This window comes from Oratosquilla oratoria, chromosome 2 (genome assembly GCF_046742065.1).
Source record: "Oratosquilla oratoria isolate Oo_2021 chromosome 2, ASM4674206v1, whole genome shotgun sequence".
Lineage (NCBI taxonomy): Eukaryota > Metazoa > Arthropoda > Malacostraca > Stomatopoda > Squillidae > Oratosquilla > Oratosquilla oratoria.
This window is the reverse complement of record NC_134778.1, coordinates 59,796,771-59,922,302: the sequence shown is the minus strand read 5'-3', so window position 1 is coordinate 59,922,302 and position 125,532 is coordinate 59,796,771. Positions and strand designations below refer to the sequence as shown.

Below are 125,532 nucleotides of genomic sequence, written 5' to 3'. Positions count from 1 at the left end.
GGTAACCTGTATACAGGAGCCACCGCCATAAGAGTAAAAAAAACTTGCTTGCGAAATTATGAGTTTATGTAGTTTCTCAAGATGGCCAGTACAGTTGTGCGCAGAACAATCACAACACCGGATTATGACGTCTTTCTTCCGTCGTACTGAAATCGAGTCCAGCCACCTGGTAGCCGATATTCACACCGCCCTCAGTGTTACAATTTTAAGATTTGATTGCAGTGCAAATGAAATGTCAAAACTGTGTAAAAAAAAAAAAAAGAACATGAGAATGTCTATATACTAATATTAGACCATAACTTCCTGGACTGTGAAAAAGAGAGAAAAAGTATGAATATCACAGAATGTCAACACCACTGAGTGAGACGAAAGCGTGTCGTGCCTGTGGCAGTCGACACAGACACTGAACATTAGATATATTCTTCTGGTTAAGAGAGGCGATTACAATGAATATAATACTCTTAGCTCAAAGTCTATTATCCTGGCTAATGGAGATGAGTGCAATGAACATATTCTTGGTTCAAGAATTATTCAACAAAAATATTTTAAACCACACAGTATCATGAATATCACATCAAATAAAAGTGGAGGTGTTGTATGCGAGTACACAACAAGTGTCTTCTCTCCTGACCTAAACGAACGGGGAACATACAGCAACGGCCAGCAAGCCAGCCATGCACGTCGCACGTCCAAGTACAGTGACATGATGCATCACGCCATCCCAACTCCACCTGAATGCATAGAATTGTTACTTCTTAGAAGGCAAGGTAGCCAATGCCTTGTTCACTCTCCTAACATATTACAGGTGAAGACTGTATGGCTGCTCTTGAAGACTTCATATCTTTAGCCGTTGGTTCGTGTTGGACGTTCATAAAAGAAGTGTCGTAAGATGACCATCCATGTAGATGTGGTTCTCTCTATAAGTTTTAACTTTGGATTCAAAAGGATCCATCTTGAGAATGGAATAAGCTTTCTGGGTTGACTCGAACCAAGCTGTAGTATGCATGACTCCCTGTGCAACCCCAGCCCTTGTTTCATTGGTATTTGCGTGTTTCCCCGTCTCCTGGTAGGACCTCCGTAACTCCGTACTTTTTTGTTTTTATGTGTGTTAGGTTGGCCAAACTCGTTCTTTGTCTGATTGAGTGGGGAATTTTCTGGATCTGCTCAAGTAGAATGTAAAATGAATCAATAATGGTAATATATTTTTTCCGCGACTGACTGTAGGTGATGCCCACATTGTTTTGCATCTCTCCTTTATGGGTATCTATAATTCGTTGACAAGTGTACAGAGCATTCTTTAACTCAAAAGCCATTGCATTGGTGTGATAGGTCCACCAGGGATAACAAATGCCGATGCATCCCTTGAGTTTGGGTAAGTTTTAGTTATATATTTAGTTGGTCCTGTATTATCTATTACACCCTCAATTGAAAGCAGAAGAAAATTACATTCTTTTGGTTTCAACATCGTCTGTGTGATTTATAATTAACCTGAAGGTGTGGTCAGATTTGGAGACCAAAATACAGGGTTCGTTGGGGTTTGAATACCCTAGCATATCACATTTTTTACTTTTTTTTCCCGAAGATACATTCTTGGCAGGATTCCTCTAATGGAATAACGACTTAAAATCTTCAGATAAAGACATATCTTCATGATCGGTTATATTGGCTTGTGTAGGAAGATATGCGAACAAAGGCAGATTTCTTTATCAAGTTTAACAAAGTTTCTTGTTTATATGGCTCTAAATGCCTCCTTAGCATAATTTTTTTTAGTACTCTACAATAGTTAAAAGGGAAGACTTCTCTAACGTCGTCAGGTTCTGTGAAGCGAGTTACAAACGATGACTAGATTTCTAGGGTAATCTGATCTGAAGAAAACGAGGTGGCATACACGAGAATTCTTTCTTTTGTGAGGGATTTCAGATAATTAAACCACAGAGCTGAACTTCATCAGTACCGTTAAAGATCCTTGATATTTGGTCTGTAGGGTTTCACCGGTTACCGGTATAAATACCAAAGATTGATTTGCAGAGAAACTTGTCTAACTGTCGTATGATCTTAATCTTTACAAGCGTTGTCGTCTCTGCAAAAAGCACGAACAAAAGAATGTAAATATATCCATATACTAGTCTTAGACCAGAACTTAAGTGTGAAAAATAGAAAAAATGTATGAATATCCCAGAATGGCAATACTTTGCATGGGGCGAAAGAAAGCGTGTCATACTTGCATCGGACGACCGACGATGGCGTTGCACACGACATATTTTCTTTTGAGAGAAGCAGTTGCAGAAAATTCGTTCTCAGAACAAAATCATTCATACAAAAATATACCTTAAATACAGTATTATTAATAACATAATTAACAAATAGAATCGATATATGCAGAACATAAGTGTCTGGATGCAACTTAAACGACCAACGGACGTTAGGCCAGCCGTGCATGTCACACTGTGACGCTCTGCATCACGTCCTCTCGACTTCATCAAGATGTGCGGACGTGACACTGTGTATTTACGTCATTTTGTATACGAAATGAGGAAGTCGGGGTGAAGAAACGGAAGAAAAAAATTAATACCGTGAACGAAAATGACGAAGGCGAGTGTGAAGTAGAAAAAAATAGTGTTTGAGAACAAGTCGTATAGGAAGAAAAGATATTAAGGAGGGTTAAGGGAGAATGAAAAGGAAGTGAAGGGTTGTAACACTCTTTTAGGTCAAGTAGATACAGGGAGGGAAAGAGGCAAGGCAAGCTAGGCACTGGAAGGGGACGAGGAAAATGTTGAAAAGAAAACTTGTTGGGGAGTGATGATAAGAGATAATGAAGGAAAGGAACAAAAGTAATTAGTAAGGAAAAAAACTTGTTGGGGAGTGATTGTGAGATATAATGAAGGAAAGGAACAAAAATAATGAATAAGGGACAGAGAAAAGAAAATCAGAAGAAAGCTGAAGAAGCGTAGTATCACTGGAAGAGAAGAGATGAGGAGGTAAGAGGAAGAGGTGAAAGAATGGAGGGAGAGCAAGAAAGAGAAAGTCGCGTACCGAAAAAATAATTATGCGTCGAGACGAGGGAGGTGAGTATCGAGAGAAGACTGAAAAGCTTGACCCTTTTTTCATCCGAGAGGTTCCCGTGAAGCTGAATTAAATCGCCTGGCGTCTGCAAGAACTAAACCACATACCAAACCAACTGACTGGAAAGTGTTAAGGACATGGAGAGGGGAGGGTAGGGGAGAGCTGATGGGGAAGGTCAGACAATGGGTGAGCGTCTACAAGAGACAGGAGAAAGTCAAAGATGGAGGGAGAGGAAGGGGGGCTAGGTGAGGGTGACGCTGAGCGATGTGTCAAGGGTGAGTGCTCAGCGAGAGCTGCTGGAGTCTGTCCGGCTCGTGGAGGGTGATAGGGGAAGAAGGGTGAAGTGGTCAGTGTGAACAGCGAATAATGCATGCAGGGTGTTAAGATCACGCTTGGCTGCGCTTAACTGGTGATCACGAGTCTTGCACCATGGTGAATCATAGCCAGCACGCCGATGCCCTCACCTTTGCCCTATGTGTTGGGACTCTTAGGGCATTCACCTGTAGCTGCAGTTATTGCCCTCTCGGATAAGAGATTCAGAGCTCATATGGCTCCTTCACACACAGCCTCACACTTCACACTCATCTCTTTGCACAGGGGAGACAGGAACAGCCTGATGTTGCGAAATGAAGATCAAATCTGGTCCGCAGAGCTGGGATCCCGGTTTTACGTTGTCAGAGGGACATGAACCCAGTAACCCAACGCTGGCGGAATGTGACGCTATCCACCGTACCAACACTCCGAATTGTCTTCACACACACACACACACACACACACACACACACACACACACACACACACACACACACACACACACACACACACACACACACACACACACACACACACACACACACACACTCACTCTTTCTCGACGGCGCAGTGGTAGCGTTCGCAACCGCGGCTACAGCGGTCCGAGTTCGAATCCGGCCAGGATTGTAATAATTGCAGTACCACTGCGCTGCGAGTCGTTACTCCAACTCTCGTGGGCAGGGCGTTGGGGATGTGTGTGCATGTAAGGTCACAGCAACACCCATAGATCGGTCATATATGAGCTCTGAGTTCTCACCCGAGAGGGTAATAGCTGTCGATCACAAGTCCAACACGTGATCCAAGACCATAGTGAATCACACACACGCACACACACGCACGCACACACACACACACACACACACACACACACACGCACACACACACACACACACACACACACACACACACACACACACACACACACACACACACACACACACACACACACAACTCCTTGCCCAACAGATTAGGGTGCCAGCTTGTAGTGTTGTGATGCTTTTCAGCCCAGGGTAGGTACCGAACTTGGACCGTTGAATTAGCAGGCTAGCACGGTACCACTACACAAGCAAGCGGGTATGTGTGCGTGTGATTCACTACGGTCTTGGATCACGTGTTGGATTCATGATCGACAGTTATTACCCTCCCGGATAAGAACACAGAGCTCATATATGGTCCTATCTATGTATAATGCTGTGAACTAAAACTGTGTTGTGTGTTTGTATGTGTGCTTGCATGGCTAAATCTTACAGGAATTCTGTAGGTCCAACACATAACACTCTCTTTCATAGTTCAAACTCGGTCTGTTATCAATTATTTTAATGTTCAGGGTGCATGGCGCCCTTCCAGTGACTATGATGAACCATCCCTGTGCGCACCAGGAGCTTAATTAAAAATATATACTTTGCTCAGCAGGGATTTCACACTAGTTCTTAGGAGGTAGGTCTGCACCACCATTGCAAGAGAAAACGGATGCCATTCGTTCGAAAATAATCGTATGCACGTTACTGTTGTATGGAACCTGCTTGGGGCAGCGGTTAGCGTCCCTCCCCCGAACGGGTGAACTCGGGTTCGGAGGTGCTAGGCAGTTGTCCAAGTTGCACCCCCATGGCTCCCCAATCCCTATATGCAACAGTGGGCATTAGAGGTGCAGTATACCAGCGTAGCAGTACTAACACCTAATCAGTATGGACGACCTGAGTACACTGGTTTCTGACTTCGTTCACTACCATAGCCATTCCTGCACAACACTCCTCGTGCACCTTAAAACTTATTCAGCCGGATTAAGTCACAGGGGTGAGATAGAAACGCTTTATCGTCCTCCAGTGTGCCCCAGCTTATACAAAGTCGATTGTAAGGTACCTTCTCTCGATCTAAGTAAACATAGTCCAACCAACACCTTGCAGCAGATCAACCGCTCGCGTTCAAGCCTAACAGGTTTGATATGCATAATCTTCCAGTTCTAAAAAAGAATTGATTATTAACCAGAATGTTCGTCCCTTCAAGACGTCTCTATTTTACAATACTTTCATATAAAATTGCTATCATCTTGGTCAGGAAGACATGTCTGTAGCTCAGTGGTATATCTTTAATTCCTCTTTTATAAAGTGGTATTAAGTTAGCTCATTTCAAAGTCCCTTTCCGCCTCTCTTTGGGTTCTTGTGTAGTTATCTCTAGCTCGTTTGTGTTCGTCTTTTCTTTTTATATATATTCCTTGTCTTCTACAAAATTTCAAGACACATCCCTGGCCTTTATAGCCACCTCACATTTGATTAAACCATTTTTTTCTTTCGATTTTTATTCAAATTACCCTTCGTTCACACTCTAGCTGTAAAAGTTAAAAAAAGAAGATTTCTTCTCAGTTTTGGTAGCATTCATGAACTCCCAATCTGCATGTTCAAGGAATGCCCCCAAACCTGAGAAGTTAGTCTCCCCAAAATTGATTCTGCCTTGCTTGTATTATTTATTTGTCGGCCCTGTTTACACTTCTTCCAACAGAAATTTAAGCGCTACCTGGTCATTTTTTCCCCGTTGGGCAAGTGTACTTCATTAAGCCAGTAATGCTTGGTTCTTTGGTAAGTCTTTTTTTTTTACCTCTCTTATTTGAGCCGCGTCTTTTCCATTGTGCCATCTATTGCAATATTTAAGAAAGTGGTATTGCAGGAGTCTTTTTTACCACATCCTTCGTATGCCTCCCAATTCACATCTTTACAATTAAAGTTTCCCATAAGGATAACCCCCCTCCCTCTCTCTCTCTCTCTCTCTCTCTCTCTCTCTCTCTCTCTCTCTCTCTCTCTCTCTCTCTCTCTCTCTCTCTCTCTCTCTCTCTCTCTCTCTCTCTCTCTCTCTCTCTCTCTCTCTCTCTCTCTCTCTCTCTCTATATATATATATATATATATATATATATATATATATATATATATATATCTGTGTGTGTGTGTGTGTGTGTGTGTGTGTGTGTCCGTCCCTCTCTCTCTGTGTGTGTGTGTGTGTGTTTACCCATTTGTATGTGCCTAATTGTAATATACAGGATAAGAACCACGTCCTCTTGGACATAGCTACCTAACTTCTTCACTTTCTCCCGCTCTTTATGGTCATTATTCATAACTAGTTACCCTCTCACTTCGTTATTTTCTTTTTGTAATTCTTGTTTGTTCTTTTTCTGATCTACATGCAATGCGTTCTTCTTACCAGCATGTATTTCTTTACATTTTTCCACTCTTCCATTCTTTGTTTTTCCGTGATCTTTTTCAGATTATTGTCCATATCCTCCCCGTGTTCTTCTTTCACTCTTTTTGTTCTTGGATACTTTCTTTAATGTTTTCATATTTCGATTTAGCCATGGTCTCCTTTTTCATACACATTCTTTAGGATTATATATATATATATATATATATATATATATATATATATATATATATTTATACATACATATACCAAGGCTTTTTCCCCCTTACACGGGGGGTAGCCAAAAAGGAAAAGGTATAGAAACCACTCCCACCCATTCCATTCCCCACATATTCCACTCCTCTCCACCCTCCTCCCTCCCTCTTATCTAGGCACCTCCTGGATGACGGGTCATCCCTGCATCCTGCCCACTGCCCTGGGTCAAAAGCAGTGTTTCAAGACACAGCACATCCACAGCAAGGCCGCTCCATAAATTCGGCGACCCCCCCCCCTCTCCGTCCCCTTCGGGCTGCGTCAATTTTTTTCTCATACATACTTCCTCACCCCGTATCCCCCACCCACTCCCCCTCATGCATCACAGCATCATCCATACACAACCCTTCTCCATTCACCCCTATCTTCTGTTCTCTCCCGTCCTTCCTCAACAGACATTCCTCTCTTTTGTAATGCCCCTTTCACCCCATCCATCCATCTCATCCTAGGACGTCCCCTCATATTCACTCCTTCCATCTCTGCCTTCTACACCTCTTTTACTAATCTTTCTCACTCATTCTTCCCATGTGTCCAAACCATTCTAATACTCTTTCTTCAACCCTATCTCCCAGCTCCCTTTCCACCCTTGTTCTCCTCCTCACCTCCTCATTTCTCACTCTTTTCAGCCTAGTAGCCCCTATCATACTTCTCAGACATTTCATCTCAAACACATTCAAACTCCTTCTCTCTTCCTCTTTTATGTTCCATGTTTCTGCCCCGGACAGTGCTGTTGGCACAATAACTCCTTCATATAACCTCCTCTTAGTATCCATTCCCAGATGCCTATATCTTATTATACTTTTTAATCCACCAAGGCATCTACTGGCTTCTCTCAATCTACATTCTACCTCCACCCCCACTATTCACTTTCCTGCCACATTCGCACCCAAGTATCTAAAACTATCCACTTCCTCCAGTCTCTCACCCTTAATGCTCACTTCCAGCCTGCTGTCACTCTCTCCCCTTGTACATCTCATCACCTTACATTTGCCCACATTTATCTTCAGCTTCCTTCTTTCACACACCTTCTCAAACTCTGTCATTAACTTCCTCAATCCCTCCTCTGATCCTGCTACAAGCGCAGTGTCGTCAGCAAACAACAACTGGCTTATTTCCCACTTTTCTCCATTTTCTTTAACCATCTCCAACCCCTGACCCACTACCCTTGCATTCACCTCTCGCACCACCCCATCCATGTATAGATTGAACAGCCAGGGCGACATAACACACCCTTGATGAAGTCCCACCTTTACCTCAAACCATTCACTCTCTCCATTTCTAATCCTAACACAAGTTCTACTACTCTCGTAAAAACTCTTGAGTGCCCTTAACAGCTTTCCTCCTATCCCATATATCTGCAGTGCCTCCCACAGTGCCTTCCTGTCTACCCTGTCGTAAGCCTTTCCCAGATCCATAAAAGCCCAAAAAACATCCTTACCTTTTCCTTAGCTTTCTCACATATCTGTCTTACCACAAAAATCTGATCTACACAACCCCTACCTGTCCTAAAACCACACTGTTCCATACCAATTATTCCCTCTTTTCCTCTACTAATCCTCTTAATCAAGACCCTCCCATACGCCTTCCCAACTACACTCAACAAGCTGATCCCTCTGGAACTACTACACTCACACTTGTCCCCCTTTCCCTTGTAAAACAGAACTATATAGGCAATCCTCCAGTCCTCCGGCACTCTACCCTCTCTTAAACAAACATTAGATAACCTCACCAGCCAGTCCACCATAACTGTACCTCCTTTCTTCAGACATTCTGCATGGCATCCATCCAACCCAGGTGCCTTACCTGCTCTCATCATCTTAACAGCTGCTTTCACTTCATATTTCCCTATTTTTCCTCCAGTTTCCTCACTCATCACTCTCATTTTCTTAGCGCTTCCCACTGCAACTACTTTTCCCTCCCTATCCTCCTTCACATTTAGCAACTCCCTAAAATACTCTGCCCACCTTCCTCCCACTGCCTTCTCTTCCATTATCATCTCTCCATATGCACCTTTTACCTTTTCTTCTCTACTTGATTCGCCTCCTCTTCCTCTTTTAATTTCCTTCCAACACATCTTTTTATTACTTTCAAAATTTTCTGTCATACTCTTACCCCATTTCACATCTGCTCTCCTCTTTGCTTATTTTATCTTTTGCTTAACTTCCCTTCTCTTTACTTTGTACCTCAAACGATTCCCTCGTCCTAATTTGTAGCCAATCTATGAATGCCTGTTTCTTCTTTTCTACACCCTTCGTTGTTTCTTCATCCCACCACTTACTACCTGTCCTTCTATTTCCTCCCGCCCTCCCTGTTCCACACACCATCTTTGCACACCTTATGACTCCCTCCTTGAACCGTCCCCATTCCTCCTCCACTCCTAGTGGATGGATGCCTTCACTCCCTCCCACTCCTCTCTCAGCTTCTTATACTCGTTCTCCTTTTCTTTCTCATTTAAGCAGTTCACTCTAAGTACCTCCCTACCTTCTGCCCTTTTCCTCTTTCTCCACCTATTCTCCATTCTCAACTTACCTTCCACCAAAAAATGAGCTGATATTCCCCCACTCTCTCCCCTTAGAACATGTACATCCTTAACTCTTCCTACCATACTCCTGGTCACCAATATATAGTCCATTAACGCTCTATCTCCCCCTTCCACCCACCACCCTCTCCCATGTGTACTTATGGTTGACTTTCTTCCTAAACACTGTATTTGATATCATCAACTCTCTTTCAAGACACGTCTCCACCATCAATTCTCCACTACGATTTTTACCTGGAACTCCATACTTCCCAATCACTCCGTCTATTTGTTCGTTTCCTACCATAGCATTAAGGTCTCCCTATACAACTGCATTGACATTTCTCCCTAATCCCTCGATGCACCAATTTATATCTACCCAAAAAGCCCCCCTTTCCTGTACGCTCTTCTCACTTCCAGGTCCATACGCACTTACAAAAACCCACATCTCCCTTCCCAGCTTTACCTTCATCCACATTAACCCTAATGAAACCTCCTTCCACTCTACTACACGCTTACTTATCTCTTCACTTACTAGTATAGCCATCCCTTCTCTCTCTCGTCTCCTCTTCACTCCTGGGTACCTCCCAACTACACTCCCAAATTCACACTCGCCTCTCCCTTTCATTTTAGTTTCACTAGAAGCCAGCACATCCATCTTTCTTCTCGCAAACATACTGTCTATCTCTTCCCTTTTACTCTCATCTGTACCACATCAACGGACATTAAAAGACCCAAAACTTAGGGTACTGGTTGGGAAATTCCCAGACCCTCTTATGCCTTTACTTTTTTTTTAAGAATGTCCCCTTTGGGGCTACAGGTAGCAGAACTCCTAATCCCATCCCCCGTCCCGTTTTTTGTCGCCTCTTACGACTCAAGTGGAAAGACTTGGTGGTAGCATTCTCTTCCCCCACCACAGGGTAGGCGAAAAAAGGAAATGAATATTCAGAGAAATGGTACAGGACAGTAACAAGGGGTTGGGAGACAGCATAACGGAGGGACAGTCGTAGTATAAAAGTGTCATAATTTCTCTATGAACAGAGTTTTCCTCTATCACAGACAAAATGATGTGTGGCTCTGGTCCGTAGGGGCGCCCCATATAGACCCTAAAGTATCAACTGCATGCTACTCTGCCACAATAACATGCAGCCAATACCCCAGACGGGGAAATACATACATACATACATATATATGTATATGTATATATATATATATATATATATATATATATACATATATACTAGTGTGTTTACTTTTATTAAATATGCTACTAAGTCCTTGATCATTGCTTCATGAATTGAAATCTGCTCATCCAGTATTATATTTTTTCCCTCCCTTTGTAGTGTCATCCACAAGTAATCTCATTAAGTCTTAATATGTCCATCTGTGTATGTTTATGTGTTCATTAAGATAAGATTTTTGGTAATTGTTATTCATAAATTTTCCTTTTTTCAGTCTGCATCTATTTAGCCGCTTTTTTCATCTACATGTTCTTCATATGTAACCAGTTGGCGTTAGACTCCATATGTCATATTAGGTGCACTTACAGGGTCAGTCCAGATCGGTTTCTAAGATCTCGTCTCATCTAGCATAGTTTTTACGTCATCTTCGTACGTATTCATCTATGCTCGTTAATAAATAATTTGTGTACTCAAGGAACGTGACGGTTGGCAGTACCGATCCCGTTGGGATTTCGCTTGTCACCTTTCCAAATATTCTACATGAATAATTCTTCTCTTTTTCCATCCTTTAAAAATACAGTATTATCCACTCCAAAATTTGGTACCTGTTTCCGTTTTTTTTTTTTTTTTTTTTTTTTTTTTTCTTTAAGTTTTTGTTTCTTTTGAATGCTTTCTAAAGGTCTTCAGAGTAAACAGTTCACCAAGCCTTTCCCCCTTCCAATGTCAGTAACTTCATCATAACCTCGGGTTTGCGACTTATCATCCCTGTTCCGAATTCAGTATTTCTCTTATATCAGATTGTCCTCTTTTTCTAATCCATATATTTCCAAATATTTGTGTAGTAATCTTTGCATTACGTTTGTCAGTGCAACGGTCTCTAGGTGAAGAAATCTTCCTTGTTTCCCTTAAATATGGAACCTCGTCTGTCAGTTTCCATTGAATTTACTCAATGAGTTTTCATACACAATGCTACTGTGATCGGGTGGCACACTATTGCACGTTTTATCAACTCCTGCCCTGTCTATGCACTCGTTTTTTCCATCTCCTTTTTATTCGCTTTGCATAATTGCTCTCTTCCTTCCGATTTTTTCTTAAGAATTCCCTGACAAACACCTTGCATCCATTCATTTCTTGCCCTCCCTCACCTTGCGTTTCGCCTCCACATAGCTTTCATGTGCTTCCTCATTTCCTCTTTGAAACTATTCCCCGTATGCGCACCTCTTTTCCGTCACCACCGCACTTGACTCCTCATCCTGCCATTCACTGTCCTTCCTTTTGTTCCCACCCATTTTCCTCACACACCGTCTTTCCATACTTCAATACTTCTTCCTTGACACATATTCCTTATTCTCCTACCGCCTTACCCCCTTATTTTCCATAAAATTCCATATCTGTCTCGGTTTCGATGGTATTCGTTCTTTTTCCCATTCTAACTCAACCCATTCATTTTCCAAAGCTCCCTGCCTCCTTCATTTCTCTTCTTTCTCTACCTTACACCTCTTAAATCTCTACCAGATGATCAGACATTTCACCGCTCTCTCTCCTCTAAAAACATCCACATCTAAAATTCTTCCAGTGATCTTTTTGGGCACCACAACATTGCCCATTAATACTCTCTCGACTACCCTCTCAACAACCACCGTGGTCCACGTATACTTATGTATTTTTTTCTTCTCAGACATTGTTCGCTTTCGTTATTTCTATGTGTATGTTTCCATTTTTATTTTTTTCGTTCCTTCCTGGCACACCACACCTCTACAATTGCATCCACTAACTCATCTCCCACTCTAACATTTAAATATCATAGCATCACTAAAGTTTCTCTACTCTCTCTCTCTCTCTCTCTCTCTCAAAGGATTACTAAGGCGGGGCATGCCGACAGGAGACCTTTTGATCCATATCTAGGTCGGATGCGAAAAAAAAAATCATAGAAGTGGCCCAAGAACGGAACCCTGAGGAACTGAGGAACTCCACTTGCAACACTTTTCCATCCAGAAGTTTTTCCATTTAAAACAAATCTCTGTTTTCGACCATTCAACCAATTACTAGTCCAACCTAATAGGCTACCACTTATTCCATGCAAAGCTAATTTAGTAATTAGTCTTTCGTGTGGGACGGTATCAAAAGCTTTTGCAAAGTCTAGATATACTAAATCTATATTGTTTCTTTTGTCATTCTAACTCTCTCTCTCTCTCTCTCTCTCTCTCTCTCGTACCTCCTCGGTATGGGTTGTAAAACCTTTTGAGATACTGAGATTCTGTGTAACTCTCTCTCTCTCTCTCTCTCTCTCTCTCTCTCTCTCTCTCTCTCTCTCTCTCTCTCTCTCTCTCTCTCTCTCTCTCAAAGGATTACAAAGGCGGAGCATACCGACAGGAGACCTTTTGATCCATATCTAGGTCGGATGCGAAAAAAAATCATATTAATAATAAAATAATAAATAAAAACTATAATAATGTAAATAACAAATAAAATACATAAATAAATGCATAGGTATAGTTAAATAATAAAACAGGTAAATAGTAAATAATAATAAATTGACATATAACTAATAATAAATGAAAATCAGACAGACAAAAGATAACAAAACAAAAACAAATAATATAAGATAAATTATAATCATTACAGCATCTTACTTAGGTATTTATCTAAATGATTCTTAAAGCTTTGAACTGAACTACATTGCACTACCTGTGCAGGAAGTTTATTCCATTCATTAACTACACGGTTGGCAAAGTTGTTTCTACCTACTTCCAAATTGAATCTATTTCCGGACAGTTTGAGACCATTGTTTCTTGTCTGATTCTCATTCAATGTGAAAATTTGGTCACTTTTGATGTTGTCAATTCCCTTTAAAATCTTAAAGACCTGTATCAAGTCACCTCTGAGTCTACGCTTTTTTAGGGAAAACAGATTCATGTGTTTTAGTCGATTTTCGTATGATTTATTTTTGATATTTGGGATCAGTTTTGTGGCTCGCCGTTGTACTTTTTCCAGTCTGTCAATGTCTTTAATGAGATTCGGTGACCATACGGAAACAGCATATTCCAAATGTGGACGAACTAACGATTTATATAGCTTGTTAATGAGTGATGGACTTTTGAAATCAAAAGATCGCGCAATCAGTCCCAGAATCTTATTTGCTTTCTCAGATGCTGAAATACACTGCTTGGATGATTTGAGGTCGTTACTGATAATTACGCCGAGATCTTTTTCACTATCCACTTTTGTTAACGAATTTCCAAATAACTTGTAATCGTACTTACTGTTATTTTTACCTATGTGCATTACCTTGCATTTACTTGTGTTAAATTTCATTAGCCACTTTTCAGACCATTGCTGTAATTTATCTAAATCTTCTTGAATATCTAATTGGTTTGAGTGATCATTTGCCACTCCGCACAGTTTTGTATCATCAGCAAATTTGGAAACAGTAGATTTTAGTCCATGGTCTATATCATTTATATATACTATGAATAGAAGTGGCCCAAGAACGGAACCCTGAGGAACTCCACTTGTAACACTTTTCCATCCAGAAGTTTTTCCATTTAAAACAACTCTCTGTTTTCGACCATTCAACCAATTACTAGTCCAACTTAATAGGCTACCACTTATTCCGTGTAAAGCTAATTTAGTAATTAGTCTTTCGTGTGGGACGGTATCAAAAGCTTTTGCAAAGTCTAGATATATTAAATCTATATTGTTTCTTTTGTCATAATTCGAGATAACTGTGTTGTAGAATTCGAGTAAGTTAGTCACGCAAGAACGTTTCCGTCTGGAACCATGCTGGCTATCATTTATCAAACGGTTACTTTCTAAATGATGTTCGATAGCATCTCTGATGATAGTTTCCATTATTTTTCCTACGATTGAAGTCAAACTTATAGGCCTATAGTTATTTGGTTTCTTTTTGTCACCTTTTTTGAATATGGGAGTAACGTTAGCTAGCTTCCATTCTCTTGGGACATCTCCGGATATGATGGATTTCTTGAAAATAATTTGTAATGGAACAACAATCTCATTTTTCATTTCCTTTAAGATTCTTGGATGCCAACCGTCAGGCCCTGGTGTTTTATTAACTTTGAGTTTGTCTATACACCTTTTAATTTTTTCTTTTGTTATATTTACCGTAGTGAGTAAGTTTACCCTAGACTTTTCACAGGTTTCAGTTTGGAATTCACTTTGAGGTGTTTCGTTTACGAATACCGAGCTAAAATAATTGTTCAAGATATTACACATTCCTTCATTTGAATATTCAAGTTGACCGTCAGCAGATAATAGTGGACAAATGTGATTTCTAACAACCTTTTTATCTCTAATGTAACTATAGAATTCTTTGGGATTCTCTTTGGATTTATCAGCGATGTTCATTTCGTATTGTCGTTTTCTTTTTCTTATTGTCTTTTTTAAATCTCTCTGTATTGATACATAACTTTCATAGTCATTAGATGCACCCGAGCACTTATATTTCTTATAAGCCTATCTCTTTTTAGCAATACTTTTTTCAGTTTCTTTGTCGAGCCACTTTGGACGAGCCTGATTTGGGGGACGTCTGTCCTTAAAAGGAATGTAAGTTTGAATCATCTTAGTGAGCGTATTTTGAAATATTTCCCACATCTGATCTACAAGTCTTTCGCTTAATTTTGCCTCCCAATCTGTAAGCTGAAGCTCCTGACGTAGTCCTATGAACTGAGCTTTACTGAAATCGGGTATTTTAGAAACACAAGTATCTATTCTAAAATTGTTTAGGAGTTTGAATCTAAGTTGTGATCGCTATTTGCAACAGATTCACCGACTTCTACATCAGTTACCATTCTTTCGCGGCTAGTGATAAAAAGATCGAGTAAGTTTCCATCTCTCTCTCTCTCTCTCTCTCTCTCTCTCTCTCTCTCTCTCTCTCTCTCTCTCTCTCTCTCTCTCTCTCTCTCTCTCTCTCTCTCTCTCCAGCTTGTTCTATACCCTCGCATATGCAGGCCCAATTACTAGATTTCTGTTTGGACTCTTCCTTCCAGTCCCGCTTTTGCCTTGACTCTTCACAGGAGAAAAATGCAGGGAGGGCTACTCCTTATCCTCCAACTAAATTCCATTTAGTCGTCTTCTACGGCACGAATGGGACAAAGTGACAGCATGTTTATCTCCTACGATATGAGCATGTTATCACTACTGCAGGGAACATATAAGTACACACACACACACACACACACACACACACACACACACACACACACACACACACACACACACACACACACACACACACACACACACACACACACAAATATATATATATATATATATATGTGTGTGTGTGAGTGTGTGTGTGTGTGTGTGTGTGTGTGTGTGTGTGTGTGTGTGTGTGTGTGTGTGTGTGTGTGTACATACATACATATGACGAAAGTGGAGTAGGAAACACAGGAGTCTTAGGAATAACCTCAGACTAACACCCCTGTGTTTCCTACACCCACTTACGTCAACCTGTCAGAATGTCTCTCTCTCTCTCTCTCTCTCTCTCTCTCTCTCTATATATATATATATATATATATATATATATATATATATATATTTATATATATATACATATATATATATAGTGTGTGTGTGTGTATGTTTGTGTGTGTGTGTGTGTGTAATGTACATATGCCAACAAACATATTGCTTTTCTAACACCCCCACCTCACCGGCTCCGTTGAACCCATGAACCTCCATGAACCCGAAACAGTTCTCGTTAACGTCCCGATATCGTCCATAAGGATGGAGATGTTGGCGAATTGTGGGCAACAAAATAAAACGCAATCAAAGTTGAGTGAAATTGTGTGTGTGTGCGTGTGCGTGTGTGTGTGTGTGTGTGTGTGTGTGTGTGTGTGTGTGTGTGTGTGTGTGTGTGTGTGTGTGTGTGTGTGTGTGTGTGTGTGTGTGTGTGTGTGTGTGTGTGTGTGTGTGCCGAAGCCTCCGTCAAAGCTACGTCGTCTTTAGTTCGACCAAACCTTCCAGTTCCTTTGCCCATCTCCCTCAGATCAAAACTTCATCAGGTTCCTCGTTATCGCTGGCGATTCGGTCTAGATCTCATCAGATTGTCCATGACGTCACACTGACCACGTCTAACATATACGATATCAAAATTGGATTAGGTGTAACACCCACGATATCACACTTGAGTCACGCGACGCACACGATGTCACATGACCACGTGGGACCTCGATCGATACGCGTAATGTGACGTCATTTGAGACGGTTCTTGCTGCTTAACTGTCCTGCAACTAAAGCTAAAGTAGTATGACCTTCTCTGGGCGTGAGGCCATTCATGTGCCGAATTTCACGTGGCCACCCCTAAAATTCTGGTTGTTTCAGGGAGACATACATAGCCACCCGTTATACACATGTAGATATACTTATCTAAAACAAAAAGTCAGGCATACCTCAACGAACTAGAGCTATGGTTGGCACAAAACAGAATGTATTCATGACCCCAGAAATCTTCAGTAACGTTGCTGACATCCACGATTCTAAGAATCACCCAGTGGTCAGATATAATGGTCAACATATCACATTGACCAGGAACCCAGTGTCCTTCTCCTCATACATCAAATACCTCAAAGCAAAAGCAAATAAAAAACTAATTATATTTCGAGCAGTTGTAAGAAGTTTTAATAAAGGTATAAACAATAACCAAGAACAACACTTAAATAACAGAAAATTAAACCTTAAGAATAATAGCTGGATGCACGAAAACACTAATGAAGCATCTATACCCAGAAATCAAAATAATTCGTATAGAGCAGCACATGATAATGATAGACACACACAGGAACCCCCAAACCCAACCTCTCCTCATATCACATCACACAAACACTGCCTACAATGCATCCCAACAAAAACAGCAGCTCACGAAAAACACTCCTTAATAGACCGCTAAAATTCGCAATTCATCACTCGTAAGAAATCAACTCAGCAGAGAAATCATCCCCCGAACATACATCAGTTGCACAAGAACATCTACGCTCAGGTCACCACCCTGCATAGTACCAACATAGAATCGGCTCGACAATAGACGCTGTTTACCCCCAGATACCACCACATGGAAGACAGAACACCCAGTGCTACACTGTGCTTCACTCATTCCGGACAGCAATACAAAGTCACTTCTCTGACTTACGGGCTATGCAGGTGATCGTGGGCGGTTTTCTGGAGGCCACGGATCTTCTGCAGAAGAGAATTGGGAAAAATGGCTGATTGATTGATACATATACACACATATGTAATATATTCACATACATATACATGCACATTTTCGTTTAGTCGTTTGTTGCAAACCTTGATACTAAATAGAATTAACCACTTGAAAAGTTGTTATGTGGACCAATTTACAACTGGCATGGGCAAAGGAACTCTATATGAGTAATTGGTGTTCCAATCCCATTATGGATTACTAACATGTTTGCCGTGCGTAGCGTCAGGCACGCCCTGAGCCAAGTGGCTACCGCCTGGGCCAACACCGTACGATCCGTGACCATCTTACTCTCCCTACTCAAGTTTTAAAAAAAGTGGGCATGTATACACCCCCACGACCTTTGGGACTGTTCGGTTGTGTTACAGATATATACTCAAAGCTTACTCTCCCTTTGTTGGGCTCCACGGTGGCGGTGTGTGTGTGTGTGTGGGGGGGGGTAATCCTTCATTGTACAAAATCAGCTACCGACTGAAAATGGGCTTGCAACCCACCTCCATCAAATCTACCAAACACGCGTTCGGGGGGTGGGGGGTTGCAAATGAGGCAAGAGCTCGTCAAACTAAGTCCATGATGACCCTGTGACAGGCTTTCTGTGTGAGTGCCTGGAAGGTTCCCTATCTAAGGATGTCGAATTACTCTGTTTTTATCGACGAAGCTCAGAATGGCTCGGAACGGATGTAGTGGCTCTCTCTAAGATAAGGTCGGGCCACGGAGGTAGGGCCCACATTGCGGGAGTAGTTGTAGACACATCTATCCGACTACATCACACCGTTGCATGTGTTAATCCGGTTGATAAGCGTATCATGCTGGTGATGTAAACACAACTTGGGATTGATTTCTTCTGTTACGCTATATGTTCCTACCGAGGTGTAGGAACATGAAGAAAAGACATTCTGTGCCCAGCTTGAATACAGTCGACCAGTGCTCCCCACGTAACACGCTTGTTTTTGGGCGACTTCAGTACAGATACAGACACCGACAGAGTTGGTTATGAGTTGGCTTCCATGGCTCTGAAACCGGAAACACTTCTTCTGAATACATCCTTCCATAGGGTGGAGGATTTTTGGTTCCTAGGTCCAGAGACGAGAACCACACCGATTATCATGTTGGCTTAACTAATTATGGTGTAAAAGATTAAGTAGACCAATACACAAATCTTGATCTGTATAGGTAACTTATAAAATTATCCAGTTTCCATTCTCATTGTTAGAATCATGTGTTATAGTATGTCTACAATTTTATTGGGAGCCCCTTTTAGTAATTGATAAAGGACTTGTAGCATATTTATAATTACCCACACACACGCACATACACACACACACACACACACACACACACACACACACACACACACATATTTATATATATATATATATATATATATATATATATATATATATATACATATATATATATTTATATATTGGAGGGGGGTTTCTGTCACAAGTTTCTTTTAACCAAAACTGGGTTCATTGGATATTTTTTAAGTACTAACCTATTCAAAATTATCATCTCCCGTGCTGTAGATCCTTACTCTCTCTCTCTCTCCCTATATGTATATGTGTCTAGTGTTTACCTATATGAGCCATGAGAGAATCAGTCGTATTCATCACAGCCCGTCCAGAAATGCCCATTGTTTGCTATGAGGCCTCAGAGTGTTCGGGGGTAACATCACCCTTTTGCTCGTGCTCGTGACCACGCTCGCTCGTTACTGAGAATGCAATGTGTAGTCTCTTGTGTCTGCGTATGTGTGTGTGTGAGCGCGTTTACCTAATTTGCATTACAAGACAGAGTTTATAATTGGGTAGCCCCGCCTCGCTACACAACTTCGATCTCCCAGTGTCCTGTCGTCATATTTGGGCTTGGAACTCATGAATACTCTTTGCACACACACACACACACACACACACACACACACACACACACACACACACACACACACACACACACACACACACACACACACACACACACACACACACACACACACACACACACACACACACACACACACACACACACACACACACACACACACACACACACACACACACACACACACACACACACACACACACACACACTCACACGCACACTTATGTACAATGTGACTGCATCACCCCCTCTTTCTTGTCTATGGAATATACAGTCGCAGTTTTTTTGTTCTTCTTTACCCATCCCGTTATATATCCTGCTCATACTTCAGTTTTGCTTTGTCTTCCTTCCTGTGTGGGTTCCAAACTGTCACAACATACTCCTGGCTGGTTTTCATGTATTAGAATTCAGTAGTTTCACCATATTATCGCCCACTCTTACGGTTGCTCACCAAACATGTTTCCCTCACAATGATGCTTATTTGAGGAAGCGAGTCCATCTTGCTGCTTACGATTACTCCCAGATGTGCTTCCTCGTCCTTTTTTTTTATTAGTTCTCTTTTTTCTTACTCGTTCTTCATTCTGTTGATCTATTCCTGTTTACATTATATTTTATTTACTGATATTAAATTCTATATACCATATCTGGATCCAGGCACAAAAGTTAAGGTTTTCTATCAGGAATTCATGGTATATGTTTTTTTTTACCATATATGTCATTATTTCAAACATACCCATACATTTTTTCCTTCGAAAGAATGTTTATATACACCAGGAACATGGCTGGCACTAACACTGATCCCTGTGGCAATCCGCTCGTCATTCCTTTCTACCCCCAAAAACTTTCTCCTGTCCTTCTCATCTGAGGAATTCACTCACCCAGTTATTCTTGTGCTCCTTGGGTTGTTTCTAACTTTCACGGCAACCTTTTATGCCATATATCCCGTATATTTCTCTTTGGATAGACACAATTCGTTCCCCTGTTCCTCCCATTCAGTGTCCGTGAACCTACCGAAGACTCCTTCGTGCAAGTTGCCCCCTTTCCTTTTCTTCTGATACCCCCGTGTGGAGCATTGACCATATCAGTTTTATGTAGTCAACACTTTAGGGGACTTTAGGGATACCCCTATGGTTCAGATTCACGCAGCAGTCTTTCATGATTGGAAACTAATCTCCGCTCAAATAGGAATATTGATCACTTAATTGTTACTGTCCCTCCTTCCCCACCTCAATGACTCCACTTTTTGGCGTAATATTATCCCCATAGATAGAAGTGCTGGCCAGCCTGCCTTATTCGTCTCCATTAACCTTGTAGTCTGACTGTTCTCTGTGTGTGCTTGTGTGTGTGTGTGTATGTATGTATGTATGTATGTGTATTTGCTGTGTATGTGTATGTGTGTGTGTGTGTGTGATTCACCATGATATTAAATCACATGTTGGACTTAGCATAACTTACATCCTCTGTCGTATCGTTTAAATAAATACGAAACATTGGCTCTTGTAGAACTCGTCTTACCATTGCCCGCCATCTTATCTTCCACTGTTGTCCTAATGTACCTGACCTTTAGGAATTTTTTCCTTCATTCAGTGTTGTCTCTTAGTTTTCCGTTACGTTTCAGTTTCCTCGGTATTCGATTGTAGGGATCCATGCCAAAGGCTTTCTGTAGATCTAGGTACGCACAATCCACCCAACCACTCTCTCGTTTGTATCACACCAATCACTCTCAGGAAGAAATAAGGTTTGATGCATGATCTTCCGGATTTGAAACCGAATTGATTGTCTTTTTTTTTTATCTTTTCAATGTGTTTCATCCAGCGAAATGTCACCATTCTTTCACACCATTTCATTATCGCCTTAGTCTATAATTCAATAGCAGCTCTACTTCCTCTGCTATGGATGGGTACTACATTTGTTCTTTTCCAGTCTTCCGGGATTTCTTATGGGTAATACACAGACTGTGAACCTTGTCTGCTAATTTATCCCTGCACTCGTAACCAGTAATGAGATTAAATAAGTTTTAACACCTCCATCACTTCAAACATTTATATCCTGTAACTCACTCTCATTGCATACATTTCCTGATATGGTTTAATGATTTGGTTTAACGTCACAAACTCATCCCATCGGAAGGCTAGGACGGTGCCCCTTACAGAGGACGCAGTAGCGTGGAATCTAAGGAACCATGACCTTGGTTCAACTTCACCGGTGGCAGGATTCGAACCGTCATCCCCTCGACCTTCGCCGCAAATAACGACGCCCTAACCCTAACAAAAACACTCTCCTTAGGGAAAATATATTAGAAAATTTCATTCTTTATTTTGACGTAAGCTAATGTTTCCTCGAAAACTTCAGCTTCCATTATTGGGTTTGAGATTCCTTACCTGTGCCTCAATTTACCATTGACAGACCTAAAGCACGTTTTTTATTCATGCTTATATCTATCAATGATACATTTTTCAAAGTGTGTGTGTGTGTGTGTGTTTGTTTACCTAGTTGCAATATACAAGAAATGAACTATTGCCATGGGATCCCGTCTCTATCACTATATATACTGTATATAAAATTTGGGTTTGGATTAATGTATGGGTTTAGACCGGACTGTGCCTTATTTCAGGATTCTAAACATAGAAAAGTTTGTTAACCCTTCACACATGTAATCCTTTTCATTTATTTCCAATGATCTCATGACGCCCTCCTGTATCAAACCAAACGATCATGTCACCTCTTTCTCTTCTTTCTTTTAATGATGGCAAACCCAAAACGTCGAATCTCTCCTCGCATGGATTATCTGCTCGGCTTTGGGGGTCAGTTTACTTGCTGTTGTCTGCATCTCCTTGATGTTATTTGCATCCGTCGTTTTCTGTGGACACCACAGTGTGTATTAGGTTCTTTATATTTTTCATCATCTGTGAAGTGTGTGTGTGTGTGTGTGTGTGTGTGTGTGTGTGTGTGTGTGTGTGTGTGTGCGTGCGAGCGCATGTGTGTGTGCGTATGCGTGCATGTGCATATATGGGCATTTGAATGTACATACATACATTGTGTGTGCGTGCGCGCGTGCGTGTGTACATGCACATTGTGTGTAAGTTCGCACATGTGCATTTTTGTGTGTACGCGTGCATGTATATATGTAAGTGCGCACATGTGTGCGCGCGCGCGCGTGTGTGTATGTATGTATGTACGTTGGCGCGTGTAGCGGAGCCGTCCTGCCTGCGTGGCTGGATGAGTAGAGAATCAAGCTATACAAGTGTGACTCAAGTGTGTTTTTGTAGTCAAACCCGCACCAAGAGCTACGCTACGCACTTATCGTGTACTGTATACGGCGTTTTTTTCCCCCATTGAGGTTCGTCACATAGTTTGCGATTCTGCGTGTTATAACGGGTGTGAGGAGGGGAAGATAGGGATGAAACCCGTCCATAACGTGTAACTCATTCTATTCTAGTTGCCTTAACCATCTCCGTTACATCCTCTCGATTAAAATGGCCAGTTCAGAAGTGGCATGCGCCTAAAGAATCGAGGAAACTGGAAGTTGGACGTAAGACGGTTGAACAAACAAAAAACACATTTTGAACTTAAGACAGGAACAGACAGCAAGCAGGAGCGATTGACTTGGCAAATATGAAGAGAGGAGGGGAAGAGAGGAGGGAGCAACAGTTACATAGATAGGAGTGCAGCCTATCAGTCTGAGAAAGGAGCAAGAAACTATCGTTAAGAGTGGGATGCCGTTAGACCCCCATCCTGTTAAAGGTCACTATAAAACGAAAGTGAACCTATCGAGAGACCATTGCAGTTACAAGACGATTCAGGGTTGAGACCTTATACCAAGAAGAAAAAAATATAGAACTAAAATCAGACCATCCTGAGACTACGAGACATATCAGTGAAAACTGAGGCTACTGGAGGAGAGCGAGACTACACGAGAAGTGTAGAGAAGGAATGGGTGGTTGAGATGATGAGAAAGAAAGGGAACATGGGTTCAGCGGGGGCTACGGAAATAATGGAGAAGCTGTAGATAGGCAGGCGAGGAGAAGAGGAGCAAAAGGGGTGAGAGGCCAAGAGTGAAAGGGGGGTGGGGAGGGAAAGATGGAGGGAGGAGAGGAGAGATGGCGGGAGGAGTAGGCGGAGGAGATGTAGAAGAGATGGCGAAGAGGGGGTGGGGGGAAGAGGAGAAACTGGGCTGTGTCGAGCAATCGGGTGACGCGAGGCGATGGTGGGAGACGGGTGTGGGGGGGAAGGGGAGGGAAGGGGGAGGGGGGCCGACTCACGAACGGACGGACATGGGTGCGGCGGCTTCGTATGAAACAGGAGGGGGGAGAGAATGAAACTCGGAGTAGAAGTTGGGGAGGCGCGGAAGGGGGGTAACGTGGGGGAGGGGGGGCTTACTTGGGAAGGAAACAGATGACTGTGCATTGACCCTAGACACGAGAATACTGTAGAAGGCTGACCGGCGGTGAGACCTACAGGTTAGATCTGCTAAAGCAAACCCTGCTGCTGATTCCTCCCTTTTTTTTCGCAATCCAGCCCAGTGGGCCGGGGGATGGGGGGATTGGCGAAGCGAAGCAACAGAAAAATGTGATGAAATGAAAGCGGTGAACAGAAACGTGGTTGGTGGAACGGGGAAGGCGTAAAACTGCATCGACGGCAGCGAGGAGAGGTTGGAGTGAAGATACACCCTCCTTCCTTGTGCGAGCACAGCGTACTGATGTTGGCGATCGCAAAACTTGGGGTGATGGATCAAGGGTGATAGCCTACGGGGGAAACGTAGGTTGTAGGGGAGGCGAAACTCGGGGTGTATATCGCGCATTACGCATGTTGATAAAAATTGGGGATGCATGTAGAGAGTAAAAAAAAAAAGGGGGGGGGTGAGAGAAGGTACCCAAGAATTAGAACATATATAGGAGTTTCACCTGACACTGTGAAGTTGAAGAGGAAACATGGATAATGAAACAAGAAAAGTTTCTGCCAGAAGGGGAAGAGTGGAATAGGGAAATGTAGGGAATGTTGGTTTTAAAAATCAGCCACATACCCTATTTAGTCACGAGTTTACCGTGACTCCGAAATGGCTGGAGTTGAGGAAAGGTAGACATGAGCCTGCAAGGTGAAACAGGGGCGAGCGGACGGACCAGGGTGGAGGGGAGGGGTGGGGAGGAGAGGAGAGGGGAGAAGAGGAGAGGAAAAGGGAGAGCTAAGGAAGGGATCTCGGTGCAGTTTTATTGTCGTCACTTGCCTCTCATTTACGATTCAGGGTGTACAACGGGGGGTGTCAAGGGTGAGAAGGGCTGAGGACGTCAGCAGGGGAGGAGGGAAGGGAATCGACGTTCCAGGATTACAGGATTTTAAGCAGTTACAGAACACAGGACAATAGTGCCCATCGTGTGGATATTACATTGATAACAGGCTAGTGCACAATCGTGTGTGCCTGTGTGCGTATGTGTATGTGTGTGCATATGTGCGTGTATGTTTGTGTGTGCGTACGAGTTGACAAGGGTGGGGAATGATAAAATGTACTAAAGTTTATGATAACATGTAGTGGTGTTAGTACTTGTGATGAGTGACGATGCGTGCAATTGAATAGAGTTGTGGAGTAGAGACATGATCAGGAAGACCCTAAGTGCATTGCGGAGATAACTGTGAGCTGTAGGCAAAGGGTGAGGGAAGACTATTAGGATGATGATAATAATAATAATGACAATGTGATGAGGCGTGGTGCGATGCGAAGTGCCGCACCACCACCACACCACCACCTTGGCGGCGGGGCCCGTGCAGTAAACACGGCCGCCCCGTAGCTATTAACTCAGAGACAAGGCGAGCAGCCGCCATGTTGCTGCCGGGCGCGCTCCGGATTATCTCCTAATTTTTGCCACATGGACAAGACCTGACAACAGTGTTCGCCTTTCAAAGTACACCACATCGCATTTTAAATATCGGACTACATGGTAAAGAGTTGTTATAAAGGATAAGTTAAAGTGTTGACTTGTATTCGTGATATCTTGTTGCACCAAGTGCCACTTATTCCAAGTGTTTGTTGTGAAATAGAATCGATATGGCTGTTCGTACAAATTCGGTTCTTCTGTGATTGACCCGTGACTATGTCATCAAGTTATGCAAACCCTAGCGTGTAGGGTGTCATAGAAAAGCTGGTGAAATGACAATTCTGTTGGTGAAGAGAGTTCAGCAGTAGAGAAAAGCGACAGCGAGATATTGCCCAAGAAGTGAAGTGGTCGCGTCAAGGAAAGAGTTCGCCGGTCCGTCACAAAGAACGCAAGGCCTTATGGGAGACCAGCTGATGGACGGTTCCAGCTATTTTTTGGAGTAACCGGAAGTTTGCATTTTCTTTCGTTGTGGGAAAAATCAATAACATAAATATTAATGAGATTTAAATTGAAAAATTATAAACTTTTAATTGGATAGTTTGCAATTTATTTTTGGCTGTTTACCAGCACAGATTGGTAGTTGGCTGGCCTTTCCGCCATTACGAAGTCTGTCATGATACTGTTAATGAGTGTGTTGTGTGTACTCGCCGCGAGGGAGTAAACTCTCCCAAGAAAACATACTTTTTACATGTACACGAACATCGTGTCTAGGCGAGATTGGATGTAACTAGACGATGCAGACTTAAGAAATTATAAAAAGTATTGAAGAGAAGTGGGGAAGTGAAGGATGTGTGTATTTGCAGTGAAAAGTGATTTGGGGTGACGCTCTTGCAGGGGGTGAGAGGGAGGGGGTGGTGGCGGGGGTTGGGGGGGTTTCGTCATTCTTGTCAATTTGGCTTTTTTCGTTGAATTTTAATATTTTTCGACCTGGGTCCGCAGGTATATATGTTTTAGTTATGTATTTTGCGACTTGTATATTAGAAATAAGATGTTTATAAATGTTTATATGTTTGCTTGAAAACTGCATATGGTAATTTAGAGAAATGAGATGGTGTCGTGGTTTGTGTGAGTGGGGGGGTGGGAGCGGGGGTAAGGTGGGGAGGAGGAGGGGGAGAAGAGCGGGTAGAGGAGGAGGCAGCGGTTGCGGTAGAGGCGGAGGAGGAGATGCTCTCTGGTCACTCAACCTCAGGATCGGCGAGTGTCAAGCCACCAACAGCGGCTAGCGGCAACGCGTACCCCTCAAAACTTAGATACTCCATTGCTCGAACTCCTTAAAACACCTTTCGCTTTTCGCCACCGATGTGTTTACCACGATATTTGTATAAAACTTACAATCCCGATATGGTCTGTTCAGCTGTCGCGCATTCATCAGCACTGTTTGATTTAATTTTAGGAACATACTTTTGGCATTTTCTACGTACCTTCACCAACCTCTCCCCCCCTCTATCTCTCGCTCCCCCCGTCACACTGCCATTTTTCACACAAGCGCGCACTCGCTCGCGCGCCTACATGTTGATGTGTCGTATGGGAGAGTAAAATTTTATTTTTAGATCTTTTTTTTTTATATGTACATTCGTCATTACAGCTATGCCATGAAGTAATGAGGTATCGCTGTTTTGTTTATTATCCATAACAAATTGTGCGTGAAATATGATAATCGAATATTTTGAGACTTTGTATGTTACTTTAATTAAATGAATGGAAGGGGAGGAAGATTCTCAGGGAAATGAGATTGTAATGGCGACGGGGGTTAAGGGGGGTAGTAGTACTGGTAGAATTTAAAGTGACGAAAAACTGAAGGTATCCGAGTTAGTACGAGGAAAGTAAGTCAGCTCTTCCTTCGGATTCTCCACCACGGCCACCTCCTCCTCATTGTTACGGCGTTAGGCTAGTTGCAGTTACAGGGGAGGGTGAAGGAGGAAGAAGGAGGAGGCAGCGGCGGCACAGCGGGAGCGGTGGGAAGGGAGAGGGGGTACATAAACGAGAGGGCCCAACAGTGTGTGTGTGTGTGGAGAAAGCTAGAGCTGTTTCCAACCTAGCTCCGGAGTGGGGAATAACTGTAGTCTTGTTTGCGTGAACTTATCGTTGCACTGCCCTCGGCAATCGCGAAACATTTACCCCCTTCCCTATATGGTACCCAGTGCCCAGTTGAATATAAAAAAAGTGCGAATAAAAGGTGATGCACTGCTGTGAGCTGTTCTGGGGCGTGGGATATTTTAAAGTTTTGGTGCTTGACCGAACGAAGACGAAGCGAAGCACGGCCGATTATGACGGCGATCGGGTGTAGTGGTGACATGGAGGGGGTAGTCGTACTGTACCGCCCGACCCACGCAACCAGCTATTGTGCGTGCAGCTCAGACATGAGGGCTGTACCGTGATTCAACCTCATACAGGAAATGAAGAGAGTTGTTTGAAAGGGGGGAGTGTGGTGTTAGTTATTGTTGCTTGTTACCGAGAAGGTTTGTTTGCACCAGTGCATGTAGGCTGCCTTGCTTGATCATCTGTGCACTAACCGGTGTACCTTTTTCTCACCACGGCGGATACTTTCCAAAACGACGCGGCGATAAACTTTAAACCGCGCTGCCTTCCAAATTTTTAAATTTGGGAACGTGTCGAAATTTTTACTTCCAGTAACTTGGAAAAACACGATTCATTCGAATTTGGGTGTTTACGTGATGGTAAGGTAGCCGAAGGAGCTTGTGTACCACTGCCCTACAGTAATCGGACTGTTCTTGGCCACCCAGGAGGTCCGTGCAAGCTCAGGAGATTCATAACTGATCGATTTAGCGAGACGTCCTGGTGTACTAGGTGGTGGTCATTAGAGGATGTGTTGCAGGTCTTTCTGCTCGATGGGTCCGTTGTAGTGACGAACCGTAGGCCGCGTTGTGAATGTTGGGGGGAGCGATACGGGGTGAAGAAAGAGGAAATCCCGATTTGTGCTGTGCTGTGTTGTGCTTGTGTTGTGTTATGCTGATGCCGCCGGGTCTGGTTTGATTCAGGAAAAGTGACACAACTCAGGTGGTTAGACCCACTTTGTGGAAGACAGCCATAGACTTATTAAACTTTCACTGAAAGTGCTTATCAATTTGCAGATGATTATAGTGAAGTAATAAGACTTGTCAAAATGTGGCCGCGTGTTTATTGGACATTAAAACAAGTGAATATTGGACTCTAGGGGTCCATACCTCACAGCTGTATAGCAGTGCATCTTCAGGGAATCGATGGTGAGTTAGTATCTAAGTCGTTATCTTTGATTTGCATTGCAACAAATGTTTGTAGCCTACCCCCTTGGTTAAGATGCCACATACCAGCATGATGCTTAGATTCCTTGAATGAAGCACAACTTAACAAAACTATCCCAAATGTGGTAACGTGTGTCTTGTGAATGTGGAAGAGAGAAAAGAGCAGTAAACATAGTAATATTGTCATATATGTTTATTGCATTGGTGTTTTGGTGTTAAGTTTTAGGGTAGTAGTACTATAATATATTGTGTATGTATGTATGCATTTCATTATACAGCATGACCCCTCATTTGAATGGATATGTACATTTCTTACCTTTTTTATCATCTATATATGAACAGTTTTGCAGTGACTACAGTACTCCAACAGTACACTTTTCAAGAGGAGTGAGTTCCATAAATGCTGTTAAGTGATTGGTGTCCAAGCATCATCAAATACTTGGATGTTTCGGGTTGGTGCATTACCCCCGTGTACATAGTAAAGTTCTGTATTGTACGTGTGTGTGTGTAAGACTGAATAATTATGTATTGTTTAACTACACTTCTGAAGAGGAGGAAGTTCCAGAAGAATGACTAACCAGTGTTCAAATATTGTGAAATACTTGGATGTCACTTGTTGGGTTATTTTTGAATGTGGATGTTTACTTGGACTTGATCATTCCCCTTTATGAGAGGAAAAAGGCCTTTTAGCTGATGCGAGTATATAGTAACTTGTACTGTACTTGTGGAACGTATGAATGGAGGTGATGTAGTTCATTTAAGGGCTGAAATCACTTGTATGTGTCATCACATTAAGGTATACACCTGGTGGTCTTTGTACATCATATTGATAATTAAAACAAATTATTAGTGTCTGTCATTAGATTTTCACAGTTATGGTTTTCTGTATTTTTTCTGGGATTGTTAGTTTCCTTGAATTTTGCTAACTGGAAGTAGGTTGCCCCCACGTAAGTGGTAAATCAGTCCTTGGGCCCTCAAATATATCTCTGGGAAGAAATGTATTAATTTAGGGTGTAACTTAAGCAATAGGGGTGAACTTCTCCCAGTTGCCAGCTCACATGTGAGAAGATGGGTAGAATATAATCAAAACTCGATATATTGGGCCCGATCTGGATACAGTGTTACCTCCTGAAGGTGGTGAGTGTTGATGGGTTTTGAATTTCAGCAGGAGGGAAATTATTGTCTCAGATTTCTTTTTTCTCAAGCCTGCAGTCATTGTTGCCCCCCCCCCCTTCTGGGAACGACATCTTCCCTCCATTTATTAACTCATGCATATTTATGTTGTATTGGAAAGCTTTCAGATACTCAAATATACCCATACTCACCCACCCCCTTTTGTTTATCTGTTCCAGTTTTCTTTGTCATAGGTACAAATGTGTCTACTATAAAGTGATGTTGACTGTCTCTGGAAAGATGGTAAAGGGAGATCAGAAATGTCATGTTATGTCAGTATTCATAGATATGTGGACATGTCTTAGTTTGGTGTGTATACATTTGATGCTGTTATCTTGACAATATGTATTTGGAAATTGGCCATATTATTGCATTACAACTTCATGAATAGTATCCAGAGTGTATTAAAAAAATAATTGTGCCATATAAGTTCATGATTACTTGGTGTTTTCTTGATTTTTGGTTAATAACATGTATTGCATTTTTGCCATGGGTGTTATAGGGGTTTGCATTTGTGGCCCATCAAACTCTGATTAGAATAACTTAAATTTATAGAATATACATACAGTTGGGAAATTCTAAATATCAGCATATAATTGTGGTACCTAAATACTGGACATAATTGGACTCTTATACATCATTCTGTCTTTCCTACTCCTTTTCTATCTCTCATATGTGATCCTTACCAGTCATAGTTCCATTTTATAGTTGCCATTACTATACTAATGGCCATTTTTTCTCGTTTCACATCAATGTGTGTTTGCCTTTTTTTTTTCGACTACAATGTTTTTTTTTTCCTTCAGTTCGGATCAACAGTCTCTTATCAGACTGTGTGTAAGAAAAGTATGGTCAGTACAAGAAAAATCATATCAGGATAATAGAACTTTATTTTCAGTAAGCTGTTATACAATTTACACATAGTAGTGGTAATGGCACAAACAATATGGACATATTTAGGAGTTACAGTACCCGGTAGTTGTGTATAATGAATGTTCACAACTACAGCTACAAGACTAGGTTTTGGGGCAAATATCAAAGTTGTAGTATGTTGAGTTTAACGTTTGTAGTGACAGGTTAGTGTGTGGAAAATTCAAGAGGAACGAGCAATTACCTACTACATTCCCCATGTGGTAATCCATGTGTGTGTGTTTACTGAGTTGTGTTTAGGGTTGGAGCAATGCTCATGGGCTACACACATGCATGTACATGTATATTAAGAGTATATAGTTGCTCTTATGCAAAGGGTATTCAACTCTGCCAATATTGGTAGCTTAAATCTCTTCCCCTCCATCTCGTCATGATATTGCCCTCCAGGCTAAAAATGCTGGTGAATTATCAGCAGCAAAATAATTTCTACTACTAATACTACTACTACTACTACACACTCACTCACTCACTCACTCACTCACTCACTCACTCACACTCTCTCTCTCTCTCTCTCTCTCTCTCTCTCTCTCTCTCTCTCTCTCTCTCTCTATCTATTGTATGTAAGATAAGTTAGATGATATAAAAAAGTTTCAAAGAAAGGATTAGGCAGTTTAGTTGCAACCATAATTGGATTAGAAAAATGAGGGGTCAGATGGAAAGGAACAAACAGGATCATGGGTTAATCAAAGAAACTAGATAGCCTGTATTAAAACCAACACACCAGCGCATGTGTGGACGGGTGCACACAAAGACACACATACATGCATACACATTTTAATTTTCACTATGGTAAAAAAAATATACAAACTATTGGAAATATTGCATGTGAACAAAAATAGTTGATTGTATCTCAACCTAGGTACTGCGAATGCAGAATCGGTTGGATGATAAGATTCATAATATATTTTTGTGCTCATTAAAGAAAAGAATAGTACCTCAAGACCAGAAAAGAGCTGATGTAGTATTGATTTGTAATAAGGAAGTACTGTAAAGAGAAACAACTGAACTACAGACTAGTGTCCCTGACTAGCATGGTAGCAAAATTATGAAACAGTGATAAGAAGTGAAGAGATAGAACCAGCTCCTTTTAGAACTGGAAGATCATACCACAAAAAGAGGGGAATAGGTGGACTTTATATTTGGCTTAACTCAGTTTTGGAACTGGAAAACCATGTATATTGAGCCTGTTAAGCTTTTACTCAAGCAGGTGATGTGCTGCAAAAAGGATAGGGTTGGGTGGACTGTGTGTAATTGGATGTACAGAAGGCATTTGGCTTGGTAGTTCACAGTTAACTTATGAAAAGTGGAGTCTATTGGGAGTATAAGATAATCTTTTAATGGATAAATAATTTCATCAAAGATTAATAATATTAGTGAAAGATAGGATGAAGGGTAACAAGTAGAGTCCCACAAGGGTCATTTCTGGCACTTATAATGTTTTTGATATAGCAAGTGAAAACACCACTGCAGGAGTGAAAGAAAAAAATATAAATATTTTGACTTCCAACAACAGTCCGTGTCAATAGAGTACTCTACTGACAAGGATTGCAGGTGGCAGTCAAAATATAGATTCTTCTTTTCTTTCATTCAAATAGTAGTGCTTTCATATGGTTAACAAATGTGCTTTCAGATTTTTCTCCAGTGACTCGAAATGGAGTTTATATCCAGAAAATTCAAAATAATGGAGCTTAAAAAAGAGAATAGGTAGGAAATTAATCATTCACAAAATCAAGAGCAGAAAATAGCAAAATATTGGATGAAAAAAATAAATTTCATGAATATGAAATGGCTCCTAACTACAATTTAATCCTTTGTCCCAGGTTTTTCTTGCAGGAAACCCACAACTTCCAAGTAACTGGCCACAGCAACTGATTGGGCTTGTATGTCACTCAAAGAAGAAATATTGTGTTGTCTTGGGGTGGTGCTATATGCTGCATGGGCATAATAAAGGAAACTAGAATGCCTGATCTACCCTAGATTAGAATATACGCTGATAGGATCGCAATCGAATGATCAGAAATGGAAAAGGAGATTGCAGATAGGGATGGTGAAAGATTATGGGAAAGGTTTGGACACATAGAAAGGATTGATAATGAAAGATTAATGAAAGAGGTGTGGAAGGCAGAGGTGGAGGGTGTGAACTTAAAGGAATGGCCGAGGATGAGATGGATGGATGGGGTGAAGGGGGCATTGAGCAAGAGGGGAGTGTCTATTGAGTAAGGAAGGCAGAAGGCAGATCAGGATGAGTGGAGTGACTGAATAGGTGATACTGTTATGCAAGGGAGGGGCATGGGATTGGGGGTAGGGGGTGCTTATGTGTGAATGACTTTTTGACACAACCCGAAGGGATTTTTCCCTGTCTTCTCTTTCTGCATGATGGGATGGAGAGAGAGGGGTTGCCAATTAAGTGAATCATCCTTGCTATGGATGTACTGTCTTGCTGCATTACTTCTGACCCAGGGCAGTGGGCAGGATACGAGGATGACCCGTCATCTATGAGGAGCTAAGATGAGAGGGTGGAAAGGGTAGAGGATGGGTGGGAGGTACGTGATTTTGACGTGCCCATCCTTATAAGGTAGGGTGAAAGCTTTTGGTGGATAGATTGATAGATGATCACATTAACGTATATAAACAAGATTAGATGATACAGAGAACAGCTATATACTTGGTTATTTGCCTTGCAGTAAAACTTTGAAAGAGAACACTGAACCTGCCTCTGTTGAAAGATGAAAGGTGACTTGATAGTAGTTTTCAGGTCATGGAACTGGTATAACTGACATAGAAGAAGGTTTGGGGCAGAAAGTATCATGGGGTCATGGAAACAAATTGAAGACCACATGGTACATGAGAACATTAGTAGTGGAGGATAAGATGTCGGACTGAAAGATATTATTGGATCCAAAAGTGGTCTTGGTCAATATTAATGACATAATGGATAAAACATGAAAATTATAATGATAAATTTGCTGAATGTGCCAAGAATATTAAGAGAAAAGGATGTTGAAATTATTCATACAAATTGTAGGAATATCCAGATAGATTACTTACCGGTAATTTAAACTGGAACTAGAAAATTAATTTCAGCGGAAAACATTGGAGATGGGTAAAAATGAGAAAAAATGCCATCTTTGTACATTAAATGGGAAAAGAAGCAGTTATAAGAGTGAATTTTTTTTTCTATTGTTGGTAATGGAAACTTAGTGGAAAACCATGCTAAGAAGAAACAAAATTGTTAATGAATGCAAGAATGACATTCCACTACTTAAATGAGGATATGATAGAAAAAAAAAAACTTGGAGGGTGATGTTTGTAGGAAGAAGGTTGGAGAGTGATGTTTGTAGTGTTTGTAGGAAGAAGGATTTTTCTAAATTGGAAGTGCCAGCAAAAGAAGAAAGGGAGAAGTGATATAGTAGTGTTTAGAGCAATGAAGGGAGTGAACAATATATAAAATTGCATTCTAGTGTGAGATGAAAAAATATTACTGGGATACATTAAGATGAAGAAAATATACGTGTGTGATCCGGTTAGGTCAGTACATGGAACACATCCATTAGAAATAAGATTTGTCTCATCATGATAATTAACAAGTCAAACTGACAAATTTATGAATATTTTGATCAGAAACATGCTACTGGAGAAGATTTCATGAAAGATGCAAAGATTAATGGAAGCTTATATACAGTATATATAATATATATATATACTTTTTTCTCCCAAAAATTAATGAAGTGAAGATAAGCACAGGAAAAGCTGATGCAGGAAATCTGAAGATTAAAACCAACGAACAGGATGAAAGTGGCTTCATTATAGATATGTAAAAGAAGTGACACAAATAAGAGAATCTTCTACACTAACGCAATTGCAAGAAACTAAGGAACCTAACATTATTAAATCGCACATGTATGCCAAGGTTAGTTGGAAGAAAACTTGGTTAATAGGGAAGTTTGACAAAAAAAAAATGAAGTGACCAAGAAAGATGTGGTATGGAAAAGGTGGAATAAAAGAAACATGAAATTTTGTGGAAGAATACATGAAGGGTGGTACTGTAGAAGAAAAGAACTTTGAGAATGGTATTGGCAATTGGAAAAGAACTTAAACTATTCTACAGGTTTGTCACCAGCAAGCGAGATACAGAATCTCTTGAATTGACAGTAGATAGAAAAGTTTATGAAGCATCAACTCGTGCTGAAATAATGAACAGAAGTTTTCAATTAGTTCCTACTAGAGGAAAGTGGAAGTAAAGGATGTACACAAACTATTGAATAAGGTAGATACTGGAAAAGCTCCTAGGCTTAATTGAATCTTAAAGTGGATACTTTAAGAATGTGGAGATTGAGAAAAATCATAATTTATAGTGTTATCTGAGGAAAGGGATAGTACTGCAAGACTGGAAAAGAGGTTATGTAGCACCAATTCATAAAAGAGAAAGTAAGGTATTGTTGTACTACAGACCAGTGTCATTGACTGGCGTCATAGCAGACATAGAAGCAATTTGTTTTAGAGATGGAACATTATGAATGGTTGATATGCTGGAAGAGAGAGAAGAGCTGTATGGGCAGTGTGTACTAAGATCTGGAGAAAGAATTTTATTTGGAGTATCTGAGTAGAATCTTATGGGAAATGGAACATACTGGAGGACTTGAGGTAAGCTTCTTGAATGGATCTAAGATTCCTGAAAGAGTGGTACATGAGGACAATAGTAAAGGATTAGATGCCAGGATGGAGGCCAGTGGCCAGCAGAATCCCATAAGGTTTAGTTCTGGTGCTTGTAATGGTACTGATATTTATAAATGAAATGATGGAATGTATGGTTACTCGAACATTTAAAACAATGACAAAAATGGAGAAGACTAAAATGTTATAAAAAAAAATTACAGTGTGTAAGTATGGGGCCAATCTTTGAAAAAGAATTTGATGAAAAAAAAGTATTGGAAATGGGTAAAAGTTCAAGGAGACCATCAGTGAATTAAAAGGAAAATGATGAAATAAAAGGAGGAAGAGAAAGATGTAGGAATGCTGGTTGCAGATAACCTGTCGGAAAAAATGTGGGCGTAACGTGCTATTGACATGATTTTTTTTTTTTTTTTCTTCTTCTTCTTTGCACGAAGAGGGGAGATATTAGCAAAAGAAGATTGATCTACCCAGGTGTGCAGTATTTGTAAGGATAGCCATAACCAATGAAACTAATTTAGGTCACAAAACATAAGAGGTACCAGTAATAGGACATTGAAACTAGCAAGGACAATTTAAAGAATGCACTAGGAAGGGTGCAATAGAAGAAAGAAAATTGATGAACTAAAGAGAAACTAATACAAAGATGATAGAAGAGAAGAAAGTTTTACTTGAGAGTGATGTATCAGAAATTTAGGAATTGGTATTGAGTAAAAAATCCAGAGAAGGAAGGGGAAAGAAGAGATTGAAAGTCACATCTACTAACGTACGTACATATACCAAAGGCTTTTTCCCTCTTACACAGGGGTTGCCAAAAAGAAAAAGGCAGAGAAACCACTCCCACCCATTCCATTCTCTACATATTCCACTCCCCTCCACCCTCCTCCCTCCCTCTCATCTTGGCACCTCCTGGATGATGGGTCATCCCTGCATCCTGTCCACTGCCCTGGGTCAGAAGCAGTGTCGCAAAACACAGCACATCCACAGCAAGGCCGCTTCATAAATTCGGTGACCCCCCCATCTCTGTCCCCTCATGCAGAAAAGAAGTTGGGGGAGAAATCCCTTCGGGCTGCGTCAAATTTTTTCTCATACATACTTGCTCACCCCGTATCCCCCACCCACTCCCCCTCATACATCACAGCATCATTCATACACAACCCTTCTTCATTCACCCCTATCTTCTGTCCTCTCCCGTCCTTCCTCAACAGACATTCCTCTCTTTTGTAATGCCCCTTTCACCCCATCTATCCATCTCATCCTAGGACACCCCCTCATATTCACTCCTTCCACCTCTGCCTTCCACACCTCTTTTACTAATCTTTCTTTACTCATTCTTTCCATGTGTCCAAACCATCCTAATACTCTTTCATCAACCCTATCTCCCAGCTCCCTTTCCACCCCTGTTCTCCTCCTCACCTCATTTCTCACTCTATCTAGCCTAGTAACCCCTATCATACTTCTCAGCTCAGACATTTCATCTCAAACACATTCAAACTCCTTCTCTCTTCCTCTCTTATGTTCCATGTTTCTGCCCCATACAGTGCTGTCAGCACAATCACTCCTTCATATAACCTTTTAGCATCCATTCCCAGATGTCTATTTCTCATTACACTTTTTAATCCACCAAGCAAGGCATTTACTCGCTTCTCTCAATCTACATTCCACCTCCACCCCCACTCCTCCCTTTCCTGCCACATTCACACTTCCTCCAGTCTCTCACCCTTAATGCTCACTTCCAGCCTGCTGTCACTCTCTCCCCATATACATCTCATCACCTTACTTTTGCCCACATTTATCTTCAGCTTCCTTCTTTCACACACCTCAAACTCTATCACTAACTTCCTCAATCCCTCCTCTGATCCTGCTACAAGCACAGTGTCGTCAGCAAACAACAACTGGCTTATTTCCCACTTTTCTCCATTTTCTTTAACCATCTCCAACCCCTGACCCACTACCCTTGCATTCACCTCTCGCACCACCCCATCCATGTATAGATTGAACAGCCAGGGTGACATAACACATCCCTGACAAAGTCCCACCTTTACCTCAAACCATTCACTCTCTCCATTTCTAATCCTAACACAAGCTCTACTACTCTTGTAAAAACTCTTAACAGCTTTCCTCCTATCCCATATATCTGCAGTACCTCCCACAGTGCCTTCCTGTCTACCCTGTCATAAGCCTTTTCCAGATCCTTAAAAGCCCAAAAAACATCCTTACCTTTTCCTATAGCTTTCTCGAGAAACATCTGTCTTAACACAAAAATCTGATCTACACAACCCCTACCTTTCCTAAAACCACATTGTTTCTCACCAAAATTTTACTCCCTCTGTTCCTCTCCTAATACTAACAGATTGTTAATATCTACAAGATTAGAGATAAATTATTATTTATAATTGAAAACCAGTCATGTTACTTTTTTCTCTGAGCTCAAACTTAACGAAATTCAGCTAAGAGAAAGAAAATACATCATCTGGTGAAGAGAGAAAATGGGAAGATTGATGATAATGGTGAAAAGTATAAAAGTGAATGAATAGAAAGGGAGTATGGAGCCTTCTGTTATTGTCTGGGATTGTGAAAGTGGCATATGCATATCTCATCAAAGACAGAAAATGTACATTCCAAGGGTGGGTGTGAAAAAAAAAATGCTAGGTGGCAAAACACAAGAGGTGGGGATAGAGAAGAACAGAAAAAAAAACCAGGAGAATACAAGGACCAGGAATAAACACTGTAATTAGAAGGGCATAATAGATCACCAAAGTAGACTGAAGAAGAATGCAAAAGAACTGGAAATGTTACTAAAAAATTAAAAGAGAAGCAAAGAATTTTGACAAGTAAGATGAACATATGTTGTTCTCTACATTTGTGAATGGTAAAGCGAAACATGGAGAACCTGTGTTTGAAAGCAGAGGACAAAGGGAGCATACTAAAATAGATTAAGGATTTCCTCAATGATAAACATATTTGAGCAGTAGTGAAAGATGAATTGATTGGAGAGAGACTACTTGTGGGGTACCACAGGGCTTGATACTGATATCATTGTTTTTGTATGTCATTGATAATAGGAATAAGTATGACTGCAAATTACTGCAGGAAGACATAGATAATATTAGAATGGAGTTAGGAGTGAAAGATGAAATTTTGTGTAAAGATATGCAAAATCTTGGAAATGGACCATTGAAAAAAAATGGGAGCTATAAAATAGATTTACCTCTCTTGTAAGGGGAAAAAAGTTGTTGGTATATGTATGTATGTATGTATAAAATAGATGAAATAATACGAAAAGCAAAAGATGAAAAGGAATTTCAGCATTTTAATTAGGGGTGATCTGTCATAAGGGAATCATATAAACAGAATATTGAAAGACGTAAAGGTATAAATATGATGAACGTAAGAGCAACATTTTGTAATGTTCATAAGGATATGATTGAAAAATAATTTAAATTTTTGTTGCACCAGACTAATATGCTGCAATGGTATGGTGGCCACATAAAAGAAAGATACAAGAAAATAATATAAAAGCAGCAACCAGAATAATGCTCAGCCTCATTTATAAGACATTGTGAGAAGAAATTGGAAGAAGTGGGGCTGTCTACATTGGATGAGTGAAGAAGAAGAGATGATACAATAGTTGTGGTAGAACAGAGAAAAGAATAGAAAAAAAAAATCTGGATCTGTTAGCATGAGATGAATGAACAAGAGATCATAACAAATTAAAGAAGATGTATCATTTGAAAGAAATTAGGAAACATAGATTTCCACATCAGTATGTGGAACAAATTAGAAGAAATAATCCAGACCAGCAGAATAAAGTAATTTGAAGAAAATTGATTGTATAGGCATTAAGAGATGGGACACCCTGAACGTAACTCCAACTCTGTATACTACAGTTAGGTAGACACACACACATTAACACTTATTTTTGCATGGAGCCAAGAATGAATTTCAATACCCAAAAATACAAATTACTGGAAATTGGCAATAGGTGGTATAGACCATCTTTAAACTATTCCTTGGATAGTGAACCCAGTACAAAAGCAAAGGAGGAGAGAGATTTGGGAGTGTTGACAAAAGACAACCTGTCACCTGACAGACATATCAGGAGGATTGTGGAAGAGATGTATGGACTGTTGCAAAATATTAAAGCAGCTTTTCACTATATGGATGGAGTGATGAAAAACCTCATTAGAACCCTGGTCCATCCAATGCATTAGTGGTATGGTCCCCACACAAAGTGAATGATAAAAGCACGATTTAAAGAATACAAGGGTAGTGACCAAACTGGTCACCAGCCTGGCAGATTAATCATACAAGGAAAGACTCATGGGGCCTGTCATTTTGAAAGATTGAAGGGAATGAGGTGATATGGTCACAGTATTCAGGTCACTAATAGGGATAGATTATAATGATGGAAGAGATTTCTTGATTAAGTATAGGAGGGCTTTATGAGGTCATGAGAACATAGAAGACTATTTAAAGGATGTGAAATAATAGAGTTCTTCATGTAGATGCATAAATGGAATGTCTTGGGTATTTTACAAGCTGAAATTATACATGGATTCAAATCTAAATACGGTAATTGGAAATCAAGGACAAGCTTAAGTTGGAACTGTACATGAATTTGAGGCTAGGTATAATAAATTGGAGAGTAGGAGATGGGACCCAATGAGCATTGCTTTTTTCTTGTATACTACAAATAACAATTAGTTAAACACACATACACAAATGAATTTCTTCACTTCCATGTCTAATGTGAAGAAATGAGGTTTTCCATGTAGATGAATACATATTTGGAATAGCTTACAAGTTAATATAGCCCAAGCTGAAACAATACATGGATTCAAATCTTAATATGCATACATATACAAGAGGTCTTTTGCCCTTACCAGGGAGGTAGCCAAAATCAAAAGGCATAATTCCACTCCCACCCATTCCATTCCCATCCACTGCCCCTCCTCATGGATGATGGGTCATCCTTGCATCTCTCCCATCACCCTGGGTCAGAAGCAATGCAGCAAGGAACAGAGCATCCACAGCAAGCCCACTTCTTTTAATTGGTGACCCCCCTCTCTGTCCCTTCATGCAGAAACATTGAAGATAGGGAGAAATCCCATTGGGGTGTGTTAAAATATCATTCACACATAACCCTTCCTTAACCCACCATCCCACACCCACTCCCTTCCAGTCATCATAATATCCATACAGAGACATTGTCACACACAGACTTCTGCCTTCTCCCTTCTTCAACTGACATCCCCTCTTGCTCAATGCCCCTTTCACTCCATCCATCCATCACATCCTTGGTCACCCCCTCATGTTCACTCCATACATCTCTGCCTTCCACACTTCTTTTACCAGTATTTCTTCACTCATTCTTTCCATGTGTCCAAATCATCCCAATACTCCATCAACCATATCTCCCAACTCTTTTTCTACCCGTGTTCTCCTCCTCACCTTGTTTCTCACTCCATCCAACCTTGTAACCCCTATCATATTTGTCAGACATTTCATCTCAAACACATTTAAACTCTTCCTCTCTTCCTTTCTTATGATCCTTGTCTCTGCCTAATACAGTGCTATTAGCAATCTCCTTTTAGCATCCATTCCCAGATATATATTTCTCATTACACATTTTAATCCCCCAAGGTACTTACTTGCTTTTCTCGTTTTACTACCTATCTCCACTCCTCCCTTTCCTGCCACATGCAACCCTGAGTACCTAAAGCAATCCACTTACTCCAGCCTCTGTCCTTTAAAACTTGCTTCTAGATTGCTGCCATCCCCTCCCCTTATACATCTCATCACCTTACTTTTATTGACATTTGCCTACAACTTTCTCCTCTTGCATACCTTCCCAAACTCAGTCACTAATTCCCTTAATCCCACTTCTGATCCTGTCACAAGGGCAGTGTCATTAGCAAACAACATCTGACTTGCCTCTCATTCCAATCCACAGCCCATTACCCTCACATTTACCTCCTGCACCACTCCATCCATGAACATATTGAACAGCCATGGCGACATGACACATCCCTGGTGTAGTCCCACCTTTTATCTCCAACCACTTGCTCTCCATTTCTGATTCTATCATAAAAACTCTTGACTGCCCTTAACAGTTTTCCTCTGATCCCATGTATCTGCAAAACCTCCCACAGTGCCTTCCTGTCCACCCTGTCATAAACCTTTTCCAAATCCTGAAAGGCTCATAAAACATCCTTACCCTTTGCTAAAGCTTTCTCACATATGTCTTACCACAAAAATCTGATCCAAGCAACCCCTACCTTTCCTAAACCCACACTGTTCCTCACCAATTACTCCCTCTCTTCCTCTTAATCCTCTCAATCAAAACCCTCCCATAAGCCTTCCCAACTACACTCAACAAACTTATCCCTCTGAAACTACTACACTCACACTTGTCCCCTTTCTAAATATGATAATTGGAAATCAGTGATGTAGGTTAAGTTGGAACTGTACATAAATTTGAGGCTAGGTATAATAAATTGGAGAGTAGGAGATAGGACCCAGTGAGCATTGCTCCTTTCCTGTATACTAAAAATAGGTAAATGCACTAATCCTGGAGTAATACTTCATTGAATATTGCAGCAGACAACACACTAACCCAGTGGGTAAAGATGTGGCAGGTAAGAGAAAACTTCAAGACTGGACTGGATTTAGATACTGTTGAATAATTGAAGTGCATGTGCTCCACAGGTCTCTTGTGGAACACCCAAGTCTTCCAGGTAACTGAATCTGGTGTGGCCCATATGTCAAAGAAGAAATTTTGTGTTGTCTGTGTAAGATTGGATAAGGTAGTGTACTAATGAAAGTAAGAAAAAAAAATAAGACTTCCAAATTCCTTACACCTTGGGTATGATTATATACTGTATGTAATATGGGTTAGTGAAAAAAATCTGTGAAATACCTGGTTTAATAGAGAATGTGAGATAGCTGTGAAAGCCAGGGATGTGGGCTGGAGCAAAATACACACATTAACATGAAAATTATCTTTCATTATATGGGTGAGGTAATGATATATGGTATACCTTGCATGCCATAGAATTGAATATGGAGCAGTGGTATGGTTTCTGCAGATGGTGAAAGATGTAGACTAGACCAAGAAAATACAGAAGACATCAAATAGATTAGTTCCAATCCTTGCAAGTAGAACATACAAGGAGAAATTGAAAGCATTGTACCTGTCATGATAAGAGAGAGAAGAGAGAAATGTATTTGCAGTAGTGTTCAGGTCATTAAAAGAGGATAAAACTGACAGAGTGGGATGGGACAGCATTATAAGCTCATGGGAACAAATTGACCACATGTCTAAAGGATATTGGAAATTATTTTTCATATAGAGGTGAAATTGCTTAGTATTTCATTAATGGTAACCAGTTTAGTCCTTGAGGACAGTAGTATGACAGTGAGGTGGGAAAAGTTATTAAGTGAGGAATATTATTATTTCAAAGTCTGGTCTCTAGTCCTAAAAGAATGTTGCATGACTGGTCTATGGAGTTGTCACTCAAGTTCTTGAAGATTGCCTCATATTTATAGTCAGTACCTTATATGATGTCCAGGAATAGTTTAGTACATGATGTATCTTTCAGTAAACCCATTAACAAATTCAAAACTAGGTGTTATGTTGGAACTGGTGAAAGAGATGGGATTACATGAATGTAACTCGTAGCCTGTATACAACAACGGGGTAAACACGCAAACGTGGACATACATACACACAGGTCACTAAAGGGGATAGACTACATTGATAAAAGAGATATCTTGATAAGGAATGGGTGGGCTTTAAGAGGTCATGAGAACAAATTGCAAAAGTAAATGTCTTGAGGGTATGAAGAAATGGTTTTTGATACAAATGCATAGATACTTGGAATAGATTAGAAGGCAATATGCCCAAGCAGGAGCAATGCTTGAATTTAAATCTAAGTATTTTAATTGGAGAATAAGAAAATATAACCCAAGTTTGAACCATATGTGGTTTTGTAGTCAGGTATGATAATTTGAGAGTAAAAGACAGGACCCCACATGCATTGCTGTACACTACTACAATTAGGGAAATGCATGCATGCGCACACACACACAGTGAATTAAAAGAATGTTCAGACTATTATAGAGGAACAAAAGGTAGAAGGTTCATTTGGATGAAGGAAATTTTTAGAACAATAGATAAAGAAAAAACAAGAATGGAACTATCAATTCTTTCAGAAGAAACTGATAAGAGTTATTGTAGATAAGAAAAATTGTATTGAGTTCAGAGGGACTAGTGAGGGATACCTGCAAATGGTGGCCCTTCAAGATATATGTCAAGAGAGAATTATCTTCTCCACCCATTTTCGTAATCCAGCAACACCCTTCCCTCCACCTGGATGTGCAGGGATGCTTAGGTATTCAGATAGACTCCAGTATTTCTATAAATGTGAGAAGTGTTTCCTCAATCTTTTCACATAAGATGACATCTAGCAAATACTCACCTACAAGAAGCCAACAACAGAGGCAACAATCCAGTTTCCCAGTGTTATTAAGATCATAGCCTGTCAAAATGACAAAATAATAGAATAACTCATAGAAGCTAAAGGTAATATCAATAGTATTGGACATTGATGAGATCAAGATTATTTAGGTTGGATAAATGTAAAGTTGGGGTAACCAATGAAAATTAAGTTTACATTGCAAAGCATATGCTAATCAGTAAGACATGGAAATTAGTGGACATGCATGATGCTGCCTTTAGATAGCTGTGTTCAACATATATGGTTGTACAGAGAGGAATTTAAGCAAGACTGGTCAAGACAAATAATGAAGACCTGTGAAATGTAGAGAAAACCCTAGGAAAATATTTTGGTTCTAATATCCGTTTATCTAGTATGGTGTATGGAATATAAGTTGGATAGCTTGTTACTTGTCATAAAATATATCAGACTTGGAAGTATGGGTATATTTTAGATATTGTGAATTGTTTTAGTTGTCCTTTTTGAATGATCATACCATAAGATACTTTCCTGTGATTGTACAAATCTGTAGTGACATTTTATCAGTATATAGCTGTGTTAGAATTGTGATGTGATATACATTGGTAAGATAGAATTGTAAGTCGCTATCACAGGACCAATATATTTTGACCACTGTCTGTGGTCCTTCAGCAAAGGACTGTGTGCTGAAGAGGACCACAGATAGTGGTCAAAATATATGGTTCTCTATTTTTTTTTATCTTATTTTCTTCCAATTTTGTGTTGTAAGTTTCGTGTGTTGAAGTCTAGTATATCCACAGAATTGCTATATATTCCACATTGAGAATTCACATAATATTTGTCATGTGATATGTATCAATTACACTATATAAAAAAATTCTTACTTGAGAATTGTAGCATAAATTTTCTCCATTTACCTGTTCCCATTTCCTCCAAGATTGTCTGCTTCTTCATGTCTTGACCACAATATATTTTCACAATGTTCTCCTTTGTAAATACCACCCCTTTTCATTCCTTACTTACTTTCCACTATTTTTCTATTCACCTCTCTTGTAACTGCTACCCTTTTTATTCTTTACTTCCTTATTTTTCTGCCCCTCCTTTTCTCACCTTAATTTTTTTCTTGTTCTTTCTGTCTTTCTTTTCCTTGTATTTTTCTCTTCATTCTCTCCAGTTTTCATTCCACATCTGTAGCCCATCATTTTCTCATCACTCTCTTCTTCCCTTCCCTATTGTTCCTTACTTCTGACCCCTCATCAATATGCCACTATCTCATATTTATGTGTATATCTTGTGTGCATATGGGTGCACATGTTTGTGTGTGCTTCCTTCATCTCCTCCCTCCCTCTCTCTTTCTCCCTCCCTCCCTCCCTCCCTCCCTCCCTCCCTCCCTCCCTCCCTCTTTTCCTCTCCCCCCTCCCTCTTTTCATCTCCCCCTCCCTCTTTCTCCATGTCTCTTTCTCTCTCCCCCTCTCTCTCCCTCTCTCTCACACACACACACACACACACACGCACACACACACATTTTTCCTTTTCAACAAATACACCCATACCATCTCCTTTTCCTCTCTCTCTCTCTCTCTCTCTCTCTCTCTCTCTCTCTATATATATATATATATATGTATATATATATGTATATATGTATATATATATATGTATATATATATATATATAATATATATATATATACATATAATATATATATCCTGTAGTTCATCTTTACCTCAAGCATACCTTCCTTGCCCTTCTCCATCCCTTCATCAGTGCTCCTCTTTTCCACCACTGTGATCCTGTCCATCCTTTCATCATTGTCTGTTAGCTTTTCACCCCAACTTGTGTGAGGGGAGTAGGGGTATTTCTTTTCTTCTTCCTCTTCTCCTTCACACTTTCTTCCCTTTCATTAATGTCCCCACATTTTCTCTTTTCCCTCTTCATTACCTTTTTTTTCACTTTTTCCCCTACTGGTACTTCAGTACCCAGTGGTGGTGGTGGTGGTGGAGTGTGGGGGTGGGGAACAAGAATGTTGGCAATGTGTTATCTTTGTCTCTGAGTACATTGTTGTGCCCATGTTTCACTTTGTGAAAGTTCATTTACTCATCCCCCATATTGTAGATTTCTGCTTTGCCTCTTAGCTTCTTCCTCTTTTCGTTCCATGCCTCCCAATATGTGGGAGGAAAGATTTTGTAATTTGAAACCTCCAAATGACTGCATTCTTATACTTAGCCATATATTGGCAAAATCTCAAGAATTAAGAATTTTCCTCAATTCTCATCAACTGATGAGCTTTATATTAACTTCTATTTGTCGCTTTGATTCCAATTTTTCTCAGTTCCGTTTTTTCCATTTTACTCCTATATGGTTGATGTTTTCTGTGGATGTACTTTATAAAAGAATAGCATCAGTTAAGCAGTGGATGTTGAAGACTAACATGGTTGATGGAAGTGGGGAATCATCTTTGAGGAAATGCCTAGGCCTGTTTATGTAAAACTATTAAAATGTGTGTCAACATCTGCCATTAATGACAAGTGGGCAAATGATTGAGCACTTCAGTTGTTTGTTATAACAAAAATATAGAAAAATATATTTATAATATGTCTGCCTGTGTATGTGTAACACACACAAGAAATGGCCCATTTGGTAAAGGAGATGACTTGAAGAAGAGGGTTCAACATTCCCACAATGCACTTGCTACTCACCAAAGAACATCATTGGTTCTTTGAAATACTATTGCGAAGGAATAAATTGTACAGGCTTAGTTAATTCAATTTTAGGAAGACTAGTTTTGTAAAAATATTTGAAGGCAGACTGGGAGTTCATGAATGCCACCAGAAGTGACAGGAAATGGGTTTTTCCTTTTATTTACAACTTTGAGGTGAAAAAACATTTACTGATGAAAGAAACAAGACGAATGATAAAAAATAACAGAAATGTGGCTCAGGGAAAATAGAGAATGAGAAGACCCAGAACAAAGGAGATTTATAAATGAGCTAGAAATTGGGAAGATATAAATAAGAGAAATATATAAACAAGGAAAATAATTTGCAAAGGCAAAATAAAAAATTACTATGGAGAAGTAGATCAATGAAAATAAAGAAGCTGAGAAGAAATCCAATATCTTCATTAAAATTTACAAGATAGGAGTGGAAAAGTATGTGCCAAAGGGGTATGAAAGAGAAGTAAAAAGAGAGATTATTTTAATAAAAAATGGGCATTGACAAAAAAAAGACAAGGCACAGGAGGAGAAAAAAAAAAGATATACAAAAAGTCAGATATTAATGTACAAGAATACAAAGAGAGGAAAAGAACTGAGAAAGATGTAATTGACAAATATAAGGTTAGTTTAAAAGGGATACACTGAAATTGATGACATTTTGAGTGGTAGATGTGTGAGAACATCTAGAAAGAATAAATGTAAATAGATGGTTAGGCTGCAAAGGAGTGACTAATGGGGTACTACAGGGCTCAGTCCTGGCACCTCCAATATTCCTATCATGTATAAATAATATGATGAATGAAATAGCTACCTTTGCAAACTTATCAACATGATCTATCTATATACCAAGGGCTTTTTCCCCGTTTTCTTCCCCCTCATCTTAGCCCATCATGGATTAAGGGTCATCCCTATCTCCAGCCCTTTACCCTGGGTCAGAAGCAGTAAGGCTGCCTCAATTAATCAGTGACACCCCCCCCCTCTCTGTCCCCTCATGCAGAAAATAGAGAAGCACTGGATATTGATTCACACATAACCACTCCCTACTCCCCCAATCCTCATCCCCTCCCATCCTTGCATCACAGTATCATCTATACACAGGCCTTCTCCACTCACCCCATCTCATGCCTTCTCTCTTCCTTCCTCAACAGACATTCCCCTTTTACTTGATACCCACTTTCACCCCATGTTGTCCTTGGTTGTCCCCTCAAGTTCACTCCTTCCACTTTTGCCTTCCACACCTCTTTTACTAATCTTTCATCACTTGTTCCTTCCATGTGTCCAAACGATTCCAGTACTCTTTCATCAGCCCTATCTGCCATCTCCTTTTCCACCCACACTTTCCTCCTCACCTCATTTCACACCCTATTCAACCTTGTAACCTCTAATATACTTCTCAAACATTTCATCTTAAACACAATTAAATTTCTCACGGCCTCTCTTAAGTTCCAGATCACCACCCTATATAGTGTTGATGGCACAATCACCCCTTCATATAATCTCCTTTGCATCCATTCCAAAATGCTTATTTTTCATGACACTTACAAAGGATGAGAGGGAGGAAAGGGTGATGGGTGTGAGTGGGTACATGCCATTGACTTTACTACCTCTCTTATAAGGGGGAAAAACTCTTGGTATATAGATAGATACCTTCAACTTTCTCCAAATGCATACGTTGCCAAACTGTCACTAACTGCTTTAATCCCTCTGACCCAGCCACAAGTGCAGGCATCAGCAAACAACAACTGGTTCACCTTCCACTCTACTTGTTTATATATTTTTATTTATTTATTATTATTTTTTTTTAACCATCTCCAGTCCCCTGCCCATTACCCATGCATTTACCTCCCACACCACCCCATCCATATACACATTAAACAGCCATGGCGACATGACACAGCCACACCTTTACTTCAAACCACTTGCTCTATGTCCATTTCTGACGCATACTCAACTACTCTTGTAGAAAATCTATGAGTGCCCTAAACAGCTTTCCCCAAACCCCACATATAAATAGTACCTTCCACAGTGCCTTCCTGCCTAACCTGTGATAACCCTTTTCCAAAACAATAAGAGCCCAAAAAACATCCTTACCTTTTGCTAAAACTTTCTCATATGTCTTATCACAAAAGTCTGATGCATGCAACTCCTACCTTTCTTAATCTAACACTGTTCCTCACCAATTACTCCCTCTGTTCCACTCCTAATCCTCTCAATTAAAACCCTCCAGTATGATATCTCAAATACACACAACAAACTGATCCTTCTGAAACTACAATCACATTTGTAATGATAAACAAAGAGGATTGCAAATTCCTACGGGAAAACCTGTATAAGATTTATGAATAGGGCCAGGAGTGGAAAATTAATTTAAATCCAAAAAATGTAGAATCTTGGAACTAGGTCAAAGTATAAAAAGATAGATATAAAGTGGTTAATTAATAGCAAAGGCAGGGGAGGAAAAGGATATTGGAATTTTTGCTGAAGAATATGAGTGGCATTTCATTATACGGAAGAGGACATTATGAAGGTGACATGACAATGATATAGATCACAATGTTATTGAAAAAATGGACAGGATTTGTTGGTATGAGATGAAAGATCATCAAGAGGTTGTATTAAAAAATTGAAAAAGCAAACATGTTTGAAAGATGTTAGGAAGTACAGTACAGCTTTCCACATAGCTGTGTAGACTGTAGACTTGAACAAGTTGAATGAAAATGTAACACACAAGATTGGAGTATGTAGTGACACTGTGGACACCTAGTACAAAAAAGAATATAAGAAAAATAAAAAGAATCCAAAGAGCAACAACTAAGATGGCCCCAACACTTTCAAAAATAACATATGAGCAAAGATTGTCTAAACTGGAATTACCAACCCTGGAACAAAGAAGAGAAAGAGGTGATTGGTTGGCCATTTACAGAATTATGAAAGGCATGGAAGTTCTTGATAGAGAAGTCTTGTTAAATTGGGATAGAAAAAAAAAACAAGGGGACATGGAAAACTCAGAGGACAGTTATAGAAGAGATATGAAAAAATACATCTTTCCACACTGTTGGATTTCTGGAACAAATTGAAAGAAAAAATGTTTGCAAACACCGTACATGAATTTAAGAACAAATTAGATGTTGCGAGATGCAAAGACAGGTCACTACGAGCATAGCTCCCCTTCTTGTATAATACAACTAGGTAAATACACACACGCACACACGCATGCATGTATGCAGTGACAGGTAATTAGAGAAAGACAAATATGGTATAGATTTATGTGGGGGGGAACCCAAAAATTAGAGACCAGTGTCTTTTGAGAGTATAATAGCTTTGTGAGAGACATGTGGGCAAGCTGTTTGAAAAAAGAAGAAAAAATTTATGAGGATAAACCAATTTTGATTTAGTAAATAAAGAACATGCATTTCAATTAAGTAAACTTTTATTCAAGAGTGATGAGTTGCAAACTGATTCCTAGATATGCATATATAGAATATGAGACCTGCCATTTTTGAAAGAAAAAGCAATTTGATAGTTGTGTACAATTTTTTAAGGGAATAGGTAGACCTGACAAAAATCAGAAGGTACACATTTGAAAAAGAAAGTCCAAATGATGTTAAGAAACAGTTTTTTGTACTAGGCATCAATTCTTGGAATAACTAAGATGATGATAAACCAAAAACATATATAAATTTATAAATTGATATGATCATTGGATAATAAAAGATAGGATCCCATGACTGTGGCTCATTTTCTGTGTATTATAATTAGGTAATTAATTAGATCCAATATCACTTAATCTCTCCCACACTCCCTCTCCTCTCACTCCCTTCTCTCCCTTCTCTCGGCATGCCTCTCCTCCTCCATCCCCTACTCTGTCTCCCTCTCCCTCCACTCCTCCCTCTTCTCCTCCCCTTTCTGTCTCCACCCTCTCATCCTCCTCCCATATACTAACTCCATTATGGTACCCTTTTTAAATGTTTCCTTTATCACAACAATGACCTCACTACTTTGGTGCAATATTGTCCTCAAAAAAGAAACACTGGTTATTGATAACAAAATACAAATTTCTCTTCTCTGCCCTCCCCCTCTTCCCTCTCTCCCCTCCCCCTCTTCCCTCTCTCCCCTCTCTCCCCTCCTCCCCCTTCATCTCTCCCTCTCTCCCTTCCTCTTCCCCTCCTTCTCTCCCTCTCCTTCTCTCCCTTCCTCCTACCCTCCCTCTCTCCCTTCCTCCTCCCCTCCCTCATTCCCTTCCTCATTCCCTTCCTCCTCCCCTCCCTCTCTCCCTTCCTCCTCCCCCTCCCTCTCTCCTTTCCTCCTCCCCCACCCTCTCTCCCTTCCTCCTCCCCCACACTCTCTCCCTTCCTCCTCCCCCACACTCTCTCCCTTCCTCCTCCCCCACACTCTCTCCCTTCCTCCTCCCCCACACTCTCTCCCTTCCTCCTCCCCCACACTCTCTCCCTTCCTCCTCCCCCTCCCTCTCTCCCCTCCTCCTCCCCCTCCCTCTCTCCTCCCTCCTCCCCCTCCCCCTCCCCCTCCCCACCCTCTCTCCTCCCTCCTCCCCCCTCTCCCCCTCTTCCCCCCTCTCCTCCCTCTTCCCCCTCTCTTCCCTCTTCCCCCTCTCTTCCCTCCTCCCTCTCTCCCTTCCTCCTCCCTTCTCCCTCTCTCCCTTCCTCCTCCCTTCTCTCTCTCTCCCTTCCTCCTCCCTTCTCCCTCTCTCCCTTCCTCCTCCCTTCTCCCTTCCTCCTCCCTTCTCCCTCTCTCCCTTCCTCCTTCCTTCACCCTCTCTCCCTTCCTCCTCCCTTCTCCCTCTCTTCCTCTCTTCCTTTCTCCTCTCCTCCGCCTCCTCTCACCCCTCCTTTCTCTCTCTCTCTTTTCTCTTCTCCCTCTCTTCTCTATTATACTTACTGTGCTGAACTCTACTTTATTCTCCTCTCCATCTCTCTCTGTGTGTATATAGTTATGGATGATGATGGATATAGAAGTTCACTTTAATTCAGTGATGACATGGAAACCACACAATATTTCAGTGAGGTAATTTAGATTTTCCCATCATGGTGTTAAGGGGGAAAGTGGCAATGAACCAAGCTGCATTAAATTGAAAGGATAGAGCCCCTCGTCACAGTTGCATGTCTTTTTCCAAAGCCCAGGGACTCTAAAAGGTTGATGGAGAATGTGTGCAAGGGATGTCCGTGGAGGATGATTTGATGTGCAGGGACAACTGAAGCTCAGTGGACAGTTGTGGATGTGGAAGTTGTATTCTAGTGCACCATTGGACATGTATAAAGCTCAGGTAAATCATTGGACACTTCCAGCTGACGTCATCATGTCGTAACACCTGTGCATGTCTTGTCTTTAACTCATGCCTGGCTATGGTTTTAGATAAGCTTGAGTGTCCATATATATCATAGTCTTGAAAGTGAAGCATTCTCCAATGTTAAGCATGATCTTGATTTAAATCTTAAAATATTTGTAAAGCAGGTCTCCTTGATGGCTTTCACACAATTTTCTTTATCTGAACATCATTTTTGCATATTTGGTGTTTTATTTTTTATTTATTTATTTTATTTTTTTCTCTCAAACAGGTAGTATTAGCTCTTGCACTTGGCATATTTGTTGTCATACTTGCTTTTTAAGCACTGAAAATAATTGTCTAACTAGATTTAATTTTCTAGAGATCAAATTTAGTTGGCTGTTCATTGTATTTTATATCAATACTATTTTCTGTATTTAGGCATTAGTACACTTATTTGTAAACCTAATTAGTATGCATTTCATTTGAAGGTTAATTTATTACCAGTATGTGAGCTTTTTGAATCTTCTTTTTTAAAATCGTGCTTATCTTATTCTACATCCTATTAGCATATCTTGGGTAGGTTAATATGGTTGAATAACTTAGGATTTTTCTTCTTGTTAAATGTTTCAAAATCACATTACATAATTTGAGTAAATTGGAATCTTATGTAAGGCACTAGTCCTCCACATGTATGACATTTTATGTGGTACATGATGCTGAATATCTTGGGCCATGCATATGGACATGTGCATGTGGTGGTTCTGCAAGACTGACATCAAAGAGAATTGTCTCCATACTATTTGTCTGCAAAGTCCATCATCACTCTACCTCAGTCCAGAGGAGTTTTGCGTTCAGTCTCGGATCTGGGCTTAGATTTGAGTATCATCTCTTCCACAATATCCTCAAATTTTTTACAATGACAGCTGACAACTGGCAGTTGCCCCACTTTCCTCCTGACCCTTCATCCTCTTCCTCCATCTCCTCCTCCTCCTCCTCCTCCTCCTCCTCCTCCTCCTCCTCCACTTCCACCAGTGAAAGAAGTATTCATGGGTTTTGTGGATTAGCAGCAGTTAGGTAGAATATCTTAAATGTCCATCTCATAATACTATCTGGTAGTTATCCATTATTGGACTTTTTGTGTATTACAATCTACAGTAAACAAGAGGGAACAATAATGGGTCCTATTTGTGGTGGTCTTGCAAGATGGATGTACATTTGAGATGATCATTTCCCTACTCTTCATCTTCCAAACCTATCAAAACCCTCACATCCATGTGGAAATGCAGCCTGTTTTGGCTTGTGGTCTTTTGGATTGAAACAGACCCCCATCAATACAATACAGATCTATGGGATATTTTGTTGATTTGCTAGATACTATGGTAATAGGGGTTTCCAGTCGATAAAAGTAGAGGCAGTGTTATAATAAACAAGTACTGGTGTACAGTACATGGTTAGCCTTGCTAGGACACCATGAACCAGCCCGAACCAGTTTCAGCCAGCTGCCTAACAACTTTCTGAATCTGTTCGTCATTGATGCTGGAAGTGATGACAAATGGAAGTGGGTGTATGGGGGTGAACTTGTGTATGATCAAGATGTTGATCAAGTGAAATGTGTACCTAATCGACAATTTTGATAATTGCTAATGTTCAAAGAAAAGGTAACAGTGACAGGTGCCCATATATGGTGGTCCTGCAAGATGGACATTGAAGCTGCCTTTTTTGAAACCTGTCAACTTCCTTGCCTCTCTCTGGAGGCGGAGTCCTGAGGGGCTGACACTCTGTTTCAGGATGAGGCCAAAGATAGTTACTTCTGTTATATTTCTTATATTTTTTCACACACATGAGAGCTGACCATGAGGTGACTGCCCCCCTTCCCCTTCCACTTGTAGCTTGTGGCATAGAAATGATCCTACATTAATACAACACTTTTTCAAGTACAGAGTCATAGAAATAGTCCCAACATTTGTAAGTTTTAAATTTCTTCCCAGAGATATCTGTGGGAGTATTTACCAAAATGTAGTGTACAGGAAAGGGGAAATGCTTGTTGGGTCCTGTCTCCGATTCTTAAATTTTTTATCATACCTAACTTTAAGTTCATGTACCGCTCCAACTTATGTATATCCTTGATTTTCATTTATATTTAGATTTGAACTCTGTGTGCAAGGACTGTTACCAGCCATTGTGGCACTGTGAGTTTTCATAATTAGTGAAGGTTAAAAGCAACAGTTCATTATTAAAAGAAAAAAGATTGTATAAAGAGGCTTCCTTGTGTTGATAAATAATACATATGTTGTAGAATAATCCACATGTTTTATACTCTAATGTTTCTTGTAAGAAAAGGTTGACAATATCCTATCAGTAGTAATATCCCTATAGCATTTTCAATTACCTAAATTTCTACAATGTACTAGTGTACTTTGTAATATCCAGCAATTATAGCATGACCTATGCATTCAGTCATTGTAGTAGGTTAGTGAATGCCAAATATTCATATTAGTAGAACACATCATAAGTGTGTTAGAACATGCAGCAGGACTTACCAGCATATTCCAATTCATATTTCATATGCCCTATTTAAACTAGCTCAATCGGCCATTCTTTCTGCATGTGTATAGCCATAGACACAAGTGTTTTGTATTTTCAATTTTCTTTGCTATTCAGAAATGTTCAATGAAAATATAACTAGGTCTGTGATAAAGTGGAAAGGGGGCAGAGAGGGGTGGTCACCAATTTAATGAAGCGGCCTTGCTGTGGATGTGCTGTGTCTTGCGACATTCCTTCTGACCCAGGGCAGTGGGCGAGATGCAGGGATGACCCGTCATCCAGGAGGAGCCAAGATGAGAGGGAGGGAGAGGGGTGGATGGGAGTGGAGTATGTGGAAATGGAATTGGTGGGAGTGGATTTTATACCTTTGTTTTTTGGCTACCTCCCATGTAAGAGGGAAAAAGGCATTTGTATATGTATGTATATTTTGGTTTTAGTTTACAGGATAAAGTCTGGTTGTGGGCAAGAAAATAGGCATTATATAATCATCACATAACAAATTAGGAAGAAAAACCAGATACACTAAAACCACCCTAATAGGACATTATAATTGGAAACCATAATCATTCCCATAGAACATGAAAATGGGTCCGATGGTTCTATGCAGTATGCCTTTCATCCCCTCCCAATACATAATACAAGTACAACCAACAGCATGGTAAGAAAACTATACTATCAACATACACTTCATTTATCAACCTACCACCTATATCTCATGACAAATATACAAAAAAATCATAGACACATTTTAAAACAAGCCCTCCCAAGACCAATCCTCAGCCTCTGTACTTCACTTGATTCCCAAGGCATCAGCCAAGCAAAGAAATCCCTTCCACAATAAGCAAGAACCAAAATAGCATGACTGCACTCACCCCACCACTCAACATTAAAATGGTACCTACACAGAATAGACCAGGGCACAAAATCAAAGTGCCCAAGTTACAGTCATCACACCTCATTCTATGCTGCCCTACTCTAGCCTAACCCAGACAGTACAATATCCTTTCCTTGAGCAATTTGTGGGCCAATCTGTTGGCTATTGCTAGTTTCCTGTAAGAGACACCTGGGGTGAGGAACTTATTGTTTCCATTTGTTCCCCTGACCTCGTGATTCTCATCCTAAATAAAGAGATGCTGTGTCAGTTTTATTGACTTCCTCTATAATCTGAACACTACTATAAAATCATCTCTCTTGTCTTACTTTCAATGATAGCAGGTTGTATGTTTTATTTGCAAGTCTGGAAACCAATGTGGTCACTCCTGCATTGTCTCATTTTTTTGCTGCATATTTTAATCCAGGTTGCATCAGGCATTTCTCTTCTCCTCCATTGTTATTGTCATCATCTCATCCAGTAGTCTTTATATTTCACAAACAATTTTGCTGCCAAGTTTGCCAGGTGACAAGATAATGTGACTAACATTCCAGATCTTTCTCTTCCTTTGCTTTTGTAGATTCATTTACCATCGAGTAATTCATTGATGCTCTTTTTCGACTTTCACTCATTCCCAGGACTTGGCATTTTTTATTGCTCAAATATTTTTCCACAGTTGGTACTCTAATACTTCTTCAGGCCCCGAGAGTTGAGTAAGTAGTACAAGTCAGTGATGTGTGTAAGTAGATTCATACATATATACATACATACCAGTGCCCTTTCCCTCTCATAAGGGTAATGGCTAAAAATCAGAACACACATCCACCCTGTATCCATCCCACACCCATCTTAAGAAAACATTCACTATCCCTTCCATCTTAGCTCCTTGCAGATGAAGGGTCATCCTTTTCCTGTTCTACACTGCTTGGGTCTGAGGCAGTACAGCAAAACACAGCTTATTATATTCTTTCTTTGCTTGTTATTTCTGTATGCTCAAACCATCCCAGCATTCTCTGGTTAACCTTTTCTTTCAGCACTTTCCACCCCACTCTGTGCCGTACCTCCACATTTCTCACTTTGCCAAATCCTTTATCTCCACACCAAACTTCAACACTTCATCTGGAACATATTTAGCTTCTTTCCTACCTCCTCTAAATTTCAAGTCTGCTCCATACAGTGCTACACAACCACTTTTTCATACAATCTTCTTTGTATTCATTCCCAGACTTCACATGATACTTTTCAGTCCCATAGACAGTTGTTTCCCTTACTCTGTCAGTCACCTCCACTCCTCACTCCTCCATTCCCTGCTGCATGTGACCCCAAATACTGAAGTTCTTCACTTCCTCCAGCATCTCACCATTTAAACTTGCTTTAAACTCATGGTCATTATCATCCCATGTACCTTTCATCAAGTTACTTTTGTTATTTTATACAAGTTATGAGCAGATAAGTTTGCACTAACACACCCATAGAATTGTACTTCTGTGTTGTACATGTGATGCAGTTTTTGTCAGCACTGCCAACAGTATTGAATGCTTGTGCACTTTGGGATGTTTTCCAGCAAATGTTAAAAAAAAAAAGAGAGAGAGAGAGAGAGAGTAAACAGTTTACCAGAAAAACACAGAAGAGAAGACACTATTATGCAGTAGTGATTAGGAAGTGTAGTGGAGAGTTTTGTCTTCTGTGTATCAACCCTGTTTATATTGACCACACAGTGCCTTGTGTATTGATGCTTGTTCCCTTGATGTTTTAAAAGCAGTAGAAATTGAGAAGATCTTGTGGAGTGGTGGAGTATTGCAAAGTTGGGCTAATAACCCAGAAATTGATTGGCAAACCAGCATGAATGAACTAGCAAAGTTCATGGCCATGGGGTTTTAGGTCTCTTGGAAAGGGGTGTGTGCGAGACCCATCAGATTTCTTCAGCGTAACCCTAGTATTATTGTGTCTTATTGCATTACATTTAACTCGCACAGCATAGAAGGGCAACAGGGAGGGGTGGGGCAAGCAGCTCTTTACCAAGGTGTTGAGATAGGAAAAATAGTATGTGTGAATCTCAGTGTGAACTTTGTCCCAGCCACCCTTTACATAAAATGAGGATTGTGGCCTGTTTGTGTTTGTCTGAGATACCAGTGCTAAAACATTGCTGGTAAACTTATAAATTGCAAATAACCATTTGTCACCTTGAGTTTCATTAACTGGAAACTTACCACTCCAGTAATAAGCAGTGATCCTTTAGACCCACCATAATCTCCCTTTGAAGAAACATTGGAATGTTGTGCTGTATTAGAGTGGGTCTGTTATTGTGATGGGCTGATAGGTAGGAGGGGACCCGTCACCACTTGTCAGCTCTCCTTTTGTGATAAAGTGGAGGGAAGATAATAAAACTTGATAGAGATCTTGAGTCCTGTCCAGAGACAGTGTCAGTGGCTGATGAGGGTGCAGTGAGGAGATTATTCTTTTCAGTGAAGTCTTGCAGGACTCCCTTATGCAGGTTTCTATCATTGGTCCTTTGCTTGTTACTGTGCCTTTTAAGCAAGTGATGCCAGGTACTGCAAATTGTCATCAGTATAATTTATTTTGAAACCCTGAACCTTTATATCCAAAACATTTTATTTGACCAATGCTCAAAACATGCATTTTTCATTATTGTGAGAACTACCCTTAAAATGTTTGACCTTGCTGATCTTCTAAACAGCGTTTTTTTTACTATTGCAATGAATAGAATTCTAAGTGAGATTTTTCATTATTGATATTATTTTTAGTTTTTTGTTATAGGCAAAATACTTTTCATATTTTGAGGGAATCCTTTGACCTGGATACTCCCAATATTTATTATAAGAACCATTGCTCACCATTACAGAAAGTTTCACTTAGTTTGATCCAGCCATTTTGTTGTGCTGTTGCTAACAAGCTGTAGTGCTATCCAAAAGCAGTTATTTTTATTGCACTGATGACCATAACTCCCAAATCTTTTAAGTCTACCAATTTTCAAAATTGTATCTTCACTCTTATAAAGTAAAGGATCATAATTGAGGAATAGGAAAAAGATTGTTTTGGTTCAAGTTAAATTGGATAACTTTTGAGGAAGTTACAGCCAACAAGCTATTATCATACTACAGTATTGGCAACTTTGGCTTCAACTTTGGCCCAATTACTAATATAACTTAATAAGCAAAGTAACAATGTCAATGAAAATCAATACCTTACCTCTGGATTCTGACAAGGCAAGATGTGTTCAGCATTAAGCCTTTGGTTGGCATTAGCCCTTTTATAATTGTTGTGTTTTTGTTTTCCTTTGAAGTAGCTCATCTATTCTGCCATTTTGACCCAATCTCACAATTTCAAAATAAATACAGTAATCTGGAATTGTGTATTTTGTATGCAGTAGTCCTTCAAAGCTTTCAGGTGTTAGGTTTACCCGAACACCTGCAAATACAGTCTGCAAGGGTTGCCATTGTAGTAAACTGAAAATCAGATGGGGAGAGGGGCTCTTTTTTTATGAGGTATTCAGACAATCCATGTATAGCAGTGGTGAGAGTACAGTTCTTTGAGGAACTGGGGGTTCACCATCAGCTGAATGAATCGTCTGTCAGTAATTAAAGTAGATGATTAACTACTTCATTACAATGACGCCTATGTAGGTGTCATGAGGCGTGAATGGGTACATGAGGATGCTGTCATCGGTGTCTTGATTATATATATATATATATATATATATATATATATATATATATATATATATATATTTTGTACCTGAGTTACCCCTTGATTCTGTGAACTGGTTTGATCACTTTTTCAGTATTTATTATTACTTAGAGTAAAAAAGAATGAGTAATACAACTGTGACTTTATATTTTATAATGCGAGTAGTATGTTGCATTCTACATATAGCAGCTGATGCTGTATGCAAGAATTTGACTTGTGCTGAAGTGGTTAAACCATGCATTGTTAAGAGAGGTTTTTAATTCTTAATGGTGCACATGCAAGATTTTCCTCCTAAGTAATGGTATGAAGGTTGCATAAACAAATATCTCACTATCTCATATCTCATATACAATATATATATATAATATATATATTGTATATCATGAATTTTTTTCGTCCATCTCTTGATATTTATTATTACTTTCATACTGCCTCCCATATTTCTCCCCATCCTCGCCACAATGCCCACTCATGCATAGGTTTAATGTACAAAATTGGTCTTTAGTGATGTTATGCATTTTCTCTGGTATGCATGGTTGTTTTCTTTTGTTGTAGTAGAAAAAGTTCTTTTTAATTCTTTTTAAACCTAAAGTTTATTACAATATTACTTTATCAAGTACTTGGTTATTAAGGAAAGGAAAGGCTCATGTTTGTGGAGTTTAAAATTTAAAATTGGATTGTCTATAACATAAAGTAGAACCTCAGTTCTTGAACACAATCCATTCTATAAAACTGTTCCAGAACAGATTTAGTTGAGAACCAGAACAAATATAATAATCTGCTGGAGTAGTTTTATCAGGGTGATATTTTTTCACAATACTTGGATTTTTGCTCCATTTTCTCTGGGTTGACTACTACGGGAAGAAACTATAAGATTTTTTGGTTGAGATCCAATTTGTGTGACTTAAGACATTTAAAAACTGAGGTTCTACTGTATTTACATTTGTGGAGTTTTGAATCTAATGATGTTTATGCAGATTTTCTTAAATTGAGGAACAAAGATTGTAACCTAAGCAAATACTGCAAGGTGCCTTGGAGTAGAAAAGTTTAGTAAAAATGTTAAATAGAATTAGAATCTTTGTGTATGTGTATTATGTATATAATGGTCTATCTATATACCAAGGACTTTTTCTACCTTTTAAGGGAGGTAGCAAAGTCAAGGTGCAAGTACCCATTTCACTCCTACCCATTCCACTCCCATCCATTCCCATCCACCAACCTTTCCTTCCTCTCATAGCTCCTCATGGGTGATGGGTCATCCTTGTATCCCACACACTACCCTGGGTCAGAAGCAATGCAGCAAGACTCAGCACAGCCACAGTAAGGCTGTTTCACTTCATCGGCAACCCCACCCTCCATCCCCTCATGCAGAAAAAAAGAAGACTGGGAGAAATCCCTTTGGGCCGTGTCAAAATATCATTCATACATAACCGCTCCCTACCCCTAACCCCATCCACCACATCCTGCCCCTTCTTTCCTTGCATCACAGTATGAATATATGTAATGGTAGTTTATAGGAAATAAGCCATGCTCATGGGTTTGTGTCTCTTACTCTCCAGTACAAGCTTAAAATTGTTAAAAGAATGGTTCCAGCATAGGCTGTATCTCCTTGTACTTCGATGATCATATTTTGATTTAGATTTAGGTATTGTTCCAGCTTAGGTTACTAAGCTAGTCCAAGTATTTATACATCTGTATGGATAACTGTATTTTTTCACATCCTTTAGACATTTGATATTTCTCTGTTTTCTTGACTTCTTAAAGCACTCCCTTCCTTAATCAACAGATCTCTTCTATCAATGTAGTCTACCTCCTTTAGTGACCTTAATACTGTAATCAAGTCATTCTTGTCTCTTCAGTCTTTCATCATTGGTAGTGTGTATCTTATTGTAGTATACAGGGAAGAGCCTTAAAATCTTTGGTTCCTGTCTCTTCTCCAACTTTCATATCTAATTGAGTTTGCTTGTAGATTTTAACTTTGAAGTTGTTCCAGGAATTGATACATCTCTATGGAAAATGTTTCTTGATGCCCTTTAGACACCCCGCCTCCCACGCTTACACACACACTCCTGCTCCTCTACTTACAGTCTCATGACTCCTCTGTTTTAGATCAAGAGCTCTTTATATTCCCTTTAATGACCTGAAAACTACTATTAGGTAAACTTTCTTTCTCATGATGGCATGTTCAGTGCTAATCCTCTTTCCCACATTTAATGTGCAGGGCTGGGAACTAATTTGGTTGCTGGTTTTTGTATTTTCTTATCTTGTTTATGGCCACTTATGGGTGGGCACTTTGCTCTTCAATTGTAGGAATTTTGTGTAACAAATTTGATACGTGAAAAGTAGACCATCAATACCGTATGTGTCAGTTTATTGACCTCCCAGTAATTGCCCTAACATCTTGAAACCAAGACAGGACATTACTGGGTAATGGTAGGTGAGGGGCACACTTGAAATTTGACCTCAGTTGGTGAAAACTACATTTGTCCCAAATCTGCCCTGAAGCTAAATAAATGTCTCGTTAGCCAGACTAGACTCTGTAAATGGTATGAACCATAGCAAAGGAGTTGGAGGTTTTTGCTTGTGGGGCACAACACCTTGTATTATGTGATGCTTCAAGCAGTATTTGCTTAGGTTGCACATAATTGAAATCACATTATAGCATGTATTTGTTATTAAAATGTACTTTGTCTAATAGTGTGAGCAAATGAATGATTACTATGTAGACTATTTAGATAAATTGTAACATCAGTAATTAAATATGATTTTGTGTCTCTTTTCAGGCAGTCAGGAATTAGAGTATTATAGAAAGAGCCATTACATTTTTCTACTCAACAATGGATCTCAGTGTAAGGTAAGTTCAAGTTTCGCTGGCTAGTTGTATTTTTAGTGATTCTTATGTATGTGCTAGTGTGGGCTTTTCATTGAAATGAACTGTCATATGATTGAACAAATATCTCCAGTCATAGTTGAACATTAAAATTTCTATTGTTGTGTAGTTTTATTGTTTAAAATGATGTTAGTGTGATCTTTTACACGGAAATGTAATGAATTTCAGCACCAGGCGTCGCGAAGATGAAGAAAGCCAGTCAAGTTTAAACAATGGCTCTGTAGACTCAAGTGAAGCCATGGAAGTTGAAAGTCCATTAGATGAAAATTCCAGTGCTGCCATGGACTTGTCTGGGCCCAATGGCACTGCTCCAAAGCGACCAAGGGAAGGTAAGCTGAACAAAAAAGATGGTTTATTGTATTTGAATAGGTTTTTGTTGCTTATGAAAGAAGGTACCACATACTAATGTGGGGAGATGAACATCTTAATTTTATATAGGCTATTGTATAGTATTCTGTAGATTTTTTTCTTTTCTTTTTTCACCTAGCTGAGTGTTACAAATTTAAGACTATCTCATGAAAGCTTCTTTTATCTTAAATTGAAGCGCTGATTTATTTTTCGTTCTTGATTGCTTTGGATGTAGATAACCCTTTCACTACATGGTTGACCACCATGGCATAAACCAGAAACATGTTTGTATGAATAGTTCACTTTATTGGTGGTTATACTGGACTTCTTCCCATGCTGGGGTACTGGCTGTATAGTTTTAGGGATTAAATACTTTAGGGTTTTCAGTGGCATGCCAATGGACCAGACTTATGCAGCCTTCTTCGTTTGGAGACATCTACACTTACAGAGGAATGCAGAGCTACTTTTTAGTTTTTTACTGTCGCTCATTTCAGCTATTCTTAAATCTTGTGTACCATTCCTAGGACACCACCCTTTTCTCAGACTTGTGATAAGAGAATGATGCCATAATTATGAATAAATGGGGAGCAGTTAGGACCCTATGGGTCCCAGTGTTTTATCTTCAGTGAAAGGATGAACCATGCTTTAACACAGCCAACCCCCTTACAGAAGGGAAAGGGCCATTGGTATGTACATACTTTACTTCTGAGCAGTAAGGCATGTATCATATGACACCACATGGCTTGGCAGAACTGCAATTACAAAGGGGTGGGGGGGGATCAGATATTGAACATTATTCAACCATTATGTGCACTCCACTTGAGGCCTCCAATTACGAGATAGATCTGGACCTAGGTTTACAAAAATTTTGCAGCAATAGATTGTTGGAATCTTCTATATTGAAGTTATTTGTTTGAAAAGTCACTGGAGCAGTCATACTAACACTACAGTTGGTTCCCCTTCCCCCTTTAACATGTTTCCCACAAAGTAAGACAAACATAAGAGATAGAGTAACCTTTCTCATGCCTTTGTACATTAAACAGTTGAAGAAATTGAACCGTATTTCTTATCTCAGAAATACTGCCAATTTTTTTTATTTATGCATCCCTCTCATGGAACAGTGTTGCCATAATCTGTGAACTTGTAAACATTCACTTGTGTATCTTTTTGTGTAGAAATATGAAATATATGATGAACAGTTGGAGCCAACTTCTGTTAGTATGCTACAGTGATTTACTTAAATGAGAATAGTGGGTTTCCAAAACTATGAAATGGTAAAGTTGCAAAATATACGAGTTCAGGTACATTCTCTTCACCCATTGTAATTGACTCAGAATTTGTGAATGCTTTTTGTTCAGTGTTGTATCTGTCCATAGCTCCATTTAGGCAATAAAACTTGTAGACATCCCCGTTACAACTTTTTTGTTTATGACCCCATATTTACTTGCTGCTCTCTGTATGAAGTCACCTTTGACTCTGAATGAATTTTCTTGTATACGTTTATACAATGGGATCATGTCGTCTCCTCACTTCTTGCCCTTCTTTACTCCTATTCCCTTGTATAACTACTCTTGCATTCTTCCAAACAATTGGAATACTCCATTCCTTGAGATAGTTCGAAGAACCTCATCAACACCATTGTTTTTACTATACCATTCTCTCTTTCTCTCTCCTCACTCTTATCCTCTTGCTCTCTCATCTCCTTCTGTCTTTCACCTCCTCTTCAACCTTTCTTTACCGCCTTTCTTTCTCTTTCACTCTCTCCCTCCCCTCCCCCTCCCCTACTTCTTGCCATCTTCCCCTTCACTTTCCCTCTCCCTTCATTCTCCTCTCCTTCCTATCCCCCTCACCTCCCTCTCACCCACTCACTCCTCCCATTCCTTCTCTCCTCCCTCTCCCCCTTTCCCCCTTTCCCCCTCCTCTCCTTGCCCCTCTCCTTCTCCTCCCTCTCCTCCTCCTCCTCCTCCCTCTCCTCCTCCTCCTCCTCCTCCTCCCTCTCCTCCCTTTTCCCTTTCTTCCCTTTTCCCTTTCTTTCCTCCCTCCCCCATACCTCTCTCTGTCTTTCTCTGTCTATCTGTATTTCCTTTTTTCTTCTTATTTTTCCCTCTCCTTTTCCACCTCACTTCTCCCAAACCCATCGTCTCTTTCTCTCCCTCCCTCCCTTCCCCTTCTCTCTCTCCCTCCCCCTTATCTCTCCCTCACCTTCTGTCTCTCCTTCCCTCCCTCTTCTCTCGCTTTCCCCCCTTTTCCTTCTCTTTTTTTCTCCCTTCCTTTTCCTTCTCTCACCCTCCCTTTACCTTCTCTCTCTCCCCCTTCTTTTTCCTTCTCTCCCTCCCCTCCTTTTCTTTCTCTCTTGCACCCTCCCTTTTCCTTCTCTCCTTTCTTTTTCTTCTCCCTCCCACCCTCACTCATCTCTCTGCCTCCCTCCCTGCATTTCCCCCCTCTCCCCCCCTCCTTCACTCCCCTGTCGTTTATATGATTATAATTATTCTTTTTATATCTCCATCCTTCCCTCCCTCTCTCCTCCCTCCTGCCCTCCCTCCTCTCCTTTTCTCCTCTCTCTTTCCCTCTCTCCCTACCTACACTCTCCTTTTCTCCCTCCCACTCCTCCTCTTTCCCTCTCTCCTCTCTCCCTTCACTTTTTTCCTCACTCCCTCTCCCTCCTGCTCCTCTTTCACTCACTCTTCTGCTCCCTCTTCATCCCTCCCTTTCCCCCTCTCTCTCCCTCTTCCCCCCTCTCTCTCCCTCTTCCCCCCTCTCTCTCCCTCTTCCCCCCTCTCTCTCCCTCTTCCCCCCTCTCTCTCCCTCTTCTCCCTCTCCCTTCCTCTCCCTCCTCTCTCTCCCTCGTCTCTTTCCCTCTCCTCTCTCTCCCTCTCTTTCCTCACCTCTTCCTCTCTCTTCCTCTCCTTCCTCTCCCTCTCCTCTCTCTCCTTCTCCCTCCCCTTTCTCCCTCTTCCCTTTCTCCCTCTCCCCATTCTCCCCCTCCCCATTCTCCCCCTCCCTCCTCCCCCTCCCTCCTCCTCCCCATTCTACCTCTCCCTCCCCTCTCTCCCTCTCCCTCCCTATTCTCCCTCTCCCTCCCCATTCTCCCTCTCCCTCCCCATTCTCCCTCGCCCTCACCATTCTCCCTCTCCCTCCCCTTTCTCCCTATCCCTCACCTCTCTCCCTCTCCCTCCTTTCTCCCTCTCCCTCCCCTTTCTCCCTCTCCCTCCCTCCCTCCCTCCCCTTTCTCCCTCTCCCTCCCTCCCTCCCCTTTCTCCCTCTCCCTCCCTCCCCTTCCTCTCCCTCCCTCCCTCCCCTTTCTCCCTCCCTCCCTCCCTCCCTCCTTCCCTCCTTCCTCTCTCTCCCTCCCTCCCTCCCTCCCTCCCTCCTTCCTCTCTATCCATCCTCTCTCCCTCCTCTATATCCATCCTCTCTCTCCCTCCTCTCTCTCCCTCTCCTCTTCTCTTTCTCCATCTCTCTCCCTCCACTCTTCCTCATCTTTCTCCCTCACTCACTCACTCACTCACTCCTCTCTCCCTCTCTCCCTCCTCTCCCTCCTCTCCTTTCTCTCCCTCTTTTTCCTCTCCTTTCTCTCCCTCCTCTCTTTCCTCTCTCTCTTCTTGCTCCTCTTTCTCTCTCACTCTCCTCTCCCTCTCTCCCTCCCTCCCCCCCCTTCCTTCTTTTCTATCCCTCTCTCTCTCTCTCTCTCTCTCTCTCTCTCTCTCTCTCTCTCTCTCTCTCTCTCTCTCTCTCTCTCTCTCTCTCTCTCTCTCCTTCCTTCCTTCCTTCCTTCCTTCCTTCCTTCCTTCCTTCCCTCCTTCTTTCCTCTCATTTTTACTCACTCTCTCCTTTCTCTCCCTTTCTCTTGCTCTGTCTCTCTCTCAATCTTTTTCCCTCAATCTCTTCATCCACATCCCCCATCCTCCCCAATATCCTCTGTCACCTTCTCATTACCCTTGTTATCCTATTCATCTACATCATCCATTTATATCCTCCTTTTCATCCTTCTCTCCCTCTTCTCCTCTCCCAATTCCACTTCCTCCTACTCCACTGCCTCTTTCTACCCTCTTCCTGCCCCTCCATTTCTTTTCCATGTTCTCATTTTTCTCACTTTGTTGTCTTCTTTCTTCTTCCCCAACCATCTTCTCTTCCTTCCCCTCTCTTTCATATTTCTCCTCTTCCTCCTCCTCCTTTACTCTTCCCTTGCTTGCTCCTGCTTTTTTTCCTAGTTCCCACTCCTTTTCCTCCTCCTTCCACCACATTATCTACCCCCTTGTTGTCCTCTTTTATTCCTCCTCTGTCTCTTCCTTCTACTACTTTCACAACATTAGCCCCATTAACTGCCTTGTTCTTAAACATAAGATGAGGATAAATTTCACCATACCATATTTGAAATAATTTCTTTCGTTCAACATGTTTTTATTCCCTGCTTTCTGTTATTTCTTTATTTTATTTATTGTATTTTTGTTGTTGGGGCCACAATCACCATTTCGTTGAAAAATGTGCACAAGATACTACAGAATCATGGTTGACAAAAAAAATGCTGCTATGCTTGATAGTCATGACCCTTTGAATTTTTCTTGTAACATGTAGCTGTCTTTGGTTCTGTTGCTGGATTAATGTTTGCTTATAGGAGCAGTTTTAAAAAAGTGAAATTTTTTAACTTCAAATAAATGGTCATTCCACTGTGTACTGGTTTTAGTATCTGCCATTATTTTCATTACATAATTTTCTTCTCATTTTTACACCATTTTCTCAGTTCCTGATATGAAATTAATTATTATTACTTTTTTATGTTCAGTTACCATTCCTTTGCTTGAATGCTTGGAGAATTCTCACTTCCTCTTTTTCTCATTCTCTTTCTTTCACTCATTCTCTTTTTCTTTTTCTCCTCTCTTTTCTCTCCATCTTTTTCTTTGTCTTTTCTTTTGTTTTCTTCTCTCTCTCTCTCTCTCTCTCTCTCTCTCTCTCTCTCTCTCTCTCTCTCTCATTCCTCTCTCTCTCATTCCTCTCTCTCTCTCATTCCTCTCTCTCTCATTCCTCTCTCTCTCTCATTCCTCTCTCTCTCTCTCTCTCTCTCTCTCTCTCTCTCTCTCTCTCTCTCTCTCTCTCTCTCTCTCATTCCTCTTCTCTCTCTCTCTTTCTCATTCCTCTTCTCTCTCTCTTTCTCATTCCTCATCTCTCTCTCTCTCTCACTCTCTCTCTCTCTCTCTCTCTAACTCTCTCTCTCTAACTCTAAACATTCTTAGACATTTCTTTATATGCCAATGCCCATGTCCTACTTACCTCAGCAACCTGAACTTTATTTCAAATGGACATGTTCCTCTGATTGTTAATGTCTGCCTTATGCAGTTCCTGCTCCCTACTTTCCATCCCCAAAGTAATGTGGTCTTTTTATCCACAGTCATTTTGACATTTTTGTAATTACCGTACCCCAGATGCTCCCAAATCATCACTCCTTCCAACCACTTCGGTACATTGACACCTACAAGTTTTGCCTTTTCTAGTGGTCTATGATTTCACTGCTCATCATCACTTTGGTTTCCTCATTTGACTTGACCATAGTATCATCCTCCAATTTCCCAAATGTCTAGTATGCATTTTTCTTTTCTTTTCCTGTTCTTGATAGATAATTTCTGATATCTTGTTCATTGTGAAAGTCGTTTTTTCTGTTCTACATCTATGAACACAGAAGTGTTCTAAACTTCTGTATCATCATGTGTCTTATTGAACTATTTGTTATGATTTATTGGTTTTTACTCTGTATTGATGTGATTTAGTCCGTTTTGGTGTTTGTAGGTACCAGATTTGCATTTGTTGACAAACTACCAATATGTCTGGTGTTTGATTTCCACAATTTAGGTGCTGCTTGTTTGCTTCAAATAATTTATATATACCTATAATTGGTGCATATTATACACTTCTATTGTTTGCTGGCAGTAAAATTGAATATTTTTCATGTCTAAAACATAAGGTAGCTCCAGGCCTATGTCATCTTGCACAGATTTTAACTTAAACAAACTTACCCATATATAGGTTGACCCACAGTTATTTATTTTATACGGTCGCTGGCTGAGCAGGTTAGAGTATCACTGCTTGTGATGAAGGTCAAGGTGATGGCAGTTTGAACCCTGCTTCAAGTTTGACCTAGGCCATGGTTCATTAAATTCCAAGCTACAGTCCTCATTGAGTGGCAGAGTCCTAGCCTCCTGATGGAATAATCATTATCAATGAGTATTTTAATTATTTTTATATTTTATTTTATTTATTTATTTATTATTATTATTTTTTTGTTTTTCTTGATTTATCTATATTATTCTTCCTAAAAATTGGGTCTTTACAACTCAAAATGTCAATCAATCAATTGCCCCTGGTCTCTCATGCAGGAGACTCGCAGCTTCCAGGTAATTGACAACATTTATAGGTGTTAAGAGAGAGGATGAGGTGTTCTATGTCCTGCACCTGAGGCAGCTTTCTTCTGTGGTCAAGCCTATTCTGTGTGGGTATTGTTTTAGTACTTGATGGTGGCCTGAATGTTAGTGTGGTTCTTGGTTTTCTTGGGAGTTTTTGTGGGGCTGATGTCAGGGGAGGATCAATGGAGAAGTGTGTGTTTGATGATTTGTCCTACATTGCCTGTTTGTGATATGTGATCTTCAGTGCCGATATTCAAGGAGAGTACTCTTTTCCTCTCCCTATCCTTCTCTCAGTCTTCCTCTTTCTCTCCATCTTTCTTTCCATCTTTCTTCCATTTCCTCTCCCTCCCACTCTCTCCCTTCTCTCCCTCTTTCCCTTCCTCTTCCTTCCTCTCTCTCTTTCCCTTCCTCTTCCTTCCTCTCTCTCTCTCTCTCTCTCCCCCTCCCCCTCCCCCTCCCCCTCCCCCATTCTCCTATTGTCTTTCTTGCTCCCCATTCATATTTTCTTTTACATTTTCTCTCTTCCCCACTGTTTACATTGTTGCATTTGTGTGATATAATGAGATGTGTGAGCAGGGCTCAGGACTTGCCCAACATTTTTGTGTGTCAGTCCTTGTGGAGGAGTTTGGCTTATGTATGCAGAGTCTCCATTGGGGTGGTTGTTTTAGTGCTTCCTGTTTTTATATAAAAAAGTACTCAAACTATGCATTGGTAAACATAATAGTTATAGGATTATGCCTTTCTCAGCTACAAGCTCACCTTGGAACACACATCATATTATCTGTCAATCTCTCCTTTGGCTCCTCTATTCCTCTCTGTCCTTATCTATCAGTCTCACTTTCTCATTTCCTCTCTCTCCCTCTCTCCTCATTCCTCTCCTCATTCCTCTCTCTCTCTCTCTCTCTCTCTCTCTCTCTCTCTCTCTCTCTCTCTCTCTATTTTGTCTCCTGTCTCATCTATCACTTTCATTCTCTCTTTCTCTCTCCCCCTCCCCCTCTCTCTCCCTCCCTCTCCCCTTTCCTCCCTCTTTCTCCCCTTTCCTCCCTCTTTCTCCCCTTTCCTCCCTCTTTCTCCCCTTTCCCCCCTCTCCTCTCTCTCTCTCTCTCTCTCTCTCTCTCTCTCTCTCTCTCTCTCTCTCTCTCTCTCTCTCTCTCTCTCTCTCTCTCTCTCTCTCTGTCTTAGACATATACCATGCATGCATTCACACAGGTCATGAAAACAAATTGAAAAAGACTGAAATGTCTAAAACAGGAAGAAAGTTTATCATACAAATGCATAAATACTTGGAATAGTTTTTCTCTCTCTCTCTCTCTCTCTCTCTATCTCTATCTCTCTCTCTCTCTCTCTCTCTCTCTCTCTCTCTCTCTCTCTCTCTCTCTGCTTTTTTCTCTCCTCTTTCCTCCCTCCCTCCTCTTTCCTCCCTCCCTCCTTTTCTCTCGCTCCCCTCTCTCCTCACTCCTCTCTCTCTCTCCTCACTCCTCTCTCTCTCCACTCATCTCTCTCTCTCTCTCTCCACTCCTCTCGCTCCCCTCTCTCTCTCTCTCTCCCCCCTCTCTCTCTCTCTCCCCCCTCTCTCTCTCTCCTCTCTCTCTCTCTCCTCTCTCTCTCTCTCTTTCCTCTCTCACTCGCTCTCTCTCTCTCTCTCTCTCTCTCTCTCTCTCTCTCTCTCTCACTCGCTTTCTCTCTCTCTCTCTCTCTCTCTCTCTCTCTCTCTCTCTCTCTCTCTCTCTCTCTCTCTCTCTCTCTCTCTCTCTCATACCATGCATGCATTCACACAGGTCATGAAAACAAATTTAAAAAGACTGAAATGTCTAAAACAGGAAGAAAGTTTATCATACAAAATATACCAATGGCTTTTTCCTTCTTACAAGGGAGGTAACCAAAATCAAAGGCATAAATCCTCTTCCACCCATTTCATCCCCACATAATCCACTCCCATTCACCACCCCTGCCTTCCTCTTTTCTTGGCTCCTCCTGGATGATAGGTCATCCTGCATCTCACCCACTGCCCTGGGTCAGAAGCACTGTAGTATGACAGTACATCCAGAGCAAGGCTGCTTCATTTAATCAGTGACCCCCCTCGCTGTCCTCTTGTACAGAAAGATGGGAAGAAATCCCTTTAGGCTGCATCAACCATTCTCCACTCTCCCCTATCTTCTGCCTTCTCTCTTCCTTCCTCAACAGACATTTCCCTCTTTCCCAGTGCCCAGTTGATTTCCAAATGTAAATATTATAATTGGAAATTAAGGTTAAAGTCCAAGTTGGAACCATACATGAATTTGAAGATAGTTGCAATAAGTATTGATCCTCTCCTGTATACTAGAATAAGGGAAACACACACAGTCATGCACGTGTGTGCACAAACCCTCACAAACACATTGGAGCAGTTACAAGGGACCCACTTGTTATTCCTTGACATCCCTATGATCTGTGGGAAAGAGTAACCAATAATTATCTGACTGTGAGGAGTGCAATATTGAATAATGAGAAGGAATAATTTTGGGAAGGTAGATTTTGTGGAACTAAGGAAATTGTTTGCTGAAACCGGCTGCAGGGAATTCAATAACAGAAATTCAAAACAAACAGGATTTTTTCTGTAGTCAAGAATGAGTTTACGGGTCAGTTTCTGGTTGGTGGTGGGGAATGTGGTCTTGATTTTATGCAAAAGGTTGATGCATGGTCTTGGTGCAGTCAAAGTTAATTTCTTGTACAGCAGGAATTCCTCAGCCAAGCTTCACACTTTAAAGATACAAAGACAACCTTCAAAATACACCAATGGGAATATTAAAAATGTTTAAACCATCCCAGTAGAACTTCTATACACACAAACCAAATTCTGGCCCATCAAACAGTCCATGAAAATGATCATAGGCACACATTTCTTTGTTAGGGTGTTCAGTCTGATCCATCCATCCATCCATCCATCCCATCACATATGTATAACCAACTGAATGGAAAAAAAAAAAAAGGCAGGGTACCATCTACAATAACCTATCATCTACACCTTGCACTAAAGGGAAAAACTATACACATAGGTTACAAAAGCACTCCAAGACCCCTTGAACTCCACACTCCACCTATCTCCCAGATATTAGCCCTACAAAGAAAACTTTCCTACAATAAGCTGCAACCACACAGGCACAACTGCATGTGGGCTGCTAACTAGCTTTAGAATGGTACCAACACAGATTGAAATTGCCCCAGATGCAATTTTGATACAAAATATATGAAATACCTCCAGCTACACTGTCCTACTCAACCCTTGGCCAAATAACATCACAATATCTCTTCCTCGAGTGACCTGTAGGCCAATCCAGTGGCCGTTGTCAGTTACCTGGGAGCTGTGGGTATCCTAGAAGAGAGACCTGGAGAAGCAGATTGGTTAATCAGGAAGGAGGGCATGTAGTCACAAAAATGATCATTATAATTTTTGTGATTACGTGCCCTAACAAATAAGAAATAATAACTAAATGTTCTGAAATGTGCTATAGTGACCCAGAAATTAATTTTGTCGTCAGTAGGTCATTAGAATACAATGAAATCCTTCCAAGTAAAAACCATACTGGCATGACTGCAATCAGTCCATTACCTTGTACAGGGGTCCCTCAAATAACGCGGATTCGAATAACACGGATTCAATCATACGTGGATTTTATTTCAAAACCATCTCAAATGTAGAGAACCGTTTTAAAATTCACGCCGAGTTGGGCACGCATACGCACACACGCGGCAACATCGCAAACAATTTTACCGCCCTAACCTGTTGAAGTGTATGTTTTTCATTTGGAACACAACTAATAAGTCTGATAATGACTGCGCTTGTTGTGTCTTAATTTCTCTTATGAGGTTCTTGTTACTGGCGGTGGTTGTTTGGGAGATCAAAAACAGACGTATACACGCTTACACACGTGTAGACACGCACACATAGACACGTGTTAGACAACCAGTGTATGTTGTGAATGCGCGTGCGTGTACACACAAATACGAACACAGACACATGCACGTACATGCTTCCTTGTACATGTTAACACAGACGCATACACGCACGCACGCACACACGCCACACACACATACATACGCCACATACACACACATATACATACGCCACACACACACACAATGTGTGTACGCCACATACACACACATGTATATACGCCACATACACATATGCATATGCGCCACATACAAATGTATATACGTACAAACACACATACACCACAAACGCCACATACATACACCACATACACGTGCGCACACACACACGCACAGACACACACATACACATACATACGGTTCTCGGTATTTAAATATGGAAAGTCAGCATACGTGGATTTGGTCATACGCGGTAATTTCAGGAACCTAACCCCCGCGTTATTTGAGGGACTCCTGTATTGAAACAAAATTGATGACAACAATTATAATTGTTGTCTTGAGTTTTGTTGAATGGAAAACCCACAGCCTCACGAGAGCTGGCAATGGTACTGTAGTCCTCCCACAAACTTCTCTAGGAAAAACTTTTGGACCATTGTCTTTGTTGTATTGCTGAGAGGCTGGTTCTGTATCACCAGCTCAAAGTAGTGTGAGGAGGAGAACAGTTACTTGTTGTCATCTCTTTTGTGAAAAGGTATAAGAAATACAGTTGAAGTTGGTAGAAATCTGTGATCTAGTCTGGAGACTTGAGTGTCCCTTAGGGCAGCAGCTCCAAATGGAGGTAAGGGGGTTGCCCATCATGCAGGACCTCATATTGGTCCCATACAGTCACAGGTGGGGGTGGGGGAACTTGCAAAAGGGTGATGCAACCGCACTCAAAAGTTTAAATCGACTAATGAGTAGGTTTTGAACAATTAGAAAATAGAGACAAGGTGTTGACCTCTTCGATATGATGATGCCTATAAGTACAAGTGGTTATACAAGGTTACTGGTATCGGCATCTTGATTATATTTATTTTGTAGTTGTAGTGTTGCAAGAATTTGACTCTTATTAAAGAGGTTGAAAACTTTCTTCAAAAACATAGGTTTTGAACTAAAGGTCATGTAAAAAATGTAGTGGTTCTTAAATAGTACAATAAAAAGATTGAATAGATTGCTATGAGAAGTGTTATAGGACCTAACTATAAGTTGTTGAAAAAAAATTATGATTTTATATCAAAGAGGGGAGAGGTAGAGAGGGGGAGAGAGCATAGGTGTGTGTGTGGGGTGCAAAACATAAGCCTAGAGATGATGATCATGCTAATATCTTCCAGTAGTGTTCAGATGCATCTCATTTAAAATCTAAGTAACTAGAGTAGAGAATCAGATTAGATTTTTATTAACTGGAAATAGTTCTTTAGTCATTGCATGCTGTTTGTGAAACGAAGTGCTGTTTGCTATCCTAACATATAAGAAAAAATTACCAAATATTTTTAGATGTCTAGTGGTGACCCAGAAATTAATTTGGTTGTCAGTAGGTCATTAGAAAACAAGGAAGTCCTTCCAAGTAAAAACCATACTGGCATGACTGCATTCAGTCCATTACTTTGTATTGAAACAGTACCATGCAGAATAGGCCTAACCAGATTCAAAGTACCCCAGATACAGTCACTGTACAGAAGCCACAGAGGGCATCCTACAGTGCCCAACTCCCAACTTTTCCATCTTACTCCAAGAACAACACAAAATGTCTTCTTTTTAGTGATGGATGATAATACTGGGGCACTAGATTTACTGATTGACTGATGGTTACCAATTAGAGCTGATTAATTTAAATTGATGAATATTTTGACTACTGCTAATCACTAATTAGTTAGTTTAAACTAAGTGAAATCACACCAATTATTCAGGATAGCATCCCATTTCTGTCAAATAGTACTTCAATATGTTGAGGTGTGGCTACAGGTACATTGGGGTGATGGACTTCTGGGGGGGGGGGGAATTGTCATCCACCAGCCTGTTGCTCAGAACGGCTAAAAAGAAGAAAAGAAAAGGAAAGAAGAAAAATCAATCCACAGGTGTGACCCAAAGGGGACTGGTACCTGCTTTCCAGAAATAGTCCAGTGTTCACTCTCCTTCCATCTTGTACTATTTAATGCTCAGAAGAGGAGCTCACTGGCACCTGCCCTCTCTTGTGTTCAATAAGCTGATAATATCACAATAAAACCATGTATGCTTGACCTAAATGAACAAAGCCCATCACATAAACACATCTTTCCAGTGCATTGTAAGAACACAAACAAGACTTACTGCCTAAAATGTTGATTCTATATTGACTGAATACCTGTCTTGACAAATTGATTTGGATTCAAAGACCATCCACCAGCACACTGGTTGCAAATCATATATACCAAAACTGTATCTAACCATATAAAGGAGGTGTCTGAGTCAAAGCACACATCCACTTAATACATATTTAAATTCACTTGTTGTTCCTCCCATCTCAACACCTCATGGATGAAAGGTCATCCCCGTCACTTGTCACATTGCTCTGGTCATGGGTACTTACACAGCAGTGTTTGGCAGCTGGATCTTGTTTACCCCAATACTTCATTTATAGTGAGGGCAGTTTATAAATTTCCAAACAGCTGCAGGCACAGGATTGGAATGTCAGGAAGAAACTGTTTGCTAACACTTTCTAAGAACCACAATCATGCTTCTATAGTAGAGTACCCAACAATTAAGAAGACAAAAATAACCTAGAAACAATATGAAGTAAGTCATTAAGATAATAACAAACTGAAAGACAAAAGTACCAGTAGTATATAATACATAAAGCCTAAAGTCATCCTCATAGAGCAGAATATGAAAATGATGTATACTGTAGATGGTTTCATGCAAGAGCTCATGAACCTACTCACCCTCATATCATGTCACAAACACTGTATGCAACAAACTCCAGTGGCATTACTCTTGATATCTACAGCAACTTACCTCAATATCCTACATCACTGACACACACACACACACACACACACACACACACACACACACACACACACACACACACACACAGATCACAAAACATGGTTTAACAAACTGCCAAATCAATCAAGTTCAGAAATAATTCCTTAGATAAGCAAGAATTGCACTGGCGTATCCACATTGTGGTCATCGCCCTGTGCTAAAATAGTATCAATATTGAATTGGGCATAAGACATTAAAATGTTAAATGCAACTACACAAAAGACAAAATACTGTTATAGTGTCCTACACTCCATGCAGAACCTGGAGCCAAAATTGACCCACCATATCCCAAATTCTATTTAAAATCTAGACTTACATAGTTTGTCTAGAATCTAGAGGGTCTTCCTCAAAGCTGTGGTAGGTGGCAGGCCATGTTAAACCATGTAATCCTAAAGTATCCTTTCTCTGGCACTGGTTTCTGTGATATTTCTCAGGAACCAGCCATTATCTTCTCCCAAGTCCTTTTATCCTATTAACCCACTAGCAGTTTTGTTGGCTTTTGGGTCACTGTTAGGTGCATCAGATTTTTTTTCTCACCTCATTTGATAGCCTGATGTTCAGCACTTCAATTGTGAATCATATATGTAGATAATAACTACAACCCTATGTATGAGTGGGGTGACTGAATTGAAGCACACCCACACCATTACCCACTGACCCACTCCTCCCAGCTCACTATTTTTGGGGTGAAGAGTCATTACACAGCCTCCCCTCCACCCTACTCAGAAGGTTAGAAGCAACTTTTTCTCAAATTTGAAACTATAGGTTTTATATAATACAGGCTGAATGTAATGAGTGATGATTTTTTTTAAGATTTGACCCTGTACCTCCACCTAGACAATTTTACACTTTTACACCTGCTCGGATCAGTCAATCCATTGCCCTGGTTCTCATATACAAGAAACTTGCAGCCCACAGGACCATAGTCACTGGTTGAACTCACAAGTCACTCAGTGAATAGGATTTGCACTGCTGTCATGGATGGGGAAGTGAAAGGCAATTGAGGTCTGTTGCCAGGCAGATTCTACATTTTTACTCTTTAGTATGGGTTGGTAACCTGATGTGCTACTTATTAAGGGACTTTAGTGAAGTATAGAGTGTGGTAGTAAGTTGTGGAGTGCATGTTTTGTGATCTGGTTAGGTGAATTTTTGCATAGATGTATTGTAGGATACAAGGGTTAGGTTATTGTAAATGTCATGAGTTGAATACTGCTGGGGGTGGGAGGATACAACAGCTCGTGCTAAAAACTGTATCCCTAGCATTCTTGTGTGTTCCTTTCCAGGAAGGATTTTGGTGTCTGTGTGATCTCTTGGTGTTGTTTTAATGCAGCCAGTTATTATTCGTTAAATGTCTTGTTTTCTTAGTTGTTGAATATGCTATGGATCCATAGTTGTGTAGTTGTTACAACTCTGTTTTGCGATATTTCTATCTGTTCCCAAAATCTTGTGACTTCCACTTTATACAGTGATGATTCTGTTGTCCAGATATTGTGCCTGTCATTGTTCCAAGTATATTCAGTTTCTTATTTGGCTTAACTTTGAGGTCATTTAATGTTTGAGGTGAAGGTTTTGTGTATCATGTCGTATTTTAGGGTCTTTATACAGTGAAAGAGGTTGATAGCTTAACTGTTGGTACTTCATACATTCATGGTAGTTGGGGGTAAGCAATGTCACTTTTGAGGCGATGTCTTCGTTCAGTTTTGTAATAGCCGTAGTTGTTAATACATATTAAAGCAAATTTGTGTTGTCAGCCTCTGTTTTGTAAGTGCTATGCTGGGCTATTATAACTAGGCCATCTGGTTAAGTAAGAACTTTGATGTGATCTCGGTTAGGTGTAGGGAGGTTATTGACTTGCATAGAATTGGAGTAAATGTACCAATAAATTAAGTGGGTTATTTATATTTCATTTGTCATTTATGACAATGTGGTTGACCACAGTTGTTGTAAGAGTGATCTTTGCTAAAAGCATTTAATTAAAAAATAAATGACTGTTACAATTTGAACTTGAAAAAGTGGCGAGAGCTCAGCTAGTTCATATAAAAATTGTACTGTTGAATAAATTCACACCATGGAAATCTGGGACACCAAGCACCTGCTTTACACAGAATGTGGTGCAGTCCTGCTTACTGAGTTGGAATAAAGCCACAGGTATATTGAGTGTATGTATCATGTACTCATTCTCTGGTTTATGTCAAGGTGGTTGGTCATAATGTCTTTGAAAGGGCAATGTACATCCAAAGTGTTTAAGAGTTCAAAATAAATTACATTTTGATGTGAACTAAGGGAAGAAGAGAATTAATATTACATTGTAATTCTGTAACACTAATAATGCATACTATCTACCCATGTGCATACACACACACACATAATGCACAAATACACACACATTCACACAGTTCTTTTCTTTTATTTTAGGTAAATGCAATTTAGCAAACTACATATGTACACACAGACATGGGATTGTGTATAGACATACACACACACACACATGCTTGATCTTGAATACATTTAGTTTATGTATATTAGTCAGTCTATAAAGATTTTAGGTACTTTATTGTTAACTTTGGAAAAATAAGTGTTTGGCCAAGACATAGAAACACTAAGTTTTAAGTATGGTGTATGCCATGCTTCCACTTTTCATTTTTGTGTACACATGTTGACATATTAATTGTTGTGTTGAAGGTGAGGGTGAGGGCAACTCCAACAGTGAGATTGAGCCTCCACCTACGAGTCGGCGACGATTGGAGAACCACCACCCCGTAGACAGCGCTCTGTCAGATGAGGAGCAAACAACTCCAAAGGTGAATGGTTACACTAATGGTTATGAGAGTGACAGCAATGACTTGGAGATGCCGCCCACACCTCCCATCAAGGAGCTAAGCCCTGAGGAGCTAGCGGAGAAGATGAAGATGGTGCGCAGGCTGCAGGTGGAGCTAAGGAGCGAGGAGATGAAGCTGGTGCTGCTCAAGAAGCTCAAACAATCGCAGCTGATGAAAGAGAATGTGGTCACCAGTACCAATGATGCTCTCAACAAACTCCCGGCTAACACGACCGCCACCAAAGTCCTCAGCACCCAACCACCACCGCTCATTAAGCCCGACCTAGGTTCCAAGGTAATCTCACCTGCTCTTACGCACCTCATCTTATTGGACCTTGTAGGCCAGTAGGCTGGAAAGGAAGACTAACACTCAGGATTTTTAGCTGCATTGAGCAGAGCAAAGCAGGCTCTTGCTTCTGAATCATTGTGGCTTCAGAATGTTGGGTGTGTTTTGCTCTGCTTGACAGAATTTCAAAAAATTTAATCATTAAATTGAGATTTATTAACCACATAATTGGCAAAAGCCTGTCATAAAGTTTTGGGATGGTTTTGCTCAGAAAGGAAGGACATACCATGAGTATGCATAGCATTAAGTAGAGGCATTTCCAAGTGATTGCTGGAAAATGCTGAAACAGTGAAAAATGATGAATGTATGTCAAAATGAAAACTTGAAATAATATGTAGGCCTGGTGAGCACACACTAGAGATAGACAGTAGCACATAGCTGTATGTAATACAGAACATTACACGGGTGCTCAGACAGGAGTCATGGTGTGATCCAATTTGGATCACAGTTCGCAATATTGAAAAATCTTGACGAAGTGGTTACTTCCAGGCCTCATCTTCAGCCATCCCTGCCCACCTGAAGGTTTCCCGTGAGTACAAGCAAGCAGTCAAAAATCTTGCCAGTTCGACCACACCTAACCTCTCCCCAAGTGCGGCCCAGGCACAAAAACACCTACTGGCAAGAGGTAGTACAAGTGCAGGTGTGATAAGCAATCTAGTACCTATGTCCTTGTTGTTCTCACTACTATCTTGATGTCTTCTTACCATCTATTGCATACTTGCAAGTTTTATCCTATATATATTTACATATATGTAAGACTGCTTTTCAGGATGTATTATTTGATCCAGAATTGAATTGAGTGTATAGACTACATAGTTATTTACATAGAGCATGTCCAATTATTTATGTATACTGTATTCATAATGGTGTTTATATTTATACAATCCTGGGATTAGAAAATAAAGTGAGGCTGCTGTTAGCTCCTCCTTAAGGAGGTTCCTTGGGGCAGGTGTCTGAAAGAGACACTTATGCAGTGAATCAGGCCCAAAGCTGATCAACTTTCACTCTTTTTTCCACCACTTTTTCACACCAGGCAAGTTGACAACCAGCATTTGCTCCCCTTTACTAGCTGGTAACTTTAGAAAAGGTCTCATAATTGCATTGCAGACAATAGACCAATTTTCTTTCCAAGAGAGATCATTAGGAGGGCCTTAGGACTGTTGCTGGCAGCAATAGGGCAGCATGTTTCCAGTTAGAGAAACTTTAGGGACTAATTTGATTTACTGAAAACAAAGTTGTTAGCCACATATCTAACTGGGGAAAATTGAACAGTGAAATGCAGCTTGAAAGTGCCAAGTTGTTCATAAATATAGAGGAGTGCTTACTCCCTCAGGAAGATGAGGAAATTATTTTTTCCTTCCATGTCATTTGATGTAGTACCCTCTGTAAAATTAAGTTTGCTCTACATATTCCATTTGTGATGCATGGAGTGGAGACATGGAATGAGAGGCAGAATGTGACAGTGTGTCTTAGACGTATTTGAGTAATATGATGTATGATTGAAAAATTGATAATCATGAGATGTGTGGAGATGAGAATAGAGCAATCTATGTGTTAGCCCTGTTCCCTCTTACAGGAGACCCATGGCCCCCAGATAACCACTCATGGCCTCAATTCATTTAGATATATTTTTTACTGTCTGAATTGTATGAGAGTAGGGGAGAATAGAATGAAGTACTCAATGTCCTCTGTATGGGGGTTGCATATGGATCAGTTGGAGTCTGTTGTAAGGCCAGTTGTATTGGTATTGTTTTAATGCAGGGTGGTGACTTAAACAGCCATGCCAGTATGGTTCTTCATTGTTTTTGGACTAATAATAAGATAGGAAATTCACTTGTAGAATGTTTATTTTGTGATACAAGTGTGTGTGGATGATTGTGGGGTGCTGGGACAGGTTATTGTATGTTTTAGTAGTATGTTGCTATGGTTATGTTCTATTATATTATAAGTTCTGCTTGTGTGATATGGTGTAAGGGGCAAGAAGAAATGGGTGTTGGAGCTGTTTTAAGATACACCAGTAAACCTCCCAGTCTTTTCCACCTCCTTCCTCTCTCCTCCTCCTCCTCCCTCCATTCTCTCCTCCCTTCCACCTTCTTCCCTCCCTCCCCCTCCCCCTCCACCTCCCACTCTTTCACTTCCATCCCTTTCCTCCTCTTCCCTTGCCTTTCCTTCTTTCCCTTAACTTCCTCCTTCCCTGTTCCTCCACCTCACACCCCTTCTCCCTTGTTTTCCTCCTTTTCTTCCTCTTCCTCTTTTTCTGCCTCTTCCTCCTTTTATTTCTCTTCCTCCATCTTTTCATCCCATACCTCTGCTTCCCTCTTCCCCTCCTCCTCCCCCTCCTCCTCCCCCTCCTCCTCCCCCTCCCCCCTCCATCTTTCCCTCCTCCCCTCCCTACTTTCCCCACTTTGGGCCTCTCCCCCCTCCTCTTGGCCTTTCCCCCCCTCCTCTTCCTCCTCCTCGTCCCTCCTCCTCTTCCTTGCTCCTCCTCCTCCCCTCCTCCTCCCGGCTCTTCCTTGCTCCTCCTCCTCCTCCTCCTCCACCTTGCTCCTCTTCCATTCTTCTCCTTCTAACCTTATTTTCTCCTCTTTCTACTCTTCCTCTCCCCACCCATTTCCCCTCTTCCTTTCCTCCATTCTTTCTCCTACCCTCTCATCCTCTGTCCCATCCCATCCCCCTGCTCTGTCTTCATCCCCCCCCCCCCATCGGTACCCATTCCTCATCCCACTCCACATTCTCCCTTCTCATACTTAACCTCCTGTTTTCTTCCCCATCCCATCTGCCTTTTCCACACACCCCCACCTCCTCCTCTCCTTCATGCTCCTGCACCTTCTCATTATCTCCCATTTCTCCTCAATCTCCACAATCTTCTCAGTCTCCCCCTCAATCTCCTCCTCCTTTTCCTCTTCTTTCTTCATTCTCTTCCCGACCTTCCTTCTTTTCCCTTTCCCTTCCTCCTTTCTCTTCCCTTTCCCTTCCTCCTTTCTCTTCCTTCTTCCTCTTTCATATTTCCTCTTCCTCCTTTCTCTTCTTATCTCCTCGTCCTCTTTCTCCTTCCTTTTTTTCTCCTCTCCTTCCTTTGTCTTTTTTCCCACTCCTCTTCCTCCACCTAACCCTCTTTCCGTTTCCTTTACCCCTCCTTCTCCTCCTTTACACCTCCCCTTCCTCCTCCTACCCCTCCTTTCCTTTCCTTTACCCCTCCTCCTCCCTCTCCTTTACCCCTCCTCCTCCCTCTCCTTTGTGCTCCTCCTCTCCCCCCCTCTCTCTACCTCTACCTCTACCTCTCTCCTCCTCCCCCTCTCCTCCTCCTCCTCTCCCCCTCCCTCTCCTCCTCTCTCCCCCTCCCTCTCCCCTCCCTCCCTCTCTCCTACTCGTCCCTCCCTCATTCTCCTACTCCCTCTCCTCTACCCTCTGCCGTCCTCCCCTCCCTCTGTGTGCCTACTCCTCCTCCCCTTCCTCTCCCTGCTCTTATGTCACTCCTTCCTCTTGCCCCCCTCCATGCGCCCTCTTTCCCTCCTCACTTCCTTTCCCCCTCACCTTCCTCCTCTACCTCCCAGTCTCCTATATTTCATTTTTCCTCCTCCCTCTTCCCCTCCTTTCCTTGCCTCCTCACCTCCTCTCTTCCTTCCTTTTTCTCCATCCACTCCTCTTCCTTCTCATCATCCCTCTCCTCTCCCTTCCTTACCCTCCTTCCTTACCCTCCATCCACTCCTCTTCCTTCACTTCATCATCTCTCTCCTCTCCTCATTCTTCCCTCTTCATCCCCTACATCTTCCTCAGTAAATTCCTCTTCCTTAATGTGGTCTTCCTCCACTTCCTCCATTTCCTTCTTTCTCCCCTTTTCCTTTCCCTCCCCTTCCTCCCTTTCTTCCTCTTATTCTTCCTCTTCCTTTCTTACTCTTCTTCCTCCCTCTAATCCTACTCGTCCTTATATTCATACAGTTCCTCTTATTCTTCTCCCTCCTTCCCTTCCTCCCCTTCCTCCACCTCTTTCCTCCACATATTCATTTCCCCGTCCTCCATTCTGCTTTCTCCCTTCCTTCCTTTCCCTCCCCTTCCCCTTCATCTTCCTCTTTTCCTGCCTCTTCACCCTTCTCTTCTTCCTAATCTCCCCCCTCATCTTCCTCTTGCTTCTTTTCCACCTCTTCCACTTTCCCTTCCCTCCTCCTCTGCTCTTCCTCCTCCCCCTCCCCCCTCTTCCTACTGTTACTCCATTCTCCTTACCTTCCAACTTTCTTTCCTCCTCTACCTCCTTTTCCCCTCCCCATCCTCGGCCTTCCCGCCTCCTCACTCTTCTCCTCCCCCACCTCCTCCCCCCCTCCTCCACCTCTCATCACCTCTCCACCTCTCATCACCTCTCCCCTCCCTCTCCTCCTCCCCTTCACTCACTCCACCTCCTTCTCCTCCCCCTCTCCTCCTCCTCCTCCTCCTCCCTCCTCCTCCCCCTCTCCTCCTCCTCCCCCTCTCCTCCTCCTCTCCCTTTCCTCCTCCTCCTCTCCGGGGCGAGCCCCTCCTCCTCCTCACCCCTCTCCTCCTCCTCCTCTCCGCTCTCCCCTCTCCTCCTCCTACCCCCTCTCCGGCCTCCTTCCTCTTTCAACTTCCTCCTCCCCATCTCTCCTCTCCTCCCCTCCTCTGCTCCTCTTCCCCCCCCCCCTGTGGTGCAGCACCCTTTCTCATCTTTCTCCCCTCCACCCCCACCTTGTCTTTCCTCCTCTCCCTCTCCCATCCTCCTCATCCTCTCCCATCCTCCTCACCCTCTCCCATCCTCTTCACCCTCTCCCATCCTCTTCACCCTCTCCCATCCTCCTCTCCCTCTCCCATCCTCCTCTCCCTCTCCCATCCTCCTCTCCCATTCTCCCATCCTCCTTTCTCCCCCTCCTTCCTTGTATCCCTTCCTCTTTCCCCTCCCATTCACCTTCCTACTCTTCCTCCTCCTAGAGCTTTCTTTTTCATCTCATCATCTTCTCCCTAATTCTCTCTTCCTCCTCTTCTGTTTCTTCCTATCCCCCTAATCCTTTCCTTTCTCATCCCCACCTTAACCCCCATCTACCTCCCCCAGTTCCTCACTCCTCCTCCTCCCCATCTTTCTCCTGGGACTGGTCCAGAGACCAAATGCATTTCAAGATGTAGGGGAGGCGATAGATTGGTTTTGAAAATGGCTATTAGGGTAATGAATCGGCCACCCATCTTCCAGGTCCCTGTCTTGGTCAAATTAAGTATGGGTGTAATAACATTTTGAGGTGAATGCAAAGAAAAAGTTGTACCTGCAGTGCTGTATAGAGCAAACATGGAATATGAGGGAAGCAGAAAGAAATAGACTATTGGAAATGAAGATTTTTATAAATATGATAGGTGATCTGGGTGACAGAGGAGGGTTGTCATGTAATGAAGTGATAGGATTAAATCAGGTTCTGCTGTTAGGCCCTGCTCTGGAGGGGAATGATTAATGTTGCTCTATTGTTTGTGACTGGGACTGGGATGGATCTTCATCCACAAGGAGCTATAATCAAAGAGTGTGTGCATGCCTTGGATGATCACCTCTCTTGTAAGGGGGAAAGGGCCTAATGGTATATGTATGTATGATAGGTGATACTGGAATGAATAAAGAAATGTGGAGGTGAGGTAAAGATCATGTATAGGAAAAAAGTTGTTTGAATGACAAGGGCAGAATTTTGAGATGGTTTGGGCATGTGGGAAAAAAGAATAAGGAAAAGTTAGCTAAGAAAGTAGAAAATGTAAGTGGTTAAAGAGAGGGCTCAAGAAAAAAACTGAGACTAAGATGGATGGATGGGGTGAAGGAGTGTTTGAGCGAAGAGGGAGTGGAACAGATAACAATTATGTGAAGGGGGATTGTGTATTGATAAATGCAGGACACAGCCTTAAAGGATGTTCTTCACCCATTCAAAAGTGAGGTGATGAGACTGGATCATGTATTGAAATTGGTCAGTTTGTTGCTCCAGGTCTTTCTTGCTGGAGATCCACAGCCCCCAAGTAACAAGCAACAGCCACTGGATTGGCTCAGTAGTTGCTGAACAAAAATTGTATTGTTGTTAGGGTAAGGCTAGAGCAGGGCAGTGTAGGATGAACTGGTTGTGTCTTCCATATGGTTGCATCTGCATCAGTTTATGTCATTGGATAGGCCTATTCTGTATTGGTATTATTTTAAAGCTGGAGTATGACATGTGTTCTAGCTTGTTATGGGTGGGATTTCACTGTAGGGCTGATGTCCTGGGGAGTTTGGTTGGTCATGGTGCTTTTGTTTTGTGATCTGATTATGTATGTTTTTGTATGGATGTGATGTGTTCTGTATCCGGCCAAAGGAGAAAAAGATCACAAAGAAGAAAAGGCAAAGGAAGAGAAGACCTTAGGAGATGATCAAATACCAGAGTCATATAAAGTGAATGACAAGAGAAACTCGGAAGTTGCAAAAGGATATAAAAGTGACATTTTCATTACATGTATAAGGACATTCCTTGACTGGAATATACAGTAGTGGTGTTGTCACCTTACCCAAAGAAAGAGTGAGGCTACAAAGGGGAATAACAAAGATGAATTCAAACCTAAGTTATATGTATGGACCAATTATACAAAGGAAACTGAAAAAGACCTTGGGAATTTTTATACAACCAAGTACCCAAGTATAGAAAAGGTAGTAAAAAAAAAAGATAAATTCCTGTTGGAAACATATCAAGAAACACATAATACAAACTACAGAAAAAAATGTCACTCCAACTGCATGACAGAAATATTATCCCTAATAAAAAAGGGATAACTTAAGAGAAAAAGAAAGATAAATTAAAAAGAAATAAAGGAATAAATAGATAAGATGTCACTTAGCAAGTTAACATAAAAAAGAAGAAAAACTGTCAATCTGTTGATAGAAAAACAAGCAAATGTACAAAAATGAAGCAGAAAACAGGAAGACATCTTCCATAGAGTCGCACACAAGGATACTCACCAATGAAGCTAAACTTTCCCTCCCTTGTCCTCTCCACTCCCAACACCCAACCTACCACATTCAAACTCACACTGGCAAATGTGGTAGTTCAGTGGAGTAGGGCACTATTTTTGGAGGTGAAAAGGCAAACAGATCCTACTAGATTCTGCTTGACAGCTTTTCCACAAGATGGTGCCTCAGTTTCCTGAAGATTTATTTGTGGCCAGCGTTGAAAGAGGATTAAAAAGTGTTTACTTTGGAGAAATATTTTCCTGTACAAGGGACATACTTTTATATTTTTAACCTAGTAGGGGATTTATGTATGTAGAAATTGAAATTTGTATTACCTTTGCTATTTTGTAAATCTGTTAGATATTTTCATATTTATTATTGTTACTGATGTATTTTTTGGCATGGTAAGCCCTTGCAAAAGGTGCTTAATAACTTGTTTGCTTGGTTCACTGCCATTTGGTGTCCTATCTTAAACAAATATCTGTAGCCTAACACTTTTAACATTTCCAGTTTCTTTAATAATTGCTTTGATATATTGCATGCAATTTTAGATTAAAACCAGTAGATATTATTTTTATATTTATGAGAATTTCTCATGTAAATGATAAAGTTGAAATGCAAATGATGTTATTTGACAATGTTTGATGAAGTTTACAAAAATAGGATGCAGAGGTACAGTTTAGAAGGAGAGATAGATCAGCAAAAGATGATCTAGGAAATCAGTCATAAGGGGGATAGATATATGTTAGACTAGACAAATGGCTGTTGGGCAGAATGAAGTTGGAGTCATATATAAAAAGGCCCGTTTCTCATTATAAAGGGGCTGGCAAAATCACACACCTTCCCTTACCCGTCCAAAATTCATTTGTTGTCCATTCAATCTTAGTAACTTGTAGATATGTCATCACTCCCCCCTGCCACACTGCTTGGGTCAGGCAAAGCAGTAACACACTGCATTTCCACAACAGGACCTGACAGCCAATTAAAGTCACATAAGAGTAAAAGTGATTAAGATTAAATCACAGGCATAGTTCATGAGTTGTTAAAAGGGTGACCTTCATACTGAGTGTACATGTGTGTACAATTTCTGTGCACACACACATTTTCACTCACACACTGGTTTGATATAGTTCTGTCATTGAGCTTAGTGGACAACTAATAATGACTAAAAAGTTCCCAAGCCCAGACACCATGTAAGGTAAGATTAGAAAAACTGGAACTCCACTTGTTGAAATAGAGAAGAGGCGACATAATTGCTCTATTCAGAATGGGGAGAAGGGTGGAAGTGGACAAAGTAGACTATGAAAAATCTCTTTGGGATGGAAGAGTGGCAAGATCACAAGAAAGAACAATTACATGATGCCAGAGGGATATCAAAGTACATATTTTTAGAAGTACTGATGCATCAACTTTGACCCACCAAAAGTTCTTCCTGGACAAAGAATATGGCTGATCTCTTATATTAGTGGGACTGTTTCATTGTCATGGGCTTGTAGTAATATTAGGAGGGGAGTAGTTGCCACTTGTTAGCTCATGTATAAAGGTGGGGGAAATATATTGGAAATTAATGTACAATATTCAGAGTTAAAAATTTGGGTGTGCCTCTTGTAGGTGAAGAGGAGTATGTAAATGTAGAAAAAGACTGGCAGATTAGATTTGGCATAGTAATGATTGTGCAAGGACAAGGCTTATTAAAGCTTTTTCAACAAACTGAGAAAACAAATGCATAAAATGTGCTATTTACAAACTTAATCCTCAATGTTCTTACCTTCATGTTTGTCATTACTTGCCATTTTCAAACAGATCAAAATGAGCTGGATTGAAATGGAATGTTTATAGAGCGTTCAGATTCACAGCATAACAGTGAAAGCAGAAAAGATTACTTGTGTTAATAATAACTTTCCTTCTTGAAGAAAATAATTAGAGGGTGAGGTTCAGCTCATGAGATATCCTAAAGGTAGACAGAGTTACATGACAGATGCAGCCATAGTAGTTTTGAGTAAGAGGAGCATTTAGAATCTCGCATGGTAAATATAATGCTGAGGAAAAGCATAGAATGATGTATCAAATAGAAACAGGAAGGAGCCATCAGATGGGTTCAAAGCATAGTTGTGAAAAGAAATGAGACCCTAGATAAAGAGAGATCGTTGATATGATTACACTATACAGATTTATTCCAAGGCAGAATTCAGAGGACTAGTATGCAGATGGTGAACAAGAGGGAATAAATTAAAACTACACAAGAAAATTACAATAAAAAGGTCGAACAAGAAAGAGTTGGCTTTTCAGACAGTAGGAGATCAATGGATTGCCAATAGAAGATTGAATGTTGATCAGTAAGAACAAAAAGTGATAGGATGAAGGTCAGGAAATGAGATTCGAGAATAATCTTGGTAGATTATTGCCATGTATATGCAGACATGCACAATAGTACAGAAAAGTTACTGTTAATGTCGTTTGATTATTGTATCAAAACTTGAACTATTTGAGATTTATTTTTCTTGGGGATTACATAAAGGAATGGCTTATATGTAAACAATTAGTATTTGACTTTATATATATGTAGTAATTGTAGTTGTGACCATTTTTTAGAATTATTTCTACTGTATTTTACTGGTTTATTTAAAACTTGGCAGTATATGATTATATAACAAGTTTGTATTCTTTTCATGATATTGGAAAGAAAAAAAGTTAAAGCATTTTCACTGGATACCAATGCTGTGTAATTTTTTCCCCAAAGGTACAACACTGACAAGTACAACCTCAACCACTGGAAGTGCTAATGGTGGCAAGTCTGGTAGTAGCAGCAGCAGCAGCAGCAGTAGCAGCAGCAGCAGTAGTAGCAGTAGCAGCAACAGTAATGTCATCTCTGGACTTCCCGCCAACCTCAACCTGCCCTTCAGCCTCTCACGGGAGGTGGAGATAATTCGGAAAGACACACCTCCAAGGACCTCCTCTCCTTCCACCAACAATCGTGACTCGCCCTCACAGGTGTCCATTTCCAAGGTGCGGACGACGCCGATTCATCCTTCCATCTCCTCCTCTTCCACCATGGACAGGGTTCATATCAAGGTTTGCATCTCATCAGCCTAATGCTTTTGTTTGCATAATTTGGTTGCATTTGGAGCCTCACCAGTCAGGAGGGGCACCATTATTTTATTTTGTTTTATTTATTTTATTCTTTTCTATTATTATTTTTGTTATATATTATTTTTTCCTATCAAGTTGCATCACAAGATAGTTTTTATGGTTTGTTTTGAGTTTTTACTAATTTTGATATGGAAGTAGAACCTAACAAAACAAAGACTAGTTAAAATTGAGAAAGTTATGGATCTCATTTTGCACAAAATATGATTGTTCATATCAAAGTGCATATTGAGACATCTTCAGTTACTGCTTTGTAGGTTTCTTTTCATAGATAATAAATGCAGTAGTTTTCTTATTTCCAAAACTTTTTCCTTTTTTCATTATTTTATGAAGTTAATTGAGTTCGTGCATTATACTATTTTTGCTTTGATTTGTTTTCTGTTATGGTTTTGATTGAGTTTATACTAGCAACTGCTTGCTTGATTTTTTCCTTAGTTCCTCCCATTTTTATTTGCCTTGGTTCTTTCATGCCTCATTCACCCACCACCCATCACACCACATCATCACTCCTTCATTGTACAGGTTGAGTATAGACACAACTCTGGAAAGATAGGGCATATATAGGGTAAATTTTATATACATATATAGGATATATTTTATATACTTGTACATATATGTATCTCAGGACTATTGAGACACTGAATAATTTTTTACTTGCCATAAATCAAGTGGTAAACACTTCTTTTAGTTGCCATGAACTTCAGTATCATGACATTAGGGAAAACTATACATGTTTGATTTAGATATGGGAGTTGTGTATAGAATAGGTATATTTTCTATGGGTATGGGTATTTCTCTGGTTAGTGATATAAGTCATACTGATTTTTGTCATTTGAAATATACAGATAGATTTTAAGATATCAGGAATATATATATATATAATATTGCTTATATGTATAGAATACATGTATGAAGTATTGAATTCATAAATTTAATATTGTATGGAGTTAGTGATAACACCCATGTATTAGAGCCACATAGTATTCTTATTTGTTAGGAGAATAAAGAATAATCAGTGTTTAGAAGAATGCCATAATTTATTTTTTACATGTGTGTGTGTGTAGGGTAAGTGTGAAATATTTAGCAAATGGTAAGGATGTATTTTTGGGCCTTTGTGAATTTGGAAAATGCTTATGATAGGGTAGACAGGAATGCACTATGGGAGGTTTTGCACATATATGGGATAGGAGGAAAGCTGTTAAGAGTTTTTACAAGAATAATAGAACCTGTGTTAGAATTAGAAATGGAGAGAATGAGTGGTTTGAGGTAAAGGTGGGACTTCACCAGGGATGTGCCATGTCGCCATGGCTGTTCAATGTGTACATGGATGGGGTGGTGTGGGAGGTAAATGCTAGGGTAATGGGAAGGGGATTGGAGATGGTTTAAGAAAATGGAGAAAAATTGGAGATAATGAAAATGGAGAAAAATTGGAGATAAGCTAGTTGTTGTTTGCCGACAACACTGCATTTAGGGCAGGATCAGAGGAGGGATTAAGGAAGTTAGTGACAGAGTTTGGGAAGATGTGCAAGAGGAGGAAGTTGAAGGTAAATGTGTAAGAGTAAGGTGATGAGATGTACAAGGGGAGAGAATGGCAGCAAATTGGAAGTATTAACCCCTTCCATACGGTGCCGCACACGTAGGCGTCATGGACTTAGATCTCAGTGGCAGCAGCCAATGCCAGCCGTACGACGTGTCGTAATAATACTCGCATCATAAAATATAGTCACCGCTTATATCGATCGTTCTCTCTTTCACCCGCGAATTTTGAATACCACAGAGAATGGGATTCAGGGCACATTTGAGAGAATGTAAAAACACAGGGGCGACTACAATAAATATAATCAAGACGCTGATATGGCAGCCTCGCGAATACACTCGCTCCCCATGACGTCTACGTGTGCGGCACCGTATGGAAGGGGTTAAGGGAGGGAGGCTGGAGGAAGTGGATAGCTTTAGATACTTGGGGACACATGTGGTGGGAAAGGGAGGTGGAGATAGAATGTAGATTGAAAAACAAATGCCTTTGAGGATTAAAAAGTGTAATGAGAAATAGACATTTGGGAATAGATGCTAAGAGGATATAGTATGAAGGGGTGATTGTACTGACAGCACTGTATGGTGGCAGAAACATGGAACATAAGAGAGGAGTTTGAATGTGTTTGAGATGAAATGTCTGAGAAGTATGGTAAGGGTTACTAGGCTGGATAGAGTAAGAAATGAGGAGAGTGGGAGTGGAAAAGGAGTTGGGAGATAGGGTTGATGAAAGTATATGGATGGTTTGGACACTTGAATGAGTGAAGAAAGATTAGTAAAAGAAGTGTGGAAGGCAGAGATGGATGGAGTGAACAGGATGGGGTAACCAAGGATGAGATGGATGGATGGGGTAAAAGGGGCATTGAGAAAGAGGGGGATGTCTGTTTAGGAAGGAAGGGAGAAAACAAAAGATAGGGGGAAGTGGAGAATGGTTGTGTATGGATGATGCTGTGATGCATAAAAGGTGGGGGGGTGGGGGAGTATGTGTGAATGATATTTTGACACACGCCAAAGGGATTTCTCCCTGTCTTCTCTTTTTCTGCATGAGGGGACAGAGGGGGAGGGAGGTTGCCAATTAAATGAAGCAGCCTTGCTTTGGATATGCTGTGTCTAGCTGCATTGTTTATGACCCAGGGCAATGGGCGAGATGCAGGGATGACCCATCATCCATGAGGAGCTAATATGAGAGGGAGGGAAGGGTGGTGAATGGGAGTGGAGTATGTGAGGATGAAATTGGTGGGTTTGGAATAATGCCTTTTGACTGACTACCTCCCTTGTAAGAGGGAAGAACCCCTTGGTATGTATGTGTGTGTGTATATATATATATATAGATATATGCTAATAAGAACACAGGTACATGTGTTCACTTATGCAAAGTAGACCACTTGGAAAAAGAAACTAACGAAGCAGAGCGCTTTCGTATATTACATCTTCAGTGCACTGAAGATGTAATATACAAAATGCTCTGCTTTGTTAGTTTCTTTTTCCAAATGGTCTACTTTGCATATATATATATATATATGTGTGTGTGTGTGTGTGTGTGTGTGTGTGTGTATGTGTGTGTTTGTATTTGTATAAAAGCATACTGGCTGTTGATCACAAGCACAAATGAACACTGTTCTCACAAAGCAGCTAGTCTGGAGCTTAACATGATTATTGGCCTTCCACATAGCCAGGTTGCCATACATCTTTACAATGTTTAGCACTTGCATTACTTAGACAAAAGGATAGGAGACTCTGAAGGCTAGCATATTTTCTCCTGAAAATCTGTACACTGAAAGGCATAAGGGAAAGATGAAGGTGATGATTTTTTGGGTCCTCAGTCCTGAGAACTTTCTGTAACTAATTGTTGTATACAGGAAAGGAGCAATGCTTGTAGGATCCTGTCTCTTACTCTGACTTATTATACCTAGCCTCAAATTCATGTATAGTTCCAACTTCGTCTATATCCTTATTTTCCATGTAATACATACATATACCAAAGGCTTTTTCCCCCTTACACGGGGGGTAGCCAAAAAGAAAAAGGCATAGAAACCATTCCCACCCATTCCATCCCCTACATATTCCACTCCCCTCTACCCTCCTCCCTCCCTCTCATCTTGGCACCTCCTGGATGACGGGTCATCCCTGCATCCTGTTCACTGCCCTGGGTCAGAAGCAGTGTCGCAAGACACAGCACATCCACAGCAAGGCCGCCTCATTAATTTGGTGACCCCCCCCTCTCCATCCCCTCATGCAGAAAAGGAGAAGACGGGGAGAAATCCTCTTGGGCTGCGTCAAATTTCTCATACATACTTCCTCATCCCCCACCCACTCCCTCTCATGCATCACAGTATCATCTATACACAACCCTTCTCCATTCACCCCTATCTTCTGTCCTCTCCCGTCCTTCCTCAACAGACATTCCTCTCTTTTGTAATGCCCCTTTTACCCCATCCATCCATCCATCCATCCATCTCATCCTAGGACACTCCCTCGTATTCACTCCTTCCACCTCTGCCTTCCACACCTCTTTTACTAATCTTTCTTCACTCATTCTTTCCATGTGTCCAAACCATCCTAATACTCTTTCATCAACCCTATCTTCCAACTCCCTTTCTACCCCTGTTCTCCTCCTCACCTCCTCATTTCTCACTCTATCTAGCCTAGTAACCCTTATCATACTTCTCAGACACCTCATCTCCAACACATTCAAACTCCTTCTCTCTTCCTCTCTTATGTTCTATGTTTCTGCCCCGTATAGTGCTGTCAGCACAATCACTCCTTCATATAACCTCCTCTTAGCATCCATTCCCAGATATCTATTTCTCATTACACTTATTAATCCACCAAGGCATTTATTTGCTTCTCTCAATCTACATTCTACCTCCACCCCTGCTCCTCCCTGTCCTGCCACATTTGCACCCAAGTATCTAAAACTATCCACTTCCTCCAGTCTCTCACCCTTAATGCTCACTTCCAGCCTGCTGTCACTCGCTCCCCTTGTACATCTCATCACCTTACTTTTACATACATACATACATATACCAAGGCTTTTTCCCCCTTCCAAGGGAGGTAGCCAAAAAGGGAAAGGCATAAAAACACTCCCACCCATTTCATCCCTAAATACACTCCACACCCCTCCCACCCTCCCTCTCATCTGAGCACCTCCTGGATGACGGGTCATCCCTGCACCCTGCCCACCGCCCTGGGTCAGAAGCAGTGTCGCAAGACACAGTACATCCACAGCAAGGCCGCTTCATTTAATCGGCGACCCCCCCTCTCCGTCCCCCTTTGCATATAAGGCGAGGACGGGGAGAAATCCCTTCGGGCTGCGTCAAAATTTACTCACACATACTAACCCCCCACCCCCGCCCATTCCTCCTCATGCAGTCACAACATTTATCTTCAGCTTCCTTCTTTCACACACCTTCTCAAACTCTGTCACTAACTTCCTCAATCCCTCCTCTGATCCTGCTACAAGCGCAGTGTCATCAGCAAACAACAACTGGCATATTTCCCACTTTTCTCCATTTTCTTTAACCATCTCCAACCCTCTACCTACTTCCCTTGCATTCACCTCTCGCACCACCCCATCCATGTATAGATTGAACGGAAAAAAAAAATAAAAAGGTTCTTGGCAGAGTGAAACAAAAATGAAAGGTAAAGGTGAGTGGAGGATATAGGAAATTTGAAGTTATGAATCAAGGAATGAAAGGCATGACTGTAACAAAGATGTACAAGGAAACCTGGCCAAGCAGGTTAGGACAATGACACCAGTGGTGGAGGTCAGAAGTGGAGGCAATGCCCAGTCCTTCTCAGAGGGGAGTTCTTGATGTTAAACCAATTCACAGACAAGAAAATAAGAATAGGGAGGCTTTTTAGATTGTCTAAAATATAGTTTTCAGAGGATGTAAATGTAGTGGCGTTGGAGGGATCTCCATATTATTAGATAGCTGATTGAAATAGAGAGAGAGGTACAGGGTATCAGTTAAGAGCTGTAGTGAAAAAATGATTTCTGAAAAGGAAATGAAGATAGTGAATAGTGTTCAAGAAAAGCAAGTATAAGTATATATGGGCCAGGATAGTGCAATTGAATTTTGCATATAAATATTTTCAGGGGAGAGAGGAAGGGATTGTCTGATCATTTCCTGGTGGTAGGGAAATTGAGAGTGGAGGTAAAGTGTGGGAGAAAAGGGAGGCAGAGAAGTTGTGGAGGAGAGCAAATTAAAATTAAAGGGGAAAAATATAGAATAACATGCTGAGAGAAGTATGGAAGCCAGGGAAGGATAAAAGAGAAACCAAGTAAAGAAGATTGGGTATGATTCAGAGTGCAGAGAAAATATGTGAGATGATGATAGGAGGAGACAGAGGTAGCAAATGGTGGGATAAAGAGGCGAAGGCCACGGTGGAAGAAAAGTGGGCATACAAAGTTTGGTTACTGAGTAGAACTAAGGAAGCACAAAAAATACAGAAGAGTAGAAATAAATGGAAGATGTGGGAAGCAAAGATGAGAGCAGGTAGTGGTGTGCTTGACGGAGATTTTTAAAAAGAATAAAAACCTGTTTTTAGAAGGATCTGGAAAAAGTGATGGGGTGAAGTCAGGTTGAGAAAATAAAGGGTGCTGATGAGGGATAATGGAAATACAGGTGGTAGGAGGAAGATGGTTTGAGTATACACAAATATAGCTAGTTTAATATGGGCAAAACTGGATATAGATTACTATTTAAGAAAGAAAAATATGTTTGAGATGAAATTTTTTAGTTTTAAATATGTTTCAAATGAAATGTCTGGTAGAGGTTACAAGGTTGAGTAGAGTAAGAAATGAAGAGGTGAGGAGGAGAGTGGGAGTGGAAAAGGAGATGGCAGATAGGGCTGATGAAAGAGTATTGGGATGGTTCTGGACACATGGAAAGAATGAGTGATGAAAAATTAGTAAAAGAGGTGTGGAAGGCAAAGGTAGGGGGAATGAACTTGAGGGGACAACTAAGGATGAAATGGATGGATGGGTGAAAGGAGGACATTGAGCAAGAGAAGGCAGGAGACTGGGATGAGTGGCAAATGATTTATGCAAGGAAGGGAGGAATGGGGTATGGGGGGGGCTTGTTGTAGGATGCTTATGTGTGAATGATATATTAATGCAGCCCAAAGGGATTTCTCCCTGTCTTCTCTTTTTCTGCATGAGGGGACAGATGGTTTAAGGAAATGGAGAAAAGTGGTAGGTGAGTCAGTTGTTTGCTGAAAATATTGCACTGTTGGCAAGGTCAGAGCAGGGATTGAGGGAGTTTGGGAGGGTATACGATAGAAGGTAAATGTTTATAAAAGGTGATAAGATGTACAAGGGGATAAGGTGGAAGTGAGTCTTGTAGGAGAGAGAGGCTGGAGGAACTGGATAGTTTTTGGTATTTGGGGTCATATGAGAAGAAAGGGAAGAGTGGAGGTGGAAGTAAATTGTAGACTAAGGGAAAGAAGTAAATACCTTGGGGGGGATTGAAAAGTGTCATGAGAAATAGGGATTTGGAATGGGTGCAAAGAAGAGACTGAAGGGGTGATAGTGCCAGAAGCACTGTGTGAGGCAGAAACATGGAACTTAAGAGAGGCAGAGAGTAAAAGTGTGTTTGAGATGAAATGTTTAAGTATGGTAGAAGTTACAAGGTTGGATAGAGTGAGAGATGAGGAGGAGGGTGTGGTGGAAAAGGAGATGGTAGTATTCATGAAAGACTATTTGGATGGTTTGGACACATGGAAAGAATAAGTGAAGAAAGATTAGTAAAAGGTGTAGAGGGAATGAACTTAAGGGTATGACTGAGGACGAGATGGATGGCTGGGGTGGAAGGGGGTGTTTAGCAAGAGGGGAATCTCTGTTGAGGAAGGAAGGGAGAAGGCAGGGATTGGCTGTGTATAGATGATACTGTGATGCAAGGAAGGGAGGGGGTGGGAGAAGAGGGTTAGGGAGTAATAATAATACATACATACATATACCAAAGGCTTTCTTACCCCTTACACAGGAGGTAGCCAAAAAACAAAGGCATAGAAACCACTCCCACCCCTTCCATCCCCTACATACTCCACTCCCCTCTACCCTCTTATATTGGCACCTCCTGGATGACAGGTCATCCCTGCATCTTGTCCATTGCCCTGGGTCAGAAGCATCCACAGCAAGACCACTTCATTAATGCGGCGACAACCCCCCCTTATGCAGAAAAGGAGGGGATGGGGAGAAACCCCTTTGGGCTGCATCAATTTATTTCTCAAACATACTCCGTCAGCCCCCACCCACTCCCCTTCATGCAAATAATATATAGTTTATTGGGTATAGCACTGTTACTGCTGAAAATATACAGCCTACAGAATTATAAAATGTAACAGTGAAAAGATGTTTCAAGCATTAAAAAAAACTAAACAAAAACAGTAAGCTAAGGAATAGCCATGTTGTACAACATTGTTATTTCTTATTGTTGATTGAGTCCACAAATCAGTATGGGGCTCTTCTTATACTGGTTGGTGCATGCTCTGATCAGCTTGATGGTATTGTAGTGATGCACCTCTTGCTGTGGTGGTGGTGCTGGAGGGGGTAAAAGGTCCTGGTGCTGAGGACTGAAGGTAATGGTCAGCAATGGTTGGAAGTCTGAATGTGGTGAGAGCGTGCTGGTAGGTGGTATATTCATCGCCAAGAATTGTGCGACAGTGGTTGTAAATGAATGATGTTTTGATGCAGCCTGAAGGGATTTTTCCCTGGCTCTCATTTTCTGCATGAGGGGATGAAGCAGCCTTCTAATCCAGGGAATTGGGCAGGATACAGGGATGACCTGTCATCCATGAGGAGCTAAGATGGGACAGAGGAAAGGGTGGTTGATGGGAGTGGGTACTTGCCTTTTGACTTTGCTACATCCCTTGTAAGGTGGAGAAAACCCTTAGTATATAGATTAATCTCGTGGGCAATGTCAATTGTGCAAAGGTAATTTGTGAAGAATGGGAGAAATAAGGTGATGAAGATTCATAGGGCAACACATTACTGAACATAGCAATGAACAATATAAAAACTCAATGGGTGAAAGAACCAACACAATATATAGGTGATGATAAACTTCTACCCTGTACCCAATTTTAACAAAAGAACCCCTTAGGTGATAAAATCATTCAATTACTGGTTTTCAATAGGTAAGTGATTATGTGGTTCAGGAATTTGTACTAGAACTTGGGAAGACAATCAAGAAAGGAAATATACAGACAAGGAAGATAGAAGTTGTCAAAGGTAGATATGTGTGTGTGTATATATATATATATATATATATAATAATGCTTATACCAAAGGGAGATAGCCAAAAAACAAAGGCATAATATCCACTCCCACCTATTCCAACCCCACACATTCCACTCCCATTCACATACACACACCCCATCTGGCTCCTCCCAGATGACGGATCACCCCTGCTCCTCCCAGTCGGTGACCCTCCCTCTCTGTCTCCTCGTGTAGAAAAAGAAGACCAGGAGAAATCCCCACAGGCTGCGCCAAATTAACCTTCACACACACTCCTCCACAGCACCACCCACACACAACCACTCTCCATCCACCCCCACCCTCCATTCTCTCATGTCCCCCCCCCATGCCCCCCACACATCTATCCCATCCCTTGTCTCCACCTCTGTCCCCCACACCTCACCCACCAATCTTTCCTCACTCGTTCCCACCAAGCCTCCAAACCATCCCAACACTCCCCCACCAACCCCATCCCCCAACTCCCCCTCTACCCCCACTCCCCTGCCTACCTTCTTATTTTTCACTCTGTCTAGCCTAGTAACACCCATCATACTTCCCAGGAACCTCATCTCAAACACATTCAAACTTCTCCTCTCCTCTCCTATGTTCCATGCTTCCGCCCCACACAATGCCTCTGGCACAACCACGCCTTCATACAATCTCCTCCTATCATCTATTCCCAAATGTCTATCTCTCATTATATTTTTTTAATCCCCCAAGGCATTCACCCTCTTCTCTCAATCTACACCCCCACCTCTCCCTCCACTCCCCACCTCCCACCACATTTGTACCCAAACATAAAAAACTATCCACTTCTTCCAGTCTCCCTTAATACTCACTTTCAGTCTGCTGCCACTTTCTCCCCTTGCACATCTCATAATAATAATTATATACCAAGAGCTTTTTCCCCCATATAAGGGAGGTATCAAAGGAAAAGAAAAAAGAAAGAAAATAAAATAGATCAACATGTATACCAGGTGCTTTTTCCCCCATACAAGGGAGGTAGCCAACGTCAAAAGGCATAACTCCCACCCACTCAATCTTCACCCATTTCACCCCCATTCAACACCACCCCCTAAATAAATCAAATCAAATGATAAATTAAGTGAAAATAAATAAAAGATACAGACGGGAGGGAGTTTTATGAAACTTCAGATATAGATTGTCTTCAAAAGAGATTTACAAAAGTAAAAAATACATTATACATACAGAAAATGACAAGGAAAGATGTATATATAAAAAAAAAAGACAGGTTTAACAGAATAGGCACACTGCCAAAGGAAAGGAGGAAAAAAAAGACAAACTATAACTACAATATATATATATATATATATATATACATACATACATACATACACACATACATACATACATACATACATATACCAAGGCTCTTTCCCCCTTCCAAGGGAGGTAGCCAAAAAGGGAAAGGCATAAAAACACTCCCACCCATTTCATCCCTAAATACACTCCACACCCCTCCCACCCTCCCTCTCATCTGAGCACCTCCTGGATGACGGGTCATCCCTGCACCCTGCCCACCGCCCTGGGTCAGACGCAGTGTCGCAAGACACAGTACATCCACAGCAAGGCCGCTTCATTTAATCGGCGACCCCCCCTCTCCGTCCCCCTTTGCATATAAGGAGAGGACGGGGAGAAATCCCTTCGGGCTGCGTCAAAATTTACTCACACATACTACCCCACCCCCACCTCCCCGCCCATTCCTCCTCATGCAATCACAACATCATCCATATACAACCATTCTCCACTCACCTCTGTCTTCCGTCCTCTCCCTTCCTTCCTCAACAGACATTCCCCTCTTCCCCAAAGCCCCCTTCACCCCATCCATCCACCTCATCCTAGGACGTCCCCTCATCTTCACTCCCTCCACATCTGCCTTCCATACCTCTTTTACTAGTCTTTCTTCACTCATTCTTTCCATGTGTCCAAACCATCCTAATATTCTTTCATCAACCCTATCTCCCAAATCCTTTTTCACCCCTGTTCTCCCCCTCACCTCCTCATTTCTTACTCTATCCAGCCTAGTAACTTCCATCATACTTCTCAGACACCTCATCTCAATCACATTCAAACTCCTTCTCTCTTCCTATGTTCCATGTTTCTACCCCATACAGTGCTGTTGGCACAATCACTCATTTATACAGTTTCCTTTTAGCATCCATTCTCAAATGTCTGTTCCTCATTACACTTTTTAATCCACCAAAGCATTTACACGCTTCTCTCAATCTACATTCTACCTCCACCTCCACTCCACCCTTTCCTGCCACATGTGCACCCAAATATCTAAAACTATCCACTTCCTCCAGTTGCTCTCCCTTAACCCCTTCTATACGGTGCCGCACACGTAGGCGTCATGAGGAGCAAGTGGATTCGTGACGCTGCCACATCAGCGTCTTGATTATATTTATTGTAGTCGCCCCTGTGTTTTTACATTCTCTCAAATGTGCCCTGAATCCTATTCTCTGTGGTTTTCAAAATTTGCGGGTGAAAGAGAGAACAATCGATATAATCGGTGACTATATTTTATGATGCGAGTATTATTACGACACTTCGTACGGCTGGCATTGGCTGCTGCCCGCGAGATTTAAGTCCCGTACTGAAGTGGTTAAGGCTCACTTCCAGTCTGCTGCCACTTTCACCCCTTGTACATCTCATCACCATACTTTTACCCACATTTCTCTTCAACTTTCTTTTTTCACACACTCTCCCAAACTCTGTCACCAACTTCCTCAATCCCCTCACTGATCCTGCTACAAGCGGAGTGTCGTCCGCAAACAACAGCTGGCTCACCTCACACTTTTCTCCATTTTCTTTAAATATCTCCAGTCCCTTGCATTTACTTCTCGCACCACCCCATCCACGTATAAGTTGAACAGCCAGGGCGACATAACACATCCTTGACGAAGTCCCACCTTTACCTCAAACCACTCACACTCCATTTCTAATCCTGACACATGCTCTACTACTCTTGTAAAACTCTTGACAGCTCCTAGAAGCTTTCCTCCTATCCCATATATCTGCAAAACCTCCCACAGTGCCTTCCTGTCTACCCTGTCATAAGCCTTTTCCAGATCCATAAAAGCCCAAAAAACATCCTTACCTTTTCCTATAGCTTTCTCACATGTCTTACCACAAAAATCTGATCTACGCAACCTCTACCTGTCCTAAATCCACACTGTTCCTCACCAATTACTCCCTCTGTTCCTCTCCTAATACTCTCAATCAAGATCCATCCATAAGCCTTCCCAACTACACTTAATAAGCTAATCCCTCTGAAACTACTACACTCACACTTGTCCCCTTTTCCCTTGTAAAGTGGAACTATACAGGCATTCTTCCAGTCCTCCAGCATGTACCCCCTTTTTGGGAGAGGACAGAAGATAGGGATGAATGGAGAAGGGTTGTGTATGGATGATGCCGTGATGCATGAGGGTGAGTGGGTGGGGGATGGGGGTGAGGAAGTATGTATGAGAAAAATTTGATGCAGCCTGAAGGGATTTCTCCCTGTCTTCTCCTTTTCTGCATGAGGGGAGGGAGAGAGGGGGGTCGCCAAATATATGAAGTGGCCTTGCTGTGGATGTGCTGTGTCTTGCGACACTGCTTCTGACCCAGGGCAGTGGACAGGATGCAGGGATGACCCTTCATCCAGGAGGTGCCAAGATAAGAGGGAGGGAGGAGGGTGGAGGGGAGTGAAATATATAGTAAATGAAATGGGTGGGAGTGGTTTCTATGCCTTTTTCTTTTTGGCCACCCCCTGTGTAAGGGGGAAAAGACTTTGGTATATGTATCTATGTATATATATATACGCATACACAAGTGTATAAAAACATAGGAAAAAAGACTGAGAAGGATGTAGTTGACAACAAATGCAAAGGCCAACTCGAACCATTTTACAGATTTGAAAATGGTAAGCTCAAATATGATGAGAAATATACGAATTGAAAGTTCAAGGAATTGTACATAAGGATGCAAGAGCACGAGCAGAAATAATGAATATAAGCTTTCAGTCCTTACAGTTATTAACATGGATAAAGAGTTTGAGAGAGAAAAATTTGCAGAAAATGTGAACATTATAGATAACATATCAGTGAAAATGGAAATGTTTGAATTTTTAGATTGAAAACCAGGAAGGGCTTTGGACCTAATAAAATGTCAAATAGGGTACTGAAAGAATGCAGAGAATAATTAATGAACTAAATACACAGTTTGATAACTAGTTCACTAGAAGAGGGAAAGGTACCATTGGACTGCGAATAGGCAAATGTACATACATACATATACCAAGGCTTTTCCCCCTTACAAGGGAGGTAGCCAAAAAGGAAAAGGCATAAAATCATTCCCACCCATTTCATCCCTGAATACACACCAATTTATTAAGGAGGTAACAGAGAGGTACCACAAAATTACAGACCAATGCCTCACAAGTACAAAAGCAAAAATGTGAGAAAATTTTAAAAGATGGATGAAACTTCTCTTAAAGCAAAGAATGTTAACTTTTTGTACAAGAGGACACCTATGTTCGTGTAATCAGGCACAAGTGGGTATATGAAGATGCTGATGTTGGTGTCATGATTATATTGAACTTTAGTTGTAGCTGAGTGATCCCATATTTTGTGTTGGCTTTCCCTGGAGATTCAGTATATTGTCCTTTTGCTGCACCCACCATCCCTATTCCCACCAGTCATGTAAATCAGCTAGAGATGACCCACCCTCATTTTGTGCTGGATTATCATACATCAGGCAGCTAGTGAAAACAGATAGTGGATGCATGTTTATAAACCCCCTCCCCGCCCACACACACATACTTTTTCATGTAAAGAGAGAGAGAGAGGGGCGGGGGAGATAGTTGACCATATGGACAGGCTTGATCATGCTCCACCCTCATTTTCTGAATGAATTCTTTTTTATGTCAAGAGGGAGGGAGAGAGAAAGAGAGAAAAAAAAAAAAAGTTAACTATGAACAGGCTGATTGTGTTTTCTGTGGTTTGTCATCCACATCTTCAGGGTGAAAGAGAACAAGAGAATAAAAAGGAAAATATTATGGATGTAGCATTATATCTTATGAACAAAATCAGCCATTATAACTCCGTGAACTATTGTGTTTTACTCCTATGATAACACAATCTGCCATTGTAGCTGAGAGAAGATATGTACTCTTAAGTCATCCTTGAAGCCACTGTACCCATCCACCAACACCCGTTTTCCCAATCTGAGGTCAGCCTAAGTCTTCTCAGGCAATGGTGACCACTACCACCAGCCACCCACTTGATAGAGGTTGCAGCTTCATCAAATATTATTTCCTTTTCAACTCTCTGTCTACACCATCTCTCTCTCCTTCCTTCCCTCCCTTCCTCCCTCTCTTCCTCTCCCTCCCTCTCTTTAGTCTCTTTTTCTATATATATATGAATGGGTTGATAAACAATCCATTTGGATTCAGAGAAGGAAAGTCCTGTGTAACAAACCTTATTAGTTTTTACACAAGAATGACTGATGTGCTGCATTAGAGGGATGGATTGTGTATATCCAGACTTGGAGAAATTCTTTGACAAAACGGATATTGAAATTGGAAAACATAGGAGGCATGAGCAGAAATGTACTGGAATGAACAGGAGGTTTCTTAAAAGAGAGGCGTATGAGAAGGGTAGTGAGAGATGAAAAGTTTGAATGGAGAAAAGTAACTAGCAGTGTACCACAGGGCTCAGTTTTGGCTCCTTTAATGTTCCTCATTTATATGATGACATAATAAAAGGAATACATAGCTATGGAAACTTGTTTGCTGATGATGCAAGGATCTTGAAGTGGGTGTGAAGTGATTGTAAAAGGTTACAAAATTACCTGGATAAAGTATAAAAGTGGAAGATTAATTTAATGCAAGAAATGCAAAATATTGGAAATGGGCCAAAGCAAGAAAAGATTTATATATTAAAAAATGGTAAGTGAAATGATAATAACAAAGGAGGAAAAGACTTGGGTTTAAAAAATGACCTATCCCCTGAAACACACACAAGGAAACTAACAGGAGAGACTTGTAATCTGTTGAAAAATACAAGATTGGCATTTCACTTCATCAATGAGGACATGATAAAGAAAACCATTGAAATTTTGATACAGCCCATACTGGAATATGCAACATTTCACTCCATCAATGAGGACATGATGAAAAACATTGAAGTTTTTATACAGCCCATACTGGAATTTGCAACAATAATAGAAAAAGAATTGAGAGAACACAAAAAACAACAACCAAATGGGTCTCTGGTCTAAACAAGATATAGGAAGAATGATTGAAGAAACTTAGGCTTCGTACTCTGATGGAGTAAAGAGGGAGAGTTGACATGATAATAACATTTAAATAGGAAACAGGCTTAGAGAAAGTGGACCTAAAAAAATTACAAGAGGAAAGACCAATGAGAGGAGAATGACCAAAATGATACATGAATACATACATACACCAAAGGCTTTTTTCCCCCATATAAGGGAGGTAGCCAAAAAACAAAGACAAAAAAAACCCGCTCCCATCCATTCCATCCTTATCACATGGACTCAGAAATATGCCTTAGAAGGACAGGTTTAGGCACCTGAATTTACTCTCTGGAAAGATGTAGAGGTGAAGGGTTTTTAACAAGGGTGATGCAGACAAGGTCATCATATTAAGACAACAGGGCAGGACTCGGTAATGGATTTAATTTGGACAAATTTAGATTTAAGAAGGAAATAAGCAAGAACTGGTATACCAATAGAGTGGTTAATGGATGGAATAGACTTAGTAACCATATAGCGAGCGCTGAAACTGCACTTAAACTATCAGTTGTTTTAAGAGAAGGTTAGATAACTTTATGGATGGGGATGATAGGTTGTAATGGACATAGAACTGCCTAATGTCTCCTTCATTCTTATGTTCTTGTGTAGCTGTTGATGAGGTTGAAGTTTTTGAGTACTCAATCCCTTTTCATGCACTGTAGCTGCTCTTAGTCCTCTCCTTGTTCACATGTATGTACAGCTACTCTGCAAAATCCTACAATCTGGAAAATGGTGCACATAATATCTACCATAAAACAAAACATGTTACCAAACCTTCCAGCATCATAGAAGCTCATGTTACTTCTATCAGTATAAAAGGAAAAATCTGGAGTAATCAATCAATTGTTGCCTCAAGTTTCCTTAAGAGGAAAACCTGCAGCCTCACAGTGACTGGCAGCGGTCCCTAGAACCTCCCACAGATCTCCTCAGGAAGAAATTTTGGACTGTTGTCTATGTTGTATTAGTATGAGACTGTTTCTGTGTCACTGGATGAAAGTTGTAGGAAGAGGAGGGCAGTCCTTGGTTGTCAGCTCTCCATGTGTAAAAAAGGGAAAAAATACAGCAGAAATTTATGGAGATCTTGGGCCTAGTCTGGAGACAGAGTGTCAGCGTTTTGGGGTGCACCTCCTGATGGAGGTTGGTGGGTTGGGAAAATGCGCAGCTTTGCTGACCATTTTTCAGGAGTATTGACATGAGAAATAGCTGTAAAGCATTTAAAGGTATCCAGAAAAGGTAATTCTATTATAAATTCTGCCCCTTATATTGGGGTAAGTTGAATTCCATGAGAAAATATATTAAATTATTATAATTTTTATCACTATCCAGCCTGTGCCATCACGGAATGAAGATCAGCAAACTCCAGCTCAGCGACAGGCAGCAGCACGCCTAGCCCTAAGAAAGCAGCTGGAGAAAACCTTGTTAAGGGTAAGAATTTGTTTGCAAGTTGTTTACATTTAAGGAGCATGATTGGTTGCACATGGTAAGGAAAATGATTAAGCTTGCTGTATGTGAAAATTGTCACTGCTGAAGCTGTCTTGTTGTCTTTCCCACTTGCACCATTATTGCATAAGTGTGCTAAAGTTGTGCAGTTTTAAGTATGGGGTAATAGTAATTTATTTTTGACATACGTGTTATGTAACACTTTTATTTTAACCTGCACTATATATTTCCCTTTGATATGTTCATTGAATATGATTGAAGTATTGAAAAATCAATGTGACATGTTTAGGTTTCTCTATATACTGGGGTATTGCTGGTTACCTGAAGGGTGCAGATATCTTACGGGAGAAATCAGAGGCAACAGATTGATTGGGTTGGGTATTCACTACATAAAAACAGAGGAATAGAGGGAGTTATTGGGGAAGAAATTTGTGGATTTAGAAAAGAAAGAATGTGTAGATCAAGTTTTTATAGTATAGCAAATATGTAGGAATTTTTTGGGCTTCTTTGGATTTTGGGAAGACATGACAGTTGTCAGGAAGGGACTGTGGAATGTGTTGCAGATATATTTGATAGGAAGAATGCTGTCAAGTGTGGTCAAAAGTTTTTACATGAGGTGCTAAGATATGAGGAAGGGTGGAGGGGAGTGGAGTGTATTTAGGAATAGAATGGGTGGGAATGATTTTATGCCTTTTTTCTTTTTGGCTATCTCCTTTGTAAGGGGGAAAAAGCCTTGGTATATGTATGCATGATGTAGAGTTTGTGGTGGAATGGATGGGGGATGAGGGAGTACGTGTGAGAAAAATTTGACGCAGCCTGAAGGGATTTCTCCACGTCTTCTCCTTTTCTGCATGAGGGGATGGAGAGGAGGGGTCGCCAATTTAATGAAGCAGCCTTGCTGTTAATGTGCTGTGTCTTGCAACACTGCTTGTGACCCAGGGCAGTGGAGACAAGATGCAGGGATGACCCATCATCCAGAAGGTGCCAAGATAAGAGGAGGGGAAGAGGGTATAGGGGAGTGGAGTGGAGTGTGATAGGGATGGAATGGGTGGGAGTGGTTTTTATACCTTTATTTTTTGGCTACCTCCCTTGTAAGGGGGAAAAAGCCTTTGGTATATGTATGTAGAGTTTGTATTAGGGTGGGGAATGTAGAGATTGAATGGTCTGAGGTAAAGGTGGAGTTCCACATGGATTGTGTTGTGTCATGCAGGTTGTTCAACATGCACTTGGATGGGGTGGTAGACATAAGGGTAATTGGTGAGTTCTTCTAGCTGTAAATAAGAGTGGAAATGGGAGGTGAGCCAGTTGTTTGCATATGACGTTGTACATGTGGCTTGGTCAGTGGAGGGACTGAGGCAATTAGTAGCAGTTTAAGATATGTGAATTTTAAAGGTGTACTCACTGGTCAAGTACATTTAGAGCATTGCAACTTGTGGCAGAAGTCAAGAGGGGAGGAAGTTTAAGCTCTGTCTAGCAGTGACTTCATAGTAAGGTAATGCTACATGAAAGTACCTGTTCCAAAAAGTACTTTGTAAGGATGCACCATCCTTGTCCATTTTGAGAGGGGGGAATTTCTGATGTTAAACCAAATCGTGTGAATTGGAAAGGAGAGAGACTGGAGGAAATATGGAGTTTTAATTGTTTAGGGTCACATGTAGCATGGAATGAAGGAGTGTGAGATATAGAGTAAGGGAAACAAGGAATGAAAAAAGTTATGTGAAAAGGGTCTATTCTCTACATTTATCTATATATCAAGGGCTTCTTCCCTCTTACAAGGGAGGTAGCCAAGTCAGAGGCACTTGCCCACTCCCATCTACCACCCTTGTTTCCCTCTTATCTTAGCTCCTCTTAGATGAAGGTTCATACCAGTTTCCTGCCCAACATCTGGGTAAGAAGCAAGGCCACTACACTTAATGGTTGCCCCCCCCCCCTCCCCATGCAGAAAATAGAGAAGATTGGGAGAAACCTCTTTGGGCTGTGTCAAAATATAATTCATACACAACCACTCCACATACATCCCTATCCCTGTCCTCTCCCTTCCTTGCATGGCAGACTAAAAAAAAGAGAAGACAGCAAGAAATTCCTTTGGGTTGCATCAAAATATCATCTATACACAGCCATTCTCCAATCACCTCTATCCTTTGCTTTCTCCTTTTCTTGCTCAAAGCCCCTTTCACCCAATCCAAACCATCTTATCCTCACTCATCCCCTCAAGTTCACCCCTGCCACCTCTGCCTTCCTAACCTCTTTTGCTTATTTTTTCTTCACACTTTCTTTCCGTATGTCCAAACCAACCCAATACTCTTTCATCAGTCCTATCTGCCATCTCCCTTGCCACCCCCACTCTTCTCATCCCATTTCTCACTCTATCCAACCTTTACCCCTATCATACTTCTCGACACTTCATCTCAAACACATTTAAACTTCTAAATGTAATTAAGAAGGATTGTGGGTGGGCTTTATTTGAGAGGATAGGAGAGGAACAAGGGGAGTAATTAGTTTAGAGCAGTGTTGTTTTAAGAATGTTAGAGGATGAATGGGTCACATTTGTTTGGTAAGGCAGATTTGTGAAAAGTCTTTGGTAAAAGGTTAGAATGTATTTTGGGCCTTTATGGATTAGAGGAGGTTTATGACTGTGGATAGGAAGGCACTAGGAGGTATTACAGATATGTGGGATTGGGGGAAAGCTGTAAAGGGCAGTCAATAGTTTTTATGAAAGTAGTAGAGTCTTTGTTAGAATTGGCAATGGGGAGAGTGAGTGTTTTAAGGTAAAGGTGCTGTGTCATGTTAACATGGCTGTTCAGTGTGTTCATATGAGGAAAAGGTATGTGCAGAAAAATGCAAAGAGAAGACTGGGAACGGATGATTGTGCTCCTAATGCTATGTGGCAGAAATGAAAGACCTAATGTAAATCCATGTGAACAAACTGCATAAACACGGCAAAGGAAACATAGTCTGGAAGTGAAGCATTTATTCCTAATAAATGCTTCACTACCAGTCCATGTTTCCTTTGCCATGTTTATGCAAGACCTAATGTGTTTGATATTGTGATTAAGAAGTATGGTGAGGGTTACAAGAATGGATAGAGAAATACGGAAGGTAACCAGTGGGTGAAAAGAGCACTGAGATGGTTGAGGCACATGGAGAGAATGAGTGATGCAATCTATGTATATATCTATATACCAAGGGCTTTCCCCCTTTATAAGGGAGGTAGCAAAGTCTAAAGGCACATACCACTCCCACCCAGTCCACTCCCATCCACCACCCTTTCCTCCCTCTTAGCTCCATATGGATGAAGGGTCATTGCTGTCTTCTGCCAACTGCCCTGAGTCAGAAACAATGCAGCAAGACACAGTACATCCACAGCAATGTCACTTCACTTAATTGGCAACCTCCCCTCATGCAGAAAATAGAGAAGGGGGAAAATCCCTTTGGGCTGAAATCTATGTTAAATACCATAAAAAAGAGTGTGAAATGCAGAAGTTGAGGAAATGAACTTTAGGGGAGACCAAGAATGGATGAATGGATGAGTTGAAGGAGGCCTTGGATATATATCTGAAGCAAGAAAAGGAGAAGATGGGGTAGGTGTGAGTGGAGAATGGATGTAAATGGATGGAAAGTTGATTAAGCCCAAAGTAATTTCTTCTTGTCCCCTCTGTATTTCCTTGAGTGAATAAGTGTGTGTGTGGGGGGGGGGGAGGTGGTTGCCACAAAATGGAGTAGTGGGGATAAACTAGCTTCAGTTATTGGGCCCTACTGTGGAGGTGCTGTTTTACTGCAGTGCTTCTGACTCAATGGGTGAATGATAGTATGACCCTTTATCCACAAGGAGCTAAGGTAGAAAGGACAACAAATGGATATGAGATGGATAAAGGGTGGATTGCCTTGACTGAGGGAAGAATGCCTTTCAATACTAATGCCACTGCTGGGAATTGGGGGGAAGGGCAAGATTCACAACCAGCATGCGATTATGCCAGAAATGCACTTAGATGACTATTGCATCATAGAAAAATAGACTATAGTTAATATGCAGAAGAGAATATGATCATTAGATGGAAATATTGTATTATGGCTATTTGCATGTATATTCCTGATAATGACATAAGCAGAGTAGGAAACACAGGAGTCCTAGTCTTGAGTTTATTCCTGACTAGTTTCGCAGGTATGCTTTGAAAAAGCATATCTGCAAAACTAGTCAGGAATAAACTCAAGACTAAGACTCCTGTGATTCCTACTCTGCTTACATCAACCTGTCAGAATGTCTTAGCATACCTGATAATGTAGGTTTATTTATTTTTTTCTCTGTGATTCTTTTGGATGCTCTTGCAAATGAGTAACTCCATGGGAGAGTGATTCATATGCCATGGGTTGCCAGACCCTGATTCCAGACTCAACCAACTGACCTGGGCTTCCCACACCATGTTGTAGGAGTTGGGTTTGTCTCTCTCAACCATGGTACCTCAGAGGGAGACGAATCTAACTTCTAGGAAGCCCAGGTTGGCGGTTGAGCACAAAATCAGGGTCTGGCAGCCCATGATGCTTGGATCACTCTCCCACAGAACTACTCAAATACTTAACTATTTTTACTTGTAGTTTTTGTAGTTTTTGTTTTTACTTGTAGTTTTGAATCCATCCGTATAGGATGGATTCAGGACTAGATGCACAAAATTTTGTTGATTATAATATATGATTATGGAACCCAAAACATTTCTTTTTTTCTAATTTAATCATGTTGATAGACTACTATTCTTCAACAGATTCCGCCTCCTAAACCACCCCCTCCTGAGATGCACTTCATCCCCAATCCAAACAACAACGAGTTTGTGTACCTGCTGGGGTTGGAGCAGTGTGTCGAGCACATCATGGCAGGTGGCAAATTGGTGGATCCTCGGCCTATTCCTTTCATCTGCTCCCAGTGTGGCACTGACTTCACCCCTGCATGGAAATGGGACAAATCTGTCCTCAAGGGCAAAAGTAAGTAATCAGTTGTTGTTTTTTATTTTTAATGTTTGGATGAATTCTTTCTTGGATATACAAACTTAAGTAAAGAAAGCCTTATAGATAAAGAACTAAAAGTATGGGTAATCATAGTGTATAGATGAATTGTTCCTGGGATATAAAAATTTAAGCAAGGAAGGACTTATAGATAGGAAACTAAAAATATGAGTAATCGTTTCCTCTTTTGGGATTGAGAATGGAAACCCACAGTTCCATAGTAGGTGGCACTTGTCCGTGGGCTTTCTCACAGATATGTCTGGGAAGAAACTTTTTAATCTTCTGTGTTGAATTAGTGTAGGAATGTTTGTGTGTCACTGGTGTTAAGTAGTAGAAGGGAGCAGTCACTAGCTGTCAGCTCTCCATGTGTGACAAGGTGTAATGAATACAGCTGAAGTTAATAGAGAGTGATCTTGGGGCCCAGTCCAGAGAGTGTGAGCAGGTATGGGCTACACATTTTTTGGGGGGAGGTGAAGGGGTTGATGGGTTTTGAAAATAGGCAGATTGCTGTCCAGCAAATCATTAGATAGATGTGTATTTTTGTAATTACAGTCCAGAAATAGATGAAGAACTACAGTAAAATTTGATCTACACCCTTTTCTTTCCTAAACCCAGACTGCTCTTTTCCAATTACTTCCAATGTTCTCACCTGTTGACAAACACCCTCCCATACACTTAACTGACTTCACTAGATATACTAACCCCCCTAAAACAACCACATTACTGACAACCTTTTCTCTTGTATAGTGGAATACTTGCACTTCTGTAGTCACCAGAATACTTCCTTCCAATATTACTAGCCATTTCAGTACAGTTACTTTGTCAAACACTACATGACAACCATCTAACCCAGTGTTCAGTAGCCCTTATAGCTAGAAAATGTTGCCATGTTGGAGTTGCAATACAAAAAAAAAAAAAAAAAAAAAAAAAAAAACAGTTTAGATTAAGAAAAATTTCTAGAGAGAAATCATGATAATTGATGGCTACAGATCTTTTAAGTTGAGTGCCACTGATCTAACCCAGATACTCTGCCAACTTTCATCTCATTTAATGTTTATTTCAGTTATATCTACATACATACATACATATACCAAGGCTTTTTCCCCCTTCCAAGGGAGGTAGCCAAAAAGGGAAAGGCATAAAAACACTCCCACCCATTTCATCCCCAAATACACTCCACACCCCTCCCACCCTTCCTCTCATCTGAGCACCTCCTGGATGACGGGTCATCCCTGCACCCCGCCCACCGCCCTGGGTCAGAAGCAGTGTCGCAAGACACAGTACATCCACAGCAAGGCCGCTTCATTTAATCGGCGACCCCCCCTCTCCGTCCCCCTTTGCATATAAGGAGAGGACGGGGAGAAATCCCTTCGGGCTGCGTCAAAATTTACTCACACATACTACCCCACCCCCCCCCGCCCATTCCTCCTCATGCAGTCACAACATCATCCATATACAACCATTCTCCACTCACCTCTGTCTTCCATCCTCTCCCTTCCTTCCTCAACAGACATTCCCCTCTTCCCCAAAGCTCTTTCAGTTATATCTAAGAACTTGTATTGATATTGAAACTATCCTTTTTTCTTGAACAGGTAAAATAGAAACTGATGACATAACAGTTGTGTGTGAACATTGTGTGACCAGCAACATCAAGCAAGCCCTTAAACAAGAACACACCAACAGACTCAAGGCTGCCTTTGTTAAGGCTTTGCAGCAGGAGCAAGAGATTGAAGCACGTATGGCACAGGTATGATCCAACGTTGCCTGCAGTATTTTAAACTTGTTTACTGATAATGGCTGGAGTGTTATTATGTCAGTGGCAACTATGTACAGTACTTAAGCATACAATCCTTCCTTTCAGGCATCTCCACAGCCAGAGCCTTCTCACAGTCCTTCTGTATCCATGACTCCCGTGACATCGGCCACACCGCGCATTCCTGCCAGTGTTTCCGTTACCCCAGTACGTGGGGACTACTCTAGCTGCCGCTCATCACCTTCAGTGGCAGTACAGTTACAGATGCAGAGGGAACGGGAACGGCGAGAGAAAGATCGAGAAAGAGAAAAGGAGCGGGAACGGGAGAGGGACAGGGAACGTGAAAGGGAGAGGGAAAGGGAACGTGAACGAGAACGAGAACGTGAACGAGAACGAGAGCGGGAAAGAGAACGGGAGAGAGAAAGAGAAAGAGAAAGAGAGAGAGAAAGGGAGAGGCAACAACAGCAGCAGGCTCAGCAGCGGGAGAGAGACCAGAGGGAGCGGGAGCAACAGCAACGAGAACGGGAGCAAAGGGAAAGGGAAGCGAGAGAAAAGGAAATGTACATGCCACCAGGACTCACCAAACAACAGAAGGAACAGTTTGCCCAGAGCATGAGTGCTGCTGCAGCCATGGCTGCTGCAATGGCTAATCCAGCTGCACTTCAACAGTTACAAGCAGCACAACAACAGATTCTAAGAATGCAAGGATTAGGTCCTGGGCCAGCAGCAGCTGCTGCTGCTGCTGCAGCTGCTGCACAACAGCTACCTACACAAATGTTAGCCCCCTACCTCTTGGGTCCCTATAACCCATTTGGGTTTGGTTCCTTACAGCAGCTCATGGCTGTATCAGCTGCACAGATGGGGGCAGGAACTGCAGCCTCCACCTCAAGTAACAGTTCAAGCAGCACCAGTAAAACCCTGGCTCAGCAACAACAGGAACTCATGCGTCAGGCAGCGGAACTCCAACGCCAGTACCTACTGGACATGATCCCTTCGGCAGGCTTGCAGTCCCACTCCAACACAAAGTGGAAGAGCTGATGAGGCAGCCACGGACCAGGAGGGCACCACCCTTCCCTCTGTGACATCTCACCTGCGGACCAGCCTGCAAACTGGAAGTGTTGTTACAGCAAGTTTTGTTTCCTAACCACAGACATTGCCATACTGCCCTGGCACGCTCGGCAGCAGTGAGTATCAGGATTGTGATGATGACGATTAGGATGGTGACAGTGATGGTAGTGTTGCTAATTGGCTGCCTCCTGCAGGATGACGACTTGCCTGTGCACCTTCACCTCCTGTGTGCACTTGAGGCTGAGGGTGTGTGTGTACGTCCTTCCACATTGCCCTGCCCATAGCCCTCGGCCCTCACGTGTGCACTGGTGAGGCCGTGGTGCCTGGGAGTTGCTAGTCGCCAAGTAGTGTTAACGAGCTCTCTGTGATTTCAGCCATGATCTCTGACGCGATGAACATTGACGGATTGATGGCTTGGTTGAAGGCTCCTGCCACTCACATTTAGAGTGGAGCGTGCCTGTGTACCGTGCGTGCTGTACATTGCCAAGGCTTTCCGGGAGTCAGTCAGAGGCTGGACTAGAATCGTGTTGGCCATGGGGATGGAGAATCTCTTCCCTGGGACTGGTCAAGTACCAAGTGACACCTGCTGTTATCCAAGGAACTGCAACATAAGTTATTACGGTTGACACATTATTTATTTTTGTTGTCATTGCTTGTCCTCCATGGTGTATGGGAATATCTTTCAAAGTAGCAGTGCTCTCACCATAGTTTCCTGACCTGTGTGTCAATCACATAGTCCGGATTACAAAAATGCAGCAACAACAACCAACTACAAAAAAAAAATATCAACACCACCACTACCAACATCAAAACAGTATCAGCAAACCGGCAGTTGAAGTGTACCTGTCTGGACGTGAAGGAAGCTGCCATGCCTGAGGAGTGTGGAGGAGGTAATGTTGGGCTGGCTGGCAGCAACCAGCTGGCGGCTACCAGCTGCCAGTGGCTATATTCAGTGTGTGATACAGGAAGATATGTCTCCTGCACCACCCATTTTGTTTTTCATGTGATAATAATAACTGTTTGGGTCCTTTGTTTGGCACAAAGGGTTAATTCACGCACAACTACATTTCCTTCAGTTTTTTAGGTAATTAAAAAAAGTCATTGGTCATTGTTAACATTGGGAACAATACAGTAGAGAACCAAGATGATTAAGTTTAATGTTTACACAAGTAATGAGACTCCAGGTGTAGCTGAGCAGGTGGGGGGGAGGGAAGGGGAGGGTGCAGGGTGATTCTCCCTCTCCCTGCTTGACCTGACCCTCCTCCAAACGCTCCCATATGTTGTTATCAGTAATTCCAGATCCACACAATATCCTAGAGCGATTCCTTTCATCCTTCAGTTGTCAGCAAGCATGGTAACAACTTTCTAATTCATTGTAGATTAGTGTTTTCACATCATAAATAAGATGTTAGGGCCTTTTTCAATAAAGCAGATCTGAAAAATGTGTTATTTTTATTGAGTGATGCCCATGTATTAAGTATTTAATGTGGTGCTTATGCTGTCATGGTGAGTGAATGTCTTGTACAAGTGGTGCTTTCTGCTATAGATAAAGATAGATGTGAGTTTATGGGAGTATAATACTTATAGTTGAGAAATGAGAGTCAAACAAGGCTCTTGGTTGCCTGCTGCTGCAGGGACAATCTAAAGTACCACTGCACAGCTTATATAATGCAATGTGCTCAGCAAATGAAATTCTAAATTGTGACGCTGATATTTTGTCTGAATATAAAGGTACATAAGATATTAAGATACTGTTTGCAAAATTCACGTGTAAAGAGTGTTCTGTTATGAACAAAAACTGAAACATTGGATAAGCCATATTTTTGCATATGCTTGTACATTATTGGCTACCCATTCTCTTTGTTATTCATTTTGAAGTATAGACAGACTATACATGTAGTTTACATTTTCTTTCTTGTAATGCAGTAGTAATGTAATTGACACATTTCATATCTTGGAAGTATGAAAGTCCTTAATCAGAAAATTGCTGATAATCTGAGAGTAAAACCGATAATATTTGAAAGTGACCGTAGGGAGGATTATGCTAACAATAACTCAGGACAGCACTCTTGTAGGTCTTAACTGGTCAGTTATTTGTGACAGACAAATGACCTGAATCTCTTCCCATGCACTTTCGAGTTGTAAGGATTTTTTTTATGTATGTGCATAGTTATATCAGTACAAAAACATATCTTGATAGAATATAATAATAAATAAGAGTATTTGCAAGCATGCCATGATTACAGACCCAACTAGGCAAGGATAATGAAATAGAAAAAAATGTTTCTAATTTTTTTTTATTGTTATGAAAATGTTTTACAAATGAACAAAACTCTTTTCCTAGGTTAAACATTGTTTTACTGTAGTCAGTATCCTCGATCATAGGCTGTCAAACAGTTGTGAAATACAAATGGTACTTCTAATTGGGAAGAGGTGGATTGAAAAGCAAGGTCATGTGGATGCAAATTGTCAAGCAGAAACACCATGAAAGAAGCCAATACTCCAGGATACAATTTTGCTTAATAGAACATAGTCAAGTACATGTACTTGTATATAAACACACCAAAGGAGATTGTCCCCCACACAAGGGGATGGCCAAGTCAACCATACACCTATCTTCATTCATCCAAAACCCATTCTTCACCTCATAGTTGAAATGTCATCGAAAGCAATGCAGCAGAACACCACCTGCACAGCTGGGCCCAACTGCTAGAGCTGGTGTTTCCCCACTTCATATGATGACCCACCCTATCCACTCCAAAGATTAACAGAGTAGACAAAAAAACTTTTCTTCAGGCTGCATCATTTTTGCATCCATTTTACATCCAAACTCCATTCACTTCTGTCTTTTGCACTCTGTAGGCCTTCTTGGCAAAAACTCGTATACTGGCCCCTTGTATATGTGGAGGATGTACAATGTTCTTCCATCTTGGAAATGTCTGGGTCCATGTAGGAACTTTTCAGACCTTCAGTGGTACTTGGTTCTAAACATCCACCACAAACGCCTTTCCAATTGCTTCTGGTTACTGAGCAAAATCCCAAACATCTGAAAAAGAGCTTATATAATCCATATTTTGAAACCAAGTAAACCCCTGAAAATACTGCATTATAGAGACCAATCTCGCTCATAATTATCAAACTAAAGGAAAGGCTGGTAGCAGCAAGAATCAAATAAAGAATACCTACCCCAACCAACATGGATTCAAGGTCGGCCACTATATGAGCATACTGCTGAAACATCACAAGTGCTAGGATTCATTTAAAAAGCCCCACCAGAAAGAAATTTTATAGTAGCCATAGATTTACACAAGACTTTTGACAAGGTCCCTAGACACTATCCAAAAAAATTACTGGGACAGACGGACAACAATGACAAGAAGTGGAAGCAAACCATAGCAGGAAGGCAATTCAGAGTAACCCAAAACAAGCAGTTCTCAGGAACAGGCTATACAGTGGAGTCCCCCAGGGTACAATAGTAATGATAATGTGAGTTATGAAAGAGTGAATGTAAGACCTCTTCCAGAGACCAGTACAGGCCCCATGGTGCTGCACATCTAGGTTGAGGTAGGGATTGTTGAATTGCTCTGGGCATTGAGATGGTGTCTAGTTCCTGTTATGGGTGTTGTGTCCATTTCATGGCCTTGCTGTCACTTGAAATTCACCAACACCTCACTGCATTATATTTTGGGAGAATAATAACCTGTACCTTGACTTTTCACACCTTCAAAAGACAAACCTTTTCAAATAACAATTCTCATACCATTCATACTTAATGTAGCACTCCATCACATACATATACCAAAGGCTATATCCTCCTTACAAGGGAGGTAGCCAAAAAAACAAGGCATAAAATCCACTCCCATTCCATCCCCACATACTCCACTTCCATTCATCCCCTTCCCTATCACAGTTTAAAATATAATGTATTTTTACCTTACACCAGTCATGTTTCTCAATAGTCCCATCGTGGTCTTTGACCTCTGTGTGATAATGTCCTTGATTACATAAGTGCTGATGAATTATCAGTGCCAAAATACAATACTTCCTATCTGCTACTGAGCAATATTGTCTCCTATGTGTGTGCTATGGGAAAGCTACCAATTCTTAAGTTTTAATAAATCTTCAGCATAGGGAAACTTACATATGTCAAGGACTTTTTCCCCTTTGCAAGAGAGGTAGCCAAAGTGGTGTATGTATATATATATATACATTTTTATCAACCACAATGCACTTTAATTCTAAGCCATCAATATTGGGAGATCCGTGGAGGCCAACGTGCAGAAATTGAAACGTGGTATGGCCAAGGACTCATGTGTGTGTGTGTGTGTGTATTTACCTAGTTGTATTTTACGAGAAGGGGCGCTATGCTCGTGGTGTCCCGTCTTTATATCTCATTTTATCTAAACTATTTTTAAATTCATGTATTGTTTTTGCACACACCACTTTCTCATCTAACTTGTTCCAACTGTCTATTACTCTGAGGAAAGCTGTTCTTTTTCAGATCTCTTCTATAGCTGTCTTTCTTGAATTTCTTTCCATGTCCTCTTGTATTTCTATCATCCCATTTTATCAGATTATATCAATAATTTCTATGCCTTTCATGATTCTGTAAATAGCTATCAAATCTCCTCTCTCTCTCTTCTTCGCTCTAGTGTCTGTAGTTCAAGTTTGCTAGTCTCTCTTCATATGATAGTTTTGAGAGTGTTGGTGCCAATTTTGTAATTGCTCTTTGTATTCTTTCAAGTTTTTTTATACATTTTTTTGTACTTGGTGACCACATCGTTGCTGCATATACCAATCTTGGTCTTATCAGAGTGATTAGAATTTTCTTCACCATTTCTTCATCCAGGTATGTAAATGCCACTTTGATTGTTCTTGTTAAATTATAAGTTTCTCCAAAAATCTTATTTATATGTTTCTCGGGTGACATATTATTCATAAAAATGACTCCCAGGTCCTTCTCATTTTCTACTTTTTTTATTCCTTCTCCCAATTTATATGATCCTGTTATTCTGTTTTTGCTTTTTCCAAATTCCATTATACTACACTTTTTAGTGTTGAACTCCATCTCCCACTTCCTACTCCATTCCCATACTTTATTTAAATCACTCTGTAGTGACTCACAATCTTCTGTGTTCACTTTTGTGTGTGTGTGTGTATATATACACACATGCAACCAAGGGCTTTTCCCCTTTACAAGGGAGGTAGCCAAAGTCAAAAACATAAATCCACTCCTACCCATTTCATCCCCATCCATTCCACTACTATTTCACCACCCCTCCCTACTTCCCTTTCTTCTTGGCTCCTCCAGGATAACGGGTCATCCCTGCATCTCGTCCATTGCCCTGGGTCAGAAGCAATGCACCAAGACACAGGACAAACACAGCAAGGCCGCATCATTTAATTAGCAACCCCCCTTCATCTCCTCATGCAGAAAAAGATAAAACTGGGCCGTGTCAAAATATCATGCACACATAACCACTCTCTAACTCCCCCCTACTCCCATATATTACAGCATCATTCATAGACATTCTCCATTCACCCCTATCTTGGGTTTTCTCCCTTCCTCAACAGACATCCCCCACTTTCTCAACACCCCTTTTACCCCATCCATCCATCTCATCCTTGGTTGCACCTTCATGTTCACTTCATCCAACTTTGCCTTCCACACTTCTTTTACTAATCTTTCTTCACTTATTCTTTCCAAACCATCTCAATACTCTTTCACCAAACCTATCTTCCAACTCCTTTTCCACCTCCGCTCTCCTCTTCACCTTCTTGTTTCTTACTCTATCCAGCTTAGTGACCCCTACCATATTCTCAGACATTTCATCTCAAACACATATAACTCTTCCTCTTATGTTCTGTGCCTCTACCTCATACAGTGCTGTCAGCACAGTCCCTTCATCCAATTTCCTCCTAGCATCTATTCCCAAATGTGTATTTCTCCTTACACTTTTAATCCCCCACTGCATTTACTTGCTTCACCCAATTTACATTCTGCCTCCACCTCAACTCCTCCCTTTTCCACCACATGTGCCCCCAAGTATCTGAACCTATTAGCTTTCTTCAGAGCCTTTCTCCTTTAATACTCCCAAATTGCTGCCATTCTCTCCCTTTGTACTTCTCATCACCTTTTATCTACATTTACCTTCACACACCTTCCCAAATTCTGTCACTAAATTAATCCCTCCTCTGATCCTGCTAGAATATGTATATACATATGTTTACATACATTCATTGTTAGCTTGTATTAGGCCATTTTTTTCAACTGTGTGTGGCTTTTGAAGCAGCTGTCCCTGCTGTGGATGTGCTGTGTCTTGCTGCATTGCTTCTAACCTGGGGGGCAGGGGACTGGTCCCTTCATCCATGAGGAGCTAAGATGAAAGGGTAATGGGTGACAGGTGGGTACATGCTGTGACTGACTAGCTCCTGTATAAGAGGGAAGAAATATATCAGTATATAGCCAGAATGTGACTTTTAATAGCAACTGCACCTTATCTCAATCCTTTCCATACCATAGGTTATTTTACTTCTTGTTCTTCCTGCCTTGCTAGTTTGCTCATCTATGACCTTTTTGGTAGCAAAGGGGTTAAACCCATTGATTAACCCTTTTTTTCCAGAGGATACTTGCCCTTTTTAGTTGGCTGTTTAATCCAACTGTCTCTCCCTTGGGTAAGGAGTGAAACTTATCAGTCAACCTCATCAATGTTTTGATATATATATATATATATATATATATATATATATATATATATATATATATATATATATATATATATATATAACTTAACCATGTATTCTGGCTGACATCAGGCTACCTCACTTCTCTGAATGAATCTTTGACACTGCTTTGGTATCTATAGTTTTGCCTCTGTAGTCATGAAAGGCGCTTAAATGCTTCCATATTCTCCATATTAGCCCTTGCTATAAATCATTAGATATTGAAAATGTGTCTTTTTTTCTGTGAGAGCTCAAAGTATGCCTTTTTTTCTACCAAAACTTGGAAAGGAAGGAATGTGATGTGATACAGCAGCAACTGTATAATGATCAGAATCATATTTTTGTAAGTTTTGGAAAAGCAACAAAAGGCAATAGTATGACCAACACTTTTATATATGTTTATATATATATATATATATATATATATATATATATATATATATATATATATATATATATATATATATATATAAATAAATACAAAAAATCGGAAATAGGGTGTGCTGTGTTTTGCTATATTGCTTCTGACCCAGGGCAGTAAGCGGCTGGAGGGATGACCCGATAGATATATTTACTTTTCTTTTTCCCTTATGGTACTTTTGAAAGCAAACGTGCAAAGTGTCTTGTTGCACACCCTGCACGTAGTGCAGATCTTTTCTCTTACCGTCACAGTAACTTGAAAAACTCCGCCGGTATTTAACCCCCTCTATCCACGTCACTGCGTGGGGCAGGGTAGATGGGCGGCCTCGCTGGCCTTAGAACTGCAGAAACCCGCCATACTCTTTCAATATATACGTTCCCAGGTTCAGGCGGAAGTAGTACTATTCCACTGTGTGGCCCAGTGTTTTATATACGGGGTGGCAATTCACTGTTGCCACGTCGTACAAATAAACGAACAGATTTTTGTATCACTTTCGCCATCACCTGGTCGCCAAGATCGAAACACCTTTGTATAATGAGTGTAGTCGGCGACACGTTGTGGCTTCTGGAGTACCTTGCCATGCCTTTCCACATCTACCATGCCGGAAGTATGGTTTGTGCTTGGCATGGTGACCGCCCTCATGTCCTTCCATGCCAAGCACAACATCCCGGTGGCGGAGCTCCTGTGGTCTACACCCCTTTCCTGTCCACCTTGAGGTCTGTGGGCACGAACCTCCTGTTGGTTCTGGCGTTTCCGACAGCGCCAGTCCTTCGGGTCTGCAGGTAGTGGAATAAGGCAGGGGACATATACCAACTGTCGACATACACGACGCACGCCCAATTGAAGAAATTGCCAGCTTCCATCAGATCTACCACAGCCTTCTGTGAAGGGGGAGGTCATCTTTGTCCTCCCTACATACACTTTGAAGATGGCGATGTATCCACTGCCAGGCCCGGAATTCTCCGACAACTTGTAGACCTGTAGAATAATAGTAATGATGCAAGGTTTATTCAAACAATGCAGTCATGCTGAAAATATACAGTTTATGTTATTTACAGTATATATGTGTGTGCACGCGGGCGCGTTTTTTTTTTTTTGTAACCTAATCGTAGTGTAAAGAAAATGAGCAACGCTCGTTGGGTCCTGTCTCCTATTCTCTAATTTTCTAACATACCTAGACTCAAAATTCATGTACGGTTCCAATTAATCTAAATCTTTGGTTTCCAATTATCATATTTAGATTTGAACTCGTGTATGAGCTCGGGCTCACATTATAAGCTAATGTGTGTGTGTACTCGTTCCTTTATGTGAAATATTAATACTGTATGGTGTAGACTAGGTGATAGCTAGCGTCAGTTGATATTATCTAATTATTTGTAGTGTGATTTTGGCCACAACCGAATGGAAATCTCAGTGAAATAGAATAAATTGGCGTTTGCATACATATAAATTATAAAGTACACCAAGGCACTGGCTGAGTGAACATGCCTCTCAATCTCGTCAGTATTCTCACAGCCTCCAAATATAACGGCGCCATTGTAGAAAGAAGGTAAGTCGAAATAGGCTAAGAGTAAGGCATACCATTTCATTTTGAGACTACTGCGCTCACACACATGCACACACATACATACATACACACCTCTCATGGCGCTGTGGTTAGAGCTCTGGCCTGCCACTACGGAGGTCCGGGGCTGAAATAATATCAGTATCGCAGCGCTGAGGGGTGTTACTCCAACTCTCGTGGGCGGGGAGTTGGGTGTGTGTGTGTGTGTGCAAGGTCATAGCATTACCCATAGATCGGACCTACGAGCTCTGAGCTCTCTTCCAGGAGGGAAATAGCTGTCGATCACAAGTCCAGCACGTGATCCAAAGACCAAGTGAATACAAGACCAAGTGAATGAATACATACAGACTATGGTTAATATACATGTATAACCATCTGAGCAGAACTGGAAATCCAGCCAAGCCCCCGGCGAAGCCGGATAGGGTGAAGCCCGCGGCTTGTATTTACATAAAATTTTGTTGACCAGGGAAGATATTTTTGTGTATTCTGAAATACTGTCATTTTATCTCTATGATGGCCTGGCCCAGTTTCTTGCAGACTTCTTCGTTTACCTTCATAGTTCACAAAAAGAAAAGAGAAAATTCACAAGCACACACACACCAATAATTTTGTCTAATAATTTGCATACCCTGCACCCCCACTGTTGTCATTTGCACACACACACACACACACACACACACACACACACACACACACACACACACACACACACACTACAAAACATCCTAGACAACCTCAAAACGTGGACTGAGAGCAGGAATGTGACAGTTAACCACAACAAGACCGTGGTCATGCATGTTTGTACATCCAAACAGGCGGTGGCACCACCTCAACTGTCATTAGGAACCCATTCCCTTCAGGTGGTCCAGTCCGCCAAGCTACTAGGCATCACAATAGACGACCACCTTAACTGGAACCAGCACATCAACATCATCAGGACAGCCTCTTACAAACTCTTCATGCTGCGCAGATTGAAGTCCCTTGGTACCCCATCACCAGATCTAAAGGGAGTCTACACCACCTTCGTACTCCCCACCCTCATGTACGCCTCCCTAGCCTGGTCATCATCACTTAACATCACACAGAGGAGCAAATTAGAGAAAGTACAAAAAAGAGCGTGCAGAATTATCTTGGGTAATCAGTATGAGGGATACGAACACGCCCTCACCACCCTCAGCTTGCCAAGATTGTCCGACAAACACAGTGAGGCACTGAATAAGTTTGGACAGGGCCTAATGCTACACCCACGTCACCGTCACTTCCTCCCACCTAACACCACACCCACCCGCCATGCAACTCGGCATTCAAACAAAATCAAGCCCATCAGAGCGCCGAGAACTGACCGATACAAGAACAGTGCCATTCCATCCATTGTCCGCACAATAAACTCATTATAAATTTTAGACTAAGCATATCACTCTAATAATTACTATATTACTCATAAAAGTGCCCAATTGTATTATTGTCAGTGTATCACTGCTATCTCAATAAACCTATCATTATTATTATTATTTATTATTATTTACACACACACACACACACATATATATATATATATATATATATATATATATATATATATATATATATATATATATATATACATATATATATATACATATATATATTATTCATCTGTATTGGTCAAGATTCAGAAATTCACGACACTCTTTTAAAATGGTACTTTGCCTATGTCAGAGGTGCAAATACAAATCATTCATCGTAAAATTCACCAGTCTTAGGCCCCCGCCACCGTTGGTATTTTCCTTTTCATTCTTTCACTTGCGAAACTATTTCATTAATCTTGGTGGAGAAGGGATAAACGCAAAGTACGTTCCACTTATTTTTTACTTCTCTATTGTGTCATGTTTGAGAGACAAAAAATGTTTATTATCGTGCTGTGGTAAAAGTCCTAACACATTTTTGTACAGCAGTCTTTTAACTGTGTTCTGCTGTATTGCTTCTGACCCGGGCACAGTGGGCAGGGATGACCCTTCATCCACAAGGAGCTAAGATAATAGGGAAATGCTGGATGGAGGAGGAGAGGGATGGGTGGATGTAAGTGCATGCCTTGGCTGGCTATCTCCTTTATAAGGGGGAAGAAGCCTATCTGTATATTATATCTTTAACCCGTTTGTACCTACTGTAGTAGCTCTTTTCCTTCTTTCAAGCTTCCCTCAGGCCATTATTTCTGTCGCTGTGGCACCTTTTCATTGTTCTCTCTGTATGAGCGAACAATTTTATAACACTGACGAGTTCATACGCCCCTAATTAGCAGAAGCAAGTGGTCGCGTTTTCAAATTTAGCATGTTACCTGTTAACAGGATATCCAATTATAAAAGACATATGATTTCATCGTGGATTTCTGGATAAAGATTAAAAATGCAATTTTTATCAATATAACTATATTTCAGATCTATGGAACTTCTGTCGACGTTCGGCTTGCCAGATGTTATGCAGCAACATTAAAATATCTACTATTGATATCAAATAAAAAGTATATATTCATGTTATTTGTCTTTTCTAGTTTCATAAATCTTGATTACAAAAGAATATTTTGCAGTGCCTAATGTAGGGAAGTAATGCCCTACAACTTAGGCCAAACTGATCAGAAGAATCTAAACAAATTGTCAAATCTGGTATAATAAAACTCGGTGTATTGTGGGTGGAGCTTAGCAAAATCCCGCCAAAACCTCGACCAATAGTGAGATCATACCCGACTTAGGGTGCTCTTGATAAACAAATCCAAATCATGGCAGTCATCCTCGCACTAGTGTTTAAAATAAAACAATGACATCTATTGAGTACAGGAATGTGGGAGGACCGCCTAGACTTCGGCCAATAGTGAGAAGAGCTACTCGACTTATGTGACTCTATTAATAAACAAAATCCAAATTCTAGAAAAACCATCCTCGTTTGCGGGAGGAGCTTAGCAAAAGTCCGCCTAAACTTCGGCCAATAGTGAGAGGAACTACCCGACTCATGGTACGCTATTGATAAACAAACCAAAATTTTGGAAAACCCATTCTCGCGTATGCAAGCAATAATGCCATCTTATTGAGAGCACTCAGTGTATTGTGGGAGGAGCTTAGCAAAAGCCCGCCAAAACTTTGGCCAATAGTGAGAGGAGCTACCCGATTTATGGGACGCTATTGATAAACAAAATCCAAATTTTGGAAAACCAGTCTTCACGTTGGTGCTTAAATGTAAGCAATGATGCATTGAGCGCACTCAGTGTATTGTGGGAGGAGCTTAGCAAAAGTCCGCCAAAACGTTGGCCAATAGTGAGAGGAGCTACCCGATTTATGGGACGCTTTTGATAAACAAAACCCAAATTTTGGAAAACTGTCTTCTTGGGGTTTGGATGTAATAATGCCATCTATTGAGCGCACCCAGTATATTGTGGGAGGAGCTTAGCAAAAGCCCGCCGATTTATGGGACGCTATTGATAAATAAAATCCAAAAGTTAGAAAACTCGTCTTCGTGTTAGTAAGCAATAATGCCATCTATTGAGTGCACTCAGTGTATTGTGGGAGGAGTTTAGCAAAAGCCC

The 125,532-nt window shown here is 41.0% G+C and overlaps 1 protein-coding gene across 2 annotated transcripts; it reads left to right on the top strand.

Annotated features, from left to right (window-relative positions):
* The first annotated feature begins 25,236 nt into the window (after positions 1-25,236).
* On the top strand, positions 25,237-114,713 carry simj (transcriptional repressor p66-beta simjang). 2 transcript variants are annotated; one of them, XM_076209081.1, is made up of 11 exons: positions 25,237-25,545; positions 28,575-28,706; positions 61,879-61,949; positions 62,154-62,314; positions 78,347-78,777; positions 79,318-79,468; positions 88,515-88,780; positions 105,342-105,440; positions 110,195-110,429; positions 112,043-112,197; positions 112,312-114,713. In XM_076209081.1, exons 3-11 carry the CDS (start codon positions 61,933-61,935, stop codon positions 113,239-113,241), a joined length of 2,445 nt encoding a protein of 814 aa, XP_076065196.1. In that variant the 5' UTR covers positions 25,237-25,545; positions 28,575-28,706; positions 61,879-61,932; the 3' UTR covers positions 113,242-114,713. The 2 variants fall into 2 exon arrangements, with proteins under 2 accessions (XP_076065196.1, XP_076065190.1); XM_076209075.1 differs by having other exon boundaries at positions 25,242-25,545; positions 88,515-88,846.
* The last annotated feature ends 10,819 nt before the right edge of the window (positions 114,714-125,532 follow it).

Bases quoted from the DNA above. Each gene is read 5' to 3' on its own strand.
- simj (XM_076209075.1), top strand. The intron at 62,315-78,346 runs GTAAGCTGAACA...GTTGTGTTGAAG, and splicing joins TCCAAAGCGACCAAGGGAAG to GTGAGGGTGAGGGCAACTCC. The intron at 78,778-79,317 runs GTAATCTCACCT...GGTTACTTCCAG, and splicing joins AGCCCGACCTAGGTTCCAAG to GCCTCATCTTCAGCCATCCC.